The sequence below is a fragment of the Sphaerodactylus townsendi genome, linkage group LG15, assembly GCF_021028975.2.
Source record: "Sphaerodactylus townsendi isolate TG3544 linkage group LG15, MPM_Stown_v2.3, whole genome shotgun sequence".
Taxonomy (NCBI): Eukaryota; Metazoa; Chordata; class Lepidosauria; order Squamata; family Sphaerodactylidae; genus Sphaerodactylus; species Sphaerodactylus townsendi.
Window position 1 is genome coordinate 15,116,693 of NC_059439.1, and position 109,415 is coordinate 15,226,107.

Sequence of the window (109,415 nt, forward strand, 5' to 3'; positions counted from 1 at the left end):
CCTCGGGACACCATCATTTAGTGCAGTTCTAGGCAGAGTTACAGCATTTCCTTTTCACGGAAGTCAGTGGGTTTTGAAGGGCATATCTCTGCTTGCATCATCTTGGCTGCATGTTACTAGTAACTGGAAGGGGGTTAACCTCCAAGGCACAGATATCTCAGATGGGCTGGAATCAATCAGTACCTTCATGGGCCAAACCTGAACCTTGCGAACAAAGGGAAGTTTCCGGAAACAGAACAGGGAGGGTTTTTTGAGGCCTAAAGGCCTGGCTTGATTTACTCAAGCTAGCCTGATTTCTTCAGATCTCAGAAGCTAAGCAGGGTTGTATATGGATGGGAGAAGATACCAGTGTGATGATGCAGAGGCAGGCAACGGCAAAGCACCTCTGAACGTCTCTTGTCTTAAAAACCCAGTTCAGTCGCCGTATGTCAGCTGTGACTTGGCAGCAAGGAAAAAAAGCTTAAAATTTTGAGTGACGACACTGCCTTCAAGAACGGCTCATGGCCAAACTAGAAGTGATGGGGCTCATGGGTCCGACTCATGGTTGGCAACGCCATTTTGCAGGCCAACTTGGACGTTTTAAAAGGCAGCAGAGCCACACCGTGGCCGCACCCTACAATCTTAGGGTCCCCTCATGCCTTTTCAAGTTTTGAAACAGACTTCTGGCCCTTGAAAAGGCATGTGGTGCGGAACAGGATTGGGTGGTCCCACCGTGCAGGGTGGGGCAATCCTGCAGCATTTCAAAATGGCCGAAGTTCACCACTCAAACTTGGGGTGGGCTGCTTGCCCTGCCTCTGTCACGTGACCGTTTGCAAGGGAAAGCGACTGGGCTCCTGGCTTGAGATGGAGGCAGGAGAAAACTCTCTTAGCTCTCGGTGTCTTCTAGAGGCTCAAAAATCTGTTCTCAGCTAGGATGTGGGACTTCACAGGAGACACGGCAATGAAGTACAGTTCTCAGCCAGGGGGTGCCTTTGTATAGGTGCCATTAAGTCACAGATGACCTATGGCCACCTCATAGGGTGTTCAAGGCAAGACACATTCTGAGGTGGTTTATCATTGCCTGTCCCTGCCTGGTCTAAGAGTTCTGAGAGAACTGTGACTGGCCCAGGGTCACAGCTGGCTTATGGCCACCCTGTAAGGTTTTCAAGGCAAGACATATTCTGAGGTGGTTTATCATTGCCTGTCCCTGCCTGGTCTAAGAGTTCTGAGAGAACTGTGACTGGCCCAAGGTCACCCAGCAGGCTTCATGTGGAGGAGTGGGGAATCCACTGCTCTTAACCACTACACCATGCTGGCTCTCACAAGGGATATGTGGCTACATCTCCACCTGACATGAGAAATGTGGAGGAAGGGCAAAGCATGGAGAACAGATTGAAGGAGGCATCTTATTACACGTGGCAGGAGCTCATGCGAACATATAGGGCTGCCTTATATTAAATGTGAGCATTTTGTGCATCTGACCCAGCACCCATGTCCTCCTAAGCAGCTTTACACCCTTCTAAATCTGCACCATGGGCTTTATAAATTGTAACTCTGGGAAGGATTGCACTGATTCATTACAATCTTCACAATATTCCCACCCCCACATTGCGTCAGATGGGTAGCTGGGTTGGTCTGTAGTAGATCAAGGTTTGAGTCCAGTAGCAAATTCAAGATTTCTAGGGTAGGAGCATTTGAGAGTCGAAACCCCTTTTCTCAAATCCGCTTGTGTCTGACAAAGGGAGCTTTGCGTCTCAAAAGCTTGAGAGCTAGCGAGTTGCAGTGGTTAAGAGAGGGGCACTCTAATCTGGAGAACCGGGTTTGATTCCCCGCTCTCCTCTTGAGATGTGGAGGCTTATCTGGTGAACCAGATTAGCTTGTGCATTCCAAAACACGCCAGCTGGCTGACCTTGGGCTAGTCACAGTTCTTTGGAGCTCTCTCAGCCCCACCCACCTCACAGGGAAGGGGAGAAGGGAAAGGAGATTGTAAGCCCCTTTGAGTCTCCTTACAGGAGAGAAAGTGGGGATATAAATCCAAACTCCTCTTCTCCTAACCTAGAAATGTTGTTGGTCTTCAATTTGCTTCTGGGCTTGGGTGTCGCCTTCTCCTGTTTTCCCCTTCCTAATTGGGTTAATTTTACGAACTCCAGTTAAGGGCGTAAAGTCACTGCAAGGTTTTCCGCCATGAGCCCCACTGCCAAGAGCCAAAGAGATTTCTCAGCCCATGTTCTTATGCAGACCCCCAACATCTAAATTAGCGAAGATTCACTGGACCTGTCATCTTGACCCATTGACCCACATTACCTCTACAGACTCAGGAGCAACTGAGCTGCATGGTGCTTATCATGCCTTCGTGAAGCATTTTAACCTGTTTTTAAAGTAGTGTAGAGACAATTTAAACCGGATCTGTTCCTGCGTATTGATTCGGAATTTGCTGTAATTCTCCTCCACAGCAGCCAACTGAGGGTCAGAGGCAGGGTCCCGGCTCTGATGAGCTATAGTAACATCATTGCAGGAACCAATCTGTAGGTTTCCTAGTCCATCCATAAAAAACTCTGGAAGGGAGGTTTTGAGGAAGGAAAGAAAAACCAGTCAGCCAACAATGGAACCAATTAACAGAGACCAGAACTGTTGGAAGTTTAGCCGGCAAATATGCTGACAGACCTGGCATACAAATTTTGTGGAACTGGTGAGCAGCGATAACGGGGACAAAACACTGGATTTATTGTTGTGGGTTTTCCGGGTTGTGTGGCCATGGTCTGGTAGATCTTGTTCCTAACGTTTCGCCTGCATCTGTGGCTGGCATCTTCAGAGGTGTATCACAGAGAGTCCAGACACAGTGTGTAACACACTTCTCTCTGTGATACACCTCTGAAGACGCCAGCCACAGATGCAGGCGAAACATTAGGAATAAGATCTACCAGACCACGGCCACACAGCCTGGAAAGCCCACAACAACCAGTTGAGTCCGGCCGTGAAAGACTTCGGCAATACCCTGATTTTTTGTTTACTGGGCAATATAATTTTTTGGAACAGCTGAATGTAGAAATAATGTGACAACTTGAAGGAATTCTCAGAAGGTCTAAGGAGGATATTTGAGGTTCTAAATTTGAACAATACACTTGGACTTGACCCCCCCCCCCCGCTTAATTTAAATACATGTCAAGAAAATTCTAAACTAATGGACCTAATGGACCTTTTAAAATAGAAAATGAGGGAACTCATCCTTCACGCTCGAGACGTGACCAAAAAATCACCACTGCCAGCTGAAACTTACATCTAACATTTGAGGAGACTTGCTTGCTTAGAAAGTTGGTGTTGTTATTTGGGAAATGGATACCTTAAGAAATCCAAGAATTGCCCACATGGACAACTTCACTCCTCTACAACCATAAGGGTCAGCAAGCAGCATTCAGCTTTCAAAAGTAGCAGTGTTCAGGATTTTGGAGTCTTGTGGAACATAGAATCCTGCTTCCAGAAGGTATTGATAGACTACCCCAGTACCAAAAAAATGGGGGGGAGGGGGAGCATAAAGAGATTTACCTGAGTGGGCCACCCTCTGCAGCTTTGGGTCAAAACCAACACGCCTGCTTTCCTCTGTACGGGCAAGGAAGAAGTTGACCACTCCGCTGGTGACCACGCAGTTGGGAAAGCCTTCCAAGGGATGATAGTAACCATTTCTGATATGTAGACAGCTGCCGTCTTCTCCTTCCTCATAGAAAATCTTAAACTTGAAGTCATTCCCATTCACACTGCCTCCAACCTGTAAGGAAGATTGGGCTGGGTTAGTACTATCCAACCTTGTTATGTAGCTTGATTTTAGGAATCCTGTCTCAATTGGGATCAGCGTGTTTAGTACTTTGAGGATACCGGGAACATTCAGTGAGTTGGATCCAGCCAGCTTTTCTACTAGTGCAAAAAGAAAGAGAAGTCACGTTTGAGCAGAGAATTAAGCATGCCAAAATCCATTTATTTCAACAATAAAGCATACCTCATTCTGTACTGAATGGCGGCAAATGACTTGAAACAGGAGGAACTCCTTCCAAAATGATTGGGATGTGTGCATGTGAAACATCTTCCCTATGAGGAAAGGCTGAACAGTCTGGGACTTTTCAGTTGAGAAAGGAGATAACTGGGAAAGGGGGAACATGATTCAGGTTTCTGACATTATGCATGGGGGGAAAGGGCTGACAAAAATTACTTTTTCTCCCTCTTCCAAAATACTAGAATTTGAGGGCAACCGATAAAGCTGATAGGCAGAAGTTTCAGGGCAGGCAAAAGAAAATACTGCTTTACACAGTGAGTAATTAAGATGGGGAATTCTTCGCCAGAGGATATAGTAAGGGCCATAGGCTTTAAAAGAGGTCAGACAGATTCATGGAGTTTAGGTCTATCAGTGGCTGCTGGCCATGGTGCTTAAAGGGAATGCCCACTTTCAGAGGCAGCAAACCTCTATTTATCAATGCCAGCAAACGACATCAGGGGAAGACTTCAGTATCTATGCCCTGTTGGTGGGCCTCCAGAAGACTGGTTGGCCACTGTGTGGAACAGGATGCTGGACTAAACAGACCACTGGAAAAAAAGAAATGAAAAGATCCCAAGAAGAAAAACTTGAGTACAGTCAGCCTTCCTTCCTTCCTTCCTTCCTTCCTTCCTTCCTTCCTTCCTTCCTTCCTTCCTTCCTTCCTTCCTTCCTTCCTTCCTTCCTTCCTTCCTTCCTTCCTTCCTTCCTTCCTTCCTTCCTTCCTTCCTTCCTTCCTTCCTTCCTTCCTTCCTTCCTTCCTTCCTTCCTTCCTTCCTTCTGCTTTGGATCACCATTGGGAAGACACATAAACAAACAAACATAATTAAAGGGGCAGAACGCTTTTTCTTCAGGCCTGTCAGAAACCCCGAGCCATGGCTATTGCCTACATTTCATACCATGTCCAAATTGGTGTTCTCCAATACGTTGACCAGTTTCTCAAGCTTGGTGTTTTCAGTGAACAGGAAATCATCGTCCACCCAGAGGTAGTATTTGGTTGTCACCTGAGATATAGCGAGGTTCCTCCCTGCAAACCAACCCTAATGAGATGAAACAAAGCAGGAAGGGGCAGAGGAAGCAAAAATAAGGCAACGGGACAAATGTTTCTTGTCTTTTGGCAAGTTCCCCTTTCCCTCCACACGGTAGCTCATAGCAATGCAAAAACCTTAAACTTCTACCTACAATGCTATGCAGAATTAAACACACACACACACACACACACCAGTTTAACTACTGCAAAGGTAGCAACTTAACTTTAAAAAAGCAAACAGGGTCATGAAATAAATTTTAGCCGCTTTCTTGACAGCCATAAGGGAGGAAGCCAATCAGTTGTCACAGGAAAGACATGCCCTCTTGAGGCCACCAGGGGAAAAAAAGGCTCCGTCCTTTGTTGCCATGTGGTGAGCATCCAGTAGCAGGAGCAACTGAAACAACTGCCTTGGTGGTATGCTTTTGCTATGGAGCTCTTCCCTCACTTGGAAGCCCCCCCGTCCACTGGGCACTGCTCTGGAAACAAGCCTCCTAGACGGCAATCGAGTAAGAGCTATTGACACACCCAGAGTGAGTCCATATAGTCTTAAAGGTTGGAAACATCTGTTAGCAGTGGCTCAGATGCTAGAAATTGGATTCTCCTGCATGGAGCAGGAGGAGGCAGCATTTGCCTTTACTCCATGGAGATCTGAGGAAGGATTATCTTGGCGTGATAGTCATTTCTTCATTTCATTTCATTTATTAATTTTATATACCGCCCTCCCCCTGGGGGCTCAGGGCGGTTTACAACAAGGTTAAAACATACATTAAAACATAATTTAAATATTAGTTACATAAAAACAGAACCCATTTTAAAATGTGGATGGCGTCTGGCTAACTCCCCCCCCCCCCCCTTGTGCCCACGGGAGGCCAGATGACATGGTAGATGTATTTTTAACCAGGCTGGCCAAACGCCTGGTGGAACAGGTCCGTCTTGCAGGCCCTGCAGAAACTCTGTAAGTCCCACAGGGCCCTGATCTCCCTAGGGAGCCTGTTCCACCAGGTAGGGGCCAGGGCTGAAAAGGCCCTGCCCCTCGTCCAGGCCAGTCTGATCATTTTTGGGCCAGTGATCACGAGTAGGTCCTCCTCCGAGGAGTGGAGGGGCCTACTGGGGCAATATGGGGCAATGAGTTGAATAAAGCTTTCCTGTTAAGAGAAAAGAAGAAGATGATTTTGGATTTATCCCCCACCTTTCTCTCCTGTAAGGAGACTCAAAGTGGCTTACAAGCTCCTTTCCCTTCCTCTCCCCATGACAGACACCTTGTGAGGTAGGTGGGGCTGAGAGAGTTCGGAGAGAACTGTGACTTGCCCAAGGTCACCCAGCAGGAATGTAGGCATGCAGAAACACATCTGGTTAACTAGATAAGCTTCCACCACTCAGGTGGAGGAGTGGAAATCAAACCCGGTTCTCCAGATTAGAATCCACCTGCTCTTAACCGCTATACCAGGCTGACTGTGAATCAACTCCTTTCTGCATGCCTGACCCTCACTCACGCTAAAGACACACACACCTGGGAAAGGCTAAAGTTACTGTTGTCCCCCAAGTCACTGGTGGCCTGAGAAGCTGGATTTAACTTGGGTTGGGGCACCAAAGAAGATGCTTACATGCACACAAACATGCCACACCCATACAAACCCACAAGGACCCAAGCCATGGGTATGAAAAGTGGAACCAGTTGAGAGGATCCACCCCGAGGATTCCAAGTTAGTCATGAACTGCAGCCCATCAAGCAAACTTTTGCTGCAGAGATATAGAGCCAGCATGGTGTACTGGTTAAGAGCAGGTGGAGTCGAATCTGGAGAACTGGGTTTGATTCCCCACTCCTCTACCTGAGTGGCAGAGGCTTATCTGGTGAACCAGATGTGTTTCCGCACTCCTACATTCCTGCTAGGTGACCTTGGGCTAGTCACAGTTCTTTGGAACTCTCTTAGCCCCACCTGCCTCACAAGGTATCTGTTGTGGGGAGAGGAAGGGAAAGGAGCTTGTAAGCCACCTTGAGTCTCCTTACAGGACAGAAAGGTGGGGTATAAATCCAAACTCTTCTTTTTTTCATATCTGAAAGCCCAGGAATACTCACTTCAGCAGGACCCCAGAAATCCTACAGGTGATTGGTTATAAAAAGAGAAGCGCCACTGTCTGGTACCTTTCCAAAGGGCATGATGTACTGCTCGACATTCGGCTCTTCGATCTTCTCTGGATGCTCGCTGTCATCTGCCACAATCACCTTGACGTCCGGGTAAAACTGTCTTAGGCTTTTAAGGAGGATCCGCAGCTTGTGGTACCGCAAGAAAGTCTTGGTGGTTACGGTCACAAGATTCCGGATGCTGTTATCTGCAGCAGAAAAAGAATCGGAGCTGAAGTGGAGTGCCGCCCAAAACCGGTGCAGGTCTGTTTCTTTTACCTGTGCTCTATGAGAGTCTTAGATTAATCGCAAGCACAGCAATAGTTGGAAAAGGTTCATTTGCTCACAGTCTGGAGCAGGAGTAGGTAACACATGCCAAACAGTGAGACATGGCAATTTTGTTGGTGAGGGAGCAAGCTTGTTTTCTGCTGCTCCAGAGACTAGGACCTGGAGTGATGGGTTCAAGGTGAAGGAAAAGAGATTCCGCCAAAATATCAGGAAAAACTTCCTGACAGTCGGGGCTGTTTGACAGTGGAATGCACTGCCTCGGAGTGTGGTGGAGTCTCCTTCTTTGGAGGTTTTTGAAGAGAGGCTGGATGGCCACCTGTCAGGAGTGCTTTGATTGTGTGTTCTTGCATTGCAGGGGGTTGGACTTGATGGCCTGTGGGATATCTCCCATCTCTATAGTTCTATGATTTTGCTCAGCACATGGGGCTGGTTCTCCACCCACATGACCAAGAGGAGACAGCATTGACTAGTTCCTAATATGCCTGGTCAAACACATCCCATATTTACCTCCACCTTTGCTGCCATAGCATCACCTTTGCTGCCATAGCAACATCTTCATGGGTAGGCAGATGTATTTTTTTTCAGCAGTTGTACCCAAAAAAGTTTGTCTACCCTCAGTCTACAGCACAGAGCTACCAACAATACTGGATTCCCTCAATATGGCGCATTTAACACAGAGACATCAGGATGGAGTAGAAAATGTTGACAGAGAGAAAAATTTCTCACAATACTTTCTCACAATACTAGAACCAGGGAGCATTCATTGAAAATGCTGGGGGGAAGAATTAGGACTAATAAAAGGAAACACTTCTTCACGCAACGTGTGATTGGTGTTTGGAATATGCTGCCACAGGAGGTGGTGATGGCCACTAACCTGGATAGCTTTAGTAAAGGGGCTTGGACAGATTTATGGAGGAGAAGTCGATTTATGGCTACCTCAATCTTGATCCTCCTTTGGATCTCAGATTGCAAATGCCTTAGCAGACCAAGGGTGATCGGAATTGCAACAATGCCGCTACAAGGCCATTGCGTTCACAGGCTCCTGACCCTGACATGTGAGCTCCCAAAGGCACCTGGTGGGCCACTGCGAGTAGCAGAGAGCTGGACTAGATGGACTTTGGTCTGATCCAGCTGGCTTGTTCTTATGTTCTTCTTATGTTCTTATACTGTTTAATGCTATATCGCCTTTCTTCAGAGGTTTCATTCCAAGAACAGAAAGAAGTGAATATCTGCTTTGACATGTAGATTTGTGCTTACTTCCTGTTGGTAATTCTCTCTGGTAAGAGATCCTCTTGCATTAGAAGCAGAGTGTACTGAGGTAAACACAGTGACATTCACCCATGTGTGTGGGCTTGCAATGAAAGCCTTTTGGAGCCAATTCATAGTTTCTAACTAATAAGGAGTCTTTATTAGTGAAGTCCATTCTGGATAGAAGAATGGAGAGAGAGGGCCTCTATTCTAATCTAGCTAGCTGTGTGCATCTCTCTCCACATGTGGTACGAGATGGAGGGTGTGTGAAAGAATGGTGGAAAGTGAAGGAGAAGCAAGAAGAAAGGAAGCTCCCTGAGAGTATCAATCTACACATCAAAGGGCTAGTGTCAGAGCAGTAGGGGGTGCCTGTTAGGGAAACCCACAAGTATTGCAGAGAACTGGGTTTCCTCAAATGGCATCCCTCCAGGACTATGTCATGTAAGGAAAATGATGAAGGAGGAAGGCTATGGCTGATTATGCACAAGGTATCTGGCATGTGATGGGGGCAAATGTTTGTCGCAGCAAGGTTTCTTGTATGGACCTATTTTCTGGAGCCCCACTTTCACTTTCTATTCTGTCTGTGGCAAGCAACACCACTTCTAGCACAACTAGCTTCTATTTTAAAATAAGTCTCTCTCTTCTCTCGTGACAGCAAGAGAGTGACAGAAAGAGAGACAGAAAGAGAGTGCAGAGGGGGAGAGAATATCAGTTCTAGTCTTGGGACTACTGAGTGCGATGACATCTATGTATTTAAGGCTATTGATGGGTGGAATTAAGAGAACTGGGAGAAACAGAGGCCGAGCAGGCTGCAAGCTGACTCCGTGGGCTGCCTCCTTGTGTGTAAACAGAGAAATGCAAGGATACCCCACTACAAGCCCACTGTGCAGTGAAGAGTCCTGAGGTAAGTGTTCCATAATGGGCCTACATCTCCTTTTTTGTATGCACTGTGGTCCTGATCCAAACAGGGCACCAGACATGTATGAACTGAGAATCCACAACACAACTTACGTGCTCTGTAATATTTGAATTGGCACACATCTATGGCACTACTTGGCCACACTATATAGGATTGCTCACCTGGTCCTGGGTCAAAGAGAATGGGAAGAGGAAGCAGTCGGATGGTCACAGGAAACTTAACACAGTATGACCCCATTTCAAAGCTCACTAGAAAGCAATTGAGAGGCAATTGATTAGGGACTGATTGCTCAAATGGTCCATGGACAAACTTTTAACCTGTTGGAAGGAGCTGTGGTGCCATGGTTCAGGACATGTGTTGAAGGCAGAATAGCAGAGGAAGAGGCAATAAAGGGTTTAGGTTCCATAAGAAATTTGGAATATGGTTCCTCCTGAACATCAGTCTCCACTGAATGGATGCTACCTGTGCTTCAGAGCATACCATTGAATCAAAGAAGAAGAGTTTGGATTTATATCCCCCCCTTTCTCTCCTGTAAGGAGACTCAAAGGGGCTGACAATCTCCTTTCCCTCCCCCACAACAAACACCCTGTGAGGTAGGTGGGGCTGAGAGAGCTCTGAAGAGCTGGGACTAGCCCAAGTTCACCCAGCTGGCATGCGTTGGAGTGCACAAGCTAATCTGGTTCACCACATAAGCCTATACAGCTCAAGTGGCAGAGTGGGGAATCAAATCCAGTTCTCCAGATTAGAGTGCACCTGCTCTTAACCACTACACCTCGCTGGCAAACTGACCAACATTGTTCAGAAAACTGACTGCAATGCTATATGAGTGGTCATGCAGAAACCATACATAGCTTACATGGAGGGTAACATTTTGCTCTTTTTAAAAAATCAATTCACACCATATACACATGCTAGTTCCGGTGATGCCTGCAGAAATAAGCCCAACATTTTGTGATTGGACTTAGCCTCAGTGGCAGCCAGTTAGTAATTGGTCCACCCTTGTGACAGATGTTTTTGAATTGGCATTTGCTGCCCTTTTTCAACATTTCAAAAGCCCTCCCAATGGTTAGGGACTTCTGTATTTGAAGAACAATTGTATTTGAAGAACAATTTTACAACCACTTTTCCTCTACCTTAAGGAGTCTCAAAGCAGCTTACAATTACCTTCTCATCCCCTTCCCACAACAGAGACCTTGTGAGGTAGGTGCAGCTGAGAGAGTTCTGAGAGAACTGTGACTCAGTAGTATAATGAGGGGTCTGGAGCCCCAGGCACCACTTCAGCAGGTCATGTGGGGGGGGGGGGTTGCCAAGCAACCACCCTTTGCAACTGTGCCCCTGCCTGAACTTCCCATGGAATTTAGGAGCAGGGGCGCAGTCGGATGCTGAGCTGGCCAGCAAGGCAGGTCTATTTGATGCTGGGATCAGCTAGGTCGGATCCGTCTTTAAACTTCAGGCTTCCTGGCTGAACGTGGAGCTTTGTGGGGTGGGGTGGGGTGGGGGGGAGATGGAGTCAACAGAATAAATCTGGAGCTGGTCATCCTGATTGTTCAGTTAGATCCTGGCCTTAGCATGGCTTGGAAGCCTGCAATTTAAAGCTGGACATGGCCAAGTCAAGCTCAGGGCTGCCCCACTCCAGACTCAGAATTCAACTAGGTCCCTGCTCTCAAACTCCATGTGGAGTTTGGGGGTTTGTGGCTGGCAATGAGACCCTGGTGAGACCTACTGAAGTGGCACTCAGGGTAGGGTGAGCCATTTTAGAAGAAGAAGAACATTTTGGATTTATATCCTCCCTTTCTCTCCTGCAAGGAGACTCAAAGCGGCTTACAAACTCCATTCCCTTTCCCCCTCACAACACACACCCTATGAGGTAGGTGGGGCGGAGAGAGCTCCAAAGAACTGGGACTAGCCCAAGGTCACCCAGCTGGCATGTGCTGGAGTGCACAGACTAACCTAGTTCTCCAGATAAGCCTCCACAGCTCAAGTTGTGGAATCAAATATGGTTCCTCCAGATTAGAGTGCACCTGCTCTTAACTATTACGCCACTGCTGCAGTTATTCCCCTACTGTGAGCAGTCCAAGGTCACTTCTTGTGGAGCAGCGGGGCGCAGAGAGCTGGAGCCCTGGATGCCATTTTGGCGGGTCATGTTTTTAACCACTACACCATGCTGGTTCTCAAACCTGATGCAGCAGTTAGAAGGTTTGTCCAGTAGCACTGACTGTAGGAAGAGACCTCAGCCAGATATAACACCATACAGTCTACCCTCTTAAGCAGCCATCTTCTCCAGGAGAATTGAAGAAGAAGAAGAGTTTGGATTTATATCCCCCTTTTCTCTCTTGCAAGTTGACTCAAAAGGGCTTACAATCTCCTTTCCCTCCCTCCCTCACAACAAGCACCCTGTGAGGTTGGTGGGACTAAGGGCGATTCCGCACATGAGTAAAATAGGTTCAACCCAGTTCCCTGAGAAGGGTACTAACCTAGGTCGAAGCCATTGTTGTTCCCCACTGCAACCGAACTTGAGGCATGGAGGGCGGAATCATCCTGTGCCTCTTCACTGATCCGTTCCGATTGACATACTGCTCCCATCGCCATGTTCCGTCTATCCCCACACACATTATAAAAAAAAACCGCCAAGCAGGAATGGAGGTGGACGGCGGCGCTTTTGATTGGCCAGCTGTCCGCATGCCCGAAACACTCAGCTGTGATTGGCTGAATGGGGGACTCCTGGCACCAGAGATTCCGCACTTTACTGGAATCGAGCTGAGTTCGAGCGTGGTTCTCTGAAAAAGTAGTAGTTCCCAACTGGAGTCAGAAATTTGACCGTTACATGGGATGAAGCTGGTACAAAACCACGTCGATCCCAGTGGTTGTGCGGAGCACTTAGGTCGAACACAGCTCGAACTTAGGTCAATAACGTAACTGCGGAATCAACCTGAGAGAGCTCAGAAGAACTGTGACTAGCCCAAGGTCACCCAGCTGGTGTGTGTGGGAGTGCCCAGGCTAATTTGAATTCCATAGATAAGCCTCCACAGCTCAGGTGGCAGAGCAGGGGAATCAAACCCAATTCCTACAGCTCTTAACCACCTGCTCTTAACCACTACACCACTGCTGCTCCTATCTTAACCACAGCGCCACTGTCGATATCTGTTTCCTGGCTTTCAACTGTAATTCTGGGGGATTTCCTTGTCCCATGTGGAGGTTGGTGCCCCTGATTCTGAGAGTTCAACTCACCCATGTCTACAGCATTGACTAGAAATACAGTGCTGGTGTATGTGACATGTTCCAGTATGTGATTTAGTAGCTTCACACTGGAGGTGGAGATGGTTAGCTCTTTTCCCCCTTGTCCTTGCACCACGTCTTTTGATATATCAGCGAGCATGTTCAAAGTACCAAAGGAGGCTCGTAGAATCACCTATGATTTGGAAAGGAGATGGGGGACTTAGAAGCAGTGTCTTAAAAACGAAACTACATGCAAACAGTATTGCGCAGACATTTGTTGACATTCGTTTAATACAAATCACCACTTTGCTACTTTCTCCCATTCCTTTGGGAGAAAGACAGACCTAGATTTTTAAAATGAATAAATAAATTAGTCCTGTTCAGACTGAACACTGTATTGAATTAACTGCCACATTAACTGCCAGAATGGTTAGGAGCGTGTCCGAAAAGCGTCAGTTTCAGGATATCAAAGTGTTTTGACACTCTGCTCAGAAACCAGTTAGAGAACATTTGAATCTTCCACCTGCTCTTAACCACAAAACACACTAGCAGGAAAACTAGCTGAATTTTTTTAATCACAAGCACCCAAACATTTTTTTTTTTTTTGCTGGCTTCAATTAGCTGCTCATTTTACATAATGTTGCCAGCTCCGGGTTGGGACATTCATGGGGATTTGAAGCTGGAGCCTGCAGAGGGAGTTCCATGGGGTATAATGCCTTTGAGTTCAACCCGCAAAGCTACTTTGTTAAGAACATAAGAAAGAGCCTGCTGGAGTCCATCTAGTCCAGGTGCCTTTGGGAGCTCACCTGCAGGATGTGAAAGCAATGGCCTTCTGCTGCTGCTGCTGCTCCTGATCACCTTCTGCTGCTCCTGAGCATTCTCCAGGGAGCACTTGCCATCTAAACATCAGTTGTCATTCCCAGAGATCTCATGGCACCACCACGAAGATGGCAACTCTAATTTTACACATCCACCATCCGCACGTCCATTTGAGGACCACCCAGTTTTTGTTAACCCAACAAACAGGCATTCGGGAGTGCTTGCTTTTGTACGCTTGTTAAATACAAAGTGAAACCCCAGATCCTTCACAGAAGCACCTACTGTGACTCCATTGTATTGTCTAGAAACCCAGGGTGGGAATAAGCCCTTCCAAGTGTTCGTGAAATACATTACCTGGAGTTTTTCTGTCCTTTCTCCGTGGAAACCAAGCCCTTTTGGAACAAAGCAAACAAACCCCACATGGAGCAGTTAGTAAATACAGAACGTAGGACAGAGATGATTAAAAATTGAGGCAAGAAAGAAAAGTGCATTCAAACCTATTTCTCTCTAGGACAGGAGTTTTCCCTTCTGTCTTTGGTTACTGTGTCTGTTAAGAGAAACTTCCTCAAAATTTGGAAGAGATAATAACCCTGGGTTGTTGTTGTTGTTTTTGTATTCAGGAAACAGTAGGGCTGCCTGAAAAATAACTTGGCCATTTCCTCCATGTGAACTGATTTCTGTTGCCTGTAATCCCAGGGTATCTCCAGCTACCACCTGGAGGCTGGCAACCCCATTCATGGCAGAATGGGGATTTGAACCCAAGCCAACACTCTACCTAATAACCCATACTGGCACTCATGTGACTGTCCAGAACATGGGCTATTTAAGTTCATAAGCTCTTCCAAGAGCCAGTGTGATTAAGATAAGGTGGACTCTAATCAGGAGATTCGGGTTGGATTCCCCACTGTTCTGATGAGTGACAGACTCTTATCTGGTGAACCGGATGTGCTTCCCTGCTCCTACACATGAAGTGGGCTGGGTGACCTTGGGCTAGTTATAGTTCTTCAGACCTCACTCTCTGCCCCATTTACCTCACAACAAGGTGTCTGTGATGGGGAGAGGAAGGGAAAAGAAGTTTGTAAGCTGCCTTGAGACTCCTTACAGGAGAGAAAGGTGGGGTATAAATCCAAATTCCTCTTCTCTTCTTCTAACAGAGAATAGTGGCAGCTAGCAAAGAATTTAACTAGTCCAGGCAGGGGCAACTTCCACCTGGCAGGCCAGACAAAGGAACAACATTTCCAGCCCCTATTTGGTGCTCAGCATACCTGGAATTACTATGGTGTGCAACGGCATCACCTCAGCGCCATAAATGGGGTAGCTTAAAGGTGTGTTTGGTGCAGCAATAACTGCGTCTTTTTTCAAGGCGGGATATCTGTAATAAAGCAGAGAGAGAGGGGGGTAGCAAATAGACCAGAAGCGAGCACACACGTACCCCCAAAAGTGCAACAGCATTTACAGGGCCAGAAAACCCACATTTATAACCCTGTTTTGTTTAAAATGGACACATGATTCTTCTTTATACGGTGGCTGTAGTAGTAGTGATTTATTGTCAGTCATGGGTCGATTCCACACAGAGCAAATATGGCGGGGGGCAGGATTCTATCTAACCCGTTTGAGAGGGGATACTTGCACAGGTCACGCCCCCTCCCCCGACGAGTGTGCCCTGTTTTATTTCCCTCAAGCCGTGGTTTTTGAAAACGGCTAAACCCACGATCCTTTTGAAAAATCCCAGGTTGAAGCTGCTGCCACGTGAACAGCCTGGCAGGCGACGCTTCATTTCCCTCCCTTCCCATGTATTGCAGGAAAAAAATTTTTTAAAGAGAACCGTCTCCATGCGAAGGTGCAAAAGGCACGGAAACCCAGATTGTTTCCATGGGCATGCATGTGAATGGGGAAAAGGTAAACAGGTTCCTTTAAAAAGACTGCAACCCATTACACAATTGTTGTACAAAATCGCCCATACGCCATCACAATGATAAAGATAGCATACATCATAAGTCCCATGGATATACTAGGACATAGGTGTCAAACTCGCGGCCCTCCAGATGTTATGGACTACAGTTCCCATCATCCCCTGCCAGCATCATGCTGGCAGGGGATGATGGGAACTGAGCTCCATAACATCTGGAGGGCCGCGAGTTTGACACCTGTGCACTAGGATAATATTTGTAACAGCATAGAAATACAAAACAATAAAATACCAGCATCACATCAAAGTTTCAACATTTTGATCTACAACTCATTTCCTCCTTAAAATAGTGGCTAAAAAGGTACAAGTAGCCACTGTAACAATGACCTTAGGGAAAACATCTGTCAAAAGAAAATACAGCCTATCATCATCAGAGCCATTGATTTCAGAAAGAATTTGGTGGAGGTATTCACCTTGAATGTCATCATGGAGGGGGCAATGTAAGATATATTGGGCTAGGTCTGTGGTGGCGAACATTTGGCACTCCAGATGTTATGGACTACAATTCCCATCAGCCCCTGCCAGCATGGTCAATTGGCCATGCTGGCAGGGGCTGATGGGAATTGTAGTTCATAACATCTGGAGTGCCAAAGGTTCGCCACCACTGGGCTAGGTCTTCCAGCTGACCTTTTGGTATCTACCAAGGAGATATTCAGTAGGAAAAAACTGAAAGTGGAGGCTGGTAAATGCCTTTCTTAAGGAGCGATTGGAGAGAGTTTGGTGGGAAGATAGTGTGGGTACCAGTGGTGTAGTGCCAAGAGGGTGGGGGGCGCGCACGCCAGGGTCATGCTGGGGCGATCTGGGTGTGGTGGGGGTGTGGTGGGGGTGAGGCAGGGGCGCAGCACATACGTGTGTCCTGGGCACAGTTCCCCCTAGCTCCGGCCCTGGTGGGTATAGTTTGCAAAATATGTCCAACAGACTGATGGGTCTATAATTTGCTGGATTAAGCTTCTCCCCTTTCTTGTAGATTGGGACTACTCTGCTTCCAGTTAACAGGGTGGATTCCATACAACAGAAATAAAACATCCTGCAGACATTTTAAAAAGATCTGTTTTGGCATTTTGTATTTCCACAGTGTGGGAGTACACAAGCGTTGCCAGCCAACAGTGGCATATTTACGTAGGGAACATGGGGTACCCAATGTCCCCAGGCGCTCCCCCAGTGGAGGGCGCAAAAGTTTCAGGTTCATTTGTGGGTTTTTTTGTATTTTTAGTGTTTTTTCAGTTTTCGGCCAGCAGGGGGTGCAGTTTTTAGGCTAGCAGCACCAAAATTTCAGGGATTTTTCAGGAGACCCTCCTGATGATGCCACCAAAGTTAGGTGTGGTTTGGTTCAGGGGGTCCAAAGTTATGGACTCCCAAAAGGGGTGCCCCATCCCCCATCGTTTCCAATGAGGGTCCATAACTTTGAACCCCCTGAACCAAATTTCACCAAACCTGGAGAGTCTCCTAAAGATACCCTGAAATTTTGGTGTTGCTAACTTAACAATTGCACCACTGACAGCAGGCACCCCCCCCCCCCAATTTCCCCAGATTCTCCTTTTAAATCCACCCGCTTTGGCATGGACTTAAAGGGAGAATATGAGGTCCCCAGCTTAAACATTGAAAGTGATGCTGTTTCAGGGTGGGGGAGAATCCACCCCAAAACAGCATCACTTTCAATGTTGTTTTAACTGGGGACCCTAGATTCTCCCTTTAAGGTGGATTTAAAAGAAGAATCTGGGCTCCTTAGTTTAAAGTGTTGCTGTTTGGGGGTGGATTCCACTGGAGGTGTTTTGTGAGAGATGATGCTGACGTTTGTTTGGTAAATGTTTGCTGGGGGTGATTTGTGAAAGATTTACATGCTTGCATTGTTTCTCAGGCTAACAACCTACCTCATAGGGTTGGTGTGAGGACAAAATTAGGAAAGAGAGTTGGTGGGGAGAGAGCCATGTCTGTTTTGCTGGGGGTGGGAGGTGTTTTGTGAGCTGGTGGAAAAATCATTGTATAGCAGGCTGGTTACATACATCAAAGAGGCATTGATTGGTTATATATGGTAGTTACATGAATTCAAGAATGCATCTCATTTACTCAGATACGCATCCCCCTGACACCTAGGCAATGCAGCCTCTATTCTATGCAGATAGTTGCATTTACCTTCTCTGATACTCTTCAACACCTCTTTCTCGTCGTTTCTTGTGACAGAGGGTAATTTGATCTCTAGCGATATAGCCAACTAACTGATAGGACTGTCATTGGTCCTTTGTTTGTTAGAATATTCATTAACTCTTTTTGGGTCCAAGCCTAATACAGGGGCGGGGATGATATGGGGAAAAACCCCAGGAATGCATGAAAGGATATATTTACATTTTGGCATGCGCTTGTACAATGTATGAGATGTCATTTTACTTATTTAAAACATTCTATCCTTTCCCTTTTAAAAACAAATGAGATTTTCCCAATATTGTCATTCTGTCATAAGCGTTCCTAAGAGTTTTCAGTACCATGGCTACATTCCGATGCAGTTACCAGTCAACTTAAGCCAAAATGTACATAAAATGGCTTACAGCTAGGTTGACAAACACCCCCACACAAAGAATCTCAGTCAGAAATGAGCCTTAGTCCTTTTTTAAATATCAAAATTGAATGTACCCGGAGAGCTACCAACCTTGCATATTGGGCATGTGTGCTATATGCACTCCTTCCAGCACACATTGTCACCAAGCTGCATGAACAGGGCAGTGTGCATAGTTGCCATACTCACACTGTCTCGGTACCTACGCACCCTGAAAAATCCAACAATATGTGTGGACTGGAGAGGCAATGCGCAAAGAAAGCAGCTGTATAATCTAGCAAGGAAAACCAAACACTTTCCAATGCCCAATGTTGTGGTTATGCTATTAATTGTATTGTGATGTAAAGTGCAATAATGTAATACAAATATACAAACTCAAAAACAGCTCAAACCCGCCAATATATACTATATCAGTATTGCAACCCAAAACCCACTTATTTATCACAAAGTGCCAACATGGCAATTTAACCTGAATATTGAAGTTTTTGTTTAGAAAAAACGGTTGGCTCTGAGGCGTGCGTTACTCAGGAGTAAGCTTGGTGGTAGTCGGTGGCTTTGCTTTGAAGCAACCGTGCAACTCTTCCAACGGGTGAATCACGACCCTAGGAGGGTAAGGCTTACTCAGAAGCAAACCCCATTGCCAGCAACTGAGCTTACTCCCAGGTAAAGGATCGTGCTTTAGTTCTTCGCATGAAAATCAGTGGGGTTTAACAGCACTTAACAGGGTTACCTATACTGCTTCCCCAAAACTAGGTCTTAATCGAGCCCAGCAGCCCAGGCCAGCCTAGATGTGTGTGGGGGGGGGGGGGGCTCTGTTTGCGTGTGCCCACAGAGAGGGCTCTGAGTGCCACCTCTGGCACCCATGACATAGGTTCGCCACCACTGTACCATATCATACATGGATATGTATACTATATCATACATCATCATACCTGTTAAAACCGATACTAAGCACTCTTGTTCAGGTGACACTCCATGTCTGATATAGTATATATTACGGGTGGGGGTGGGCTGTTTGTGAGTTTGCATATTTGTATTACATTGTTGCACTTTACATCACAATATAATTAATAGTAGAACCACAACATTGGGCATTGGAAAGTGTTTGGTTTTCCTTGCTAGATTATACAGCTGCTTTCTTTGCGCACTGCCTCTTTGCGCAATGGCATGGCCATTGGAGAGTGTTTTGTTTTCCTTGTTAGATTATTGGGCTTACACCCCTCCATTTTTTCAGGTATCAAAGAAAGAAGTTGTCCTGGTGTCAGGATGCTTTAGGGGTGCTGGGGCTGCTTAACACTTTGGGCTTATGGGGGGATGGGAATGATGCTCTGTGTTTCATTTCCTGCAGCTCTTACCACCAGGGGCTCGCCAAGGTCAGCTCCAGCAGACTTTTGCTCTTATCAAACTGACTGCATATTTCTCTGTCTGTTCACATGGGGGTGGGGTGTGTCTCCTCACTTCTTATTACTGATGTTTACGTGCGGAAAAGTCAATTCTGGCTTTTCCAAGCTGCTCTCTGGATGTATGAATAAACCTCTGTTCTCTACCAGGTGTTGTTTCTATCACTGGAGGTTGACACCTGGCCTTGGGGGAAAGGGGGAAAAAGAGCAGGGAGTGATACACGACTGTATTGGTAATTCGAATCTCAGCCAAGTCTCAACCATGCTTCTAAGCCAGTGGTGGCGAACCTATGGCACGGGTGCCAGAGGTGGCACTCAGAGCCCTTTCTGTGGGCATGCATAGAGTGCCCCCCTCACATCTAGGCTGGCCTGGGCCACTGGACTCGATTATTAGCATTAACCTAAGACTTAGTTTTGGGGAAGCAGTGTAGGTAACCCTGTTAAGCTCTGTTAAAACCCACTGATTTTCATGCAAAGAGCTAAAGTGTGATCCTTTACCTAGGAGTAAGCTTGATTGCTGGCAATGGGGCTTGCTTCTGAGTAAACCCTCCCAGGGTCATGATTCACCCATTGGAAGTGTTGCACGGTTGCTCCAAAGCAAAGCCACTGACTACCACCAAGCTTACTCCTGAGTAACGCACACCTCGGAGCCAACCATTTTTTCTAAACTAAAACTTCAGTATTCAGGTTAAATTGCCATGTTGGCACTTTGCTATAAATAAGTGGGTTTTGGTTTGCAATTTGGGCACTCGGTCTCGAAAAGGTTTTGCCATCACACGGTAAGTTAATTACCAAAATACCACCCAACCGTAAGAATTCTTTGGCGCTTTGGTACCGGCCAGAATGGTAACTAGGAAATAAAAGGGTGTAGTGGTTAAGGTGTCAGAGTACGATCTGGGAAAAGAAGGTTTGAAGCCCCACTCTGCCAGATTCCACATGGGCCAAAAACAGCGGTGTGAAAATGGTGTGAAAACGGTGTAAAGTGGTTTAAAATGATATAAAAAGGGTTTACACCGTTTTCACACTGCTGTTTTTGGCCCATGTGGAATCCGCTTCTGTCACGGAAACTTGTTCTGTTAGTCTCTTGCCTTGAAAACCCCATAAAAGATTGCTGTGAGTTAGCACTACTTTACACACACACACACACACACAATATCACACAGAGGAAGTCGTTCAGCTCCATCAAACCCTCCCACTCCCTTCACACACTGGTTATTTTTGCATTCCAGACAATCCTCTAATATATAACATAACATTTCCTTTTTCAAAGAGTTGCACTGAGTCACATTTAGTTAAGTTCCCCCCACCCCTCCTGTAACACCTAAAAATAATTTTTCAAGGGGTGCTGTGTGGTTTCCGGGCTGTATGGCCGTGTTCTAGCAGCATTCTCTCCTGACGTTTCGTCTGCATCTGTGGCTGGCATCTTCAGAGGATCTGATAGTAGGAATGGAAAGCAAGTGGAGTATATATACTGTGAGGTCAAAAGGGAGGCTCTCTGAATAGAGTAGCCTGGTATGTGAGTCACAAAGAAGTCTGTAGCCTGGGAGTAACAATGATTGTTACTCTGGCCGTGAAAGCCTTCGACAATACAATTTTTCAAGGATTTGTATAATTTTTGACACATTTTGAAACCATACTATTGCGTGTCACAGATTAGGGCTATATTTACCATTCATGCATCTGATGAAGAGGACTCTGGGTCATGAAGGTTTATGAATCCAACAAATCCAAACTCTGTTGTTATTCAGTATAATGTGTCACTTGTCTGCTATTCAGAAATGTTATGTCTACATTTCAATCTTTTACTGTCACATTGCCAGGTACAGCTTCAAAAAAGCATGAATAGAAAAATCACTGATTTCCTCCTAACAGACAGAAATATTTGCATCTCTGTTGCCTGACTTAAGAGGGTATTTGTACCAGGTTCTCACACCTTCATCCAAATATTTGAGAGGACTTTCTATGGAAAATATTACTGTTTTTAAAGTAACAGCCAATAAAATCAGAGTGAGCCTAACGTAACAACTGCACGAAGTGATCAAAAGCTGAAACTTCCTGTTTTGATCAGCATTAAAAAGGTAAGCAGCAATTAATTTGGCTCCACTTTTCAGTTAATGGTTTAGCACACATGAAAGGTAACAGTGACTATCAGAGTATGCATATCACACCTATTCTGCAATCATTGAACTGGTTACTGATTAGTTTCCAGGTTCAATTCCAGCTGCTGGCTGTCACCAGAGCTCTTTTGGAGTTATCACAAAGTGCTTTGTGGTCTCAGGTCTCCTTATCTGCAAGGTGCAAAATACACTATACCAGATAGAACAAAGCCTTTAAAGGTCTTACCTTGCTTATAGGTAAAATCAGTAACTGCTTGTTCCTCCATCTTCTCTATCCCTATGTATTGTTGAAGGTTTTCACGGCCAGATTCAACTGGTTGTTGAGGGTTTTCCAAGCTGTATGGCTGTGGTCTGGTAGATCTTGTTCCTAAAGTTTCGCCTGCATCTGTGGCCAACGTCTTCAGAGAATTTTTCTCTGTGATACACCTCTGAAGATGCCAGCCACAGACGCAGGCGAAATGTTAGGAACAAGATCTACCAGACCATGGCCACACAGCTTGGAAAACCCACAACAACCAGTTCTCTAGCCCTGTTTGCATGTTACAGAGAATACCTGAACATACTGAATGTGCATGAGTATATTCTGTTGTAAGAAGGAGCCAGCGTGCGTTGACTTTACAAATGAAACTGGAGACCAGTACCTGCATAAATGTGGGGTCTCAGGTTCAGCTGTACATGTGTGGATGAGATTTACTCAATGCACTGTAAGAGAACGATCAAGTGTACACTGTAAACAGCTTGTACCTGCATTTGCTGTAACTTGTGAACAGGGTTTCTATTATGGTTCTCATCTATAGGGGAACAGATGCTTGACAATGTCAGGAAGATTCCCATGTGACTATCATTCTGTAGAAAGAAGAACTGTCCAGGAAGCCATTCTTAAAGAACTGTCCAGGAAGCCATGGCCAATAGGCCATGCTGGCAGGGGCTGATGGGAATTGTAGTCCATGAACATCTGGAGCACCATAGGTTGGCCACCCCTGGGATAAAGGATCCCATTTTCCCGTTTTTGCGTTCACGTGCATCCATGTCGGCAGCGATTGGAGCCCATGGAAACAATCCAGGTTGCTGTTGAGCCTTTGCACGGAGATGCAGCTATTTTTAATCACTTCCCACCCATGCGTAGCTACGCAGGCATGCACAAATGAACCCCACACCACTGCTGGGGCCTCTTGCCCAACAAAGCAAGGGGCGGCCCTCAACCCATATGAAGTAGGTAGGAGGAGCTGCTGAAAGCCATGAATGCCAGGTGTCCACGCCCTAGAGTGGACAGGTATAAGTGTTGTCATCAGGGGTGTAACGAGGCAGCCCTGGGCAAACTGTAACCCTGGGCAAAACCTGAGTTGGATACCCCCCCACCCATGGGCGGCCACTCCACCACAACCAAATTTCTTTTTGCACCAGAACATTGGTGCCTGCAGGGGGTGCATTTTTAGACATATCAGTACCACAATTTCAGCATATCATCAGGAGACTGTCCTTATGCGACTCCCCAAGTTTGGTGAGGTTTGGTTCAAGGAGTCCAAAGTTATGGACTCCCAAAGGGGGTGCCCCATCCCCCATTGTTTCCAATGGGAGCTAATAGGAGATGGGGGCTACAGTTTTGAAGGTCCATAACTTTGGCCCCCCTGAACCAAACTGCACCAAACTTGGGGGGTGCCATCATCTCCAGATGATACCCTGAAATTTTGGTGCTGATACATCCAAAAATGCCTTCCTGCAAGGGTCATCCTAGAAATTTGCCCAAGAATCTTTGTTCTGCATTGAGTTTTCTGCATTGCTGTCAATGGGGGTTGCAGGCTGTGGGGGGCACATTTCTGAAGGCACAGTCTCATAACTTTCAGGGTCTCATCAGGAGACTGCCCTAATGATACCCCCCAAGTTTGGTGCAGTTTGATTCAGGGGGGCCAAAGTTATGGACCCTCAAAACTGTAACCCCCATCTCCTATTAGCTCCCATTGGAAACAATGGGGGATAGGGGCACCCACTTTGGGAGTCCATAACTTTGGCCCCCCTGAACCAAATCTCACCAAACTTGGGGGGTAGCATAAGGACAGTTCCCTGATGATACGCTGAAATCTTGGTGCTGCTAGCCTAAACACTGCGCCCCCTGCAGGCCAAAAATGGAAAACCACTAAAATACCCAAAAACGAACCCAGCATTTTGATGCCTCCCACAAGGTGATGCCCTCGGCAGCTGCCCACCTTGCCCAATGGGCATTACGCCAGTGGTTGTCATGAGCCTTTTCTTCCTCTTCTGTCCCTCCCCCTTCTTGCAGAAGTGGAGCTATGGGTTCTTGGGCTCCCCCAAGTATGAGGTCTGAGATCCTTTTGCCCATTGGCTAAAAGCTCCCTTACTGTAATAATATTACTGGCAGCATACACAGATTTATTTCGACTTACAGTCAGAGACCAGCATATACAAATGAGCACACTGATGTTAAAATACAAATATTGTTAAAAACAGTACTGGAAAAAAATAGTTTTCTGTTAATTTAGAATTCACAAATTGCAAGTTACAAGTTAAATCAATGGCAATAAAATACAAATTAAATAAGATCTAAAAAAATAGGCCTTTTTATAACTTTCATTTCCCCCCCCCCTTTTACAGTACCTCCGAGCAAACTTGGCTACATTTGCCTTTAATTATTTTTCTGTTCCATTAATCAAAATTGAGATGAGAGTTTTCCTTTCTCTTCCAGAATATTTCATCAATATTGGGTTAATAAAATTATGCCTTTCAGCATCTAACAACTTGCAGTCAAAAATAAGGTGTTCAATAGTTTCTAATGAGCTCTTGTTGCACAAGCATTTACAATTCTCAGGGTTTTTTAAAAAGATATTTACCAGTTAAAACTAGCGTTGGTAAAGCTTTATGTCTTATCAACATAAAACTTTTCATATTCTGAGGGTTGTCTAGAAAATTAATATATTTTGTCATTTTGGTTTCTTTAAAATTACTTGTATCAAAAAGGGGCTCTTTAGTCTATTTATATCATTACACCTTTCTACATCTTCAATTCTTTGTTTAATTAACAGACGAGTTTGATTATATTCAGTTTTTATCAATGTGTCTATAGATAGGCCGTATGTCCTCAGCTTTAATTCTACTTTTTGTCCCCAAGGAGATTTATATGTATCTTTACTGATAAGATGTATTAGACCTTTTGTAGTGTCAAATACCCTGAGCCAATACAAAAAACTTGCTTGCCATATTCTAGCCTCAATTGAAATTAGGCCAGCATCCAGTCTAATGGCAGCATTTGAAATGTATGAGGGTGCCTGAAAAATAGTTCTTAAAAATTTAGATTGGATCGGTTCTGGAAGGTTTTTCAGGCTGTGTGGCCGTGGTCTGGTGGATTTTGTTCCTAACGTTTCGTGTGGTATATTGTCCATGTCCCAGGGTGGGGAACCAATCATTAACTGTTTGGGTGGGACTTGCTATGCAAAGGTGTGGTTGAGACCCCCTCACTTCTGCAGGAGTATATCGCATGCCCTGTAGTTGTGGAAAGGTCTACATAGGAACCACAAAACGCAGCATTCAGACCCGTATTAAGGAACACGAAAGACACTGTCGGCGTAACCATCCTGAAAAAATCTGCAGTTGCAGAACATGTGTTAAACAAAACTGGACATAACATTTTATTTGAAAACACTGAAATTTTGGACAATTCAGAAGCCTACTATGTCAGACTGCACAGGGAAGCCATTGAAATTCACAAACACTGGGACAACTTCAATAAGAAGGAAGAGACTTTGAAGATTAGCAGGGCCTGGCTCCCAGTACTTAAAAAATGGACTAATAACCCCACCCGCAATACAATGCACTCAACCACACCTTTGCATAGCAAGTCCCACCCAAACAGTTAATGATTGGTTCCCCACCTGGGGACATGGACAATACACTACACTAAACTTTCCCTTCTCACTTAGATACAGTGAGAAACAGACTTTTCTCTGTGATACACCTCTGAAGATGCCAGCCATAGATGCAGGCAAAACGTTAGGAACAAAATCCACCAGACCACGGCCACACAGCCCGGAAAACCCTCCAGAACCAGTTGAATCCGGCTGTGAAAGCCTTCGACAATTAGATTGGATTCTTTCTAAAATCCTGTTATCATGTCCCACACTAAAGATTGAGCCATACGACATCTTTGTCAAGGATTTCGCTTTATACAGCTTTGGAGCTGCCTCTATATTGCAAGAACTCTTCTTCCAATAAAATCTTTTGATAGCGTCAGCACTCATCTCAGCTTTAGTAGCTGCATTGATCAAATGCAAGTTATTCTTCCCATTACTTTGAAACGTTACCCCAAGACATTGGTATTGGCAAACTTGCTCCAGCCTTATTGAGTTAATTTGCCATATTCTGGGACCTTCACTATTCCCATATGCCATAATTTTGGTTTTATTATAATTAATTTCTAATTCATTTTGCTGACAATACAGAGTAAAAGCTTTCACGGCTCTCTTTAAACCTGTAGAAGTTCTTGATAAGAGAACTGTGTCATCGGCATATTGTAATACCGGAATATGTCGATCGGCAAGTTTAGGAGAATGAAATTCATTCCTCCTCATGTGCGGGGCCAGGTCATTTACATATAGGTTAAATAATAGGGGAGACAGAATGCATCCTTGTTTCACTCCTTTTCTGGTACTAATTGCTTCAGTTAGATGGCCGTGTGAATTACATAACCTTTAAGGCCTTGCGCGGCCTGGGACCTCCGTCTTACCCCATATGTCCCGAATCGGCCTCTGCGCTCAGCAGAGGCCAATTTACTGGTGATCCCTGGCCCCTGCATGATACTGCTGGCCTCCACCCAGGCCAGAGTCTTTACAGCTCTGGCCCCCGCCTGGTGGAATGCTCTTCCACCAACGGTCCGGGCCCTGCGGGACCTTGTTGAGTTCCACAGGGCCTGCAAGACCGAATTGTTCCACCGGGCCTTTGGGGAGACTAGCCGTTGATAGGGGCCCCTTCCTCCCGTTGTTTGCTGCTGTAACATCATGTGGCCCCTACTGCCCTTCTTTTCTGATGTATGTCTAAGAGGGAATTGGTAGCAGGCGCCATCTTGAGCTAACATTAATATTAATTTTATAAGCTTCATTTTAATGGGGTAGGGTTTATTTTTATTAGAGCCATCTTAATTCATATTTATTGTATTTTAAATTGATTGTGCTCTATCTGTTCTGTACACCCTGAGCCCTCCGGGGGAGGGCGGTCTATAAACCCAATAAATAATAATAAAATAATAATAATAATCTCACTTTAATGAAAGTATCACTATACAATGCTCTTATTAAAAATTAAAGTCTTTTGTCTACATTGTTACTGGCTAATTTCGACCACAATTTTGTCCTGGAGATCATATCGAATGCTGACTTAAGGTCAATGAAGGCAATGTATAAAGATGTATGGCCTTTTCTTAAATATTTAGACATCAAATGGTTCAGTATCATACAATGGTCAAGGCAACTACGACCCTCTCTAAAACCTATTTGTTCGTCTTCCAACATTCCTTCCTGCAACAGCCAATAATTTAATTTCAGTTGTAGATGCCTGGCATATAGTTTGCCAATTATGCTTAGCAGACTGATTGGCTTGTAATTAGATGGGATATCTTTTTCCTCTTTTTAAAAAATAGGTGCAATTATTGCCATATTCCAGTTGTTGGGTGTTATTCCAGATCTCTCTGTAGCTGTAAAAAGTGCTGCAAGAGTAGGTGCCCACCAACTGTTAAAGTTTTTAAAATGTTCTGTTGGTATTAAGTCTGGTCCAGGAGCTTTCCCATTCTTTAATGAGGTAATCAATTTGTTTACCTCGTTTTCAGAGACCGGTTGCCATAATGGTGTTCCGTTCAGTTCACTATCAGCCAGAGACTCCACTTCGGTAGTTGAATACAAATTACGATAGGAGTCTTCCCACAAGGCTGGGGCAATGAGTTCATTAGGGAATCGATTGATATTATTAGTAACATTCGAAGTTAACTTCCAGAATAATGATTGATTCCTGTTTTTAACGCTGGCAGCATACAGTGGCATTTTGTATTTTTTTCTCAGACCAGTGATATCAGCCCTTAATGAGCAGCAGTGGCGTAGGAGGTTAAGAGCTCGTGTATCTAATCTGGAGGAACCCGGTTTGATTCCCAGCTCTGCCACCTGAGCTGTGGAGGCTTATCTGGGGAATTCAGGTTAGCCTGTGCACTCCCACACACGCCAGCTGGGTGACCTTGGACTAGTCACAGCTTCTCGGAGCTCTCTCAGCCCCACCTACCTCCCAGGGTGTTTGTTGTGAGGGGGGAAGGGCAAGGAGATTGTCAGCCCCTTTGAGTCTCCTACAGGAGAAAAAGATATAAATCCAAACTCTTCTTAATTGTACAACTATAGCCAATGCTTCAACAGAAAGACAAAAAAGTAAGGGAGACAGAAAATCCTTTCGGGTCAGTCCCCTTCCCAGTTTTGAAGACCTGGCAAGGAAAGCTGGGCTCCAGCAACCTACCAGATTCCATCAAATCGGAACAGGGACTTATATTTTTCCTCAGACAAAAGCTTCAACGGCAGCTCAGCTTCCACTGTTGTAGTCGTCCGTTCTGGTGCTGAGGAGATCTCCCGTTCCCTTTCATCTCTGACTTGTGTGCCTTTGCGTAGGTACACATAAAACACAACAGCCGAGCTCAAGAAAATTAGGCAGACGAACCTATAGCTGCAGGAAGACAGTGTGGAGAATCAGTTAGCATGCAGTTGTCAACCCTAGTTAATGTTGCCAACCTCCAGGTGGAGTCAGGAGGTCTATCAGGATTATGGCTGATCTTCAGACAATAGAGATCAGTTCACCCGGAGAAAATGGCCATTTGGGGCTCTATGGCTTTGTACCTCAATGACTATCCTCCTCTCCCCAAACCTCCCCAAGCTCTATCTCCAAATCTCCAGGAATTTCCTAACCTAGAGTTGGCAGTATTAACCACACAGCATAAACATCAAAGTCGGTCATTTCACCTGCAATAAGGAAATTTTCTTCTAGGGCTCAAATTGGCACAAAGAGCCATTTCCACAGCTTGTTATAAAGGACTTTGAGCTGTGGCTACGGATGAAGACAATCGATTTGTAAACAATATATTGCAGCAAGAATAAAACAGGAACATTGGGGCATTTAGAAGATTAACAAAATATTGGCTAGGATCACACCTGAAATTTTCACAGACTTTCAATTTGCAAAAGCATGACTTCCTCCCCACCCCCTCATTGTGGCCCAAAACACCCACTGTAGCTCCTGGGGACTAGGGCACCTCTTAGAATAGATGTGGGGTGGTGGAGGTTGGAGCTCTGAAAGGGGGATTGTGAAAATCCCCCAATTGCACAGCTGGACATTTTAGGCAGAATCCAACCTTTTATTCCAGCATAAGCATTCTAGGATTAGGGCCAGCTTCATCAAATGCAAGGTAATAAGAAACAAAACAAACAGTAGGGGCAATGGGCAGTGAACTGCAGGGTTTTCCTTGGACAGCTGTAAAACTCAAACATTAAAAGTGCTCCTCAATTTATCCTCCCACCAACCTTATCAGTTAGGCTGCATCAAGAAAAGGATCAGCCCAAGGAAGGTGCGTATTGGAATGGGAATTTGAAGCTGCGACACTCCGATTCTAGCCTGAGGCTCTAACTGCTACACCACATTAAATTAAGAGCAACATCTGGAATCCAATGTCGAAATAAGGAAAATAACAATAGCAGCAACAATTTATCAGGTTTACTAGTGGGGCCCGGCCATGCGTTGCTGTGGCAATTGTCCTTCTCATCACAGTCTGCAACCCACACAGATGTCCATGCAGGTCCAATGATCTGCAGCATAGCCTTTTGGGGTGGTCAAATGGAATCCCTCTTTCCCTTTTCAATTCACATTGTTATATGGTGGTGTCTTGTTTTTTTAGCATAATGTAACCCTTTCCATTCCACAACGGAACTGTCTAGAGTGCGAATCCCGCTGTCCATGAGGCTGGTTGACACGCACAGTCCTGGCTTGGGTAAGGCAGAACTGGGGCAAGCAGGCTATCCCAGTCAGGCAGCAGAGGCAGGGTGGCGAGGCGCTCAGATCAAGGCCAGCTCCCTGGGTTCTTAAAGGGCCATGTGCAAAAGAAGCGGAGCCAGTAGTGTTGGTTCGCCCCCACTCCATGAATTTTCTTAGAAGAAAAAGGCAAACTCTAGCTCGCTTTTAGTAAAAGAGAGCTGTGGCAAATATGGGTGAGTAAATGAGTAAGTGGTGGTTGGATGTGAGGGAGGGCAGAGTGAGGTGTGTGAGGATGAGCTGGTTGTGTATGAGAGTATGTGTGTTATGTGGTAGCAGTGCGTGAGGCACAGAGAATGAAAGTTACCTGGATGTGAGGGGGGCAGAACCCCACCTGGTGTCTCACACGGCAAAGTGTGTATGTGTTTCACTTCCACTCGTATTACCTAACAGTATTACCTATTTACTGTTTTCACTGCTCATCTCTGCCCATCTGCTAGAACATTCTAAGCCCTCAGGCCACAGACAGACAGGCTGCACGAACATTCTAAGGGTGACAGTTAAACACCAACAGCTTCATGGCCTGGTGCGCCAGGAAAAAGACGTTTTACCTGGCTCAGGTATGGACTTTTGGCAATTTGAAGGTCCCATTACCTGCCAGCAACAGGGAGGAACGTCATGTGAAAATTTGGGGGCGATCTGTCCAGCCGTTTCGGCAGGGAGTGACTAACAAAGTCACTGTTAGCTATTTATATATGTAGATATCGTATTTTTTGACCATCTGGTCCCCAAAGGGGTTTAGAACATTTCGAATAATATATGCCTTTAACTTCTTTCCTTTCCCTCCTATTGATTTCCAGCATCTTAGCCCTGATTAGGTGACTGAAGTTCATTCACTAGGAATATCTTGAGCACAATCCAACTATGTCACCAGCTTATTACTCTTTATTACATCCCCTTTCTCACATGGCTTTTGTTCACACAGATCCAATGGTCCCAGAATAGCTTTGCCCTTTCAGGAGGTCAAAAGATCCCTGTCCCCTTTACAACCTCAGAAAAGTTGGTTGAATCTAACCCTTTATCAGCGATTCTTCTGTGGGCATTACGTAACTAGTATAAGGAAAATGCCACAAAGTGTTTTGCTCAGAGCTGTCTTAAACAAACATGCTATACAGAGGAACCCAACAGTGCTCTACTTCAAATGGCATTCCATTGGCAGGCTTGCCGAGAATCTTGAGATAATGAGAAGTATTAATTCGCTGAACGTAATATTTACACTGCAAACAATTTCCCTGAAATCACTAGACTTCCATTTGCATTATTTGACGTGGGACAGGTGGGGAACATGCCTGAATTTACACTTCGGCATTCATACAAAATGACCAGGAAATAAAATACTTTTGCATTATAAAACTTCAAAACAGTTTCTCGCAATAAACAGAGAAAAAAAGTGGAAGTTTTTTGTTTGTTTGTTGGCAGACTGATTCTGCACGATGGATTAGTGCAGAAACTTGCCGGTGACTAAGGAAGTGTTCCTTTCAACCATCAAAAAATTTGAGCTAATGATCATGAGTTTTGAATGGACAGAAGTCATGTGGAATGGAAGCTATAGTGAGAAGGAAGGAAAGAAGAAGAAGAGGAGCAGGAGTAGAAGGAGGAGTTTGGATTTATATCCCACCTTTCTCTCCTGTAAGGAGACTCAAGGTGGCCTACAAGCTTCTTTCCCTCCCTCCCCCCCACAACAAACACCTTGTGAGGTAGGTGGGGCTGAGAGAGTTCTGAGGAAACTGTGTCTAGCCCAAGGTCGCCCAGCAGGAATGTAGGAGAATGTAAGAAACACATCTGCCACTCAGGTGGAGGAGTGAGGAATCAAACCTGCTGTTAACCACTACAGTAAGTGTTGTGCAGATCCTATCCTATAGATGAGACATTTGGCACGGACAGATATTAAAAATCAATGTTTTTTATTTTACTTGTAACTTGGGCAGTGTTCATTCAGTATAAGGAAAAAATCAGTGCATTAGACTGAAAGATGATTTTAAAAAGCAATCTGTTTTGTAACACAGAGGCCCTTCCCGCACAAGCCCCTTGAAATATTTTGCAAACATTTTCAAAACGTTTTCAAAAAACCCTGGCTCATTCCGCACATGCAGAATAATGCACTTTCAAACTGCTTTCAGTGCTCTTTGAAGCTGTGCAGAATGGCAAAATCCACTTGCAAACAGTTGTGAAAGTGGTTTGAAAACGCATTATTTTGCGTGTGCGGAACAGGCCCCTGTTTGTTAGCATTGCCTCAAAAACACTTCCTGGTTGCCATTTTGTGGTTGTTCAATTTTGTTTTTGCTTCTTCTTAGATCCGATGCTTCAAGGCTTCACAGTCTCGTGCTGCGATTCTCTAGGGGTTGGGTCAACGTAGCTACGTAGACACCAACTGTCTGAAATTTTTTTAAAAAACTGATGTAAATAAAGTGCAAGATGGCTGGTTCGAGCTCAGAAAAGTCCGAGGACTGAACAGCAATGTGGGAAACTTTCTTAAGAGATCCACAAAGCAAGTAAAAATGCTTCCACAAAAGAACCACTTCCAAAAAAACATTTTCAAAAAATAGCTCAAATTGGGCTATAACTCTCTCACAGTGTTTCACACACACAAAAATTCAGGCAGGAAATAAAACATTTTGGGCATGGTGGAAACGCTCTATTTCCTGCCTCAAAACATTTTGTTTGGTTTGTGTGGAAAGAGCCAGAGAGCAGCTTGTGTTACTCAGGAAAGTAATGCTGTTCCCTCTCCTACAAATCAGTCCTTTGAATGCAATCCAGCCACCACTAACCAAATTGCCATAAATTAGAGGGAGTCATTAAACTCAAATCTCTCTTGGAAGTTCAATGCGTAAATTGGGCGGGCTCGTAAAGCCGGCCACTTTCTGGTTTGGGACCTCAAATTGGCCTATAACTCTCTCACAATGTCTCACAAGCAAAGCCTGAAAAGGAGAAAAAGAGTGAGCTGGGAGAGGTGACACATTTTGTGTTGACTCTGATTATTGTGTGAAACGGCCATGAAATCCAACCTGCTGCTCAGCATTTATAAAACATTAAACAGGAAAAAGAAAAGGGGAGCTTGCTGGAAGGAATAGTGCAATATTGCTTAATGCTAGCACAGGCTTTGGAGTGGGCAGTAGAGAGTTAGTAAAGGGGTACACAGGATGCTGCTCTCTGACCTTTCCTTTGTCTACTCCTGCTGCTGTCCTTTAGTTACCCAGAATGCTAGTCTTCGGGATTCCTTCAGTTCATCCTCTCCTTCATCTCCCTTTGTCCACCATGACGGCTGGACATTTATTCTACAATTTCTCTCCATCCAAGCTTAGATAGCAAGCTAGAAGCCTTTAAACTGCCTTTCCTATCCAGTATGCAGCTCTCTACTCCACCATATGAACTTTGGTGGGTGATCCCATGCTGCTCACAGTTCTCTCAGAACTATCTCAGCCGAAACGGAGGCAGGCAATGGAAAATGACCTCCAAAGATCTCTTGTTGTGTTGCCATCGGTCAACGGTGACTTGATGGCACTTTCCCGCACCGCCATAAAGTTCTCTTACAATAAAGAAGAGTTTGAATTTACACCCTCCTTCTTTCCTGTAAGGAGACTCAAAGGGGTTTACAATCTCCTTACCCTCCCCGTCCCACAACAAACACCCTGTGAAGTGAGTGGGGCTGAGAGAGCTCCAAAAAGCTGGGACTAGCCCAAGGTCACCTAACTGGATCTTTCCCCGACGTTTCCTCCTGGCCAGTGGCATATTTGCCTAGGAGACATGGGGTACTCCATGTCCCCGGGTGCTCTCTAGTGGAGGGCGCAAAAATTTCAGGTTCATTTGTGGTTTTTGTCTTTTTAGTGTTTTTCTGTTTTTGGCCTGCAGGGGGCACAGTTTTAGACTAGCAGCACCAAAATTTGAGGAATCTTTTTGGAGACACTCCTGATGATATCACCCAGGTTTGGTGAGGTTTGGTTCAGGGGGTCCAAAGTTATTGACTCTCAAAAGGGATGACCCCATCCCCCATTGTTTCCAATGGGAGCTAATAGGAGATGGGGGCTACATATTTGAGGGTCCATAACTTTGGACCCCCTGAACCAAACTTCACCAAATCTGTGTGGTATCATCAGGAGAGTCTCCTAAATATACCCTGAACTTTTGGTGTTGCTAGCTTAACAATTGCACCCCTGACAGCAGGCATCCTCCAAATTTTCCCAGATTGTCCTTTTAAAACCACTCGCTTTGGCTTAAAAAGAGAATCTGAGGTCCCCAGTTTAAACATTGCAAGTGATGCTGTTTCAGGGTGGAGGAGAGCTCCTCATCTTTTTAATTGCTCCTCATCTTTTTAATTTATATTTGAGTGATTTAGCCCCAATTCTACAAAAAACTAATGGACACCCCCCAAAATTAAATACTAGGGATACCCCGCATCTACTTTTATGCTTGGATGACACTACAATCTTGTCATATACTAGAGTTGGTCTTTTAAGATATCTCGCGAATTTTCCATGACTACTGTCAAAAAAAAACAGTTTGAGTTTATCAATTGATGCCAAATCAAAAAATTCATGAAGTTTTTCTCTCAAAATCTTGGAAACCGCAAAATTGGGTTATTAGTAACAACTTCCAGCTTAAGCACAAGTTATAGGAATTCAAATTATCTTGGTATTGTTTTCCAGCATAAACTTCAATGTAGGGTCCAAACAAAAAAAAAAAGCAAAAGTAATTAAGGAACTGCTAGTTTCCTCAGCTTCCTTTAATTACACAATTACTTTTTTACACCAAAGGTAACTAAATTGTTCCAGCTGCTGTAAGAATATTTTGAAGCAAAATAATTTCATCCCTTCTGTATGGTTACGCAACTTTGGCTACAGGAGTTTGACTCTAATATTGAGAAAAGTACTGGCAGTCCCTCCTTTTACAGGAAAATCTTGGGTGTTCCAAATGTGTCCCAAATAGAGGTGATTCCATATGCAAGAACTGGGTATACACTCTATTGAAGCTAAAGCTTGGATTATGCTTTTTTTAAATTTTGGCTAAAATATTCTTTTAGGAGTAAAACGAAAGTCTCAGTTATTCTCCTATATTTCTAAATCTGACCTAACTTGGAAAAGGCATATCCCTGGTTGTTCCATATCGAGATCCAAAATAGAACTCTAGGATTCTCTTTGGAATTTCTCGAACCTCTTAGCTTGAGGAATATATATTTAAGATTACCGTCCAGCCAAAGACTGATTGATATGGAATTTCCCCAGTCCACTTCACTCCAGTACAACCTGCAGTATGCTCTCCAGACTTTCTCTAAACCTACCCATACCATACATGGGAAAGATAGCCAAAAATACCTCTGTAGTCTTGACCCAGTCCATCTCGTCGTAGAGCATTTATGCTTGCCAGAGTAAATGCCTTTCCTTCCAAAGTTACAATCGGGAGATTCCTCTTAAGGTGTTTTATTTTAGCTGACAGATGATGCCCATGCTCTAGTAAATGCTGTGGATACAATACAGCATATCCTCCTAGAATGTCAGCTTCAACCCTGCACTTACGTAGTCACCATATATAACCCCGATTATCAAAGATAAAACAAATTTGCCTTCGGCTTATGTAAGTGAAGTATTTGACTCAGTGATGCATCTTCTGGAGATAATAACCCGTTAGGGTCGCTACATATCTAGCTGGAAGTAATATTATCCTTCAAAGAGCAGGTACTAAAATGTGTCCCTCGATGTATCAAATCATCTAAATTACATTGATTTAATGTCTGAGGCTCATGAGAAGTTGTTTATATCAGCTTTAATTAACATATGGATATCACAATAGGTCTCCAGAAAGTTTGTGTATAATTTATCCTAACTTAGTGTATTGGATGCCTTGTTGTATTGTTGTTTATGAAACGAACATACTGTATGTAGAATTATTTATGCCTAATAAAGGTTTACTGTACTGTACGGTGGAGGAGAATCCACCCCAAAACAGCATCATTTTCAATGGTGTTTTAACTGGGGACCCCAGAGTCTCCCTTTAAGGTGGATATAAAAGAAGAATCTGGGCTCCCAAGTTTAAACACCATTGAAAATGATGCTGTTTGGGGGTGGATTCCACTGGAGGTGTTTTGTGAGAGATGTTGCTGACATTTGTTTGGCAAGTGTTTTGCTGGAGGTGATTTGTGAAAGATTTACAGGCTTAATACCCACTTGCACTGGCTTGGAGCTGTTTCTCAGGCTAACAACCTACCTCACTGGGTTGGTGTGAGGACAAAATTAGGAAAGAGAGTTGGTGGGGAGAGAGCCATGCATGTATGCTCCCATTGAGAGGCATTTTGTGAGCTGATGCAAAAAATCATTGTTTGGTGGGGGGAGGGTTTGTGTGTTTGGCCCATGGGGGGGAGGCGCCAAACTCAGGTTTTGTCCCTGGGCTCCAGTTTGCCTAGATACACCTCTGCTCCTGACACTGGGATTCAGACGTTGACTGCCTCTGAATGTGGAGGTTCCCTTTAATCCCCATGGCTAGCAGCCACTGATTGACCTATTCTCCACAAATCAATCTCCTTTTACAAGTATTTATGCCTGTGGCCATCCTCTGACGGTGAATTCCACATTTTAACCACAATCTGTGATTGGTCATCTTTGGCACTGGGGCTGGGGGGATTGGCGGACTGCCCACCTTAGTGGCTCCGGCGCTCTGACCTTTTGCTCCTTTGGCAGTCACCTCCCTTTTGAGGTAACCAAAGAGGAAATTTCTTTCATATTCCAATGCCAGAAAAACTGGTTGGATCCAACCCTTTATGAGTACGTGCAAAGACATGTGGGGAATGGATGGCAGGGTCACAAAATACAGTAATCCTTGATTACACACTTGGAGTCAATAGTTGTACATTGTCCCAGATGGCAAGACCACACCCAACCTTTCACACTGCAGCACTGCAAGTCCTTCCTTTCCCCTCCATGATGACAGTGGACAGTCAAGACAACCTTAATCCTACTTGGCCTATGTGACAAGGAAGGGGGCAGTGGTGGGATCCAAAAATTTTAGTAACAGGTTCCCATGGTGGTGGGATTCAAACAGTGGCGTAGCGCCAATGGGCTTGGCAGGGCATGATGGGGGCGTGGCCGGACATTCCAGTGGCGGGGTATTAATAATTTCTCTGTTACTGTAAAAAACTCTTACTGTAAAAAAAAGTTCCTAATTTCCAGCTGGTATCTTTCTGTCCGTAATTTAAACTCATTATAGCAAGTCCTATCGTCACTACGTAGCAGAAACAACTACTTCTCCTCCTAATCTCCGACTGCATGTCAGAATGCACTTAATACTTTCAAATGCTCTCTAATTTTGTTTCTAGAAATCAAAAAGAAGGATACTCTCCTTATTAAACAAGGAACTTTACCATATTTCTAAAACATGTTTTTAAAACAGCCCAACAGGGAGAATTATCCCGTTTTCTACCTTCGCTAACCAGCCACATAGGAAACAACAGGACTTTATGATTTTTGGACCTAATGGAATTTCTAACAGAAAAGCAGACCCAATTAGTAACCCCCTCTCGGCACACACAAATAATTAGTAACCCACTCTCGGGAACTGGTGAGAACCTGCTGGATCCCACCTCTGGAAGGGGGCCCTCATCCAATTTGCATCACATTTCTCCCCCCTCCTCCATTCTGGTGTGAATATCAAAATGTCCACTGAATTGGTGTATATTAAATGTATCTGATGATGTGTATTCTGAGCAATGCCGGAATAAATTTTGTTAGTCTTTCATGAGCCCACTGGATACCTGTTTTACAATTTTCTTAGTTCTCATGACTACAGAGGAACCCGGTCTTGCCTGAGGCGCTGCAGCCCACCTTGGTAAGTAGGAGGAAGTGTCACTGGAATATTGCCCTACCGGCAGTAAACTGTATGGGGCCCATTTTATCAACAACTGTGTAAAAGGCCACTTCCGCCATTTCGTTAGGGAGAGATACTCATTGCCAAAAGGTGAGATCGTGCAGAACTGAATCTGATATACCGCCAAACTCACTTTATCCAGGAATGCATGTCAATATAGGAGAGCTTGACAAGTACCCTCAAAGATCACATAAAAGAAACATTAGTCTACATTCTCGTGCTCTGAGGAAACTTGGCAAACAGGTAAAAGGGTGCCCTGATTCTCTCAATCCTTCCGTGGGTCTACTGGACTGCAGTTCCAAACAAACTTATGTCTTTCTGAGCCCTTTGAGAGCTAGTGTGGAGTAGCGGTTAAGAGCGGCAGACTCTAAGTTGAAGAACAGGGTTCAGTTCCTCACATGAAGTGTCCTGGGCTAGTCTCAGTTCTCCCAGAACTCAACAACAAACCACTTCTGAACATCTCTCGCCTTGAAAACCCTACAGGGTTACCAGAAGTCAGCTTGGACTTGATGACACACACACATATACACAAGTTCGTTGAAGTCAACGGACTTAGAAAGGTGCAATACTGTTTAAGACTGCGCTCTCACTCAGCAATTCTAAGTGCCCAGATGTTTCATCTGCTAAGGAAGAATCCCCCTTAACATCATACTCCCTTCCCGACTCCACTTCTACTCAGCTACCACAGCAGCACAAGCCAACAACTGGCAAAATGAAAAAAAGCTATAAACGCCGTGAGGACCATCTCTACAGAAATCTCAAATAGGCCCCCTCAAAGAGTATTTTCCTTTCCACTTGAAACAAAAGTCCACACCTTGGCAAGAAGCAGAAGACTTTTAGGAGGGAAGGTCGTCCCCATTGCAAAACAATCCCTTCAATGTCAACCCCTAGCATAAATATTGCAAACTCCACTCACCTCTGTAACCTCAAGAGCACACAGAAACAGTCCCCCTGCATTCTTAGAAAACTCCCAGCAGAGCAGAGCAGAGCAAGCAAAGAGTGAATGGATTGTGAACTTCACCCTCTCCATCCCATCCTTGTTTCTAGTGCTGAAATTCCCTTAGCTCCGCCTCCGCCTTCTTGCTGCAGCCAGTGCTCTCTAGACACCTGAAAGCCAGCAGCCTTACCTATCCACAGGTATAACAAATATTTTCCTTTTCCAAGGAGATTAACTTCAAGTACAGGTCTCAAAGCAGATGAGAATATAGTTTAGGGCTAGTCTCTTGAGCGTGTTTAGACCAGGCTGACAAATTTCTTTGCGGTGGCTTGGTAATGCGTTTCTGGATTGTTTGGATTCCCACCCCAACCGAAGTCAAATGGGCATGTACTGGCCTGGCCATTTGATAAAAGCAAAGTATTGTTCGTCCCTAGATTAGTGACGAGGGCTCTTTGCATCCTACTCAAATATCCTTTGGGTAGGCTATTGTAAGGCTAAACACCGCTCAGACAAAGTCCACTTAAAAAGAAGAACCTTATTGATTTGAGTCACCCTAGCTACAGGGTGTTGGAACTGAGGATTCTTGTCCTCAGTTCCAGTACAGTGGAACCTCGGTTTTCGTTGGTAATCCATCCGAAAAGATTACATGAAAACTGAAACAGATGAAAACCGAGGCAAACTTTTCCATAGGAATCAATGTAAATCCAATTCATCTGTTCCAGGCACTCTAAAAAACATACCAAAAACACATTTTTTGTGAATAAACATAGTGTTTAATGCTGAAAACAGTAACAAACAATAACACCAGGACCAGCTTCAATGGACCAATGTCGCACCAGAAAGCTGTCCCAAGAGGTCTGTTTCTGACGCCTCTTTAAGATTTGTCTGAAATGGGGCAAGACATTGTCATTAAACAAGTTGCAGACACGGCCTGCAACGGCTTTGTCCGGGTGATTTTTCTCCACAAATCCCTGCACCTTACTGCATATCAATGAAAACCGAGGCAAATAGATGAAAACCAAGACAAATTTTTCACTGAAAAAATTGATGAAAACCGAAACCGATGAAAACCGAAGGCAATGAAAACCGAGGTTCAACTGTATTTATTCTATTTACAAAAACATACAGCAACCAATCAGCTTTCCTCCTCCCCCCAGTTCCTGGTCTCTCATTGGTGCTGAAGGAGCTACATAGTTTCGCTTTGCTGTAGCTCCCCAGCCCTGTTTCCCGCTCCAACGCAAAAAGGAGGGAACCGGTGATCCTGGGAATTGCAGTCCTGACAGGCTATTGGGTCTCTTCCTCATTTCTTCAGGTGTGTCCCAAAATTATAGGCTTCATCCATAAAGAAATCTAGGGTTGAATCAGTTTCCCCACCCTTGAGAAACCGTGGCCCTGTGCATCCTTTGATGCAAACAAGGTGTTTTATGCAGTCTTCTTGTCCCTATGGAATATGCAAGGAGTTTGATGGTAAAATGGGCTAAAATGTGGGGAGAAGCATACAAATGGAACAATACAGAGGTGTAGCTCCAAGGGGACGGAGGAGCGCGCGAGTATTGCCTGTGAAGTAGATAATGGTGAGCGTTCAAGGCCGGAGTTAGAAGCGTTCAGGGTGGGGCGGAGGATGCACCAGTGCATGGGGTGCTTTCCCCCCTTACGACACCTCTGGAACAATGGGAAAGATTATGGAAAAAAGATCTGAAATTTACAGCTTATTATAACTTGAAAGAAAATTATTATAAGATGAGTTTAATGATGCATTACCTCATTGCTTGATGAAGCCAGATGTGGTCCTCCAGCCTCTAGAGCCAATTCAGTTTGTGGAAACCTGTTCATCATAATTCCAGAGGGGTGGCCGTGTTAGTCTTTTGTAGCAACAAATGCTACATATGAAGGTGATATAGATATGCTGAGATATAAAAACTTACTAACTAAAGTTAAGGGTGAGATAACCCTAAAAGAAAGAGATGAAATAAGAGAATAAATCAACAAGTATGTCCATGGTATACATATGTTCAAATTAAATCAAAATATAATGTAGATAAGAAAATAGGATTTGAGATGGAAGATTCAAAAATATGGAAGTGTCTAAAAGAACAGAAGGCTGGGACCATTGGTAAATTATACCAAGATATTTTGCAAACGGATTTATTTGCTGAACAAGTAAAAACTGTAATGGTCAAATGGGCACAAGATTTACATAGAGAAATACCGCTGGAGACTTGGGAAAATGTTTGGGTTACGAAACAAAAATTTACCAAAGCAATAAGATTAAAAAGAAAACTACCTTAAGATTTTCCACGGTGGTATTTGTACCCAAGTGAAATTGGCAAAATGTATAGTACTTGCTCGGATAAATGTTGGAAATGTGATAGCCAAAAGGTGCAACTTTATGCATTTATGGTGGAATTGTGAAGCCCAAAATATTGGTATAACATTTATTGTTTAATTATAAAGATCTTGTGTATAGAAATACCTTTTTTAAATAGAGTTATTTCTCTTAAATATTATAGAAAAATGGAAAAAAAGACTGAAACACTATTTTTTTATATATGTCAGTCGCTGGGAGAATCAATTTGCAAAAAAATGGAAAAGTTCTACAGTACACCAACAACAGAAGATTGGATGAACCAACTTTTAGGTATACTATGACAAGTTATCTAAACTGAACAAATGCAGTACAATTGATGGATTTATATTGAATTTGGGAACCAGTGATTAATTTCTTAAGGAAAAAATGAAGATTATAAATCATTTTTTGTTATGCCTGCAATGTTGATGAAAGTATTGGACTAACGTAGAATTATATATCAGATAAATGACATCAGAAGAGGAATTGATTCCAAGCGGAAGTCAAATGCACTAAGGGTGGGGTGATGGTTTTATGTAATGTGAATGTAATAAATGTAAGGGAATGTGGGCTAAGGGTATTATGTATGTTTGTATGAATTTATTATAATAAACCATTTAAAAAAACAGTAAGCAAGAGTCTAGCAGCACCTTCAAGATGGACAAGGTTTTATTTTGGCCTAAACTTCCATGGACCATGCTGGGATAAGGTTTTCCTCATTTTTGAGTTGCTATTAGATCCTTGTCCAAAGATCATATTTATTAGATGCTTCTCAGTGTCAGGAAATACACCTGATGATTGAGGGACATTCCAGACCTGGGGTTGTTGCAACAATTTATATTGGCAGAAATGACACCTGTGCGATGGAGATGAACTTTCACTTTGTTGTTCCACGGGCTATATAACCAGGCTGTGATATGTTAATTGATCTTCTATTAAAGAAATGGAAAATAATTATTACTCTATTGGATAGATTAAGCGACCTTGGGGCACCTAAACTCAAATAACTGTTATCTCACGTTATCTGATTAAACGGGAGGGGCAAAAACCTTTGGGATAAAAGGGGACCATAAAAGCTAAACTGACTTTCTAAAACTGAATACTACAGTACTTTCCAATCAACACTACTGATCAAAAATCCAAAATCCATTTATTAAATAAAAAAAATCAAAACCTAACATTCAGATTGGAAAATAAAAATTACAAAGCTACTTGCAAAATGGAAAGGGGGCATTAATGTTACTACTCTTTTCACATTTGTCAATAGAATTAATATCTGATAAAGTGTCCAAGGAGGTGCTATCCTTCAACTTCCTCTGGAAATTGATCAATGTGTTCATCAGTTGTCCTAATTCAAGACCATTTCTTACAGCTACATACAATGTTCACATGCTGTAAACTCATGATGCAGAAAAGGTACCCTCCCGAGTTACTTTAACTATGGTCTGCCTCAGAAAAAGATGTTAGTAGGGTTATATATTCCTCCACCACAGAACTCAATATGTCGGACCTTCTTTGTTGTAGAATGCTCCGCCTGGGCCCTAGTGCCTACCTAGCCTTGCCTCTCCTCCCCCCCCCTGCCCCCGCCAACCTATCTGTTTGAAAGTTTGAAAGTTCAAATACATTTGGACATTGAGTTTAATTATACCACACTGGTACCCAGTGGCATACCAGCAGATTAGAATGCACCTGCTCTTAACCACTACATCATGCTGGCTCTCAAGCCTCTACTACTGATAAGAGTCTGCTGCTCATGTGGAGGAGTGGGGAATCAAACCTTGTTCTCCAGATTAGAGTTCACTGCTGTTGACCACTACACTACACTGGTTTTTGTATTGTGTCTGTCTCATTTCCTTCAATCCACCGATCTACAGGCAAAGTGAGAGTATATTTCATCCTTTTTTTTATTTGTCCTAACTCTGTATTGCTAAGGTCTAGTGATGAACTCAATTTCTGTCTCATTCTTTCTCTGAAGAGATCATAACTTTTTGCTTCATCTGGGATTATACTTCCCCAGGTTCTCCAAAAATCTTAGATCGAAGGTACCTCATGCAGCCTCTATCAATAATTCCAAAGTCCTCTTCAAATAATTTTTAAAACCCTTGTATTGTACTGTCTGTTTGAAATTTAGGAATATTGTTTATCTCTGTTTAGGGACTGTCATGGGGCACCTCTGACATCCCTAGCTCAGACAGCATGTAATATTGTTTGTGAAGTGCGATTTCTGTAATTAAGAAAATCGTAAAAAAATTACATTTGCTATCGAAGACAAGGGTATGCTATTAGGCATTTTGCCAAAAAGCATTCCAAAAATTTCAGAAGAACTGCTTCAAAATATGAAGTAATAGTTACAGCAAAATGGAAGGCGGAAGAATATCCATGCCAAGAAAATTGGAGAACTAAACTAGCTAAATATGCAGTAATGGAAATATGAACACATTTCAGGAATAAGAGACCTGTTAAAGCATTCCAAGATTAATGGAAAACATATTACATATACTACTATTTTAAAAATGGGGAGTTAAAAATGAGGTTGATGAAATGATGTATATATAATTATTAATCCACTTGTTATTTTGAAAAGGGGTTCAAAACATCTAAACATATTATGAATAAATTACAGTACAGTAATATGATATTTTTTAATTTGGGAAATATCTTTAGAAATTCATAATAATAATTAATATTATCAATCTTTATTATCTGTTTAATTATGTTATACATCAATTATCACTGTTTAATATCATTATCAGCTATATCAGATATTGTATAGGGTATTTTATGATTTTAGTGAACTATTATGATAATGGCTGTTGCCTGTCCATTGTTATACTAATCTTTAAAGCTTTTAACAGCTATTATAACCTATTGTTTACTTATTATTAGATTACGGTGTGTAATACTATATGTGCAACTTTCTTTTTCTTAGTTTTTTATACAATTGTAATTGTTGTTTTGATCTTTCCATTTTACAGTTCTATTTATGGTATAAAAATAAAAATACAATATAAATATTACATTTATATTTTTATAAAAATAAAAATGCAACAATAAAAACATTTCAATAGAATCTCTAGTGCTTCTTGCTTTTCCGAATCCAGTCTGAACATTAGGTATTTCTCATTCCAGTCTTTGTTGTGAGATTTTGAGCTTCACTTCACTCTCACAAGAAATTAATGTGAGTAAAGTGATGCTTGCATTAATTGCTTGCATTAAAGTTGGGTGGGAAAAATAAAACACTTCCTGCTTTCTGCACAGCAAGTAGAGAACATTTTGAAAATGACTTAGGGAAAAAGAAATACTATTTAGCATTTCCAAAATAAAACGTTTTGAGGGGAAATAAAACATCTTCTGAACATTTTGAGGAAAAAACAGTGCAGAATTCCAGCAGGAAATGTATTATATTTCAGCACCAAAACATTTTATTTGTGTTGCGCAGAATGTTCCTCTGACATTTCTATTCAAAACTCTAAAAGGTGATTACACACTCTCTTTGTATGACTTTAACTTCTATGGGGATGAGAAATGCTTTGTCTCTATTTAAGCCTTGGTGAATACAATTAAACTTGTGGATAATTAAACTTATAGATAAGATGTTCCTCTTCATTTACACTTTCTTTCCTTCCTGATAAATATTAAGCTTTTTATTGACTTTAGTTATAGCTCGCCCTTCTGGCTGAGAATCAATGCCAATTACACAGTGTAGAGCAATGCAGTCAAATTAGCACGAGAATAACAAACTATGTAATAGGACTAAAATGACAAAAAGTAGAAGAAATGCAAAAAAGTGGCAGACATATCTCATAACCAATGCAAAAAAGAATGGAATATTCAAGTAGAAAGTAGTGCAGAGAGAGTTAACACACACAAGGAATAGTAGAACAGTAAGATAATCAAACAAAAAATAGTGGAATAATAGACAACCGTCTTTCTAAAAATGTCCTCCAGAACATTTTATTTTATTCAGCACTTTGATGTTACATATTGTTACCGCCTAGCCAATTGAATATCCAGGAATACAATTAAGTCGGTTCTATCTAAAGATATTCTGTATAGATCCAGGTAGCTTATTTCACAATGGAGAGATCAAGCTTGAAGCGAAATGGGCATCAAAGAACCGGGATCCCGTCTTCTGTTCTGTTTACCCAAAAGTTTAATCTGGACTTTCACTGATTGTTGAACCTGGATTTAACAACTTTTTTCCTGTTCTATTTAAGGTCTATTCTGGACTTTCCCTGATTTTTGGACCTGGGTTAAAAAGCTTTTTCCTTGACTTGTGATTGTTTCTTTATGTTATATATTGGGCTGTTCTGTTGAATGCACTTATTTGACTCACTAATTATAGCATTTCTCTTTGGTAAAGAACATGATACCAAGATTGAAATCCAATGGGAAATCACCGCTGGGTAGAAGCGCTATTTCCAAAGTGTGCAATCTGCCCCTAAACTCACCAGTGCACACTAGCATAAGCATTATGTGCAATTCCCCCCTCTCCGTGTAATTTCCCCACTTTATGTAAACATTTCTAAATCAGTAAGCATTTCTGTGCCACCTTTCCTGCCCAAATAGGGCCCACAAGGCAGCAAACTGAAAGCGTTAAAGCATTTTAAATGTTTTAACAAGTCAATAAAAACATACAAGGACGTAGGTAAGGGGGGGGGTTCTCGGGTTCAACCCCCCCATTACATGTCTGAAGCTCCACCCCTCTGTGGTTTTTTTACATTTTAGTGTTTTTGGGTTTTTGGCCTGCAGGGGGCGCACTGTTGCAGCACCAAACGTTCAGGAACTGTTTGGGAGACTCTCCTGATGATACCACCCAGTTTTGGTGAGGTTTGGTTCAGGGGGTCCAAAGTTATGGACTCCCAAGGGGGTGCCCCCATCCTCCATTGTTTCCAATGGGAGCTAATAGAAGATGGGGACTTCACTTTTGAGGGTCCATAACTTTGGACACCCGGCTAAACAAGAATAGTGGTATCATGGTCTCTATAAAGATACCCTGAAAGTTTGGTGCTACTAGCTTAACAATTGCACCCCTGACAGCAGGCACCCCCCAAATTTCCCCAGATTCTCCTTTTAAATCCACCTCTTTCGACATGCATTTAAAGGGAGAATCTGAGGTCCCCAGTTAAGAAGAAGGAGGAGGAGGAGGAGGAGGAGGAGTGTGGATTATATCCCCCCTTTCTCTCCTGTAGGAGACTCAAAGGGGCTTACAATCTCCTTGCCCTTCCCCCCTCACAACAAACACCCTGTGAGGTAGGTGAGGCTGAGAGAGTTATGAAAAGCTGTGGCTAGCCCAAGGTCACCCAGCTGGCATGTGTGGCAGTGCACAGGCTAATCTGAATTCCCCAGATAAGCCTCCACAGCTCAAGCGGCAGGCAGGGAATCAAACCTGGTTCCTTCCAGATTGAGTGCTGCTCTGGCTTACTTTGCCACATTGAAAGTGATGCTGTTTCAGGGTGGGTGATAATCCACCCCAAAACAGCATCACTTCCAATGTTGTTTTTAATGGGGACCCCAGATTCTCCCTTTAAGGTGGATTTAAAAGGAGAATTTGGGCTCTCTAGTTTAAACACCATTGAAAGTGATGCTGTTTGGGGGTGGATTCCAGCATCACAGCGGCTGCCCGGGGGTGGGGGGTGGGACTCAGATTTTGCACCAGGCTCCATTTTCCCTCTACGCCTCTGCCCAGAGTGAGGGCAGAAGGAACTGCCGGCTGCTGGATGCCAGCCCAGCTGGTGGGGGCGGGGGAGGGCAGGCCTCGGAGAGCTGCTTTTATAACCTCTAGGCTGGGGCTGGGCTTGGGGAGGTGTGCCCCCCCATAAAAAAATCTATACCTAAGTCCCTGAAAACATATAAGCACATGAATGCAGCAAGGTGACAAGGAGCTTGCTGATGTGGAGGGATAAGTAGTGTAAGATGCACAATGGGAACCAGGGATCACTGCTGACAGCCCCTCCCCGCCCATCAGGGCCAGTGAGGAAGAGAGGGAGGGCGGCCAGAGTTCCCCCACCGACGACGACGACCCTGCAGAAGGGCTCCCTCCTTCTCCGCGCCGGCCGCTTCGCTCACAGGGTCCCCTGGACGCTTCCGCCTTTGCTGACCGCTGCCTTCGCAGGAGACCGCACGTGGATGTTATGGGGGGGATTCCGCTATCTTCCCAAGCCTCTTTGAGCTTGGCAGCCCCTTTGGACAATGTAGCCAAGAGCCTAGGGCGCCACCTTCGCACGAGGCCCCACGTCGAGGTTGTGGCGTGTCCGAGCCTCTATGGGCAGGGGAGCCGCTGGGGATGCTGCTGCCCTCCAGTGGCCAAAGGTGTGATTTACAAGCGCAATCCCGATAGCGTGCTAACGCTCCGGCCGCTGCAGAGGGCCCCAGAGCGTGGTAACGCTCCAGCCGCTGCAGATGGCTTCCTCCGAGAGCGTGGTAACCCTCCAGCAACTGCAGAGGGCTTCCTCCGAGTGCGTGGTAACCCTCCAGCCGCTGCCCAGGGGCTCTCCAAGAGCGTGGTAACGCTCCGGCCGCAGCGGCTCCCCTGCCCAAAGACACGCCACATTATAGCAACTATAACCTGAGAAATGCGGGGGGGGGGGGGGGTGCGCTTGTAATTCACACCTTTGGCCACTGGAGGGCAGCAGCAGCAGCAGCAAACGGGCTGCCAAGCTCAAAGAGGCTTGGGAAGATAGTGGAATCCCCCCCCCCCCCCAATAACATCCACGTGCGGTCTCCTGCGAAGGCGGCGGTCAGCTTGGCGTGGTCCAGGGGAGGGACGGGGGGGGGGGCTCTCCCGACACTGTGGGGTAGATTCTCCTCGGCTGGGGGGGGGGTCCCGGGGGAGCCAGGGCAAGTAGGGGGGAGGCGTTGGAAGCCAATGATAGGATCCCCTCCCTCGTCGCCTCGCGGGTGAGGAGTCCCGAGAGAGCGCTGGTTGGGCCGCCGCCCTTCCGCCTCCTCCTCTTCCTGCCGTTTGATTGGTCCGCGGGGTACCGATATGTCATTTTGGTGCAGATATGTCTAAAAATGCACCCCCTGCAGGCACCAATTACCTGGTGCAAAAAAAATTTTTTTTGGTCATGGTGGGGTGGCCGCCCATGGGGGCGGGGCATGCAACTCAGGTTTTGCCCAGGGCTCCAGTTTGCCTCCTTACGCCCCTGGCTGCTGGCACTACTTTTCATCCACAGAACAACACCCCCCTCCCCCCTTCAATCCACCAAGGCACGTGCAGAAGAGTTTCCTAGTGGTTAGGACTCTCACTCTATAAAAAACAAACAGGTCGGCGGTTCGTCCTGCGGGCATCCAAATGGTCCACTCTGTTGCGTCTCCTTTCCAGGGTCTCTCTGCCTGCCATTGAAACCTGGGTGCTCAGAGCTAAAGGCCTTAGCCGCAGCAGGAGCAGATGCTCTTGTAACTCATTCCGCACAGCCGATTTCTAACGAGTTGCGATCGTTACAAATGAACTCGTTTTCCCTTTTTATAGATGGAAAACGAATCCATTTATAACGATTGCAACCAGTCTGCTGTCTGGAATGAGTTTCTAGAATAGATGCAAACTGAACCGGGTCTGCTACCTGCCCTGCCCCATGCTTTCCCATTAGCACAGTACCCAAATGCTGTTGTTACACCTCACATCTGTTTGTTGTATGAACTGGAGAGCCTGCTGGGGGAAAGAAAAAGATACTTCGCCAGCTTCCTTTCTAGCTTTATTCCGAGAAAGTCAGTTCGGGATTTTTGTTTAATTTTACCACTTTTTTCTGCGCAGCCCAGCCGCGCTGACCTCCAGCGCCTGTTAGCTCCTCACTGCAATGTTTACAAGCGTCATGCAAGCGCTGTTACAGTAACTGAGAAAGCCTCCTGCGCAGGGAGCAAGTCAGCAGGTCCCATGGTGTAATGGTTAGCACTCTGGACTTTGAATCCAGCGATCCGAGTTCAAATCTCGGTGGGACCTCATGAGACATTTTTGCCTGTTTACTGGCTTAAAAATTCAACGGCGTATTTGCAACGCTTCGGGAAGAGAAACAAAAGTGGAGAGTCGCTTTGCACAGGTGCTTCATTGAAAGCGCCTGTTTTGCGCGAACAGAATACTGCCGGATTTGCCCTGCGCATGCGATGTCCCGGCCGGAGTCGAGTAGGTTAGGGGGCAGCTGAGTTCGGGGAACAGCCAACAGAGTGGAACGTTGCGGTCTCTCATTGGCGAGATGCGATGGAACGTTGCGTATCCACGGCTATGTGATTGGCTAATACGGGCAAATTAGTAACAAGGAGGAGAGGAGTGCTCTGATGTGCGGCAAGAAGGCGTGGCTAGATTAATTCACAAGTCGGATGTAGGATCTTGTGCGGTTAAAGGGAATTGCGGGGTCCCCCCAACCCCGCACAATTGTATATCCGTTCGGGGGTTCACCTAACGTTTTTCTGCCCGGTTCACTTTGGTGACCTCATTTCTTTACGGAGAGCCAGAGTCCTATCCCAACGCCCGCCCTTTTCTTGGTAGATTTTGGTCTGAACGACAAATTACCCCTCTTGTCTCAGTTTTTTTTTTTTTGGGGGGGGGGGGGGGCGGGGCCGGCGGCGGCGAGAAATGATGCTAATAAATCATGCTAATAATAATGCACCCCTTTGCCCCTTCCGAGTAGCTAGCGCCTGTGAATTTATTTTCAGAGAGTTCTGACTTTTTTAAAAGCTCTGGTCGCGTCTTTGGGTTTGCGTTTGCAGGAACGTGCGAATAGAAACTCATTGTGCGCGGAAAAGAAGTGGGAAGCTGACAAATACATCTTTTAAAAGAAGACACAAGGTCGAGATCTTTAGGGCAATTACTGGAACCTTGCTTTTATTCATTTTTTTATATTTATATCACACTTCACCCAGAGGGAGCTCAGGGCTTACTATGGCATAAAGCCTAAAATCATACATAAAATTCCTATCAATAACAATCAATTAAAAACTTGACGTGGAGAATTCCTCAAATGTGTACAAAGTTGTAGTAGTGCACTGCCGACCCAGCAGTGCCGTAGTAGAAACGCGTTAGGGGCATGCCGGACCTGCTGGCCTTGCCCGCATTAAGCCGCACCTACTCCTCATCCCCATGAGTCACGGGTCATGAGACTGTCTGAGAAATCAATCACGGTAGCAGGGACAATGGTCTTGCCCCAGGTGAGGATTAGGCTCCAGGCAGCGTGCGGCTCCTCGCCGCGTAGCCAGATGAGATCGCATGCATCACATGATGATCTCCCGACCTCCCAGCTCTCCCGGAACTCCCCACGGTCACTCCCTCCTACACTTTAATAGGATAACAATAAAGGTGCCAGAAGAACCGGCAGGCCGGAGATTAAGCTAGGAACACCCGGACCTCCGGTCTCCCGGCTGCTGGCGATCTCCACCAGATGTTATCTCCAGCGTCTGGAATCACCGTTCTTGCGCTGAAGCGGCGTGGAGTGGAGCTACAAGCTGGTGCGAAACCGGGGAATCCTCGAACCTCCACCCTGCTCGCATTAGCCGCAGGGGAAGGGGCGGCGATACCCGAAGTCCCAGCTGGATCGAGCATCCAGGGACCACCGTTTCGGTATCGCCTACTGTCACTCTGGATGCAGCGCATCCAGAAGATGCGATCCTAGGACACTCTCTCGTCCGGCGGAACACCCGGTGAGTATGGGAGCTTGCAAAAAAGCAGGGCTTATGACAAGCTTGCGTTGGCCGAACTGGCGTTAACGAAATCGCGGCGAGGGTCCCGTAAAGAGGTTTCTTTATGTTATATATTGGGCTGTTCTGTTGAATGCACTTATTTGACTCACTAATTATAGCATTTCTCTTTGGTAAAGAACATGATACCAAGATTGAAATCCAATGGGAAATCACCGCTGGGTAGAAGCGCTATTTCCAAAGTGTGCAATCTGCCCCTAAACTCACCAGTGCACACTAGCATAAGCATTATGTGCAATTCCCCCCTCTCCGTGTAATTTCCCCACTTTATGTAAACATTTCTAAATCAGTAAGCATTTCTGTGCCACCTTCCTCCTGCCCAATAATAGGGGCCCACACAAGGCAGCAAACTGAAAGCGTTAAAGCATTTTAAATGTTTTAACAATTCAATAAAAACATACAAGGACGTAGGTAAGGGGGGGGGGTTCTCGGGTTCAACCCCCCCCCCATTACATGTCTGAAGCTCCACCCCTCTGTGGTTTTTTTACATTTTAGTGTTTTTGGGTTTTTGGCCTGCAGGGGGCGCACTGTTGCAGCACCAAACGTTCAGGAACTGTTTGGGAGACTCTCCTGATGATACCACCCAGTTTTGGTGAGGTTTGGTTCAGGGGGTCCAAAGTTATGGACTCCCAAGGGGGTGCCCCCATCCTCCATTGTTTCCAATGGGAGCTAATAGAAGATGGGGACTTCACTTTTGAGGGTCCATAACTTTGGACACCCTGAACCAAACTTCACCAAACCTGGGTGGTATCATTAGGAGAGTCTCCTAAAGATACCCTGAAAGTTTGGTGCTACTAGCTTAACAATTGCACCCCTGACAGCAGGCACCCCCCAAATTTCCCCAGATTCTCCTTTTAAATCCACCTCTTTCGACATGCATTTAAAGGGAGAATCTGAGGTCCCCAGTTAAGAAGAAGGAGGAGGAGGAGGAGGAGGAGGAGGAGGAGTGTGGATTATATCCCCCCTTTCTCTCCTGTAGGAGACTCAAAGGGGCTTACAATCTCCTTGCCCTTCCCCCCTCACAACAAACACCCTGTGAGGTAGGTGAGGCTGAGAGAGTTATGAAAAGCTGTGGCTAGCCCAAGGTCACCCAGCTGGCATGTGTGGCAGTGCACAGGCTAATCTGAATTCCCCAGATAAGCCTCCACAGCTCAAGCGGCAGAGCGGGGAATCAAACCTGGTTCCTTCAGATTAGAATGCACCTGCTCTTAACCACTACGCCACATTGAAAGTGATGCTGTTTCAGGGTGGGTGATAATCCACCCCAAAACAGCATCACTTCCAATGTTGTTTTTAATGGGGACCCCAGATTCTCCCTTTAAGGTGGATTTAAAAGGAGAATTTGGGCTCTCTAGTTTAAACACCATTGAAAGTGATGCTGTTTGGGGGTGGATTCCAGCATCACAGCGGCTGCCCGGGGGGTGGGGGGTGGGACTCAGATTTTGCACCAGGCTCCATTTTCCCTCTACACGCACTCTGCTGTCTCCAGGTGAGGGCAGGAGTGAAGGAGACTTTGCCGGCTGCTGGATGCCAGCCCAGCTGGTGGGGGCGGGGGAGGGCAGGCCTCGGAGAGCTGCTTTTATAACCTCTAGGCTGGGGGCTGGGCTTGGGGAGGTGTGCCCCCCCATAAAAAAATCTATACCTAAGTCCCTGAAAACATATAAGCACATGAATGCAGCAAGGTGAGAAGGAGCTTGCTGATGTGGAGGGATAAGTAGTGTAAGATGCACAATGGGGACCAGGGATCACTGCTGACAGCCCCTCCCCGCCCATCAGGGCCAGTGAGGAAGAGAGGGAGGGCGGCCAGAGTTCCCCCACCGACGACGACGACCCTGCAGAAGGGCTCCCTCCTTCTCCGCGCCGGCCGCTTCGCTCACAGGGTCCCCTGGACGCTTCCGCCTCGCTGCCTGACCGCTGCTCTTCACTTGGGGAGACCATACGTGGATGTTATGGGGGGGATTCCGCTATCTTCCCAAGCCTCTTTGAGCTTGGCGGCCCCTTTGGACAATGTAGCCAAGAGCCTCGGGCGCCACCTTCGCACGAGGCCCCATCAGTCGAAGGTTGTGGCGTGTCCGAGCCCTCTATGGGCAGGGGAGCCGCTGGGGATGCTGCTGCCCTCCAGTGGCCAAGCAGGTGTGATTGTTACAAAGCGCAATCCCCGATAGCGTGCTAACGCTCCGGCCACTGCTGAGGGGCCCCAGAGCGTGAGTAACGCTCTCCAGCCGCTGCAGATGGCTTCCTCCGAGAGCGTGGTAACCCTCCAGCAACTGCAGAGGGCTTCCTCCGAGTGCGTGGTAACCCTCCAGCCGCTGCCCAGGGGCTCTCCAAGAGCGTGGTAACGCTCCGGCCGCAGCGGCATCCCTGCCCAAAGACACGCCACATTATAGCAACTATAACCTGAGAAATGCGGGGGGGCCAGGGTTCACACCACCTTTGGCACTGGAGGGCAGCAGCAGCAGCAGCAGCAACGGGCTGCCAAGCTCAAAGAGGCTCAGTTAGGTGGACCCCCCCCCCCCCCACACACACACACACATCCACGCGGTCTCCGCGAAGGTGGCGGTCAGCTTGGCGTGGTCCAGGAGGGACGGGGCCTCCGACACCGGGGGGGGGGTGCAGATTCTCCGGCTGGGGTCCTGGGTTGCGCTTGTAATTCACACCTTTGGCCACTGGGGCAGCAGCAGCAGCAACAGAGCGGGCTGCCAAGCTCAAGAAGCGGGAAGATAGTGGAATCCCCAATAACATCCACGTGCGGTCTCCTGCGAAGGGCGGCGGTCAGCAGCGTATTGGTCGGGTTGCGCTGTAGTGCACCTTTGGCCACTGGAGGGCAGCAGCAGCAGCAGCAGCAAACGGGCTGCCAAGCTCAAAGAGGCTTAGGAGATAGGTAGAATCCCAGCCATCCCGTGCGGTCTCCTGCAGGCGGCGGTCAGCCAGCGTGGTCAGGGGGGAGGGACGGGGGGGGGCTCACTGAGGTAGATTCTCTCGGCACAGAGAGTCCCAGAGCCAGGCGTGCAGAAGTGGACGGGGGGAGGCGTTCCCGAAGCCAATGGGATAGGATCCCACCTCCCTCGTCGCCTCGCAGGTGAGGTCAGAGGAGCCAGATGATCCTCGCGGGAGAGTCTGCTGGTTGGGCCGCCATGCCCTTCCGCCTCCCTCCTCTTCACTGCCGTTTTGATTGGTCCCGGGCGGGGTACCGTATATGTCATTTTGGTGCAGATATGTCTGATAAAATGCACCCCTGCAGGCACCAATTACCTGAGTGCAAAAAATTTTTTTTGGTCATGGTGCGGTGGCCGCCCATGGGGGGCAGGGCATGCGTAACTCATAGGAGTTTTGCCTTCCAGGGCTCCAGTTTGCCTCCTTACGCCCCTGGCTGCTGGCACTACTTTTCATCCACAGAACAACACCCCCCTCCCCCCTTCAATCCACCAAGGCACGTGCAGAAGAGTTTCCTAGTGGTTAGGACTCTCACTCTATAAAAAACAAACAGGTCGGCGGTTCGTCCTGCGGGCATCCAAATGGTCCACTCTGTTGCGTCTCCTTTCCAGGGTCTCTCTGCCTGCCATTGAAACCTGGGTGCTCAGAGCTAAAGGCCTTAGCCGCAGCAGGAGCAGATGCTCTTGTAACTCATTCCGCACAGCCGATTTCTAACGAGTTGCGATCGTTACAAATGAACTCGTTTTCCCTTTTTATAGATGGAAAACGAATCCATTTATAACGATTGCAACTTGGTCTGCTGTCTGGAATGAGTTTCTAGAATAGATGCAAACTGAACCGGGTCTGCTACCTGCCCTGCCCCATGCTTTCCCATTAGCACAGTACCCAAATGCTGTTGTTACACCTCACATCTGTTTGTTGTATGAACTGGAGAGCCTGCTGGGGGAAAGAAAAAGATACTTCGCCAGCTTCCTTTCTAGCTTTATTCCGAGAAAGTCAGTTCGGGATTTTTGTTTAATTTTACCACTTTTTTCTGCGCAGCCCAGCCGCGCTGACCTCCAGCGCCTGTTAGCTCCTCACTGCAATGTTTACAAGCGTCATGCAAGCGCTGTTACAGTAACTGAGAAAGCCTCCTGCGCAGGGAGCAAGTCAGCAGGTCCCATGGTGTAATGGTTAGCACTCTGGACTTTGAATCCAGCGATCCGAGTTCAAATCTCGGTGGGACCTCATGAGACATTTTTGCCTGTTTGCACAACCCATAAATTCACCGGCGTCTTTGCAACGCTTCGGGGAAGAGAAACAAGAGTGGAGAGTCGCTTTGCAGAGGTGCTTCATTGAAAGCGCCTGTTTTTTGCGCCAGGCGAATACTGCCGGATTTGCCCTGCGCATGCGTGTCCCGGCCGGAGTCGAGTAGGTTGGGGGCAGCTGAGTTCGGGAGCAGCCCAACAGAGTGGAACGTTTTTTGGTCTCTCATTGGCCAGATGCGATGGAACGTTCGTATCCCGCGGCTCGGTGATTGGCTAATACGGGCAAATTAGTAACAAGGAGGAGAGGAGTGCTCTGATGTGCGGCAAGAAGGCGTGGCTAGATTAATTCACAAGTCGGATGCAGGATCTTGTGCGGTTAAAGGGAATTGCGGGGTCCCCCCAACCCCGCACAATTGTATATCTGTTCGGGGGTTCACCTAACGTTTTTCTGCCCGGTTCACTTTGGTGAATTTCTTACGAGAGCCAGAGTCCTATCCCCCCCGCCCCGCCCTTTTCTTGGTAGATTTTGGCTGAACGACAATTTCTTGTCTCAGTTTTTTTTTGGGGGGGGGGGGCGGGGCCGGCGGCGGCGAGAAATGATGCTAGTAAATCATGCTAATAATAATGCACCCCTTTGCTCCTTCCGAATAGCTAGCGCCTTTGAATTTATTTTCAGAGAGTTCTGACTTTTTAAAAGCTTGGTCGCGTCTTTGGGTTTGCGTTTGCAGGAACGTGCGAATAGAAACTCATTGTGCGCGGAAAAGAAGTGGGAAGCTGACAAATACATCTTTTAAAGAAGACACAAGGTCGAGATCTTTAGCAATACTGGAACCTTGCTTTTATTCATTTTTTATATTTATATCCTGCCCTACCCCCAGAGGGCTCAGGGTGGCTTACTATGGCATAAAGCCTAAAATCATACATAAAATTCCTATCAATAACAATCAATTAAAAACTTGACGTGGAGAATTCCTCAAATGTGTACAAAGTGGTTTTGGGTGGACGGGGAAAATGTCAGTGTCATGGGACAAGATTTAGGAAGGCTGTGGAAACTCAGGTCTATTCAACGGTGCTTATCCTCAGGAAATCGTTCTTAAGATGGCAGAGTTACCCCATGGGGTTGTGTTGATTTGCCAATGCGATCTGCCGTCAGAATTACATGTTTTTTTTCCACACGGCAATTGCTGTTCCTTTCTTAAAGGCTAGGTAGATACAGAGTTTCCTTGTCTGTTTAATTCACATTAGGATAGGATAGGATCTGCACAACACTTATGGTAGTGGTTAAGAGCAGGTTTGATTCCCCCACTCCTCCACCTGAGTGGCAGAGGTTTATCAGGTCACCCAGACGTGTTTCCACACTCCTCCATTCCTGATGCGTGACCTTGGCCTAGTCACAGTTCTTCAAGACTCTCTCCACCCCACCTACCTCACAAGGTGTCTGTTGTGGGGAGAGGAAGGGAAAGGAGCTTGTAAGCCACCTTGAGTCTCCTTACAGGAGAGAAAGGTGGGGTATAAATTCAAATTCTTCTGACAACATTGAGCCAAGGGTCTGATAGCTACAAGTGCATGGCTAGTTGTTGTGCCAACCCTTCTTTTAGCATGACAAAAGTTGAATCCTGAGAAGTTTGCAGTGATCAACTCTGTGCATTCCTACTCTGGGAGTGTTGTTCCTTGTTTGCTGTCCTTTCTCATCAAAGACCTGCTGGCTGTTTCCATTTAGTAAGAACTCAGAGGGCTATGAGTCTCGTGGTTGTGGAAAATGCTGTAAAGTCGCAGCCAACTCACGGTGACCCTGTAGGGTTTTGTGGGCAGCAGATGTGGGCTTCCACTTTTTAGTCTTTATGGTCTCCTGTTCAAGTACTAACCAGGGTTTACCCAGTTAGGCTTCCAAGATCTGATGAGATGATTACTCTAGTCTGGGCCATCTAGGTCAGGGCTCAGGTACTATGAGAAAGGGGATGTTGTAGCCAACTGTAATAACAAGCTGGCTTTAGTTCTCAGATTTTAAAAACTCTCCACATGGTGGTCTTGCTGTCATTGCTGTTTGAAATAAGGCTGCCATCTGTCATTCCTAACAAAAGTTTCGCCAGTTAATCTGTGGGGGTCTGATATTAATAGTTGTATATAATTTCAATTGGTGGGGATGTGATTTAAGTTGACAGACTGCTCAGATTCTGGTGTGTTATTTTAAAGAGAGGTTATAAGAACCCCATCTTTGACAGTTTCTTTGTTTTTGGGGAAAAAAACATTAAATTGCCTTGCAGTTATTTCAATAACAAAGAAAGTTGATTTGTATGAATGTCATTAATCATGTTAGACAGGACATATAATTAAGTTGCTACACCTAGTTATAATTCAACTAAGCAATGTAAGCTTTGCCCTGCCTTCAAGTCAATGCAACTTCAGTTTTAAGAAGGATTCAACCTTTCTTTCTTAAATACAAGACTATTAAATCTCATGCTGGAATAACTGTTATTATTAGCTCCTTAATTATATCCCCAACCCCTTCCTGGTGTTCACAGGACTCAGGGCTGTATATACGGCCTCCCCCCTCCCCCTTCTTTATTTACCACAATCCAATGAGAAAGGATAGGCTTTAAAATGGTTATTGGCCCAAGTTTAATCATGTGAACTTAATTACTGAGTGAAGATATAATTCCATAGCTCCTTGTAAAATCACAAATGATACATTATAAAATCAGTTAAAAACCAGAGCTAAAATGCATCTGTAAAACATAAGACAGCAAATTAAATCATAAGACAGGAAGGAGAAATAACTAAGAAAATGTAAGAAAAGGCAGTGATAGATAAGATAAACCCACATACTGAAGACGATAACAGCAAATAAACAATTAATCAGGAATGGTATTTTATAACACTTGTCTCCATGTAATATTTACCTGAGAGAAACTTTACACCATAGTGGCGGATTCCGCATGGGCCAAAAACAGCAGTGTGAAAATGTTGTAAAATGGTTTAAAACGGTGTAAAAGGGTTCACACCATCTTCACACCGCTGTTTTTGGCCCATGCGGAATCCAGCCATTGAGAGACTTTACACCATAGTGTGAATTTAGATTGGCAGATTCATTCATGATCTCCTAAAGCAGAAAGTCATTGCAATATCTGTAGACAGCAGTATCCCTGATCACACATTACACTGAACACACATACAGCCTGTGAACAATGTACTCTTGCTTTTTCTTTATAAATGCAATGTGTAATTCTCATGTTGCCGTCAATGCATGTGTGCCTAAAGTGATTGAAACCACACGTTTATGCAGATACTGATTTGTGAGGTATTGGCTGTTTCTTGCAAACAGATGTATAAGTGTCCGCTATAATACATAAAAAAAGCTTTTTTGGGGGGAGGGTGAGAAATGGTATATGCATGGTGATATGAGTTTAAGCCAAGAAAACTGCATCACCTATTCTATTTGCCAGTGAAATACTCAACGTAATTTCTAAATGCATTGGTGCCAAGCCACGTTGAGACAGAAAGCCTAGAAGAATAATATCCAGTAGCAAACCTACTGAGAAATTCTTTCTCTATGACCTTGTTTCTGACACAGCAACGCCATATTAGTATTGTTTCTCATACACTCTTTATCCGGCTGTACATCTTTCCATTTCATGTCCTTTTGTCTAGATTTCTTCATTAAGCTGTCTCCCCACCCCACCGACTCAGCTCTGGGACTCGTTTGCAGTGAAACATTTTCAGAGTGCTACAGTATTTGCTTTCAAGTCGCTTCTGACTTACGGCAGCCCTATATGAATGAATGACCTGCAAAGCATTGTTAACAGACTTATCCATGTCTTGCAAACTGAAGGCCGAGGCTTTCTTTACTGAGGCAATCTATCTTGGGTTTGGTCCTTCCTACTGTCACCAATATTTCTAAGCATTGTATTGTCGAAGGCTTTCACGGCCGGAATCACTTGGGTGCTGTGTGGTTTCCGGGCTGTATGGCCGTGTTCTAGCAGCATTCTCTCCTGACGTTTCGCCTGCATCTGTGGCTGGCATCTTCAGAGGATCTTCAGAGGCTGGCATCTTCAGATGATCCTCTGAAGATGCCAGCCACAGATGCAGGCGAAACGTCAGGAGAGAATGCTGCTAGAACACGGCCATACAGCCCGGAAACCACACAGCACCCAAAAATTTCTAAGCATTGTTGTCTTTTCCAAAGAGTCTTGTATTCTCATGATGTAACCAAAAATATTCTAACCCAAGTTTAGCCATTCCCTAGGCCTAGGATGATTTTATTTGGCATTATATAACAGGGAAGAGGGGGAAAAAAAACTTACCTTCTCTGTCATTCACCTTTCAGCACAAGAAAATTTATCTGAAATTGTACTTCAACGGGACACAAATCTACTGTCTAAAAAATAAATTGGTTTTAACCGCGGTTTATACATGACTGCTTTCTTTTCCCCCAGACAATTTTCCCCAAGACAGCAGTGAAACATCCTAACCACAATTGCTACAGCCTTCTCACGCTCTACAAGCCACACGGCCACTTCCTTGACATAAATAAATTTACTGGAAGACCACTTGGTTTTTGACATACTTTCAACCTTTACGTTAGACTTGCAAATAAATCCTCATCTGTATTAACTGGGGCAAACCTGTATTTACTAGACCGGCTGCTCCTAAATACTTATATTAGGCATTTGTGACTCATCAGTGACCTCAATCAATTTCTTCTTTATTTAGTTAACTTGAGGTGCTGTTAATTTGATCCATACGAACACTTATCTGCAGTGTCCTTATGCCTCCATTTCGGCAAGAGATGTTTAAAATCCTCCGCAGTATTCTTCACATGACAGTGCTCCAGTACATATTGCAGGAAGCCAATCAGGTCCACGTCTTTCTCTGAAATGTGCCTCCTAAGAATTATTCCCTCCCACTTGTTTCTATTTGTTATAATTTCAGTATCTCATAGTAAATTGGGTGGTGTATTCTAATCACGAAGGCAGCAAAGCCTGGTCAAAATTTCTACATACTTATGGATTCTCCAAGCATTCAGGGGGGAAAAAAAGACTTTGTACATTATATTTGATGAGTAAGGGAGAAATTGTGAGCTCTAGTCTAGCATTATGGGGAGTGGAATGTCTTTCTCTGAAATGCGATTTTTTAGATACAGCCACTGATTCTCATTGTTTTTCACTTTCAAAAAAGGAACTTCTCTTTTATTTCTGTCTGTCATTTCCTGTTTGAGCATCCTTTTGTAACTTTGGTCACTACATGGATTTTTTTTTTAAATGACACACACCACAGTATGGAGCGCTAACAGCTGGATGGGAAGGTTTGGGGAGACATTGTCCGCCTCCTGAGTAGAGTGAAATTACGGAATTTTGCACAGCTTGCTGCTTTCTAAAGCTCAGCTAAGAGGAGCTGAGAATAAGATGAAACAGTCCCATAAAGGGAGCCAAGGAGGGCTGCTTCCTTCCCATGGACACAGATGGAAATATTTAAATCTATCCAACTTTCTCTGTCTCGACCAAACAGCATGCAAACATACTCAACATACGGCAAAGGAGAGATCACCCCATCTCTGCCTGCACAGATGCATTAAAGATTTCAGCAGTATAGAATTCAGCTCCACGTATCCCCTTATCAAGAATGTGTTTTGGTCACACAGTTCAGAAGGGCACTGTTAACTGCAATGTATACAATTCCTGGGGGGGGGGGGGGGGGGGAAGAACACCCCTGTGTGTAAAGTGCAATCACGTCACAGCCAACTTCAACAATCCCAGGAAGGGGAAGTGATAAAGCAGGGCTGATTGGCCATTGCCTCCTGCAAAATCTTCCTTGGAGGTCTCCCTTCCACGTACAGACCCAGCTTAGCTTCCCAGATCAGATGTAATTGGGTTAAACCAGACTGCCTTCTCTCTTGGAACATCACTAGACTCTCCCCTCCCTTTCAAGCTTACCAAAAAAAAAAAAGCAACTATCGCTTATTTCTGAGTGATATAAAAACATCCCTATATGTTAGCTTTAAAAAGAACCCCACCACCCGAGTCAGAAACCAGGCAAGGCACCGCGTTCCTACGGCAATAATTTATTTACACTCCTCCTACTCCCAACGTGGGAAAAGAGACAAAGGTCCCCTCATCGCCCCCCTCCTCCAGCGCTGCCTCCGTTGCCACCCCCCTGCCCCCCTGCATCGGGCGCTCCGGACATCATCAGGAAGAGGACGATCGGAATAATGTACATCCACTGTGGGAGGAGGAAAGAGAAAAGTTAATTTGATAAAGAGGCTCCCTTCTACATCAAATTGTGCCCCTTCATTCCCCCCACCCCTGAAAGGCAATACCCTTTTCTAGACTCATTCCTGCACACTCATCCGTTGACCGTAGGGATGGGTTGTGTGTATTAAGTCTCAGCTGACTTATGGTGACCCTGTGTAGGGTTTTCAAAGCAAGAGACATTCAGAGGTAGTTTGCCATTGCCTGCCTCTGTGTGGGTTGAGAGAGTTCTGAGAGAACTGTGATTGGCCCAAGGTCACCCAGCAGGCTTCATGTGGAGTGGGGAATCAAACCCCATTCTCCAGACCCGAGTCCTCTGCTCTTAACCGAATCCATGTGGTGCACCATCCCTGCTCCCACCCACCGCCCCGGCCTTTATTTTTCCCACACCCCACATAAACCCTGTCCCTGCTTCAGACCCTGATCGCAAGACACCCCCATCACCAGGAATTGCACCCAGTTTTACCCAAAGTGACAGCCACTGGGTGAGGGTTGTATCTACGAAGAAAAAACCTGCCACCAAAGAAAGGAGTTCTAGTTCTGCCATGCAAGGGGTGGGGGGAGAAGAGGCAGAGAAACAGCCTGGCAGGATAAAACTGAGAAGGGAAAAGTATGTGCCAAGTTCAATTGCCACCGCATGTGCTGCTTTCTCTAAGGAGCTCAGAATCCCCAGAATCTTGAAGCGTCTTGAGGATTGGGTGGCTCCCACAATGCACTGCACTCCAAAACAGCCCATCGAGCTATATCAGTGTGGTGGCTGTAGGAGGGGAAATGCAGCCATCTCGAGCACTTCCCACCCCAGCACAGAGTCTTTGTTGACGCGTGACAGAAAAGGCTCCATTTCTGGAGCACAGAGGACCAGGGAAGCCTTTTTTTGCCTCTGGGAGGGGAAATAAGAAAGGGGGAGTGTCAAGTATATTCGGAAGTGTGCAGAAGAAGATGGAGACAAGGTGAGGCTCGGGTGGCATTACTTAGATTCAGGGCTGACGTCCCGGCTCCCGAGGGGCTGTTGCAGAGCTTGTCGCCAGGAGCAGCACTGCCCCGCCCAGAATTAAATGCCACTGCAGGGAGTGGGGAGAACAGGTATCAGAGTGGGGAGCACATCCTCCCCCTTCACAGGCCTAGGCAGTGATTGACACGCAGGAAGGAGGAGGCACAGTAGTCTCCATTCACCCCCACCCCCCAATCCAGGCAAAGAGTCAAGCCAGCAGGCCAGCTCTGCGATGTACATTTCTTGAAAAGGGAGGGGGGAGGTGGGGTGGAAGAGCTTGGTTTCCTCCACCCTCCCACTTACGTATTTGGCAAAGAAAGATTTCTGTTCCTGAGGATTTTTGGCTTTCTGCGCTTGCTCTTGCTCCATGCGTTCAATAAAAGCCGCCGTCTCAGGTCTGGGGAAGAAATGCACAGGGTATCAGCAACCAGAGAACCCTACAGGGGCAGAGACGGTGGCTGCTAGGTACTTTCCAACCTGCCCTTCTTCCAAGAGCCAGTGTAGTACAGTTGTTAGGTCCAGCCACTCAATCTCACCCAGTTCCCCTCTGTGATGCAGCCTCTCTGCCACACAGTTGTTATACACCTAGAATCATAGAGTTGGAAGAGACCCCAAAGGCCATCAAGTCCAACCCCCCTGCAATGCAGGAACACACAATCAAAGCACTCCTGACATATGTTCATCCAGTCTCTGTTTAAAAACCTCCAAAGGAGACTCCACACTCACACTCTGAAGTAGTGCATTTCACAGAGGTAGGACAGGATAAAAATGCTCTGGATAGACAAAAACGTAACAAATGTTTTACCCCAATTCTAAATTAACTTCCTTGGAAGCAAGGGCAACCAATTTTTAAAGGAGCCTACTCTTTTCAAAAGTGCTCACAACCTAAATCTCTGGATACATCCCCATCAAAGAACCCAGAAGTTCTACTTTGTAACCTTCCCACCCACCCCCCGGATTCTTTGCTGAGAATTTGGAAGCTCTGTTTTCCCACCATTCCTTACCAGGGTAACTAGGAAATAACTGATGGCTTCAGTTTCTCATCTCAAACTCACAAGGTCATCTCCCCTCTAAAGAGAAAAAACAACAACTCCACAGGCCTCATTCCTGAGGCACAGAGCTCCTATCTTTGCATCTTACTCTGCTGTTTAGACAGCAGCCATTTTTCTATCAAATTCTCAACAAGAAAAAACGGGTATATTCCCTTCCCCTTCACAGCAAATCCAGAATCCGCGGCTGCAAACCAAACCAGCTCTGTCAGATCCCCCCGCATCCCCACCTGGTTGCACACACACAACTCACACAGCTGCAGGGATAGGCTGCTGGAGAAGGACCGTGGTGTTGAACAGTTCCAAGTCCACGTCTTCCACCTCGGCCCCGTGGCAGGAGCCCGGGATGGCGACGATGGAGAGGCCGATGACATTCCCAGCCACATCTGTGTGAACCGTCAGCCTGTCTGACAGATGCGACTCCACCATGGAGCACTGGGGGGGGGGGGGGGGAGGAGTCACTGTTGATTTTTTTCACTCACAAGGAAGCAGATTTAAACCCACAGAGATTAAATTGTTCATAGACAAATTCTTGGCCCAGCTCACTTACGGGGCTCAGCTTGGAACGGTAACTAACTTTACTGAGCTAGAGCGAGTATTAGCTGGGTTCCTCAGAGCTCTGTTTAAAATGCCAAAATGTACCCCTAATGTTGTCCTAAGGCAAGAAGCTGGGCTTGCATGTGTTGAGTCATACTTTTGGAGGTTAGCCATTAAGTATCGGCTTAAAATATATGCTCAACCATTGGTTTTACTATCCCTGCTGTTGGCAGTGACGCCCTACCCAGCCTGGGTGGAGAAAATAATCTTAAAACGTAAACAGATTGGGTTTGATCCCATGTACCTTCTAGAACAAGACAATAAAAAAGCAATAGCTTTTATTGATCAATGTCTTAATTATATTTATTGGATTTGTACACTGCCCTATCCTCGCAGGATCTGCAAACAGATTTTGCCATGTTACCATCCTTATATAAACTATCAAAGTCCCCTGGACAGGCTCTTCAACAACTCCTTACCTCTCCACCATTGCGACAGTGAAATATAGATGGGCTTTTCCTAGGGCCCGCTTCAACACTTTTCTTTCAGCTAATTTATTGGGCAGTTAAAAAAAAAACCCCACGACATTTGAAAACCTGCCCTTGTAACACAGCGAAAGTGGATTCCATGACTCACATTCTCTTACACTGTGAACTTCCCCTGCTATTACAATATGCAAATTCAATCATGTCTGATTTGGATACCTTTTATACAAAAGCAGGTGACAAAATTTTGTATTGTGGCTTATAAGAAACTGAAACTCCTGCTAAGGCAAGAAGTTGCCAAAGACTCATGATTGAACTAATGGCAATGATGTTGACTGGATGCTTTTTGTTGTAATTTGCATGCAGAGGGTTTTTCTGTATGCTGGGATTGGAATATACATGTTACTGCTGTTTTTCTTTCTTTCTTTGCTGGCCTTTGGCCATATAAATAAGTTGTTGTTGTTGTTGTTGTTATTAAAATTTTTGCCAAGTTTAGTTAAAAGATTTCAGACACCAAGGCTGGAAAAGACCTTTCTCTGTCTAAAACACTACAGTCTGAGCTAGACAAGCCAATAACATAAGGTAGCTTCCTGTACTTGCCTAGTGGGCAGAAGTCAGGTCCTTTGCTTACAAGTTAGGCAGGTTTCATGGCAAGGCTTGCCCAGGACAAGAAGTAGAAGACACTCACCGCCCGGACAAAAGAGGTGACATATTCAACTCCACTCTCCTCAGTGCTCCCTAGGGGCCGTCGTGGGATCCGCACCCGATACAGTCCACCTTCTGTAGCTATCTCCTGAAGTTTGCAGAGGGGGAAAAGGGCACAGTAGGAATGGAAATTCTTTGCGTCTCTTCCCCCACATCTATCAGCTCCCTTCCCCTCTCCCAAGAAAATGGAAAAACTATACTCAGGGCCATGCAAATTGAAAATAGGGGATCAGATCATTACAGTGATCAGGAATAATTGATTCTGATTCATAAGAATTTATTTTTAATAAACAAAGAAGAGGAGGAGAGGCATTTCCAAGTTTTATCATCAGTCAGGAGAACCAAGAACACATTTGACTTTTACAATGGAGACCAACATCAGAATGCTCAACCCCTTGCCAGACAGAATCCATGCCTCAAAGGAAAACTTGATGTAAATATGTAGCTCTGCCCAAATACTCCTTCGAAGGATTCACAGCAAGGCCCTTGGGCTGCAATATCGCTTCAGCCCTGCACCTCAATCTGTAAGCAAAGCCAAATCTTGCATGTCTGCACTCTCACCCTTAGTTTATTGCGCTCCTCCTCAGTTAACTGCTTCTGGCTTAGGGAGATACTGGTGTCAGGGGTCAAGTTCCACTGGAGAGTCCCCCGCTTTTTGAAGTGGATGCTGTCATCTGCAGGAGACAGAAAACCAAGAGTTCTGGATCCTGGCCTTGCGCCTGGAGGATGAACTCAACCTCCTAGACACATGATGTAGAGTAGACCCAACAATCCTCTCAGAATTCTCAGCCCCAGGCTTTTTCCGCACAGCAAATATAAAGTGGATTGCAGCTGGGATAAATGAATCTGGTGTGGCCCTGGGGCATTTGCATGGCTGGCCGTGCCATAGTCAGCGAGCAAACTGGCCGAGGTATGCATCTTCACATGGAGGTGCATCTTTTTTTTAAATTTACCTCCCACCGATGCATAGCTACACAGACATGCATTAGTGAACCCCCAAAGCCATGCCATCTGATGTTACGACCCTTTGCACCTGTGTGGCTACACAGATGGGCACCGGGAATTTTTTTTTTTTAAGGAACGTGCGGTCAAAAATAGCACCACTCTGCCCTGCCATTCGCTTGGAAGTGGTTGCAACCCGGGATTTTAAAAAATATGTGCAGATAGTGCAATTCTTGAATAACCCATTTTGGGGAAAACAGAACGAGGCAGACTCACTTTAGGGGCAGGATCCATGCGAAGTTCCCCTCCCCCCCAAAACAGGTTTTTTTACCATCGTTATCTTGGGTTTATTGGCCCGTGTGGAAGGGCCCCAGTTTTCCACTCAGTCTCCACTAAAGTTGCCCTTTGCTCCAGATAAACTAGAGAACAAATCATTGCCCCTTCCTCACCCCACCCTCCAGAAGCCTATCATACGGGCCAGGCATGCAAAAGTCACCCTGTACTTTCTACACAATGCAGCAGTCAATGTGACACAAGCAAAGGCTAAGCAGTGGGGTCTGGTGCAAACTCTGGAGAGGATTCAAGAAGCAAGACAGTGGGTTGGACGCAGACAGCTTTTTTACTTGATGTTGCCCAGTTCTCCTTACTACACTGGAGAAGCCTGTCTCATATGGTCATCATATATACAGGTCCCATGAACCCGAGCACTGTTTTTTTTGGTAGTCCAAGGGGCCTTTTCCTTCATTTTTTACCTGCAGAAGACCTGGTTACACTCAACCTCTGGAAAGAAGGTTTTCTTGGTTTTGTTTTTAAACTTCCTTAGGCAATTCAGGGTCTTCCACAAGTATAATAATAATAATAGCTGCTCCTATATAAACACAAACCCACACCCCTTTTTGAATACAGTGGTGCATCTGAAGGGAAAGGAGCTTGTAGGCCACCTTGAGTCTCCTTACAGGAGAGAAAGGTGGGGTATAAATCCAAACTCTTCTTCTGAAAAGGAATCTTTTCCCAATGATGCGTCAGCCTTATATATCACTTTCCAACTGCATTTGGATTTCACAAATCAGGCTTGCATGCTGCTTTCACTCATACATCCACCAGTTGTTGGCAGTCCAAACACTTACCCAGCTCAAAAGAGTGCTCCAGTTGCAGTGTTAAGCCGCAAGTTTCAGAGTCTCGAGACTCACCTGTCTGAGAAGAAAGAGGCAGATTACAGAGCAAGCCATGATTCTTCCCTGTTCCCCAATTCTATCAGATATTTCCTGTCAGTAAGAGGGCATGCCTCTTGGGGACCCACGCAGGGCACAGCTGGTGGTAAACAACTGCAACGAAGTTTCTTTGTCCAAACTCAGCCTACCTTATTTAATGACTCTCACAGACATGCTAACATAAACCAAACATGAAACACCAGGTGTCTCTGCCTTTGTGCATTACTGAGAAGGCCCAGATTTACTGGTACTTTAAAGATAAATGTATTATGGTATCTGTTGGGGGAATTAAAATCAAACACTGCATTTACGGTAAAGGAAGACAACACTCTTTAAAGTGTTTTGCATACACAAATGTTTATTACTGGACAGAACTGTTATGTGACTGTAAGACGACTCCCTCTTTTTTGTGTCTCATGGCATACCTATGGAGAAAAAAACCTAGTCTTGCATTTGAGTAAACACTGCAACATGTTATTTTTTCCTCATCTGGTACATTAAATGTATACTGGTACAGAAGGAAAAAAACCCTGTAACTGGGGCTAAAACCCTACGAAATACAAGAAATCATCTATTCGATTTCTGTATGAAGCTCATTTGTACCATGATGTGGGTTTTCAGGTTTCCCTAGAGTCCTCCTTGTGTTTTCATAGAAATATGGCCAGGATATGGGGTTATCGTAGATGTAGTGCAGAACTCAGTGCCACTAGGATGATAAGAGGGTCAGAGGGCAGATTAGGGTCAGGGAGACCCAGTTCAAAACCCCACCCGGCCACAAAGCAAATCTGAGACAGTCACTCTTCACCTAACTCACCCTATAGGGCTGTTGTGAGACCAGAACAAGCTAGAGAGAGCTTTGGAGGAAGGATAAAATCGTAACAACCATTCTTTGCGGGACCATCTCCACTCAGGTTATCCCAGTTTACCCAGGATGCTCAGAAACCTCAGCTGCAAAAGCCAACCTCATTCCTCAGCAGACACTCGACTCATCAATATTCATCAACCCAATGCATACTAACAAGAGCTCAGCACCAAAGTGCATACCGGCCAGCCCGTCCCCGAGAGCCTCTCGCGGCGCAGTGCTCCTGGATCTTGAGCAGCCGAACCCCACCCCTCCCATCCCGGACTTACCCTGTGGCCCGGGTCTCCCCGGCAGTTCCCTACCCCGGCGGTTTGAACGACAGGCGACGGCGGCGACGCCAGAAACGAAAAGAAAACAGCGAGCAAGAACCGGTGGAGGGGTCTTCTGGCCGCCGCCATGTTGCCTTCCGGGGTCATGTGACGAGAGACGGTTGCCCCAAGGCAGCATGGGATACTCCGGGTAAAACGAGCCAATCAACAGCGTCCTGGGGAGCGAGTGGAGAGGGAGGCTCCACCCCTCTTGGGAAAAGGGGTGTTTTTGAGACTTTTGATGGAGTCTGTTGCAAAACGTGGGATCAGGTGTCCTCGCCTTCCGTCGCCTGCTCAGCTGGCAGGGTCATGGTTTGTTTGTTTATTACATTTATATCCCGCCAATCTCCCAAGGGACTGTAGGGCGGTTGACATATACATACATACACACACAGATATCTCTCTCTCTCTCTCTCTCTCTCTCTCTCATATATATATATATGTGTGTGTGTGTGTGTGTGTGTGTGTGTGTGTGTGTATGTATATATATATATGAGAGACCCAGGTCAGATAGGACAACACAAGGAACAGGAAGAAAAAGAAGAGTTGGATTTATATCCCCCCTTTCTCTCCTATAGGAGATTCAAAGGGGCTTACAAACTCCTTTCCCTTCCCCCCTCGCAACAAACACCTTGTGAGATGGGTGGGGCTGAGAGAGCTCCTTAGAGCTGTGACTAGCCCAAGGTCACCCAGCTAGCATGCGTTGGAGTGTACAGGCTAATCTGAATTCCCCAGATAAGCCTCCACAACTCAAATGGCAGAGTGGGGAATCAAACTCGGTTCCTCCAGATTAGAGTACACCTGATCTTAACCAATATGCCACTGCTGCTCCTGATGATCCTTCACTGCTGCTTGAAGAAAAAGACCTGCCAGTTTGCAGAAATTGAGGGACAACATGGCTGAGGGACAACATAGCTATGCAGTTGGGGGTCAAAATGCAGTAGGGTAGGATGGGAGGAAAAAATAATACATGTTCTCTTGAGATAAACAGCAGGGATTTTTTTTCTCCCATCCCTACTGCAACACCTTTCCTGCATTTTCAGCATTGACCTCCAACGGCAAAGCCATGTTGTCTCTCAATTTCTGCAAACTGGTGGGTCTTTTTCTTCAGCTTGCCCTGCCTGCGGGGAAGGGTCATCACCACCCTGCTGGCTGAACACGCGATACAACCCAAGGTCACCGAATTCCATGTACTGTTCTGCAACAGGTTGTACCTTATCTTCACAAGTATTCTGTGAGTTAGGCTGACAGTATGTGTTGGTCCAAGGTTACGCAGTCGCACTGATGACTTTCAGGGCATAGGTGAAGATCTGCTATTACAACTGATCTCCAGGTAAAAGAGACCGGTTCACATGGAGAAAATGGCAGCTTTGGAAGGTGGATTCTATGGCATTGTACCCCACTGAAGTTCCTTTCCAAATCTCACCCTCTTCAGGCTCAAAACCTCCCCCCCCCCCATCTCCAGATATTTCCTAGCCTGGCATCTCTTATTACCCAGCAACCTCCATGGCAGAATGGGGATTCAAACCTGGGTCTTTTAGGTCCTAGTCCGGTGATTGTGAACCTTTTGGGCTCAATGTGTAAAAAATTCAGAAAATGCCTAACCTGGCTCTGCTGCTTTGTCACCGACCCCGAACAAAAGAACAATTCTTTACATATTTATGTCACCACCAATCATGACTCTGAAGATGACAGATCACTTGCTGATATGGATGGCGATTAGTCATTTTTATGTCTGCAGGGTTGCATATTTCATATATTTTTGTTCCTTCCATTTCTTTGGTAACAGAAACCAGGAGAATCGTTGTCGGATGTTGGTGAACACTGACACATCACCCAAAACTTTATGGTGTGTCACCCTTGACATGTGTATCATAAGTTTGTCATAATTTTCCTAGCTTGACGCTTTCACCTTTATACCACAGTGGGGGTTTCTTGCCATTGCTGTTCCCCTCTGCTGCCGTATCTGATATTCAGAGGTACTGTGCTTTTGAACAAAGGGGTTCCTTTTATTGTATTTATTTTTATATTTATACCCCGCCCTCCCCCCCCCCCCCGGGCTCAGTGATCATTGTTTATGATCCTATGTTGCATGAACCTATCTCTACCCCACACCCCACTGATCGCAAGCTTGATAGCTTTTTTAAAATAAAAGCCCTTGAAATTTTATATTGATATTCTTCCACAGCATAGTCTTGCTTCCTCCCTCTGCTGCAGTGGCGGAGAGCTCGAGAGGGAGATGGTCCAGGTGCAACTGATCATTGGCAGTGGAAGAGGATGCTGTGACCAGGAAAACCTCAGCTTCCCCCCCTCCCCCCCAGAAAGCAACGGGAACCTGGAGGGGGAGGAAAAGGGGGAGGGAAGAAGAGGTGGGAGTGCATGAACGGAGCCTTATCGATATTCTTCAGATAGCTGTTGCGAAGGCTCCTTATTATTAACTTTTGTTGTTTTGGGAAAAGCCAGGTGTTGACCCCTAGAAAGGCCCATGAGCAGTTGGGGGGGGGGGGGAGAGACCAGAAGGAGCAGAAACCCCAAAGCCAAGGAAAACATCGGGGTTTGCCTTCTGCTTTCAGGAACCATGGGACTTCCAGGATCTGAATATGTCTGCAATGAAACTCTGCCACCAAGGAAATGTGTCCTTGCTGTGGGGCAGAGCACCAGTATATAATTAGCCTAAGGCTCTGTTTTTTCTAAAATATGACATTAAAACACTGATTTAATGATTCTGCTTCTGAGATGCAATCAATAGGGAGTTCTTTTTTGTGCTGGCAAAACCAGAATTTATTTCACATAATTAGTTTTCCTCTGGGAACCCCCCCTCACTTTCCTCCACCCCATCATTTCTCCAGAGATATTGGACTTGATTTTCCCCCAAATAAATAAATGCCTCAATAACGATAAATGCCATACTTTTTCCAGTACTGCTTTCACACAAATCTGCATTTTTAATATTGCTATAACACTTCCATGATTGTACTTGTATTGCAAAATACAATTAACAACTTAAAAAGCCATCTTTCTAACTAAAGCTGCTCACAAGACAATTAAGTGAGGGCAGACACTGCTTATAAATCACATTACTTTCAGACAAAAGCAACACCAGATGTATTTTCCATGATAGCTACAGGCAGTTTCACTTGGCTCTAAGAATATATTGAACATTGCTGCGTCCTTTTCTAAATAGCTCTGTGACTACATCACATTTGCCCTAACCCAAAGAGTTATAACAAAGTGGGAAATCACCATGAATCAAGAGAGAGTGGCAAGGTGGATGAATAATACAACGTTCAGTATAATGGACAGCTATCGGGTTGGATCCAGCCAGCTTTTTAGCTCCACCTTGACCAGTTTCACTTATTATAGACCCCACGCCACATGGCTTTTGTCCCTGCAGGGCCTGTGAGTCCCCAGTCCTTGGGTTGCAAATCTCCAGGTAAGCCCTGAAGATCTCTCCAAATTACAACAGATTTCCAAACAACACAGATCGGTTCCCCTGGAGAAAATGACTGTTTTGGAGGGTAGACCAAATAGTATTATAGAAGAAGAAGAGTTAACACATCTGGTTCACCAGATAAGGCTCTGCCCCTCCGGTGGAGGAGTGAGGAATCAAACCCAGTTCTCCAGATTAGAATCCCCTTGCTCTTAACCACTACATCACACTGGCTCTCCCTAATGATTCCACTAATATTCCACTAATGACCCCCTTTCTCAAATCCTGTGCTCCTCAGACTCCATCTCCAGATCTCTAGGAATTTCCCATGTGGAAGATGGCAGCCTCATTTCCCACACAGCCTTCTGAGTAGTCAAAGCAAAAAATGCTAGTTAGATCCAACTGATCACGAACATCATGAAGCTGAGAGCTTTTCTGTGGAACCTCAGTCTGAGAGGGGCATGAAGGAGATATCTGAAGTGGGGCAGTGATGCATCAGGAAAGGGGTCTATTCTCTTTCCTTCCGCTTCTTTTCTTCTTCAAGCAACCCCTCCTGGCTTTTCAGTAGGAGAAATAGCCGTCCGGTTTTTGCTACAGGCATTTTGTGTTGTATGTGAAGGTAAGCTCCAAGAAGCTTTGCGAGACACCTGTAAGATCTCTGCCTTCCTCACTGGAGAACAATTCCAGGAACATTTTGACAGTTAAATAGGGATGAGAGGCTTTTCACATGCTTGGGCAGTGTGCAGTGGTAGGATTCAAATAGTTTAACAGCCGGTTCCGGTGGTGGGATTCAAATAATTTAACAACTAGTTGTTTACAAGCACCATTTTAACCATCGGTTCTGCCGAAGTGGTGCAAACCTGCTGAATCCCACCACTGGCTGTGTGCAAGAAATATCCAAACACTTCTAATCTGTTGCGTCTGCACACCGTGGCCGTACTTCTGTTGCAAGTATAGTGCAGTTTTTTCCACCTGGAGTCACACTTTCAATTTTACACCCGGAAGACACCTTTGACAACGTTGATGGTTTTCACTGTCTCAAATAGGATTTGCTTTGTGATTTCTTCCCCTGAATTCATTTTGTAATCCTTTAATTTTTTTCCTTTTTACCTTTCCACTACTAACGTTTACTGAAGGCCATCCATATATTTTAATTTGAGAAACTATTTGGTTATTTCTTACAAGGCCTGGCCATATTGAGAAGCTCATTTGAGCATGTTCTTGGTGTGTGCTGAATGTTCCACTTGTCCTGTGGCAGAAAGCACATTTAGTACAGACATTTTAAGAGGGGGAAATGCAGCCAAAGGGGACGGGGTGCACGTGGGAGAAGCACAGTATGGCTGTCCTCCCACCTCCACAACCAAGCTGTTACTCTGTGTCATCCACAGGGGGGGATAAGATTTAATATTGTTGGAGCTGAAGAGAGCTTGGTGGGAGACAGCACCAGACCAAGCAGCTGAGATGCTCACAGAAGAAGATTAAAATGTAAAGAACGATCTCTCTTCCACTGGTTAATGGAAGGCACAATCTGGAGCAGTGCAATTCCTGTTCATTTAAATGGGATGTGCCCAGGAGAAATTCTTTGTGGACAGGGTTGCCAACCTCCAGGTGGGGCCTGGAGATAGGGATGCCAGCATCCAAGTAGGACCTGAGAATCCTCCAAAATTACAGCTCCTCTTCAGACTGCAGGGACTACAGGGATCAGTTCTTGAACTCTCTGGCATTGTATCCCATTGAGGTCTCTGTCCTCCCCAGTCTCCATCCCCAAATCTTTAGGAGTTTCTCAACCTGGAGGTGAAAAACCTACCCACCTGCCACCCCCCTCACCAGTGGCCAGGGGGGACCTGAAGATCTTAAGGACTACAGCCAATCTACAGGTGGCAGAGATCACTTCCCATAAATAACATGACATTATACCTTATGGATGTACCGCCCCTTCCTGTCAAGACTCCGCCCCCTCCCCAATCTCGAGGAATTTTCCCAGCCTGGAATTGGCAACCCTAATAGTCCCCCATAAATTATCTGTCTCCCGCTCTGCTGTTTCTTCATAGGCCGTCACTTCCTTTTTGCTTCCTGGACAAATATCTTCTGGATATAGAATATGATACACCTTTGAATCTTCAGAAACTGTACAGTAGACATGAACCTAGGAAAAGTTGACCTCAAGTAGGTCTACAGAAAAGCATCAGATAGGTTTTCTAAATAAATAAATATAAACAAATAAGTGGAGCCAGAAGCCTTATCCATTCAACTGATCAGGACAAGCCAAGAAACCACCAGAGATTTCAAATCAAACCTAGAATTGTTGCTTATCCACCAAGTATTCATAGGATCACCAACCTCAAGGGGAGACTCAGAATTTTCTTGGAATTACAACTGGCCTCCAGACTATAGAGATCAGTTGCTCCAGCCAATATGATAGCTCCAGAGGGCAGACTCTGGGTATACCATAGACTCTAGGGCCGTTTCCGCACGGGCAAAATATGACGTCGTCGCAACGGAAAAAGAAGCGTCCGGGCGAGGCGTTAGCACCTTAGCCCAGTGCGCAGTCAGCCAGTGTAACGCTAAACGGTAGCGAGAGCGGTGTATTCAGAAAGCGCTTAAAACCACTCTTTTCCCCATGTAGCAGCGCGTCTGACGCCTTTTCGTCACCGAACAGCCATGGGAGCTGTCGTCAAAAATGGCGTCGGGCCTGCGGCCATGAAGTGCGCGAAGCATAGCTTGTCAGCGAACACCCGGCTTCCATGGCCTTCCGGTGTCACGAACCGTCTATTTCTCGCGGGGCTCGCCGGACGCCCGCAGCTCCATGTCTGGCAGCTTTTTTTTGGGATCACCGTCGCCAATTTGCGGCGATCATCAGCGTCGCTTCTTTGGCCGTCGCGAGAGCGGCCTAGGGCCGCTCTCAAGACGGGCAAAAATATGACGCCGTCAAGAACGAAAAAGAAGCCGCCAGAGCGAGAGCTGCTCGGCACAGCATCGCCGCCGCCGGGCGAAAACGCTAAACCGCCGAAGACGGTGTATTTCAGAAAACGCTTAAAACCTTTTTTCCCCATGTGACGATCGACGCCGCATCTTCGCATAACAGTCACCACGAGCTGTCGCCGGCGCTGCCTGCATCGGTTACAGGCGCAGGCTAACATCACAGACGCCGCTCAAGAAGCGCTCGCGGCTTAACCGTCATTATTTTCTAAGCGGGCTGCGATCACCGCAGTTCGCCTTCGTCTGTGTGTGAACGCTGGATGCCGCACTTTATGACGTCATCGCGTCGCTGCTTTTGGCCGTGCGGAAACGGCCTAGGAGAACTGGAAGTCCTAGAAAGACATTACATTCCTGCTGAGCTCCTCAAATCTCCAGGAAGTTCCCAAGCTAAAGTTGGCAATCATAGGTGTTGCCCTTTTAAAAGAGAATACCATACAATATATTCAGTATATTTCAAACTGGTTATCTACTTTTTTAAAAAGAACACTCACAAGATAGACAACTCAAATGCCTACACTTAAAAAAACCTCCAACAATTAATACCTAGGTTTCTTTGAGGAACTTGCAGCATATTTACAACATGGACACTGGACACAAAGTCTTTAAATAGGTGTCTTCTTGTTTCTTTACTTTGGTGAAGACCTCTTCCAAATTTCTTTGTCCTATGGGAGGCTTATATTCCAGCAAAGAAGTCCAATAGTTTTATTTCTCCTGTGGAAGATCGGTTAAGCTAGACAGACAAGAGCCCGGGTGTTGTATAAGAAGGGCAGTAGGGATCTCGTCTCAGGGGGCTGGGGTCAGCTTATTGAACAGCCTCCCTTCTCCTTAAATGGGTTCTTGTCATCTGGGATGGGCTTCAAGAGAGGGTCTTCTGCAGCGTTGGCCTCCATATACTCCTTGATTTCTTTTGCTGTCTTCGAGATCTGTGCGAGTGGGAGAAATAAGCATTATTCTGGTGTTTGTTGAGGTTTGGTCCAAGACGCGCTGCTGTCTGAGACAAAAACTATGTATGAGATTCCTGTCCTGATGGATGTATATGGGGAGCGTTGCACCAAGGAGCTGCTTTCGCAAGCGTCATTGAATCAGAGAGGAGATGCTCTTGAAGAGTTGTTGGTCCTCTCTGTGGGACTTTGTCCAAGAGAACTTCCCTTTGGATTGTACTCCATAGTATGTCTCAGGGCAAACATTTGGGCGACATGCTTTGGCCAAATTGGCAAAGGGAAGACAGAAAAATCACACTTAAGAACATAAGAACATAAGAACTAGCCTGCTGGATCAGACCAGAGTCCATCTAGTCCAGCACTCTGCTGCTCGCAGTGGCCCACCAGGTGCCTTTGTGATGTGAAAGCAATGCCCTTTTGCTGCTGCTGCTCCTGAGCACCTGGTCTGCTAAGACATTTGCAATCTGAGATCAAGGAGGATCAAGATTGGTAGCCATAGATTGACTTCTCCTCCATAAATCGGTCCAAGCCCCTTTGAAAGCTATCCAGGTTAGTGGCCATCACCACCTCCTGTGGCAGCATATTCCAAGCACCAAACTTCCTGGGCGGAAAATTTGTGATCAGCAGGAACGCTCTGGTGGATCCAAATAACTGAATATCCTACCTTGCATTCTTTCTTTAAAGTTATTCCTCATGTTTCTCTTAGGCCCCTTCCACACATGCAGAATAATGCACTTTCAATCCACTTTCACAGTTGTTTGCAAGTGGATTTTGCTGTTCTGCACAGTAAAATCCAGCTGCAAAGTGCCTTGAAAGTGAATTGAAAGTGCATTATTCTGCATGTGCGGAAGGGGCCCTGGAGTACTTGTGGATTGTGGGCCTTGCATCTACGTTTTGCCTTATTGTATGTTTGGGAGCTGCTTTCTAAGAAGACTTAGTCCCTGTGCAAGAGAAAAACTTCTGTCAAAGGGAAATTACTGACAAAGATCAAACATCAATTGGACACCTTTATGGATTCTGCATTAAATCAGTTTGCTATGACAATAGTGCTAGTTGAGCTTCATTGCGATGTTCTCTGCTGCCAAAATCCACTTCCTGAAGCAGTTGGGTACATAGTAGGGCCATCCTGGGTTGAAATTGGGATATATTAAGTAAGTGAATGGGAGGCAAGGCAGCATGGTAACACCCAAGCTCATCAGATCTCACAAACTAAGCAGGGTTGGTACTTATTATTATTATTATTATTATTATTATTATTATTATTATTATTATTATTATTATTATTATTATTATTATTATTATTATTATTTAGTTAGTTAGTTAGTTAGTTAGTTAGTTAGTTAGTTAGTTAGTTAGTTAGTTTAGTTTATAGACCACCCTCCCCCGAAGGGCTCAGGGCGGTGTACAGTATATAGATAGAGCACAATCAAATTAAAATACAATAAATATGAATTAAGATGGCTCTAATAAAAATAAACACTATCCATTAAAATGCAGCTTATAAAATTAATATTAATGTTAACTTAAGATGGCGCCTGCTGTCAATTCCCTCTAAAAACATACATCAGAAGAGAAGGGCGCTAGGGGCCACATGATGTTATAACAGCAAGAAAAGGGAGGGAGGGAGGGAGGGAGGGAGGGGCCCCTATCAACGGCTGGTCTCCCAAAGGCCGATTAGAATCAATTAGGTCTTGCAGGCCTACTTGCGCGACTAACAAAGGTCCCCATGAGGGAGCCGGACAGTTAGGTGGAAAGAGCATTCCACCAGGCAGGGGAGCCAGAGAGCTGTACAGGCTCTGGCCCGAATTGGAGAGCTTTTCAGCCGGTATCATGGAGGGGCCAGGGATCACCAGTAAATTGGCCTCTGCCAATTTACTAGAAGGAAAACTCTGCAGAGGAAGGCAATGGCAAGCCACCTCCGCTTCCCACTTGCCTTGAAAGCCCCTTACTAGGATCACCATAAGTCGACTGCAACTTGACAGCATTTTACACACTCAGAGAGTTTGGATTTATACCCCACCTTTCTCTCCTGCAAGTAGACTCAAGGTGGCTTACAAGCTCTTTTCCCTTCCTCTCCCCACAACAGACACCTGGTGAGTTAGATGGGGCTGAGAGTGTTCAGAGAGAACTGTGACTAGCCCCAGGTCACACAGCAGGAATGTAGGGGTGCAGAAACACATCTGGTTCACCAGATAAGCCTCAGCCACTCAGGTGGAGGAGTGGGGAATCACAAACCCGGTTCTCCAGATTAGAATCCACCTGCTCTTAACCACTACACCATGCTGGTGTGATGAGTAAATATGTTTAGGACTGGGCTATCAAATCAAGAAATAACTGTGGCTCATTCTGCACATGCAGAATAATGCACTTTCAAACTGCTTTCAGTGCTCTTTGAAGCTGTGTGGAATGGCAAAATCCACTTGCAAACAGTTGTGAAAGTGGTTTGAAAACGCATTATTTTGCATGTGCGGAAGGGGCCTCTGTGGGGCCTTGTACTGGTTCACCCTATTTAACACGTTGGGAACTTCAAACTCCTAGATTTTGGTATAGGTATGTGTACAGCTTTAGGCTGCGTTCACACATTGTCGGACATGGGTCCTATCACTGAATTTTTTACAATAATTTACAATTGGGTTTTCCTTTGTGGGCAAGAGAATCCGATTGCAAAAGATCACTGGCTAGAACTATAATATTACAATCTCAAACAAGCTTTGGAGGCAGCTTTAAATTTACTTTTGGAGTGAAATTCCCAGGTCAATTCTCCAAGTTTGTTTGAAAAAGTGCAAACAGACATGGTTTTCTTGGGATTCAGATATATATGACATACATGACTTTTACTTGCCTGATTGAAGTGCTTAAGGATTTTGCTTGAAATAACTAAAAAATCTTTGTAAAAATCTTTGTAAAAATAAGTAGCATGTGGTATAGTCCACTAGGAGGCTCTCTTGTGACAATATTATTTTGACTTCATAGAGAAAAATGAGTTGCCTTCTCTTCTTACAACCTGGCAAGTGTTTTGTGTAACTTATGAAGCTTGCACGTAAGCTCCAGGGATGGGCGAGGTAAAAATCCAAACAAACAAATAACTGTAGAAGGCTTTCATGGCCGGATTCAACTGGTTCTGGTGGGTTTTCTGGGCTATGTGGCCGTGGTCTGGTGGATCTTGTTCCTAATGTTTCGCCTGCATCTGTGGCTGGCATCTTCAGAGGTGTATCACAGAGAGAAGTCTCTGTATACACCTCTGAAGATGCCAGCCACAGATGCAGGCGAAACGTTAGGAACAAACTCTACCAGACCACAGCCACACAGCCCGGAAAACCCACCAGAACCAAATAAATAACTGGTTGGCCTGAAAAGGGCAGCATTTTTGGTACGTTTGTGCTAGAGCATATGGAAATCATTACCGGTAGTCTCTCATTTTTTGTTTCCTTTTTCAGTTGGTCTATTTGCATTTTCAAGATCTCTTTTTCAGTCATGTCCATCGCCATCTTGACCTGCAATCCAGACATAAATCCACATTAGCCACCTACACACATTTTTTTAAAAAACGCCTCTGTGATACGGGAACATACACACTCACTTATCTTCAGGGATGCCGGAAATGTGGCTTGTCATTATGTCAAAAGCTTGCCTCTCCGGGTCACACGATATCTTTGAATGTCACCACTATTGTTGACTGATGTTGCTTTAGTCATTTTTAAAAACTACTGACATGTTACAATTTTTTAACTTGCGTTTTTAAATTGGAATTGACATAAGAGGCCGATTTGTCAATTCAGGGAATTCCAGGGGTAGCTAAAAGCTCTGAGCATACTACTTCTCAAGACCAAATAGATGTAAGGTATGCACAGTACATATTACTATGCTGCTGAACATTGAAGACGAAGAGTTGGATTTATATCCCCTTTCTGTCCTGTAGGAGTCTCAAAGTGGCTTACAAATTCATTTCCCTTCCCCTCTCACAACAAACACCCTGTGAGGTGGGTGGGACTGAGAGAGCTCCTTAGAGCTGTGACTAGCCCAAGGTCACCCAGCTGGCGTGTGTTGGAGTGCACAGGCTAATCTGAATTCCCCAGATAAGCCTCCACAGCTCAAGCAGCAGAGTGGGGAATCAAACCTGGTTCCTCCAGATTAGAGTAAGCATAAGCATTTTATTGTCATTGTGCATGCACAACGAAATTTACAGCAGCATTCCTCGATGCACACAGTTTCAGACTCATACATCATCCTCACTTTCCCCTTCCTCCACCCATCCCTACACAGCCCCAAACACATCAACACGAAGCCGCGGAGTTTAGCATAGCCACAGCTCTAGAGTAGAAGCTGTCTCTAAGCCTCTTTGTCCTAGTTTTGACAGACCTGTATCGTCTGCCAGATGGTAACAGTTCAAAAAGAGAGTGTGCTGGATGAGATGGGTCCCTCAGAATATTTTGGGCTTTTTTTAGGCTTCGGGAATTATAGAGTTCTTCCAAGGAGGAGAGAGGGCAGCCGATAATCCTTTGTGCAGTAGTGATCACCCTTTGGAGCGCCTTCCTATCTGCCACTGTGCAATTGGAGAACCATACACAGATGCAAGTACACTTGCTCTTAACCACCAAGCCACTGCTGCTCTTATGCCCATCACCATGTGCCCTTTACTGAGACTGTTGTAAAGGCCGGGGAATAAATCTAAATAAACAAATGTGCTTGTGACTCTGCGCATGGGTGTGTGTTTCAGTATGGACTAATCTTGTGCTTAGAGTCCCCAAAGAGAGACACAGGGTTGGATCCAGTGATGCTTCAACTTAAATCAAAAATATATTTAGCATCATTAGAAATTTCTTTGCTCTTGTGATTAAATCTTGGCACTTGTGGAAGCCAATAATTGCACAGTTGCAGTGTTCTAAACTTTGCGGACTTGACTTGTGACACTATCAGATACAGAGCTGGGTTCTTCCGTTACTTTTTAGAAAAAAAAAATTTTATAATAGGAAAACTGAGACTCTTGGGCATCTACTAGAACTGGGCCATGTTGTTCTGCTCAGCGAAGACTTCCCACATATCTTAAGTGACACAAATCTTGGTTAAATCAATTACTTCTACATTTAAGCAGCTTATTCAAAGGCCTCTTATGGCCATATGTCATCACTGTGGTAGCTAGCTGTTCCCTAGTATGAGGGCAAAAGTCTTCGCTGTTTCATTACTCCAGCCTTTCTCAGAGGTTCCCTTGGGGATATCCAAACATGGAAGCCAAGAGAGCAGGTTACTCCCAATCCCCCTGTAAACATGTAGCCACCCTTTGATCTGAAAAGGTTTTCATGAACCTCATTCTGAAGCTGTGATGAAATGGCATATTGAAAAGATGGATCACACATAGCAGCACATGTTCCTGTATTTGCATGCTGGATATCCCCAGTGGTGGGATCCAAAAATTTTAATAACAGGTTCCGATGGTGGTGGGTGGGATTCAAACAGTGGCGCCGCCGCACACACGCACCTCCAGTCCCTATTGGGCAGGGAGGTTGCTTTAGTAACTCCTTCTTGGCACTCAGAAAAAATTAGTAACCACTTCTAGAGAAGTGGTGAGAACTGGTTGGATCCCACCTCTGGATATCCCCCAGTGTAGCATCTGAAAAAAGGCTTAGAACAAGGGGAATTGTGAACTGGAAAAACCAGCTGAAACACCAAATGGTATCTTCAGTCTTGTCTCTCCACCTTTTGCTCCAAACAAGCTTATAGAGTTGTCTTCCAGACAGCTGAATCAATTTAGTGGTATTTCCTTCTCCACAGTGGATTGAGGAAACTTCAGTTTTCAAAGGTAACCAAACGGTGTCTAACAGAGAATTCTGAGTACGCTCGTCACACTTCAGTTCTTCACAATTCAAGTGGTATAAACTATTTGTATGTTTGTAGGATAGATAGACCTTTGAGTCACTTCCTGTGACTTCCATCTTTGTGTCATTTCTTCCTTCTCCATCCTTGCACTATATAACCATTGGGGGAAAAATATTTTATCTAGCTTGCATTACCTAGATGAAATCAGCTGGTACCTCTTCTCTAAATGTGAATGAAGTCCACATGAAGTGCCTGATTTGATAGAACCAGTCTCATAATGTGTGTTTACGTTTGTACGAGGCATATACCGGAAAGGCAAAGGAAAGGAACTGTCCAAGGTAGAAGAAGAGAAGAAGAGTTTGGATATATATCCCATTTTTTTTCAACCATAAGGAGTCTCAAAACAGCTTAGAAGCTCCTTTCCCTTCCTCTCCCCTTAACAAACACTTTGTAAGGTTAGTGGGGCTGAGATAGGTCCGAAGAACTCTGACTAGTCCAAGGCCACCCAGCAGGAATGTAGGAGTGCAGAAACACATCTAGTTCACCAGATAAGCCTCTGCCACTCAGGTGGAGGAGTGGGGAATCAAACCCGGTTCTCTGGATTAGAATCCACCTGCTCTTAACCATTACACCACGCTGGCAATCTGGTAAAAGAAGATAATGTGGTTTCCTGGGTTTTGGGTTTCATAATGGCAGCAAATCAATATGCTAGCCCTAGAAGCATCACTAACACCAAGCATCTTAAGATAAAACACTTCCTCATTTCTTATTCTTTGGCTTTAAGTCTGTAGGCATAACGAGTTCATCAGCGCAAGAACTTTCCCTTTTAGCCAGAAAGTAGATCCATTTGAAGTGAGGAGGGCCAACTTATAATACTATGTGTACACCCAGTCAAATTGCAATCAAACAACAACTCCAGTAGTGGGTTTTCAGGGTAAGTAGAAGTGGAGATGGAGAAATAGAGGTCTTCCCCTGCCGAGTCTTTCTTGGTCTCCCATCCAAGTGCCGACTCTGCTTTGTTTCCGAGATCTGACAAGATTGAGCTATGCCCTCCAGGTCCACAACCCCTAACATAAAATGTGACACCATTTATAACCACTCCTGTCCTGTGATCCCACTTCTGCTCAAATGCATCCAGCTAGCAAATCCAAACTTCCTGTAAGAATCTCCTTACGGGACTCTGCTAATATTTCAGCAGCATTAATTGACATGCTAGCATGGCATAGTGGTTAAGAGCACCAGACTCTGATCTGGCAAACCGGGTTTGTTTCCCTGCTCCTACACATGAAGCCTGCTGGGTGACCTTGGGTTAGCAACAGTTCCCTCAGAACGCTCACAGCTCCACCTACCTCACAAATCAGAGAAAATCAGGGTAAAAAAACCAACTCTTCTTCTGACTCAAATTTGTTTATTTAAAAAAAATTCACAAACTGGATTGTCCACTCCCTCGAGCCAAAGCATTTAGAATTTAGAAACCTGAGCTACCTTTTCACTGTTGGATTCAAAGACAAGAATGTTGAGATTTTATAGTTTAAACAAGGGATGTGGAATGGTATGGCATAGCCAGATCTAACTAAGCAGGGCGGTTCTTGAATGAGGAACCACCAAGCAAGATTCTACAGAGGACGGCAACAGCAAACTTGCTCTGCCTCTCACTTGCCTCAAAACCCCTTTGCAGCTTGGTTGCTACTTGACAACACACACAACACTCATGGTTTTAAAGAGTACACGTCAAAGCCAAATTTCAAAAGTGTAATATGAATGTTTGTCAAAGTTTAAGAAATGAAAGTTCTGAAAGGTTGTCAAATTTAGAATTGGTCCAAAATTTACTTTCAGTCAAACCACACATACCCAACCATTTCTTTTCTAGCTTCTGGTAGCTGAAATCATGAGGGGAAGAAATTGAGGGGCAGGGGACGGGAAGAGGCTGCTAAACCCGTTTTCCCCTGGCCATTTTTTAAAATCCTTTGTCATCTGACAAACCCTGAGTTAAAATATGGGAAGAAGGCAAATTTCTAAGCAATTCCACAGTCCCCCATCTAGAAAATTACTAAAGGACCATAAGGCCACACACAAGTTGCTGTGTCTTCAGAAGAAGAAGAAGACTTTATTTACAGTCAATGACCAAATATATTACAAATCTCCAAAATATCTACAACAAAACAAGAATGCAGATCTCTCTCTCTGCAGATACAACAGTGTTTATTGTGCAACCTTACAGTGCATGGAGCTTCATCTTGGGCTAGGTGTGAAGTTCCGTGTGTGCAACTGGGTTGCGTGATCTGGTCTGTTTTTGTTTGTACACCAAGACTAAAGACTCAGGTAGCTGTTTTCAGAGTCTTAAGGTGTTGTGTCTGCGTGAGAGGGGCCTGTGGTAGGCACTTCTACCCCACTATCACTCCAGGTGAAGAGGTTTGTCAGGATTTTGTAGTGTATCAAAAAACCTACAAAATCTCTTTGGCCAGTGAGGTAAAGGAAGTGTGTGTGCATATCATCAACATACGAGAATGCCTCTTTAATGCCCATTCCTATTCTCTTTAAAACTACAACTTTTGGCTAATGCAATTCTGCTTACACAAACTTGTTTTCTCATGCCGACTGCACCTGATTTGGGATATAACACTGTAAACATACCAACTTGTACATAACTTCCTCTGAAAAAAATTATACTTTCTTCCATTAAAAAAACCAATTCTAATGAGATCTGTATAGGGGATCCTACCGCATGCTTAATGGATATTTTCCATCGCAGATGGTCCAACTTACCGGTTTTGATGAGTTTTCTTCTCCCAAGCACCAAAATGTTCCAGAAAGAAATCTGCCGGGGCTGGTGGAATGAAGTCTGTTGTGTCCTCTTCTCTGTTCAGAGTTGTCTTTGGCTTTAGGTAATGGCCTGGTTTTGGAACCGATTGTCTCCGGTCCTTAATCTGATAATTAACTCAGCAAGTTAAAACTGGTCAGGTGTTGAGAATTAACCTCAAAGCTTAGGGTAAGCAGAGGAGAGATAGCAGATGGTACATTGGCAAAGAAATGGATCAATTGATCCATCAGAGCTGCAGACAACCTACATTCAAAGGCTGCCAAGTTAGACCTCTAGAGTCAACCTTCCAGTTTCCAAGAGCTCCTAATCATTGAGTTGAGAAGACCCCACTTTATTCTTAGGCCACTATGTGTACTATGTTGGATTTGACAGCCTTGCATGCATCAGTAGCATGGAATTCTGGGAGAGTTCAGCAAACATTCTAAAAGTGACAGTCTGGGGCTGTAGCTCTCAGACTCTGGTTGAGGAAAGATGTTCAGTTTTATGTTAACTAAAGCTATGTAAAAGCTTCTGACAGAAAGTTTAATACTATAAACTATGTTGGTTATTGGAAACCAAATTGTAACCAAATGAAAAACTGTAAATGTATCAACATATAAGTGTTACTATGTTTATATTTTTTTCTCTCAGTATAAGTAAAGTTATTTTGTTTATGATTTCTGTGGTAAAAAGATAACTGTTCTTATTTAAAGTGGCATACAAGCTACATTCTGCTTGTTATTCTGCTTACAGGATATATATATATCATATGATCATATATATGATATATATATATGATATATATATATGTGTGTGTGTTGACCTTCATACTATGATATATGCATAGTATGAAGGTAAGGTCAACACACACACACACACACACACACACACACACACACACACACACACACACACACACACACACACACACACACACAATGTATGTATGTTGACCTTCATACTATACTTCCTGTGTGCACAACCCATTCCCTCATCAGTTAACTTATGAAGGGTTAGTAGAGCTGTTGCAAAATATTTCAGTCCCCAAAACTATAGTCATCTCTTCCACATTGTGACTTTCCCCATCATGGTTTTGATATATCGTATGTCAGCATAAGAAATTAAATGGGGAGTTGGGGGGGGGGGGAGTTTTGCGGAAGCCGCAAGACGACACATGAATTTTCAGAAGACGACACAGAAAAAGTGTAGAAACTCAGAAATGCATAATATATATAGGACTGTATGATATCAACATATTTTATCTCAGTACCATAAATATATGCAATTTCTTTTTTAAAGATAAAAGGAAAAATGTAGACTTCTCTGGTAAGAAGGGAGGGCGAAAATTTTTTATGCAGATTTCCAGATCACAGTGGGCACTGTGCCTTCATCCCCGTGATGTGGAAGGGATAACTGTATTTCCATTCTAGTGCATGAAGGATGTTGGATAATAACAGGAAAGCATTGCTTTGCAGTGCTATGGAAAGTTACTGTAGTCTAAACCCATGGACCTCAATAGGTTTAGATTAGAATAACTTTGCCTCCAATTGCAGCCTTATGCTCTGAGCCATAGCAGAGTACATTTTCCTTGCTGCTAAAAAACTCCCAGGCGGAGCTTCCAGATGAGAGAGAGTGCCTTTCAGGTAGACCTGAATCCCAGTCTTTTGATTTCAAGAAACCAAAGGCTCAGGTGCTGTTTTACCCATATCAAGGTCAAATTCTAGCATATCTCTCCAATTGTTTTAGAAGCTGTAAGGTTACTTCTACTGTTTTCCTTCTAATCCAATTGACTTTAATGGATTTAATGTATTGCATCTGGGTTACTTGAGCTGATTTTAAAGGCCTGAGGGAACAATTTGGCCCTTTGGGAAATGCTTTCCAGGGTCTTTGGATTGGCAGAGGGATGGGGTGGGGTACACCATGGGGAGAATAGGGTTGCCAATCTCTAGGCAGGTCCTGGAGTTGTCCCAGAGTTACAAGCTATCTCTAAACAACAGGGAGACGTTCCCCCAGAGAACATGGCAACTCTGTGGGGTGGACTGTATTGCATTACACCTTGTTTAGATCCCTCTCCTCCCTAACTCTTCCCCTGCCTAGGATCCACATTCAAATGTCCAGGAAATTTGCTACCTGAAGTTGGTAAATTATACCCTGTTCCACATAAAAACCTAAGTAAACCTGTCACTTCATAGACCATTTCCTCCTGCCCCCTTCCTCATGGAGCACGTGAAGGGGCAAGGGCGGGAGGAAATGGCGGATGAAGTTACAATTTTACTTAGGTCTTCATTTGAAACATGGTATATTCCCCAGCGTGTCACCGGTGGACACCCAGGGGCTGACTGACATCTTTCCTGGGTGACAAAATTCTTTTTGGTTGTGATTATGTGGAAAGAACAGTTGATGGGATCAAGAGAACTGATGGGGTTAATCTCAAATTTAGAAATAAAGTACAATTAAAAATAAATACATAATAATAATATACTACTACTACAGGTTTCCTTGAAATCACTACTGAAGTCAGACAGGGCTGCATTCTGTCTCCACTTCTCTTCCTTGCTGCCCTTGACTACATCTTGTGGAGAACTGGAACATGCTCTGGCAATAGCATACATTGGCTTGACCAAGACCACCTTGGTGACTAGGATTTTGCTGATGACATCGCTCTCCTTGAGGAAGATGAGCCAAAGCTGCAGTGGATGGCTGACCTGGATAGAGATGTGGGCAAAATTGGCCTCAGGATAAGGAGGTGGAGGAGGAGGAGGAGGAGGAGAAGAGTTGGATTTGTATCCCCCCTTTCTCTCCTGTAAGGAAAGGGGCTTACAAACTCCTTTCTCTTCCCCCCTCACAACAAACACCCTGAGAGGTAGGTGGGGCTGAGAGAGCTCAGAAGAACTGTGACTAGCCCAAGGTGACTAGCCCAAGAACTGTGACTAGCCCAAGGTCACCCAGCTGGCATGTGTTGGAATGCACAGCTCAAGTAGCAGAGTGGGGACCAAACCTGGTTCCTCCAGATTAAAGTACACCTGCTCTTAACCACTATGCCACTGCTGCTCCCTGATAAATCATAAGCACTGGTAAATCAAAAATTATGTATGTTAGCTCCACAACCTGAACACAGGGAATCATCATTGGACCACAGCAGCAAGAAAAAGTGGAGAGGTTCACCTACTTGGGCAGTGTGATCTCCCAGAATGGAGAGGCAGAGACAGATGTCAGGTGCTGCACTGGGAAGGTTGCAGCTGGTTTTCGGAGAATGAGCAAGATCTGGTACTCACCAACCATTGCCCTAAAGACCAAGCTCTGCCTATTCACCTCCAATGTGATCCCAACAACCATTCATGCTAGTGAGACCTGGAAGGCATTAACAAGTATCAACAACAAGCTCAACGTCTTCCAACAGAAGTGTCCACATTGAATCCTGAAGATCCAACATTATAACCACATCACTAATGAAGAGGAGCTGCACGTGAAAACTCCAGAACACTTCGACTGACTGGCCACGTCCTTCTCATGGAGAATGGTCGGATCCCAAAGATGGTAGATACCTCCTGATGTCAAACGACGGCAAGGACGCCCCCGAAATACCTGGAAGAGAACATTCAAGCAAGACCTGAAGGCACTAAATATTGCATGGGAAGAGGTTAAAACACTCGCCCAAGACTAGAAATGCTGGAGAGCACTTGTTGCCCGATATGCTACTTAGCGTGGGAGGAACGAACGAACGAACGAACGAACGAACGAACGAACGAACGAACGAACGAACTAACTAACTAACTAACTAACTAACTAACTAACTAACTAACTAACTACTGATGATGTTGATGTTGATGTTGATGTTGTTGTTGTTGTTGTTGTTGTTGTTGATGATGATGATGATGATGATGATGATGATGATGATGATGATGATGATGATGATGATGATGATGATGATGATGATGGTAAGAAAATAATAATAATACAGAGAAAAATAAAATAATTTATCATGGCCTAAACCTCCATATAGGGCAGGGAGTGAGTGAGTGAGTAGGATGACCATTTGGGCTCCTTGTTTTCTATAGGGGCAGATGTGATATGGTATAGTATAGCCTGATTTCAACAGATCTCAGAAGCTAAACCGGGTCAGTGTTTGGATGGGAGACCACCAAGGAAGACTTTGCAGTGGCCAAGGAAATGGCCGGCCATTGCTGCTTAATCTCTTGTCATGAAAACCTTACAGGGTCTCCATAAGTCTGCTGCGACTTGAGACAGCATTTTCCAAAGACACATTTTCCATAGTGCATGTAAAAATGGCTTTTTTCAAAGGGTCGGAGGCTGCCGGTGCTATATTTTGCTGGTGAGCAGTTGCAATTTATTTATTTACTTCATTTATACCCCACCTTTCCCTCCACAGAGACCCAAAGTGGGTTACTTCATCCTCTCTTCCATTTTAGCCTCTTAAAAACCCATGAGATGGGGATTCTGTAGATGGGGATTCTTCTCTGGCAGAGGAGCTAAATCACTTTTTTGCCTGCTTTGAAACAGGTCTATCAGAAGGAGATGACACACAGCCACTAGGTGATTGCAGCTCACACCTCACTGTGGAGGAACATGAGGTGAGGCAAGTTTTGAAGGCTGTGAATCCAAGGAAGGCTGCTGGACCGGATGGTATTCCCGGTCGGGTGTTAAAGGAATGCGCTAACCAACTGGCTGGTGTTTTTACTGGGATCTTTAATCGATCTTTATCCCAGTCCACCATTCCATCTTGTTTGAAAGCTTCCACCATTGTTCCACTACCAAAGAGATTTCCTGCTGACAATCTTCAGGATTATAGACCAGTGGCACTCACCCCCATCATCATGAAGTGTTTTGAAAAACTGGTCCATAGGCATATTAGTTCTTGTTTTCCAGATACATTTGATAAACATCAGTTCGCATATCAGACTAATAGATCTACGGAGGACGCCATTGCCATTAGCCTCCACACAGCTTTGACGCATCTGGAACAGCAGGGGAATTATGTGCGAATGCTCTTTGCGGACTTTAGTTCCGCATTTAATACAATCTCGCCACAAAGACTGGTGACAAAACTTGTGGATCTTGGACTCTCACATTCAATCTGTTTGTGGATTAGGGACTTCTTGTCTGGACGTTCCCAGAGGGTTAGACTGAGAAATCGGGTTTCTTACTCTAAATATGGGAACGCCACAGGGCTGTGTGTTGAGTCCTTTACTGTTCACCCTTTATACATATGATTGTACTCCTGTCTATCATAGTAACACCATTATCAAATTTGCTGATGACACAACGGTGGTGGGGCTCATCTCTGGAGGGGATGAGTCTGCCTATCGGAATGAAGTGGACTGACTGCTCTCATGGTGCAGGGAAAATAACCTGGTTCTTAACACTAACAAGACAAAGGAGCTCATAGTGGACTATAGAAGGAATAGCTCAGAAATTCAGCCCTTGACTATAAATGGAGATCAAGTGGAGCGGGTGGCTAGTTTTAAATTTCTGGGCGTTATGATTAAAGAGGATTTGTCCTGGGGCGTACAGACTGCCGCGGTGGTTAAGAAAGCCCAGCAAAGACTGTACTATCTGAGACTTTTAAGGAAGCAACAACTGGATGGAAAACTCCTGGTGTCCTTTTACCGCTGTGCTATAGAGAGTGTCCTAACCTACTGCATCTGTGTATGGTTCTCCAGTTGCTCAGTGGCGAATAGGAAGGCGCTCCAAAGGGTGATCACCACTGCACAAAGGATTATCGGCTGTCCTCTCCCCTCCTTGGAAGAAATCTATAATTCCCGAAGCCTAAATAAAGCCCAAAAATATTCTGAGGGACCCGTCTCATCCAGCACACTCTTTTTAAACTGTTACCATCTGGCAGACGATACAGGGCCCTCAGAACTAGGACAAAGAGGCTTAGAGACAGCTTCTACTCTAGAGCTGTGGCTATGCTAAACTCCGCTGCTTCATATTGATGTATTTGGGGCTGTGTAGGGATGGGTGGAGGATGTTGTATGAGTCTGAAATTGTGTGCATCGAGGAATGCTGCTGTAAATTTCGTTGTGCGTGCACAATGACAATAAAATGCTTATGCTTATGCTTATGCTTATGAGGTAGGTTAGGCTCAGCATGTGTCAAGGTCACCCGGCAAGCTTCCACGGCACAGTGGCAATTCGAAACCAGGTCTCCTAGATCCTTGCGTAACACTCTGACCTGCTCTGTATCCTGTTTATGGTGGTTTATAGTTTTGTGCAACTTGGTTTTACATTTGCAAGCCATCTTGAATCTTCAAAGCAAGTTGGGTATGTAAATTTGTAAAAATAGCAATGGCAGCATATCTTCATCTGCTGATTAATCCCACCCAGAGGAGAGCCTTGGCTACTGCAAGATGTAATGTGCGGCCATCAGCTCTGCTGGAGGGAAGATTTAAGAATATGGAACGTTCTAAAAGAGTTTGTTCATGTGGTATGACTACGGTTGAAACACTTGACCATTCTTTGTTTCTATGCCCTAAGTACAATAAGATACGCATGAAATACATGAATTCCATTTTCTTGCACTGTTCTCAGTGGCATGAATGTTATAAGATACCCAATCTCCTGAACAGCTCTGATGTACTCTTTTGTGAAACTGTTGCAAATTTTATACTGGAAATTAGTCATTTTAACTGTATTTCTTAACCTTTTTTTGTTTTAAAATTTTGTCCTGTTTTGTATGCCAATAAAGGCTTGTGTTGTTGTTGTAAAAATAGCTCTAATGGTTCTTTTTCTTTTGCTGAAGTTCTTGTTGTCTCAGGCTCAGTATTGTCCCAGCAGGGTCAGGATTACAAGAAGCATGGGCCCCAATGTGGTATGGCCACAAAAACCTCAGCTGTCTCTGTACCAAAACCATAGTCCCTTATGAAGGTATATTTGACATCTGCTTGCTGAATGGTGAAAACCAGCTCTCTCGGCTCCTGCAACCAAGATCTGTGATGAATAAAGCCCGCCTGTCACTAAAAATACCGGTTTCCTCTCTGGACAGTTTCTTTTCCACCCCAACATTTCCTCTGTTAAATCTTATCCCCTTTGTCCTTGTGACGCCAGGCACTTCTCAGATCTCGCATACAGAAGGCAGGTGTTCACACTCTCTGAGTAAAAGTGTCACCTCAGAGTTCTCGAGCAGTCGGAGGTCAGCAATCCATCTCCACCTAAGGGGAGGGAACAGTCCCTGCACGGAAGGCAACTCGAGTATAAGAGAGTCTCCAGATAGCCCATGTTTGCAATTGTGACGCCAGGAGCCGTGGAGTCCAGAACCACTCTGCTGAGACAGCGTGCCCGAAGGAGGAAGTGAGCAGACCAGACCGGCAACGTGGAGACATGTCTCAGTTCCAGAAGTTGATGGACAGCACCATCCCCAACGCGAGGGAGGTCCTGCGGGACAACTACAAGAACTTGCTCAAAGTGGCGGATTACTGTGAGAGCAACTACGAGGGGGTGAGTGGCAGCATGAGAAGATGAGGGCTGGCTCTACTGGCACCGACACGCTAGGCAGCTTTCTAGGATGCTGAAAGCCAAGAAAACAGCCAAGCTCATTATTTATTACATGTTTATATCCTCTCTCCCTGGTGAGGACATTCTCTCCTCCTCCATCTCATCCTCACAGAAGGACCACACTGCGAGCTAGATTCAGCTGGGAGAGAGGGACTTGCCCACAGCCACGCACTGAGCTGCCATGGCAAAGTGGTGGGAATTTGAACTCGGGTCTTCCAGATCCTAGTCTAACACTTTACCTCTTTCTTTCTCTCTCCCCCTCTCTTTTCTTTCTTTCTTTCTTTCTTTCTTTCTTTCTTTCTTTCTTTCTTTCTTTCTTTCTTTCTTTCTTTCTTTCTTTCTTTCTTTCTTTCTTTCTTTCTTTCTTTCTTTCTTCCTTCCTTTCTTCCTTTCTTTCTTTCCCCTCCTTCCTTTCTTTCTTTCCCCTCCTTTCTTTCTTTCTTTCCCCTCCTTTCTTTCTTTCTTTCTTTCTTTCTTTCTTTCTTTCTTTCTTTCTTTCTTTCTTTCTTTCTTTCTTTCTTTCTTTCTTTCTTTCTTTCTTTCTTTCTTTCTTTCTTTCTTTCTTTCTTTCTTCCTTCCTTTCTTCCTTCCTTCCTTCCTTCCTTCCTTCCTTCCTTCCTTCCTTCCTTCCTTCCTTCCTTCCTTCCTTCCTTCCTTCCTTCCTTCCTTCCTTCCTTCCTTCCTTCCTTCCTTCCTTTCTTTCTTTCTTTCATTTCTATGCTGCTTTTCTGTCCAATGAAAGCAAAATCATGCTTTTGCCATAATTTGCTTCCAATGCCCATGAAAAGAATGGCACCAGGATCTTCTGCAGAGTTTCCAGGGGGTTGTTAAGGGGTGTAGGAAGGAGGGCAGAATTGGTACAGCTCCATCTGGTCAAATCTGGGAGGCTATGCAGGGTCAGCGCTTGGAAGAGAGTCCACTAAGGAAGACTCTGCAGCAGAGGAAGGCAATTGCCAACCATCTCGGATTGATTAGTTGCTTTTAAAAAGGGATTGCCATAAGTCAGCTGTGACTTGATTGTGTTAGGTCTTGGAATTTGAATTCATAAATGAATTTTGGATGTGTGATTAGAAGTGTCTATTGAAGGTAATAATTTATATTCACAATAAGTGAGTTGCACTAGCTAGCTCTTCAAATGGGGAGTTGGCCGTTGGAACAGTCCAGTGCTTGCTTGTGCCTTCCAAAATACATACTCAATTCACATGGAAGTTATGTACCCTTAACCATGGAATCACGGGAGTCTTGTGGTGCTTTAAAAATGAATAAGTTTCTTCCGGGTTTATGTTTTCATGGAGCGGAGTCCACTTCTTCAGATGCTTTGGAAGAAGCAGACTAGCCCATGAGGGTCTGTGCTGGAATAAAATGTGTTTTTAATGTGCCACAAAACACCTGTTTGTTTTTTATATTTATGCCCCTCTAGATTTATTACTGTGAAATCAGACAGGTTCTAAAGAGGAACCCAGTTCTGCCTGCCTTTCAGTCTGTGTCACACACTCTGGAGCATTTGAATTTCACACCGAAGCGTCACAAACAACACCTCTCACATTTCCAAGTGTCTCACTTGACTTGTCATGATCCCCCCCTCCCTCTGTGGGTATATTTCTGCTGACTGGAGAACCAGGTTTGATTCCCCACCCCTCCATCTGTGTGGCGGAGGCTTATCTGGTGATCCAGATGTGTTTAAGCCCTCCTACATTCCTGCTGGGTGACCTTGGGCTAGTCACAGTTCTTTGGAACTCTCGTAGCCCCACCTACCTCACAAAGTGTCTGTTGTGGGGAGAGGAATGCTAAGGAGCTTGTAAGCCACCTTGAGTCTCCTTGCAGGAGAGAAAGGTGGGGTATAAATCCAAACTCCTCCTCCTCCTCCTCCTCCTCCTCCTCCTCTTCTTCTAATTAGGGGTGGGGAAAACAGTCTTTTCCCTACTCCCGATATGATTCTGAACAAGTGATCTGTAACTTACAAAAGCTTATACCATGCCAGAAATTTGGTTAGTCTTTAAGGTGCAACTGGACTCTTGGTTTTTTCCCTTGATACAATGATTGGTCTGATCATGTGCACTGGCCAAACTGCTACAAGGAATACTGCCAGTGTTTAGTTGCTAGTTAGAACAATGCCCAAAGCCCAGATTTGGCCAGAGTGACCATCCCTTCACCCTGAATGTTGGATCTTCCCACAAGATTTACATAATAAAGAAACATCACCAAACAAAAATTCAGTCCACATTTTGCAATGGGAAAGTTGTCACAATTTAGGATAGATAAGTGTGTGATGGGCTTGGATCACTGACATATCAATGCACATTCAAGCATTCATCTCCCTTTTGTTTATACCCTGCTTTCCCTCCAATGAGAACATAAGAACAAGCCAGCTGGATCAGACCAGAGTCCATCTAGTCCAGCTCTCTGCTACTTGCAGTGGCCCACCAGGTGCCTTTGGGAGCTCACATGCAGGATGTGAAAGCAATGGCCTTCTGCGGCTGTTGCTCCCGAGCACCTGGACTGTTGCTCCTGAGCACCTGGACTGTTAAGGCATTTGCAATCTCAGATCCAAAGTGGCTTACAATATCATTCTTTCTCCTCTGTTTTATCCTCACTGTGAGTTAGGTTAGGCTTAGAGAGAAAGGGAGAGTTAACTAGCCCAGGGGAAACCTGCAAGCTTCCGGAGCAGAGTGGGAAATCAAACCTGGGTCTCCTAGATCCTTATCAGCCACAGTAAGCACTGCACTTTGCATGTGGGATATCTTGCAGAGGGTAGCTCAAGAATTAAGTAAGCTGCATCTCAGTCTGGTATTCCTTGTGAGGACTACACATCAGAGGCGGAGCAAGGGGGAGCTGCACCCAGAGCGTGCGCACACCCCTGCTGTGGCGCTGTCCCCCCTGGAACGCCATGCCACGCCCCTGTCATGCCCCCTCTGCGGGCCAGCCACGCCCCCTCCACTACTTTGCCTGGGGCGTCGCGTCCCACCCACCCCGTTGGCGCTATGCCACTGTTACACATTCCCTGATGAGGGCTGCACAAAGTATCCACTGGCTTTTTGATACCGCACTGTAAACAAAGGACAGGTCCATACCACAGAAAGATCTGCTTCCCTAGGTAAAGTTGGGCGAGAAGTTGCATGTCATGCTTGAGCGATTGGAAACACATCTGTATTAGAGGTGTACATTTGGATAGTTATGATCCAAAACACTGTCTGAAACTTCCTGTTTAGTTTTGGAGGGGGGAAACCCCTACATTCCCTGCAATCAGCAATCTACTTGGTGATCCCTGGCCTGGAAGATGTCTGGCTGACCTCAATCAGGGCCAGGGCATCTTTGGCCTTTGCCCCTACCTATTGGAATGTTACCTGTGGGACCTGATGAAATTCCACTGGGCCTTTAAGCAGTGGTGGGATCCAAAATTTTAGTAACAGGTTCCCATGGTGGTGGGATTCAAACAGTGGCGTAGCGCCAATGGAGCTGGGCGGGGCACGATGGGGGCGTGGCCGGGCATTCCGGGGGCGGGGCATTAATAATTTCTCTGTTACTGTAAAAAACTTTTACTGTAAAAAAAAAGTTCCTAATTTCCAGCTGGTATCTTTCTGTCCATAATTTAAACTCATTATAGCAAGTCCTATCATCTGCTGCCAACAGAAACAACTACTTCTCCTCTAATTGACTCCCTGTCAAACACTTAATACTTTCAAATACTTAATGTTGTTTCTAGAAATCAAAAGAAGAATACTTTCCTTAAACAAGGAACTTTACCATATTTCTAAAACATGTTTTTAAAACAGCCCAACAGGGAGAATTATCCCGTTTTCTACCTTCGCTAACCAGCCACATAGGAAACAACAGGACTTTATGATTTTTGGACCTGATGGAATTTCTAACGGAAAAGCAGACCCAATTAGTAACCCCCTCTCGGCACAAACAAATAATTAGTAACCCACTCTTGGGAACTAGTGAGAACCTGCTGGATCCCACCTCTGCCTTTAAGCTATTTCACCAGGCTTAAAGCTAAGGCGGCTACAGTTGTGCCATCTGAATGGTCTCCTTCTCCCCTCTGTTGTTTATATTGGTGGGATTATTAAATTGTGCAGTTGAATGGAATCCGATTTTATTTGCCATCTGGGTTTTAATCGTTGTCATTTATGGCTGTATGTTTTGATAGCATTTCAAATGTTTGAAGCGGCCCTGAGTCCGCAAGGGGAAGAGCCATGGGATATGAAAACAAACAAACACATATCCAAATGCGCCTACTGCTCTGTATAACCTGCTGCTGTTTTGATGTGTCACCTAGTTCTCACACTTTTAATAATACCAAGAAAAAAAAATATCTAGGCACAAGACAAGCGGAAAGCTTTGGAGGAAACCATGGCCTTCACAACTCAATCTTTAGCCAGCCTGGCCCAGCAAATCAGCACCCTGGCCCAGGACATCCTCGGCATTCTAGACATGCAGGCCGCTGAGGTGCGGCAGGTGGAGGGCGACATCTGCTCCGTTGCACAGGTGAGTGAGAAAGCCATTTAAACGGCCTTGGTGAAAGGTGCGAAAGAGATGTTTGTGAGCGTTAAGATGTGCGGGTTGAGCCTTCACTTTGGGCAGATCTGTGTCCTATCGTCATGTTCCTATTAGTAATCTTGACAGGATTTGGCAAAATCCTTGCTACTATACTGTTGTGTGATGTGTAACAGACTGCAAGAAGAAGAAGAGGAAGAGGAAGAAGAGGAAGAAGAGGAAGAGGTAGAAGAAGAAGAAGAAGAAGAAGAAGAGGAGGAGGAGGAGGAGGAGCTTGGAGTCATATTCCCCCTTTCTCTCCTTTAAGGGGCTTACAATCTCCTTTCCCTTCCCCCCTCCATCCAAACTCTCCTCCTCCTCCTTCCTTGCATGTCTGTTTTTTTTTTTTTTGCAAAAAGCACAATATAGGCAAGCCTTGGACGCTGAGTCAGTCCAAAGGATTTCTCTTCCACCTCCCCTCCCTCCTAAGTGGAATTTTGGGTGGTTCACGCCACATTCTTGGACATCAGAGCCTTCTTCCTGTTACTGGAGAGATGTGCCTGATTGCTTTTCCTGTTTCCCAGAGAATAATACCCTATTAAACAAAAACAATAGTGGATCAGGAAACATCAATGGAAGGAATTAATCACTCTCTCCAAATGCTTCTAAAACCTAAGGTTAGTTCTTTTTCCTATGGCTAAGGAATGGGGTGGGACAATCTCAAAGAGTAACGATTTACCTTTGTCACTCATTTGAACTTCCTGACACTGAACTGCAGAACATGCCGTGCTAAAATCGTGACTTCCTAGTTCTTTCTCCTGTGCCTGCAAAGGGCTGAACTGCGTAGGCCAAGTAATCCCATTGGTCCCCAAATGATTTATGTGCAAGTGGCAGGGGAGAAATATTTGTTTTTGTCTCTCAATAGATGAGTTAGCATGTATTTGTGCTCCCATGTTGGGTTGTTTTTTACGCTATCTGTGTGTTTTAAAAGTTATGTATTTATGCTGTTTTAAATGTTTATATTTATGGTATTTATTTGATTGTTTCATTGTGAGCCGCCTTGAGTCTTGGAGATATGGTGGGGAATAAATGTGAGAGATAGATAGATAGATAGATAGATAGATAGATAGATAGATAGATAGATAGATAGATAGATAGATAGATAGATAGGTAGGTAGGTAGGTAGGTAGGTAGGTAGGTAGGTAGGTAGGTAGGTAGGTAGTGCTGAGACTGAGACAGTGTCTACCTCTTCCCTGCAAACACAGAATTACACAGTTGACTACTGGTACTTATGAATGGTCTGTGGTGTGATTCTGCATTCGTTCTGAAGAGGTAGATATTGACTCAGCCTCGGTTCTACTATATACAAGCTAACGTTGCGTGGTAGAAGAAGAAGAGTTTGGATTTACGCCCTACCTTTCTCTCCTGTAAGGAGACTCAAGGTGACTTGCAAGCTCCTTTCCCTTCCTCTCCCCACAACAACCTTGTGAGGTAGGTGGGGCTGAGAGAGCTAAGAAGAACTGTGACTAGCCCAAGGTCACCCAGCAGCAATGTAGGAATTCAGAAACACATCTGGTTCACCAGATAAGCCTCCATCACTCAGGTGGAGGAGTGGGGAATCAAACCCGGTTCTCCAGATTAGAATCCACCTGCTCTTAACCATTACACCACACTGGCTCTCATATGCATTTTAAAGATAGGCAGCCAGTGTGGTTAAGAGCAGCAGTCTCTGATCTGGAAAACTGGTTTGATTCCCCATTCCTCCACTTGAAGCCTGTTGGGTAACCTTGGGCCAACCGCAATTCTCTCAGCTCACACCAAGGCAGGCCATGGCAAACCACCTGTGAATGTCTCTTGCCTTGAAAACCCTACAGGGTTGCTATAAATCAGCGGTGACTCGGCAGCATTGTTCATCACCACCGCCACCACCACTTTAGGGATACGAGTTCGACTGAACTGAAGAGGGACTATATTACATAGAATTCCGCTTAGTATTCCCAACATGGTCTTACCAATGAACAGCCTGATGCAAACGAGTGCCAAAGGAAGCTGATCCCTATGGCATTTCGTGTTTTGATACAAAGAGAAGGAAGTAAGGAATTGCTGGCCTCCGTTTGCCGAAAGGTTGAGTAAGCCCTGCTTAGTTAACAATCAGAGGAGCTATTGAGTTTCAGAAGGATTGTTCCAGTGAAACAAACCCCTCCATAGCTCCTTCTGCAGCCCCCAAATAAAGCCCTCCCTCCTCTAAAGAACTCTTTTCCATAGGTGGTGGAAATGCACAAGGAGAAAGTAGCCCGCCAACAGATCGGGATGCTTACGGTTTGCAAGAGATTTCCACACTACCAGAAAATCATCTATCCGAACCAGCTTCAGCCCTTGGAACCGTATTATAGGAAACCACTGAATTTTAGCAGTTTGGATGACGTCGGACACGGGATCAAGGTAAGAGCAAGAATGGATGCATCCCTGTCCTCTCCGCTGAGCTGAGATACATCAGCAGATGCAGGAAAGTACAGGTGTCATGATACAGATGTTATTGCTACAGTCCTCAGCAGAGTTACCCCTTCATAAGCCAATTGACTTAGAAGAGTGTGTAGCTTCATTTAGAATTGTAATATACAGAACTGGGGAGGCAACTTTGAACATAAATGTGTTGCCGTTTTTGTAGCCCTTTGAATGTTTGCTGATGAATGTCTTAACCAAATCCCAGAAGTGGAATGTGGCGGAGGAACAAGGTGTTGGAATACTGAGCTGGTAGAAAGCAGGGAGTCCCTTTGAACTGAGGCGGTGGATTCCCATGTCGACTATCCCTTTGCTGAAGAAATGTCATGGATAGATAATAACATAGGAGGGCGAAAGCATCTGCCCACTTCTCTTCATTTGTGGTGCTGGGTTTCTGTTTGCAGGAGTTTTTTAATACAGCAGGTTATTGCAAAATGAGATCCTGCCTGTTCAGTTGAACACGATCCTTTTATTACTCACGACATCGTCCTTTTTTGCTTTGGCTGACAAAAAGATAAAGGCCAAACGAGTTACAAAGAGTGTAGCATGACTCAGGTCCCTCCCACACATGCAGAATGATGCACTTTCAGTCCACTATCACAATGGTTTGCGAGTGGATTTTGCTATTCCGCACAGACAAATCCAGCTGCAAAGTGGATTGAAAGAGGATTGAAAGTGCATTATTCTGCATGTGCGGAAGGGGCCTCAGTTACTGACTTGATTTTTGTATGTTGTGAGATTGTAGCATTATTTAAGGTGTGCTGTTTTAACGATCTGATTTCTGTGTGTTTAATTTAATTTTACACTCTTGCGGGTAATTGTTAAGTGGCCTCTGTGCAGAAACGATCAATATGACTTGAAATAAGCCTGCTTTTCCTGATGTTTGCTGGTTGAAAATGTGTGGTTTGTTTCACATGAGAAGATACGGGCTGCCTAGGAGGTTTGATGATTTATTCAGAAACAGAAAATAAGCAATAGACAGTGAGTCTACTATCACTTCCTCTGTGGAAAAACTGAGTGTGGGTGGACACAGAGCTATTATTTTCTCCCTTAAACAAACTGAAATACTAAAAAGAACAGAGAGCGATTGGTAGTTTCACCTTCAGGGGTTCAGGAAAAAACAAAGGCCACCAAAGTACATTGGACCTGTGCTTGGCTTCCTAAAGGGGAAATAATAACTTTTGAAAAATCTCGCTCTCATGATGGCAAAGAAAACTTTCAAAGAAAAAAAATGTGGGCAATGACTTTTGAAGGAATTGATGCCCTATGACAGTGGTGGCGAACCTATGGCACGGGTGCCAGAGGTGGCACTCAGAGCCCTCTCTGTGGGCACGCTGCAGAGTTCGTCATGTGATAATAGTGTAATTATTTCAGGGAGATTATTAGCATTGAACCTAAGACCTAGTTTGGGGAAGCAGTGTAGGTAACCCTGTTAAGTGCTGTTAAACCCTACTGATTTTCATGAGAAGAACAAAAGCATGATCCTTTGCCTGGGAATAAGCTCGGTTGCTGGCAATGGGGTTTGCTTCTGAGTAAACCCTCCTAAGGTCGTGATTCACCTGTTCGAAGCGTTGCATGGTTGCTTCAAAGCAAAGTCACCGACAACCACCAAGCTTGTTCCCGAGTAATGCGCGCCTTGAAGCCAACCATTTTTTCTATACTAAAACCTCAGAGTTCAGGTTAAATTGCCATGTTGGCGCTTTGCAATAAATAAGTGGGTTTGGGGTTGCAGTTTGGGCACTCGGTCTCGAAAAAGTTCGCCATCACTGCCCTATGAGGAGAGACTTAGGGAGCTGGGTATGTTTAGTTTGGTTAAGAGGTGACCTGATAGCCATGTTTAGATATTTGAAGGGATGTCATGTTGGTGAAGGCGCAAGCTTGTTTTCTGCTGCTCTGGACCAGGGGTAATGGGCCCAAGGTGAAGGAAAAGAGATTCCACCTAAACATCAGGAAAAATTTCCCGACAGTAAGGACTATTCGGCATGCACTACCTCAGAGTGTGGTGGAGTCTCCTTCTTTGGAGGTTTTTAAGAGAGGCTGGATGGCCATCTGTCAGGAGTGCTTTGATTGTGTGTTCCTGCATGGCAGGGGGCTGGACCTGATGGCCCTTGGGGTCTCTCCCAACACTGTGAGTCTATGAAAACACCACAGAGTCACCATAAGTTGACTGCAACTTGAGGACACTTTACACACACACAGCCCCATCCAAGACAGGAGCAATCTCAAGTCCCTGGTCTGTCGTTCTACTAAGCCAGACAACCTCTGTATTGTCCGAATTAAGTTTCGGCTTGTTTGCCCTCATCCAGCCTGTTGCTGACTCCACTGGTTCAGAATGTCAACAGCATCCTTGGAACTGGGTGGAAAAGAAATGTGGAGCAAGATATCATCTGCATAATGGGGGACCCCACAGCCCAAATCTCCTGATGACTTCTCCCACAAATATTACACAGATATTAAACCACATGGAGGATGAGATGGGATCTTGCAGAACCCCACAGATCTCTAGCAGGATGTTCTTGTCTAAAAACCTCCAGGAATGGGATGTGCTCATGCTGAATTGGGCCCCCTGGAAACAGGAGGTATCAGGATAGGAGTTGGCACCTTTGCACCCAGCCAGCCCAGCGTAACTCCTTATTGAGGCCTCCAAATCCCTAACATTTCTTTTTCTCACTATCAGGGCTATTAAATGTGCAATGTGCCACACAGCAGGCGCAGAGCCTTGCAGGGGATATGTTAACTAGGGACACAAGCTGAGCTTCTTCCTCTGGGCTTGGCAAGCTAGCTCGATGAGAAAAGGAGAATCGGGCTGCCAGCCGTGGCCAGCCATCTCGGTCGATCTAGACCACAAGCGTCTGCAAATGATGAGTACAGAGGCATTCTGAGCAGAGAGGAAGCTCTGTGTGAGTTCTCGGTTCCCATGTCAGTGTCTGCTTTTGCAGTTGTGTTCTCACCGCAGCTGAGACCGTGGCCACAGCCCGGGGGGGGGGGGGGGGGCTTGCAGGCTTCAGCTTGCCTTTAAGAACATAAGAAAGAGCCTGCTGGATCAGACCAGAGTCCATCTAGTCCAGCACTCTGCTACTCGCAGTGGCCCACCAGATGCCTTTGGGAGCTCACATGCAGGATGTGAAAGCAATGGCCTGCTGCTGCTGCTGCTCCCGAGCACCTGGTCTGCTAAGGCATTTGCAATCTCAGATCAAGGAGGATCAAGATTGGTAGCCATACATCGTCGTCTCCTCCATAAATCTGTCCAAGCCGCATTTAAAGCTGTCCAGGTCAGTGGCCATCACCACCTCTTATGGCAGCATATTCCAAACACCAATCAAACGTTGCATGAAGAAAAGTTTCCTTTGATTAGTTCGAATTCTTCCCCCCAGCATTTTCAATGGATGCCCCCTGGTTCTAGTAATGTGAGAAAGACAGAAAAATTTCTCTGTCAACATTTTCTATCCCATGCATAATTTTATAACTTCAATCATATCCCCCCTCAGCCGTCTCCTCTCCAAACTAAAGAGTCCCAAACGCTGCAGCCTCTCCTCATAAGGAAGGTGCTCCAATCCGTCAATCATTCTTGTTGCCCTTCTCTGCACTTTTTCTATCTCTTCGATATCCTTTTTGAGATGTGGCGACCAGAACTTTCTTGGCATGCAGCTTCAGCTGAGCTGGACCAAAAGTCCAAGGAACAATGTTTGTGTTGGGAGTGGGGGGCTAAAGACACGACCCAGTTTTACTACAGGTATACCCCTGTAGCATTATTTTTCCCCTTATGCAAACAACTTTTAAAAAGCAGAATGATAAATGTCTTATTTGGGAAACCATTCGTGGTGCATGAACCTTCTGGGAAATAGACTAAGATTTTCTTCTACCCAGGTACCCCTTTCATCTTTCCCCTCTCATTCCACCTTTAGGATCAAAGCACACAGCTGGCCAGAACAGGGACTTTATCCAGGAGAGGACCCAAAACATCTGCAGGGCAGTCTCCTGGGAGCCTCAGGTAGGGTTGCATCATCTAGAGGCACCGGAGTCTCATTTTGTTTGATGGCGCAGTTGACTGCTCCACCAAGAGTCTAGCTAAACAATACAGGTGAGACGCGTCAGGTGAGGTCTGCCCAAATTATATGGCTGCAAGGAGGACTCCGCTCAGAAAACAGCAGAAACCCGCTGCCGGGAGTCCTGTCGGTACCTTGCTTGGGGTTGCATTGAGCCCGAGAGAGGGGCAAACAGAGTCCTCCCCTCCAGCAACTGTCTCCGCTGGCAAAAACGGCACAGGAAGGAAACCCCCACACAGCATTCAGAGCTGTATCAAGTGGCAGAACACTTTCTAAGGTGAATTCCCTGGCTGACCCATGGCTGTAAGTCCAGGTGGGGGCTACCCTGAGTCAACTGGAGTCGCGTATATCATTTATATCGTTTATCTGGGACCACAAATTGTGCCACTTTGTTCCTTGCACAAGACGGGAGGGAAATAAAACCCCTTTCAAAGTGGAGCGGTAGTTATCAATGGCAAAAGTTTTAGTCAACTATAATCCATGTCTTTTGGATTTAGGAGAAGCCACCGGTCCCTGGAGCCAATACAGACCCCAGTCATCCCAGATGCCAAACTACTATCAGCTTCATCAGAGTCACCCCTGAGGTACCGCATCCAGGATGCCAACATCAGAGAGAATGGAATTGTGGGAGGGACAGTAAATGGAAAGGGAATTTCCTCAGTGCTTTTCGTTACAGATCCAATTGCTCTCAATTGAAGTAGTCTGGCTTGAGGCTGAGATAATTTTGGAGATTGCTTGAAGCAGAATCAGCATTGCAAACTTTGTTTGGCTGTAACGAAGAAGTAGAAGTGTGACTTTTTCTCTCTCTTCGCAGGGAAAGCGAAGGGTAGGGAGGGGGCTTGTAGTTGTGCTAGATGAGGGAGAATCCATATCACCACAGAAATAATGAAATAAAATATAGAAAAAAATAAAACAAAGAAATAAAACAAAATAATAAAATAGCACAAATTGGTGTTCAATCCTCCCTTATGTCTTCTTAAACCCAGATATGTATGACACGGTCTTCCTCACTGTATAGGTGAGGACAGGTATCCTGTCCTATGTATCCTTTCCTCTAATGTAGGTGCCTCTTCCTTCAATGGAACAGCCTCAGTGCTGAAATATAGCTCCTTAAACTGGAGACATTTCCTCCAACCTAATGAAAAGATTTAGGCCCCTCCACTATACAATGGGGAATAATAGAGACACACAGATTTGAGTATCATCAAGAAAATTTTCTTGCTAAATGGAGTGGTAGGATATTTGCCAGGCTCTTTTTCCACAAAAAGATCTCAGGAGATGTGTGAATTCATCGGCCACTTCTTCCTGGCCCTTCGCTGTGGTGGAATGCTCCATGGGTCCTAGGTTTCTTTTAAGGCAATGGAGAGGTGGGGAGACAGTGGGCCAGTAACACACTAACATCAGGGTTGTGATGTCATGCTGGCTTATTACACCTCCATGAGCAATACAGTTTAGTTGTGGCCTTGATTGCGTGTGCTCGAATGTTCCCATAAACCTAAGGTGACCAGAAATTGTCACCTTTGTGATCTGGGACGGGGACGGGGAAGCGGCCGCGCGCACGGGCTTCTGGGGCTTGCCGTTTGCCATCCTGTGACAGAGCGGCAAACGGCAAGCCCCAGAAGGCCATGCACTCCTGCGGCCGGGCGCACGGGAGGCTGCCGCACTGCCTTGCGCCCCAAGCCTCCCAAAAATCGGGACAATTTGTAGAAGCCGCGGGACACGGGACAAATTGTCCAAAGGCGTGACGGTCCCGCCAAAAGCGGGACGGCTGGTCAGCCTACACAAGCCGTTGGGACCGGCCAAAACAGTTATTATTCATAATTTTTTTAAAAGAACAAATGGCAGCCAACATGTACAAGCGCAAGTTAGGATTTCAAAAGAGAAAAGAAAAGAAAAGGAAGAGCCACTCTACTGTGAGGAAAGGGGCCGGCAGACGTCATTTCAACTGTGTGAATACTGAAAGTGTAAATAATGGCGTAAGTACCTGGAAGCGTAGGGGTTTGGCCATGGGTAAATGGGGTCCTGAGTCCCCCTGACCCAACATATAGTTCAAGGGTCCCCAATATAGTTCCCATGGATGTCATGGCGCCTGCTGACACCGTTTTTGGTGTGTCCCAATCATTTTTAGGAAGTGCGCGGGGCTAGGTAGAACTTTTGCCCTGCAAGGCGTCTAATTGACTACTGATTGGCTGTGCAGAATTTTTTTAATGTTGCTTTGTCATTAGCTGCCACCACAGTATCAGGATCTACACTGTTTTACTGAAGTTAAGCAGAGGCAATCGTTTTGTGGCTGTCTCTGTTTCCTGCAGCAGCCATTTTGTGGGCAGCCATTTTGTTGGTGTGCCCACCATGCCGTGTCAGAAGTTCAAAGTTCCCAAGGCTCAAAAAGGTTGGGGACCCCCGATATAGACATTCCCCCGAATCTGTCCCTTGTTTTGACTGTTGCAGCAATTCTCTCGGAGTGATAGGCAGCACCACCATGAAGGCACCGACTGAACCTCCTCCCCCACCGCCTTCTTTTCTGTCCTCATTTCCTCCTCCAATGGAAGACGACGCCTTTCCTCCTGAAGCAGATATATTGCCGCCACCACCTCTTTCGATGGATGATTTGCCTCCACTGAATCTGTCTGCACTTGGTAAGACACATTTTCAAAAATGGGATTCAAAATCAGCTCAGGTGAGTGGGAACTCAGAAGACAGTCTGCTGTACCTGTAAGAATTGGTATTGGCTTCAGAATTCAGCATCCAGGGAACATTGTACATCAGGCTGACCAGACGTCCCGCCTTCAAACAATTTGTCCCGCGCCCCGCAGGTTATTTCATAATTTCGTCCCCGAGCTTTTTGGGAGGCTGCTTCGATCTGCCTTAGCTACACGCATGCCTCAGGGAGCATGAGCCTTCTTGGGGCCTTGCTGCTTCCCGCCTTCCCTGTGACAGGGCGGGAAACAGCAAGCCCCAAAAGGCAGTGTGCTCCTGCGGCTGCGCGCGCATGCGGCCGCCTACCCCCCCGTCCCGGTTCACAAAGGTGACCATCTGGTCACCTTACTGTACATTAAATTAAAAAAGGAGTAAGTATTTCTGTGTCATCCTTGCAATAAGGACCTGATAACCCAGTAAAATTTCAGAAGTGGGTAGGGTGCTGAGAAGGGCCGACAGTGGCCGATGGTTGGTTGGGAGCTTCAGTGCCCTGTATAATTCTGTCTCTCTTCCACAACTAACAGAACAGCACATACAGACACATTTGATTTACTTCTGCATGTGAGACAACCCACAGCTTCCTGAGAGCCAGCGTGGTGTAGTGGTTAAGAGCAGGTGGATTCTAATCTGGAGAACCGGGTTTGATTCCCCTCTCCTCCACCTGAGTGATGGAGGCTTATCTGGTGAACCAGATGTGTTTCTGAATTCCTACATTGCTGCTGGGTGACCTTGGGCTAGTCACAGTTATTTGGAACTCTCTCCGCCCCACCTGCCTCACCAGGTGTCTGTTGTGGGGAAAGGAAGGGAAAGGAGTTTGGAAGCCACCTCGAGTCTCCTTACAGGAGAGAAAGGGGGGGATATAAATCCAAAACTCTTCTTCACTCTTCTCTCCTCTGATTTCATTGCAGATCTGGATTTCCCAGCATCCCCTCCTCCACCACCTCTGGACATTACTGATTTCCAACCACTGGGACCTCCGGTCCTGCCTCCTCCACCTCCTCCGGAAATGTTTCCCTGGGCCCTGGATTCCCATCAGGAATAAGGTACCTTGCTAAAGAGCTACCAGGGGTGTACAATTCTCTCTTCCTACTGACAAAAGGGCTGCAGGGGTCATTATAATTGAGAGCTGGTGGAACTCAGCACCATTATGCAAGGCTGATATGATTCAGTAGCAAGTAGAGCAGCCCCTCACAGGGGGTCTCTCAGCTTGGCTTTGGCCTGTAACGTCGAGCAGAAGCTTGCCCATTGGCATTACCACCCACTGGCACTATTATGGCTCACCTTCATTTGCTTCTGACTGCCAGGGACCTCCTGGGTAGCAGCCTTCTGGGAGCTTCCCCATTAAGTGAAATGGTCGATCTGGCCACAGGGACACCCCTTGCACCCGATTCCAGCTACTGGGGAATCAGGGCAGTTATCCACCCAGTACCGATGACACACCTTACAAGAACCTCTGATTTTAGTAAAGATTGGGTTAGGGGGTCCAGTTTTATTGACCCCCAAATGGAGTAAAAATGGGGGGGGGTGGCAGTAAAATTGGAACCCCAGACCCAAGGGGCAGCAGTGGTGTAGGAGGTTAAGAGCTCGTGTATCTAATCTGGAGGAACCGGGTTTGATTCCCAGCTCTGCCACCTGAGCTGTGGAGGCTTATCTGCAGAATTCAGATTAGCCTGTACACTCCCACACACGCCAGCTGGGTGACCTTGGGCTAGTCACAGCTTCTCGGAGCTCTCTCAGCCCCACTTACCTCACAGGGTGTTTGTTGTGAGAGGGGAAGGGCAAGGAGATTGCAAGCCCCTTTGAGTCTCCTACAGGAGAGAAAGGGGGGATATAAATCCAAACTCTTCTTCTTCTTCTTTACCAAATTTGGGGTGCTTCTAAGGAAAGCAACGATGCTGCACATTTGCCCTAAAAATGGCTAACCTGGAGCCTCCCAAAGATTCCCTGTAGCTTCAATGGTGGCTATGGAAAAGCCCAGAAAACCCCCCCAAAAAGATTTTTTTTTTGCATTTTTGGATTCAGCCTTTTGGGCTTCTGTTTAAAGAAGTTTTTTTTAATTCGGGAAAGCGGAATGCACACCCCGACCAATGACTCCACATTTGTCACTGGATCTCATTGCTGCTTCTCTTCCACTGACTCTCCCTTTCTGCTCTATCTTTGGTCGCAGTGGTGACCCTCTATCCTTACAGGTGGCAGGAAGAGAACCAGCTGCCATTTGAAGAAGGGACATTCTTAATGTGACCCGAGAGTACTCTGCTGGCTGGTGCGAGGGGGTCAGCAGTGATGCCAAGGACTCGTTCCCAGGAAGCTAGTCAAGCCTCTGCACTGACGGAGATGGGAGAAAAGCTGGCGCTTCTGTTGCCAAGCCGTGTGGATAATGGTTCGCCAACAGGCTCATTTAATTCAGATGACTTGCCGTGACACTGGAGTGAGCAGGCTGGAGTTATCCTGGCTGGGTGGAGACTGCTCTCCTAAGCCAGGTTTGCCCATAATACAGCAGGGTAGCAGGTTAAGGATAGCTCAGCCATCTCTTTGGCCCCTTCCGCACATGCAGAATAATCCACTTTCAATGCACTTTGCAGCTGTGCGGAATAGCAAAACCCACTTGCAAACAGTTGTGAAAGTGGATTGAAAGTGCTTTATTCTGCATGTGCGGAAGGGGTCTTTGTCTATAGTTAATAGAAAGACATGTGGCTTAGTAATTACTTGCCCCCCCCCCACCCCCGGCTGCCCTGTCTTTAAGCAGCTATTGAAGCATAGGCCACAATCCCATTCTGCCTAGCCTCTTGTAACAATTAAACATCCCTAAAGTGCACTTGTGTGGTCTTTTCCCCTGAGCTTCCAGCAGGTAGTGTTACTGCATTATTTGGGTCTACTTAAAGCACATGTGTCAAACTCGTGGCCCTCCAGATGTTATAGACTACAGTTCCCATCACCCCCTGCCAGCATCGGCAGGGGATGATGGGAACTGTAGTCCATAACATCTGGAGGGCCACGAGTTTGACACCTATGACTGAAAGGAATGACAAACACAAGAGGAGCAAGGCTTTGTCAGGAAGACACAAGATTGGAGAGTGGGTCTAAAGTTGAACATTGCTTTAAGTAATTCCGGAAGGAGCTCATTCTTTTAGAAATGCACAAATGTGCTCACAATGGGCACCCAGTCTCTGTGAGAGCGGCAGCGGACATTTAAACAAGCTGCTGCAAAACTTCAAAGAATAGAACAAAAAACAGGGAGCTTTGGTTTACTATTTATAAAAAACACCGCCAGTCCTGCCGCCATAGACGGTTACCATCTACAGTGAAGGACTGTATCTGTAGACTGTGCTTTATTACACCGTTGAAAAAAGAATTCGTGAACCCTAACTGGTCTTATTTATACAACTGTTTCCTGTATATGTACATTGTTATTGGTTTTGTGTATGTACATTATGTATCTTCATGTATGTTCACCTATCACTTCACTTAGTAAGTTTCGAAGTTTGTGTGCGTGGAGGCCAAGAAAGCCGATGCAATTTTGGGCTGTATCAATAGGAGTATAGTGTCAAGATCGAGGGATGTAATTGTACCTCTCTATTCTGCATTGGCGAGACCTTACCTGGAATATTGTGTGCAGTTCTGGGCACTGCAATTCAAGAAGGATGTTGACAGGCTGGAACGGGTCCAGAGGAGGGCAACCAAAATGGCAAAAGGTCTGGAGTCCATGTCCTACGAAGAGAGGCTTAGGGAGCTGGGGATGTTTGGAGAAGTGAAGGTTAAGGGGGACATGATAGTTATGTTTATACATTTGAAGGGATGCCATGTCAAAGAGGGAGCAAGTTTGTTCTCTGCTGCCTCAGAAACTAGGACACGTAGTAATGGATTCAAGGTGCAGGAAAAGAGATTCCACCTAAACATTAGCAAGAACTTCTTGACTGTCAGGACTGTTCAACAGTGGGATTCACTGCCTTAGAGAGTTGTGGAGTCTCCTTCTTTGGAGGTTTTTTAAACAGAGGCTGGATGATCATCTGTCGGGAGTGCTTTGATTGTGTGTTCCTGCATGGCAGGGGGTTGGACTGGATGGCCCTTGGGGTCTCTTCCAGCTCTGATTCAGTGACTGGTAGTGTTTTTTTTTTTTTTTTGGTAAATCATTATTCAG

At 45.3% G+C, this 109,415-nt stretch overlaps 4 protein-coding genes and 2 non-coding genes across 6 annotated transcripts; 3 read left to right on the top strand and 3 right to left on the bottom strand.

The window, feature by feature from the left end:
• Window positions 1–1,975: 1,975 nt before the first annotated feature.
• Window positions 1,976–38,627, bottom strand: B4GALNT2 (beta-1,4-N-acetyl-galactosaminyltransferase 2). The gene is made up of 11 exons (XM_048517823.1): window positions 38,505–38,627; window positions 28,178–28,381; window positions 17,745–17,891; window positions 14,908–15,014; window positions 13,997–14,034; window positions 12,836–13,016; window positions 9,769–9,855; window positions 7,174–7,361; window positions 4,900–5,040; window positions 3,523–3,742; window positions 1,976–2,534 (listed from the first exon to the last, which is right to left on the bottom strand). Exons 4-11 carry the CDS (start codon window positions 14,933–14,935, stop codon window positions 2,323–2,325), a joined length of 1,095 nt encoding a protein of 364 aa, XP_048373780.1. The 5' UTR covers window positions 14,936–15,014; window positions 17,745–17,891; window positions 28,178–28,381; window positions 38,505–38,627; the 3' UTR covers window positions 1,976–2,322.
• A 10,115-nt stretch (window positions 38,628–48,742) lies between these two features.
• Window positions 48,743–48,814, top strand: TRNAQ-UUG. Its single transcript has one exon. It is a non-coding gene; the product is annotated as a tRNA-Gln (tRNA).
• Window positions 48,815–54,651: 5,837 nt separating this feature from the next.
• On the top strand, window positions 54,652–54,723 carry TRNAQ-UUG. The gene has a single exon. It is a non-coding gene; the product is annotated as a tRNA-Gln (tRNA).
• Window positions 54,724–60,785: 6,062 nt separating this feature from the next.
• On the bottom strand, window positions 60,786–68,195 carry EMC10 (ER membrane protein complex subunit 10). Its single transcript, XM_048518153.1, has 7 exons — window positions 68,040–68,195; window positions 66,825–66,891; window positions 65,317–65,429; window positions 64,739–64,843; window positions 63,282–63,463; window positions 62,283–62,376; window positions 60,786–60,959 (listed from the first exon to the last, which is right to left on the bottom strand). Exons 1-7 carry the CDS (start codon window positions 68,184–68,186, stop codon window positions 60,852–60,854), a joined length of 816 nt encoding a protein of 271 aa, XP_048374110.1. The 5' UTR covers window positions 68,187–68,195; the 3' UTR covers window positions 60,786–60,851.
• Window positions 68,196–74,807: 6,612 nt separating this feature from the next.
• Window positions 74,808–84,147, bottom strand: GNGT2 (G protein subunit gamma transducin 2). Its single transcript, XM_048517495.1, has 3 exons — window positions 84,009–84,147; window positions 78,833–78,922; window positions 74,808–75,410 (listed from the first exon to the last, which is right to left on the bottom strand). Exons 2-3 carry the CDS (start codon window positions 78,914–78,916, stop codon window positions 75,285–75,287), a joined length of 210 nt encoding a protein of 69 aa, XP_048373452.1. The 5' UTR covers window positions 78,917–78,922; window positions 84,009–84,147; the 3' UTR covers window positions 74,808–75,284.
• A 6,998-nt stretch (window positions 84,148–91,145) lies between these two features.
• Window positions 91,146–108,628, top strand: ABI3 (ABI family member 3). The gene is made up of 8 exons (XM_048516877.1): window positions 91,146–91,499; window positions 95,877–96,044; window positions 98,298–98,474; window positions 102,440–102,525; window positions 103,078–103,164; window positions 105,029–105,216; window positions 106,186–106,320; window positions 107,445–108,628. The coding sequence occupies exons 1-7, from the start codon at window positions 91,383–91,385 to the stop codon at window positions 106,317–106,319; spliced, it is 957 nt and encodes a 318-aa protein (XP_048372834.1). The 5' UTR covers window positions 91,146–91,382; the 3' UTR covers window position 106,320; window positions 107,445–108,628.
• Window positions 108,629–109,415: the final 787 nt, after the last annotated feature.

Bases quoted from the DNA above. Each gene is read 5' to 3' on its own strand.
- EMC10 (XM_048518153.1), bottom strand. From the start codon at position 68,186: ATGACCCCGGAAGGCAACATGGCGGCGGCCAGAAGACCCCTCCACCGG. The intron at 66,892-68,039 runs GTAAGTCCGGGA...CTTTCTTCTCAG, and splicing joins GGGGAGACCCGGGCCACAGG to ACAGGTGAGTCTCGAGACTC. The intron at 65,430-66,824 runs GTAAGTGTTTGG...TGTCTCCTGCAG, and splicing joins GGAGCACTCTTTTGAGCTGG to ATGACAGCATCCACTTCAAA.
- B4GALNT2 (XM_048517823.1), bottom strand. From the start codon at position 14,935: ATGCCGTTGCACACCATAGTAATTCCAG. The intron at 13,017-13,996 runs GTAATGTATTTC...TCCAAATCATAG, and splicing joins AAAGGACAGAAAAACTCCAG to GTGATTCTACGAGCCTCCTT. The intron at 5,041-7,173 runs GTACCAGACAGT...TCATCTCATTAG, and splicing joins ACATCATGCCCTTTGGAAAG to GGTTGGTTTGCAGGGAGGAA.
- GNGT2 (XM_048517495.1), bottom strand. From the start codon at position 78,916: ATGGCGATGGACATGACTGAAAAAGAGATCTTGAAAATGCAAATAGAC. The intron at 75,411-78,832 runs GTAATGATTTCC...CCACTCGCACAG, and splicing joins CAAAAAATGAGAGACTACCG to ATCTCGAAGACAGCAAAAGA.
- ABI3 (XM_048516877.1), top strand. From the start codon at position 91,383: ATGTCTCAGTTCCAGAAGTTGATGGACAGCACCATCCCCAACGCGAGG. The intron at 91,500-95,876 runs GTGAGTGGCAGC...AAAAATATCTAG, and splicing joins GTGAGAGCAACTACGAGGGG to GCACAAGACAAGCGGAAAGC. The intron at 103,165-105,028 runs GTACCGCATCCA...TGACTGTTGCAG, and splicing joins TCATCAGAGTCACCCCTGAG to CAATTCTCTCGGAGTGATAG.